Source organism: Garra rufa, chromosome 17 (assembly GCF_049309525.1).
Source record: "Garra rufa chromosome 17, GarRuf1.0, whole genome shotgun sequence".
NCBI classification, from domain to species: domain Eukaryota; kingdom Metazoa; phylum Chordata; class Actinopteri; order Cypriniformes; family Cyprinidae; genus Garra; species Garra rufa.
In genome coordinates, this window is record NC_133377.1 from 45,257,969 (window position 1) to 45,370,019 (window position 112,051).

The 112,051-nt window shown below is 32.1% G+C and overlaps 5 protein-coding genes and 2 non-coding genes across 7 annotated transcripts in view; 3 read left to right on the plus strand and 4 right to left on the minus strand.

Annotated features, from left to right (window-relative positions):
* The window catches only part of LOC141289446 (uncharacterized), a 103,038-nt gene extending 102,574 nt beyond the window's left edge, over positions 1-464 (minus strand). The window contains exon 1 of the mRNA XM_073821540.1: positions 400-464. Within this exon, the coding sequence (XP_073677641.1) occupies positions 400-464 (65 nt within the window). The remainder of the gene's footprint in view (positions 1-399) is intronic.
* Positions 465-4,919: 4,455 nt separating this feature from the next.
* Positions 4,920-54,313, plus strand: LOC141290339 (FH1/FH2 domain-containing protein 3-like; the record flags this gene model as incomplete). The annotated part of the gene is made up of 28 exons (XM_073822515.1): positions 4,920-5,009; positions 7,754-7,859; positions 9,957-10,051; positions 10,128-10,239; positions 11,816-11,910; positions 14,342-14,485; positions 15,812-16,035; positions 18,388-18,420; positions 22,141-22,257; positions 24,813-24,839; positions 27,442-27,696; positions 27,948-28,001; positions 29,485-29,619; positions 29,705-29,755; positions 32,746-32,936; positions 35,422-35,739; positions 36,376-37,229; positions 37,349-37,507; positions 40,739-40,921; positions 42,581-42,700; positions 42,780-42,941; positions 43,129-43,319; positions 43,418-43,622; positions 45,755-45,778; positions 47,025-47,175; positions 47,218-47,259; positions 50,439-50,597; positions 54,221-54,313. Coding segments are annotated over 28 exons (4,377 nt in total), but the record flags the coding sequence as incomplete, so codon positions are not given.
* A 7,856-nt stretch (positions 54,314-62,169) lies between these two features.
* On the plus strand, positions 62,170-72,947 carry LOC141290348 (glutathione S-transferase A-like). The gene is made up of 6 exons (XM_073822523.1): positions 62,170-62,434; positions 62,575-62,640; positions 65,974-66,079; positions 67,886-68,004; positions 68,374-68,462; positions 72,314-72,947. The coding sequence occupies exons 1-6, from the start codon at positions 62,267-62,269 to the stop codon at positions 72,444-72,446; spliced, it is 681 nt and encodes a 226-aa protein (XP_073678624.1). The 5' UTR covers positions 62,170-62,266; the 3' UTR covers positions 72,447-72,947.
* A 3,357-nt stretch (positions 72,948-76,304) lies between these two features.
* On the plus strand, positions 76,305-85,178 carry LOC141290351 (glutathione S-transferase A-like). The gene is made up of 6 exons (XM_073822525.1): positions 76,305-76,594; positions 76,743-76,808; positions 82,020-82,125; positions 82,663-82,781; positions 83,168-83,256; positions 84,784-85,178. The coding sequence occupies exons 1-6, from the start codon at positions 76,427-76,429 to the stop codon at positions 84,914-84,916; spliced, it is 681 nt and encodes a 226-aa protein (XP_073678626.1). The 5' UTR covers positions 76,305-76,426; the 3' UTR covers positions 84,917-85,178.
* Positions 85,179-88,480: 3,302 nt separating this feature from the next.
* Positions 88,481-88,643, minus strand: LOC141290372 (U1 spliceosomal RNA). The gene has a single exon (XR_012340115.1). It is a non-coding gene; the product is annotated as a U1 spliceosomal RNA (small nuclear RNA).
* A 5,244-nt stretch (positions 88,644-93,887) lies between these two features.
* Positions 93,888-94,078, minus strand: LOC141290374 (U2 spliceosomal RNA). Its single transcript, XR_012340117.1, has one exon. It is a non-coding gene; the product is annotated as a U2 spliceosomal RNA (small nuclear RNA).
* A 6,871-nt stretch (positions 94,079-100,949) lies between these two features.
* On the minus strand, positions 100,950-110,965 carry LOC141290353 (A-kinase anchor protein 9-like). Its single transcript, XM_073822527.1, has 4 exons — positions 110,874-110,965; positions 110,470-110,599; positions 102,149-102,282; positions 100,950-101,571 (listed from the first exon to the last, which is right to left on the minus strand). Exons 1-4 carry the CDS (start codon positions 110,962-110,964, stop codon positions 101,528-101,530), a joined length of 399 nt encoding a protein of 132 aa, XP_073678628.1. The 5' UTR covers position 110,965; the 3' UTR covers positions 100,950-101,527.
* Between the last annotated feature and the right edge of the window lie 1,086 nt (positions 110,966-112,051).

The following is a 112,051-nucleotide window of genomic DNA, read 5'->3' on the forward strand; positions in this document are numbered from 1 at the left end:
AATTAATTATAGGGCTCTATGAAATCCATTTTATTTCCAAATTCAGCTATTTCCATTTTAATTTTTTTTGTACTGTAATTTTATTTTATTTTTTAATCAAAAAAGCCTGTCTAATTAATTTAGTTACAGTTTTACAGTTTTATTTTTACCAAACTCATTTACATTGCTTTTTTGGATACCATTTTATTGGTTCTATAAAATTGTAGTAATCAAAAGCGTCTCCAATTAAATGATTTTATTAAACATAAAATGTTCTTGAGTAAAACTGTAGATTTTTTGTGGGAAATAAGTTGTATTTACCAGGCACTAAGCAAAAGAGCAGCGTATCAGCATTGCTGTGATGAACATGAGACTGCATGACGCGGGCCGTTAGTCGTGACACTTCTGACTCCGTCTGACGGACAGCAGCTGCTGGAGAGGTCAGAGGTCAGCGAGTCCATAGACCTCAGGTTACTGCAGACCATCTCCGTCTGTAATCAGAGATACTGTACTTTCTTATTGTGCAGCACCTTGAGAGACGTTTGCAATGGAGAGTTCTTTATAAATTATGATAATATTAATTTATAACAATAACAACAGATATGCTAATTTATATTTTATTATTTTTATGGTTAGGTTTAATTTTAATAAAGTTAATAGAAAAAAAAGTATTCATTTATTATTTAGTAATATTAATAATTTCTTCTTTTTACTTCTTTTTTATTTATAAATTACCAAATGCTTTAAGATTTGCTACGCAAAGTGCTTTATAAATGCAAATAATTATATTATAGAATAATAATAACAATAATAGTTTGTTTTAATTTATAAAGCTCTTTAAGATGTGCAGTGATTAGTGCTTCATGAATTAAAATGATAATGATTGTTATTATTATGTATATTTTTATTATTATTAAAGTTTTTGTTACAAAGAAACACATTTTTTAGTTTTTATTTTATTGTTCTTACTATTTGATAATATCAATTTTTTGTTTTTATTTATTTATTTATTCAGTTTATTCGCGATTTGTGTTAAGTGCTTTATGAATTTAATATTTTATTATTATTTTAGTTTGTAAAACACTTTATAATTTGAAATAATATTTTATTAATTTAATTAGTCAATTGTTGTTATGTATTTTTTTATTATTATTATTATTGGTTGTAAAGAAATAAACATTATTTAAAGTTTTAATTTTATTGGTTTTACTATTCTCTAATATTAACTTGATGTTTTTATTTATTTATTTATTCAGTTTATAAAGCACTTAAAGATTTTCGTTAAGTGCTTTATGAATTGAAATATTTTTATTGTTTTTAATGAACTAAACTAATAAATTAGTAAAATTTATAATCTAATAAATTTTAGTTTATAAAATACTTTAAGATTAGTGTTAAGCACTTTATAATTTGAAATGATATTTTATTCATTTAATTAGTTAATGATTATTATATGTATGTTTTGTTGTAAATAAATAAACTTTATTGAAAGTTTTTATTTGATTGTTTTTACTATTCCATAATATTAATTTGTTATTTTTATTTATTTATTTAAGCTCTTTATAATTTGAAATGTTATTATTTTATTATTATTATTAATAAAGTCAAATTTAACAAAGTTTTCATTTTACTATTTCAGTTTATAAAGCACTTTAAGATTTCCTGTAAGCACTTTATAATTTGAAATAATATTTTATTATTTTTATTACTAAATTAAAATTTAACAAAGTTTTAATTTTACTGTTTCAGTTTATAAAGCACTTCAAGATTTGCTGTAAGCACTTTATACATTTAAATCATTTCTATTTTGTCTTATTTCTTACTATTTATAAAGTGCTTCAGATTTGCGACGATAAGCACTTTATATATTGAAATAATGATTTATTATTTTATTTTTATTAATGCGTTTTATTTTATCATTTCAGAAATAAATGCTTTAAGATATGCACTCTAAGAATTAACAAAAAATTATTATGCTTTTTATTAATGAAGTAAAAACAATACCCTTTTTACAATTTAAAGATATTTATAAAAGTTCATGGATTATTATTATTATTATTATTATTATTATTATTATTATGGTTGTGCTTCAGGTTGTGCTCGTGTTCCTCCTTCAGGTGAAAATCTGGGATTTTCTTTTCACTTGTTTTAACATCAAAACCTGTTAATGTAAAAAATCGAATCAAAGACTATCTTTTGTTTCTCTCATAATTGTGACATGAGTGTTTTCAAGGCTGTGTTTGAATGAAGGTATCTGTGTTAGTGTCCAGATTACGCTGCTGAGATTAACCAATCGGGTCACACTTAATCTGATTAAGATCTGGCCGGAGAACCTGCTGGATTACACCACTACAAACACACACACATGTATATATACACACACACACACACACACACACACACACACACACACACACACACACACACATGAAGCATAAAGACTCAGGGTTTGACAGTACAGCTGTCCTGCAGACAATAGCGCAGGTCAGTCAGAGACAGCAGGGCTTCAATTATAGACAGGGATATGATCTGCATGAAAACTGAGATTTGAATGACTCGCAGCAGGAAGTGGATCTGTTAGAGACAGGAAACACAATGTCAATCTACAGCTGACTGCACTCAGGTCAGTGAGGGGTCAAATGTTTTTATGGCTCGGTGACGTGAACGACAGCTGTTTGTGTTCAGAGCGTCCACCACAGACATACTGTACAATGTCTCACTCTGAAAACTCTTTTTTTTCTTTTCTTTTTTTAAATCTTTTTTTATATACTATTAATATATAAATACACTAATACTGTACTATGACTAATTATACAAATAAAAATGAATATTTAAAAAATGTACTGTACTATTAAAATTTTGAATAAGCTTTGTTTTCAGTTTTTTTGTGTGCTTTACACATTTTTATATATTATATATTTATTTTTAAATATCTATATAATTTCTATTTTTTTTTTATTTTAGTGTTAGTTATTTTATAACACACTTATAACTTATACCTCTATCCTGCACTTGCTGCTTATTGCACTCCTGGTTAAACCTAAACTGCATTTCGTTGCCTTGTACTTGTACATGTGTAATGAAAATAAAGTTGAATCTAATCTAATCTTTAGTACATCAAGTTAAACTACATGAAAAATAGTTTTTATCATTTATATACAACTAATATATAAATACACTAAAACTGTAACATTCTAAATGCAAAATGTAACATTCTAAAATGGCCAAATATATACGATTCTAAAATTGTGAAATGTTATACTGAAAATGGCCAAATGTAACATTCTGAAATTACAAAATGTAATACTGAAATGGCCAATTGTAACATTCTATACAAATAAAAACATAATATGTATTATTATTAATTTATTCTATACTATTAATATTTTGAATTAGATTTGTTTTCAGTTGTCATTTTTAAGTTTTAGTCATTTGTTTATTGTGTTCTTTAAATATCTATATAATATCTATATTTTTTATTTCAGTGTTATTTATTTTAATTTAGTACATCAAGTGAAACTACATTTTGTTTTTATATACTACTAATATATAAATACGCTAATACTGTAACATTCTAAAATGCCAAACTGTAACATTTTAAATTGGCCAAATGTAACATTGTAAATGCAAAATGTAACATTCTAAAATGCAAAATGTAACATTCTAAAATGCCAAACTGTAACATTTTAAATTGGCCAAATGTAACATTCTAATTGCAAAATGTAACATTCTAAAATGCCAGATTGTAATGTTCTAAAATGGTAAAATTTTACGTTCTAAAATAGACAAATATAAGATTCTAAAATTGTGAAATGTAATGCTGAAAAATGGCCAATTGTTACTTTCTAACTAATTATACAAATAAAAATGAATATGTAATATACTATTAATATCTTGAATATTTCTTCTATTTTTATGTATTATTTATGTGTTAAATATACTGTATCTATATCATTTCTATTTTTTATTTCAGTTTTAGTACACCGAGTTTATCTTTTATATCCTACTAATGTATAAATACACTAATACTGTACTAATTATACAAATAAATAAATGATTATGTAAAATATATACTATGCTATTAATATTTTGAATAAGCATTATGCTTTCAGTTTTCATTTTTATTTATGTTATAGTCATTTTTGGTTGTATGCTTTTGTCCTTCTTATTTGCTATTTGGCCTTACGTTTTAGTTCTTCAGCTTCAACTTATTTCATATCAGTTAGCTGCCAAGGTCAAGTTTTTTTTTAATCTAATATTTATATTTTATTATATTTCAGAATTAATCAAATTAATACAAATCATTTTTTTGTTTGTTTTAGTTGAGAAACTGCAGTATGTCTCTCTGCCTCCTCTTCATATCAGAGAGATGATATTGTGTTTGTGTTGAATTGTATTTGACCCAGACTGGTGTGTGTTATTGATGAGAACAGTGATTGATCTGTGATGTTACTGGAGCGTGATGTTCTCGCCCGCGGGAAGGTGAACCTGGTCTAGATCAGAATAAACCAGTTTGTGAACTCAAACTCCCATCAGTTTGCTTTTTCTTCTCTCTCCTCCTCTATTTCTCCTGTTGGATGCTGTAGTGTTTTATTCTCTTTTAATGCTCTGAATAGATGCTCTGAAGAGATTCACGGTCTGTAAATGTTTCGTTTTCACAGTTTGAGTGACTTTAATTATCATCTCTCAGTCACTCATGCTCATTCTCTCTTATGTGTGTGTCTCGATGTCTCTCGCCCAGTGTTGTGAATAAAGATCATTCGTGTTTCTGAATGATGATGGTGACTGATGTTGATTAAGAGGGGTTTGTTCTCCTGGCGTCTCCATCAGAACATTCCAGCAGTTCCTGTGTGTTTCCATGACAAACACAGCCTTAAACACAGCGCTAAATAACCCCCTCTCCCTCTCTCTCTTTCTTTCTATGTCTACTGTATGTCTCTCTCTCTCTCTCTCTCTCTCTAGAGAAGCTGTATAACTCCAATGGCCGTGACCTGAGGAGGGCGCTGTTTTCCCTCAAGCAGATATTCCAGGTATAAAACCACACTTTTATAAGTGTTTTTTTTTTATATCACTGAGATACTATTTTTTTATTTTTTTATTATTATTTGTTGAGGTTTTGTTTTCATTTAACTTAGTTTATTAATTTGTACGAGGTTTAGTGCCACATTAAAAAAAATCTAAGATTACGAGATTAAAGCTGTAATATTTAGAGAATAACGTGAAAATACTACAAGAATAAAGTCAAAATATTACGAGTATAAAGTGTAAATGTTTTTTAGAATAAAGTCAAAATACTACAAGAATAAGGTCGAGAATAAAGTCGAAATATTTAGACTTTCAACTTAATTTTGATTTTATTCTTATATTTCAACTTTATTCTCAAAATATTTCAACTTTATTCTCGTAATAGTTTTAATTTATTCTCATAATATTTAAATTTTTAGGGCTGGGTATTGTGACCAATTCGGCGATTCGATTCGATTCTAATTTTTATGGTTTCGATTCAATTCGATTCCGATTTCGATTCGATTCGATTCGATATCGATTAGCTATCACTATTTCATTTAAAATGTTAGTTTTGCAGACATGGGATCCATATTTTGATATAAATGCTGGTAACTGAAACTCTCCTACTTACACATACATTAATAATAGGGTGCACACAGTTGTTTATTTTAAACAACTTTTATTTTAAATGAACACTGTAACAGGAAGTCATAAATATGTGCATCCATTGTACACCATGTAAACAAACTGCAAAATGCACATTACTGTAAGAAAATAAAAAGACTGTAAATGTGCAACAGTGAAATCTATTAAGAACTTCAAACATGTTTAAGAAATAAAACATTTTTCTAAATTCAAAACAGGCCCATTATAAGCCCTTGTCTGCGTATACAAAGCATTCTAACTGTCTATAAAACTAACAGTTCTTATCTACAGCCTTATCATTTTTGATCACCAGATTTTTCTGCAAAAAAAAGCAGCTGATCAACATGTTCTGATAGCTCCTTTGCGCTGTGATTAGATCACCAGCAGTTGAGAAAACTCTCTCAGCAGGAACACTAGTGACACCTTCAGGACGAGAGGTGAATATTCATATCCTCTTACGTGAAGCACGTGCATTAAGAATCGATTCGGGGATTTCCCGAATCGATATCGTTGCGTTAAACTGAAGATCGATTAAAATCGGAGAATCGATATTTTTTACCCAGCCCTATAAATTTTATACTCAAGATATTTTGACTTTTTCTCCAAATATTTGGACTTTTTTCTTGTAATATTTCAACTTCTTTCTCGTAGTTTTTCGACTTTATTATTGTAATATTTCGACTTTATTCTCAATATATTTACACTTTATTCTCAATATATTTACACTTTATTCTCAATATATTTTGAATTTATTCTCAAAATATTTTGATGTTATTCTCAAAATATTTCAAATCTATTCTCAAAATATTATTATATAATATAATAATAATGTAATATTTTGACTTTATTCCCATAATATTTTGAATTTATTCTCACAATATTTTGAATTTATTCTACTAATATTTTGAATTTATTCTCAAAATATTTTGGCTTTATTCTCATAGTATTTCGACTTTATTCTCAAAATATTTTGAATTTATTCTCAAAATATTTTGGCTTTATTCTCGTAGTATTTTGACTTTATTCTCAAAATATTTTGACTTTATTCTCGTAATATTTTGAATTTATTCTCAAAATATTTAGAATTTATTCTCAAAATATTTAGACTTTATTCTCGTAATTTCGACTTTATTCTCAAAGTATTTAGAATTTATTCTAAAACTATTTTGACTTTATTCTCATAATATTTTACTTTATTCTCAAAATATTTTGACTTTATTCTCAAAATATTTAGACTTAATTCTTGTAATATTTTGACTTTATTCTTGTAATATTTTGACTTTATTCTCATAATATTTCGACTTTATTCTCAAAATAATTAAATTTTATTCCCTTAATATTTTAAAGTAATTCTCGTGATATTTTGAATTTATTCTCGAAATATTTAGACTTTATTCTCATAATACTTTAAATTTATTCTCAAAATAATTAGAATTTACTCTCGTAATATTTTGACATTATTCTCGAAATATTTTGACTTTATTCTCAAAATATTACTTTATTCAACTTCATTCTCGTAGTATTTCGACTTTATTCTTGAAATGTAATGTTTTTTTTAAGTAATTTTAAATTTAGTACATCAGATTAAATTAAATGAAACTAATGGAAAGTAATTGGCAACTAATGGAAATAAAAAGTCTTTTCAAGCATCAGAACTTTTTCATTGTTGTTTTCATTGCTTCACTGTCTAAACAAGAACAAACCATTAACTTTATTTGTTTTTATGTGAAACGCATTATAATGACTACTAGTAATACATATCTTAAATCCTTAAAACTATTTCAGTTTCTGTTTTATTTTTTTCTTGCGTTTTTTTTTTGTGTCATTTTTATTTATTTATTTTTTAAAATTTGTATGTTCTTTAATTTTCATTCCAGTTTTTCTTGTATTTTTGTCAAATATTTTTATATTTATATTTAATTTAAATTTTTTATTTTTTTTTGTAAACTATTAACTATAAGCTTTTCTATTTCAATCCAAACCGTACACATACGTATTTTTTCTAAACCAGTGACAGTGATGTGTTTGAGTCAGGATTAGCTGATAACATTTAAAAAATAATCATAATGTTAACCAAAAATATCAATAACATGTGTGCGTTGTGTATTTTGTGTGTGTGCAGGACGATAAGGATCTGGTTCATGAGTTCGTCATGGCTGAAGGTCTGACGTGTTTGATCAAGGTTGGCGCTGAAGCGGATCAGAACTACCAGAACTACATTCTCAGAGGTTCGTTTGCTTCATTTGGATCCTCAGACCTCTGAAAAATGTCCAGAAACCATTGAAATATTTCATGAATTATAGATGATGAGTTTCTCCATATGAAGGAGAACAGCGCCACCTTTTGGTTTCCATTGTCATTACTATAGAAAACCATGCTGTTTTTAATACTCCTCATTGTAATGGACTGTCTTAAATATTGTTTGATAAATGTTTCTTTATAATACCCTGTAATGGTGCTTCTGTAACAGTTTTAATCATCAGCGCAGAGAAAAGATGACAGCAGCTTATTCTTCATTAGAATAGAACTCTAGAATAGAACTTACATTAAATTAAATGATAAACTATAGAAATAATTGTTTAGTGTAATATAATACAATAAAAATTATTTCAATACAAATAAATTTTTTTATCTTTTTTGTAGTGCAGTGTTGGGGATTTTGGAGAAAACTGTTAATTGTATTTTTAAATAACGTTAAAATGCAGTAATTGCTTTTTAATTATTTTAATTGATATTATTGTGTCATAAAAATATTTAAATAATAAAAAATATTTCATTCATTTTAATTTGTATTAATAAATTATAATTACATTATTTGTATTGAATTAAATTATAATGAATACTATAATTAATATGATTAATGATTATTAAAAATAACAAATTTATAATTAATTTACTATAATTACATTATTTTATTTAAATTAAATTATTTTATATGATATAATACTATATACATAATGTTAATGCAAATAAAAAATAAATCATTTATCTTTTTTTGTAGTGCAGTAATGGGGATTTTTGGGGAAAATCTTTAATTGTCTTTGAAATTATGTCACAATGCAGCAGTTCCTTCTTATTTCTTTTAATTTATATTATGATGTTATGTAAAAAAATTTATTTTAATTTAAATCATAAATAATAATACAAATATTAATAATAATTATTATGTATTTTATTTTAATTTAATGTATATTAATCAATCATAATTGCATTATTTAAAATTATAATAATTATTATAATAGTTATTATTATTATTATAGTATATTAATTGTAATAAATTTAATTAATAATATATATCTATATAATAGAAGACATCAGTGCTGAGAAAAGTAACGTGTGTCAGATGACAGTGACTTATTTATCATTAAAATAAAACTCTAGAATAGAACTTACATTAAATTAAATTATAAATAATTTTATTTATTTTATTAGTTTAGTTTAATATAATACAATATAAAAACTTTCGATATAAATAAAAAAACAGTGCAGTAATGGGGATTTTGGGCATTATTATTTATGTATTTAATTTATTGAAATTAAATTAAATTACATTAATAATATTGTATTTAATTTATAAAAAATTTTTATAAATTAAAATAAATTGAATACATTATTATTAATGTATTTAATTAATTTAATTAAAATAAATAAAATTAAATGCATTAATAATAATGTATTTAATTTATTTGAATTTATATTAATAAATTATAATTACATTATTTTAATTGAATTAAGTTATAATTAATACTATAATATTATTAATAATTTAAAAAAATAACAAATTTATAATTAATGTACTATAATTATGTTTAATGAAAATGTTTAATTGTCACAAAACATAATTTTATATTTAATAACAAAATAATTATTTTAATCTTAGATAATAATAAAAATATGAATAATTAGTAATGTCACAATGCAGTAGTTCCTTTTTATTTCTTTTCATTTATATTATGATGTTATGTAAAAAAAATCATAAATAATAAAATATTAATAATAATTAATATGTATTTTATTAGTTTTAATTTATATTAATATATTATAATTATATTATTTGAAATTGTAGTTATAATAATAACCATAATAAATATAATTATATATTTATTATAATATATATATATATAATAGAAGACATCAGCGCTGAGAAAAGTAACTTGTGTTAGATGACAGCAGCTTATTCTTCATTAGAACAGAACTCTAAATATTATAATTAGCTCAGTTTTATCTGACCAATCAGAGACAGCTTCCAGGCTGCTAACTCCGCCCATTTTCAGAATCATCAGTTTTATGCTAATGAGCGTTCAGTGAGTTGTGTCTGTGTGCAGCTCTGGGTCAGATCATGCTGTATGTGGACGGGATGAACGGGGTCATAGGTCACAGCGAGACCATCCAGTGGCTCTACCTGCTCATCGGATCAAAGGTGACACGCTAGTTTGGTTATATGGAGATCAGTCTGTATGCTGAGTGAGATCTGATCTGGCTGTGTGTGTGTTTAGTTTCGTCTGGTGGTCAAGACGTCTCTGAAGCTGCTGCTGGTGTTTGTTGAGTATTCAGAGTCCAACGCAGCGCTGCTCATCCAGGCCATCCACAATGTGGACACTAAGAGGGGTATAAATACACACAAACACTAGCATAATACTTATACTTTTCTGTATTGTGCACCATGCACTACCAGTCAAAAGTTTTTGAACAGTACGATTTTTAATGATTTTAAAGAAGACTTTTCTGCTCACCAAATCTGCATTTATTTGATTCAAAGTACAGAAAACGCAGCAATATTGTGAAATATTTTTACTATTTAAAATAACAGTTTTCTATTTGAGTAGATTTTAAAATGTAATTTATTTCTGTGATCAAAGCTAAATTTTCAGCATCATATTTTTCAAAAATTATTCTAAAATACTGATTTGCTGTTCAATAAATATTTATTATTATTTTTATCAATATTTGAAACAGTTGAGTACATTTTTTCAGGATTATTTGATGAATAGAAGAAATGTAAGCCATTACTACCATGATTTTGTGCAATAAAAAAACACACGATAAATCATTAAAGCTAAAAAAAGAATTATTGATCTGTATTTATGGTGATAAATTAATAATTGTATATGATTAATAGTTAATTATTAAAGTCACCTTTATTCTATGGTTTTCTTAAAGAATAAATAAACAGTTAATAAATTTGTTAATTAATCGTAAATCAAAATTTATGATATAAATAATATAAATAAATATAATTAAAATATAACAATTAAATAATCAATTATTAACATATCTTTTTTGTTTTGTTTTTAAAATAATGCAATAATTACTTATGCATTTCTTGTTTTGGTGTGAATTGTAGTTCTCAACAGTTTTCTGATCCCTTTAAAGAGTGATTGGTGAATTCATTAAATAATAAATAATTGATGATACATTATATTATTCAATTCAATTAGATTTAATAATATAAGTAAAATTATATTATGTAAAATTAAATAATACAATATAAATACTTAAATAATAGTTAAAAAAAATAATTATGTGTTTAATTATTGATGATTAATTCATTATTATTATTATAAATTAAAATAGATTATATAAATAATACAATAATTACAATTTAGATACAAACGTTTAAAAATAAATAATGAATGCATGTTTTTGTAGTACAGTAATGTGGATTTGGGGGAAAAAATATGTTTATTTGTCTCTGAAATAACGTCACAATGCAATAATTCTTCATCTCATTTCTTCTAATTGATATTATGAGGATAAATTAATTCTTTAAATATTTGTTAATAATAATTACCATACATATGCTAAAATGAAATCATTTTAATTAAAGTAGATTATAACTAATATGTCTTAGCAATAGCCAAAAACACTGTATGGGTTTAAACTATTGATTTTTCCTTTATGCCAAAAGTCATTAGAATATTAAGAATATTAATTTCCTACCGTAAATATATCAAAAGTTAATTTCGGAGTAGTAATATGCATTGCTAAGAACTTCATTTGAATAACTTTAAAGGCGATTTTCTCAACATTTAGATTTTTTGCATCCTCAGATTTTCAAATAGTTGTATCTTAAGCAAATATTGTCCTATTCTAATAAACCATACATCAATAGAAAGCTTATTTATTCATGAGTTTTGAATGACTTTGCTTAATTATGAAATGTCGGTGTTTGTGTGATGCTCAGACTGTAAACTGTGGTCAAACGCTATGGAGATTTTATCAGAGAAGGACGGTGTGGACACAGAGCTGCTGGTGTATGTGATGACCCTTATTAACAAGGTGAGACACACATTCACTCACTCACACTAGGGCTGTGCAATTAATCGAAATTCAGTTTCGAAATTCCGATCACGCCCCCCTCTCTCTCCCACTTCGCTTTCTGTCTAAATACTGTCCTATCAAATAAAAGGCAAAAATGTCAAAAAAAAAGAAAAGAGCCAGCTTCCATTTTTATCGACATTTCTGCACCACACATAGGCTACGGTTGCAGCTGTTGTTATAGCAACAAAAAGACACTTTTTTGTTACTAAAAAAGCGCGTCTGCTAACTTTTTCTTGTCAAAACAGACACCAAGTGTGAACACGGCCTAAGGCACACCGAACCCGTCTTTTAGTTCTAAAAACGCGAGGCGCACAGCACTGCCTTTTTTTGGTGACTTTTAATAAAAGAGCAGTGTGCTGCCGTTGTTTTATGTTGCTAGGCAACGACCAAAACAGCTGTCCTGTCAGTCAAATCAAAGGATTGTAGCGCCAGCGCTCTAAAATCTTAGTTTTTTGCTGTTAATTAAAATATCTTGACTTTATTCTCGTAATATTTTGACTTTATTCTCGTAATATTTAGAATTTATTCTCAAAATATTTAGACTTTATTCTCATAATATTTTGACTTTATTCTCGTAATATTTAGAATTTATTCTCAAAATATTTAGACTTTATTCTCATAATATTTTTACTTTATTCTCGTAGTATTTAGAATTTATTCTCAAAATATTTAGACTTTATTCTCATAATATTATTACTTTATTCTCGTAATATTTAGAATTTATTCTCAAAATATTTAGACTTTATTCTCATAATATTTTTACTTTATTCTCGTAGTATTTAGAATTTATTCTCAAAATATTTAGACTTTATTCTCATAATATTTTTACTTTATTCTCGTAGTATTTTGAATTTATTCTCAAAATATTTAGAATTTATTCTTGTAATATTTTGACTTTATTCTCTTAATATTTTGACTTTATTCTCTTAATATTTTGACTTTATTCTCATAATATTTTTACTTTATTCTCAAAATATTTTGACTTTATTCTCATAATATTTTGACTTTACTCTCAAAATATTTAGACTTTTTTTCTTGTAATATTTAGACTTTATTCTCATAATATTTTGACTTTATTCTCGTAATATTTTGACTTTATTCTCGTAATATTTTGACTTTATTCTCGTAATATTTTGAATTTATTCTCGAAATATTTAGACTTTATTCTCGTAATATTTTGACTTTATTCTCGTAATATTTTGACTTTATTCTCGTAATATTTTGACTTTATTCTCGTAATATTTAGAATTTATTCTCAAAATATTTTGACTTTATTCTCGTAATATTTTGACTTTATTCTCAAAAGAATTCGATTTTATTCCCTTAATATTTTAAAGTTATTCTCGTAATACTTTGAATTTATTCTCAAAATATTTTGACTTTATTCTCATAATATTTTGACTTGACTTTATTCTTGTAATATTTTGACTTTATTCTCGTAATATTTCGACTTTATTCTCAAAATAATTACATTTGATTCCCTTAATATTTTAAAGTTATTCTCGTAATATTTTGAATATTTTGTCAGTCAAATCAAAGGATTATAGTGCTAGCGCTCTAAAATCTTTGGTTTTTGCTGTTAATTAAACTGTCATGTTAGCAGAAACCCTAAAAAATACAGCTCCGGGTTACCCACGATAGACACCAAAAGTTTCTCCTCCATTTCTTGCAGTCTCCGGACTTTTTAAGCAACGGTAATCTTTCATCACCACAACAGAAGGCCCGCCTCTCCATTCATTCGATTGGACAATGGAAAAAACGCGAATGACGTCGGGCATTTTTCCGCTCAGAGTTGCTTTTTTTTTCAACTTCAGGCGCTCAGAGCGCTCCTGCAAAAACGCAAGGCGCAGCAGGCGGCGAAAACAAGAGGCACCCGGGGCGCATAAGCAGCGCGCAGAACGCTCACCGCCAACAGAAAACCATTCAAAAAGCGGCAACAAATAATATTCTTTCTGCCGTCTCTGTGCTTAATATTAATAAAATGTAAAAATACAAAGAGAAAAATCAGTCACTGCTCTGGAATGAAGGCCTTTTGTAGTTTTAATAAGAAACAAAGCATGTTTAACTATTACAGTGAAGACGCTGTTTTATTTTACATTCAAATAATTACATTCAGTTTCTGTAGTATTTTTAGACTACTTTAGACTTGCATAAAAGTATTCAGTATTATTTTTTTTTTTTTTTCATTTGTATCTGTTTTTCTGTTGTATTGCTATCTTTAAATTAATCACTAATATAAAGTTTTGGACCCAGTAATAACTGTGTTAAATGATCGTGATTTCAGTATTGACCAAAATAATTGTGATTGTGATTTTAGCCATAATAATCGAGCAGCCCTAACTCGCACATATTCACACACACACTCACTCTTTCTCCATCTGTGTGTCAGACGCTGGCGGCGCTGCCCGATCAGGACTCGTTTTATGACATGGTGGACGTTCTGGAGGAGCAGGGCATGGAGAGCGTGTCCCAGCGTTATCTGGGCCGTAAAGGAACCGATCTGGACTTGCTGGAGCAGCTCAACATCTATGAGGTCTGACAGATTCACCACAGATACTCAGGGCTTCTACGCTTGCTTTTCTTTTTAAGAGCACTTTAGGAGCACAGTTAACATTTCAGGAGCACCTTCTAATCCACAAGCAAAAAAATCTGATCAAAAATTAGCCTTCCAATTACGACACTGCAGGTGAATAGAGTAAAAAAAATAACTAATAGTTATCTGCTTACTTACCCAGCTGATTGATTACATTCATAATTGCAAACATTTTTTGTATTACAAGTTTTCTAAAATGTTAGGTTTAAATATGCAAATGAACCATTATTTAATGAAATATGTGCTAATTTGCATACATTTCTAGCACAAAAAACCTAAACACTGGATGAAGTCAGTTTCAAAATTCTTGCTTAATTTTTTTAACTTATTAGAGTCAAATGTTTTTACAGAGGGAATTTCGGGTATCTCATTTTGTCATGACATAATTCAGAAAATACTTGGAAAACTATAGATTTTTTACAGTTTTTTGGGGGAATACAATGTTGTATAAAATCAAGGTAATTATGTATGAACAAATCCTTCTGTAAAAACCTTCAGGATATAGACCGGAATAAAAATGTAATGTTTTTATTGTTAAAATTGCAATAAATTAAATTATAATTTATTTATAATTTAATACTCAAATGAATGTAGTTTTAAATAATAAAAACTAAATCAATACATCTTTAATGTATCATGAATTAATTTTTTTGTAATTTAGTTGTTAAAGTAATTCAGATTTATTCGTTTTTTTATGCCTATTTTATTTTAATTAATTTATTTATTTTTGTTTTATTTTGAACTGATATTATGTAAAGAAATAATCATTTAAATAATAAATAATGAAAAACAGTAATTGTCATTAATAATAATTATTATTCTGTTTTTAATTTATTATTATAATTTATCATTCATAAAAATTATTATAATTAATACTGTAATTGATATAAATAATATAATGAAAAAGGTTGTAAATCATTAAAAAGCATAATTTCTTGTAGAAATTGCAATAAATTAATAAACTGTTATATTATTATAATTAATATTCTAATTCATATAAATAATATAATGTGTAACGTAAAGTTTTAAATCATTAAAAAACATAATTTTGAGAGCTCTTTTTATTGTTAAAATCAATATCATGTTTACAAATCATTAAAAGCTGTCAATCATCTCACAAAGTTCCATTATAATCAACTGTGCTCTCTCCACTGCACAATCAGTCTCTTACTTACCTTTTGTTTATGAAAGGATTGGTGAGATATGTCTGTGATGGAGGATGTGAGATCAGATCTCGAGGTTGTAATCGTGATTTTTCTCCTGCAGGCGACTCTTCGTCACGAGGACGGCGATGAGGATGCTTTGCCTCCATCCTCCGGTCGGCGGGACAGACGGCGCTCCAGTGTGGGCGGAACAGAGAGGCGGGGCTTGGAGAGACGCCGCAGCCGCAGGCATTCATTGGGCAGATCAGGCCACGCCTCCCCGCTTAGCCCCGCCTCCCCTCACCGCACAAACTTCCAGCCGTTTAACGGACAGGAACTCAACGATAGGTGAGACGCAAAGACGACTCACTGGATGATACTGCTCCAAATAGGCAACTTTTACTATCAATTTATTATCCATTAAAAATAATTCAGTATTATTAAAATAGACTTGTTTATGGAAATAGTGGAATTCAGTGATAAAAAATAGTATTTATAGTGCAGAATGTCATGGAATTTGGAATAATAAATCAAAAGTAAATTAGAAAATGAATGAATACGTTTTTTATGAACATATTTAATTAGTTCAAAATGCTTTAAAATTAAAACAGACAATAATAAGTGAATTCATAGACCAAATTTTGGTCAAATTTTATTGTTAAAGTTTAAGTTCGTTAATATTTTTTATTTTGTCAATTTATAACTTTTATGTATTAGACTTTTAGATATTTTTTATTTGATTACAATTTAATGAATAATTTTTTTCTTTTTTGTGGGAAATTTTTTTTCATAGTTTTAGTTTTACATTTTCTGTTTTCATTTAAAAAATACTTAATTTCATTGTGGTTTACTAGTTTTTAATGGCTATTTTTTTTTTTTTATATATTTTTTAATATTTTTGCTTTAGATTAAATCTTTGCATTTTTCACATTAATATTGGAAAAAGTTTAGGTAATTTTTGTAATTTTACTTTTAGACAATTTTGTTGTTCTTTTTTCAATGTTTTTTTATTTATTTCATTTTAAGTTTTTTTTTTTAGTTTTACATTTTCTGTTTTCATTTTAAAAGTGCTCAATTTGTTGTGTTTTACTAGTTTGTAATGTTTATTTATTTTTTATTTCAATTTAATTTTTTTATGTTTTGAGATTAATTTTAGTAAAAGTTTTTGTTATTTTTTGTCATTTTATTTTTAGTTTATTTTTTAAGTCTGTTTAGTTTTATTTTTGTAATTGTATTTATTGTGTTATTATTATTTTTTTTATCTACCAGTTTTTATTGTCTATTTATTTTTGTTTAATTATTTTTGTTTTAGATTTATTTTTTCCATTTTCAGTTTAATTTTAGTAAAAGTTTTAGTAATTTTTTTAATAATTGTTTGCTTCTAGTTAATTTTGTTGAGTTATTTTTTAATGTCTGTTTAGTTTTTATTTTTTATTTCAGTTTTAGGTTAATTCTTTTTTATTATCTTTATTTTTTAAGTCTGTTTAGTTTTATTTTTGTAATTTAATTTAATTTAATTTTAATTTAATTATTTTTGTTTTAGATTTATTTTTTCCATTTTCAGATTAATTTTAGTAAAGGTTTTTTGGGGGGGTTTTTTTGTAGTTTTTTGCTTCTAGTCAATTTTGTTGCGTTATTTTTTAATGTCTGTTTAGTTTTTAGTTTTTATTTCAGTTTTAGGTTAATTCTTTTTTATTATTTTATTTTAATTCTAAATTTATTTTAATTCTTTTATTCCAATTCTAATTAAAATTTTAATTCGACATTTTCTGTTTTCTTTTTGTGTTTTACTAGTTTTTAATGTCTGTTGGAATTTAAATGGAATCTGGAAAAAAATATATAAAAAACATAATTTTGAGGGGGGGGGGTATTTTTGATAAAATTGCAATAAAACTAAATTAAATCTAAATAAATCATTTTAATTAAATTATTAATTATATAAATAATAAAAATATGATTTAATATAATATAATACAAGACAATATAATATTTTATTACAAATTAAAATATATTTGCAATTTAGGGCAACATTTTTAATTGTCTTTGAAATAATGTTACAATGTAATAATTCCTCATCTTATTTATTTAAACTGATATTATGTAAAGAATAAATTAATTAAAGAATAAATAATACTTTTTATTTACTTTAATTTATATTAATAAATTATAATAATTAATCATTTATAAAATACTCAGACATTGGCAGCGCTGCGCGATCAGTACTTGTTCTATGACATTAATGGAAAACATAATTTTGGGAAAAAAGTTACTGCTAAAATTGCAATAAAATCAAATAAAAAAAATGGAAAAAAAAGTTACATTTTATATATATAATTAATATATACATATTTATTAAATAAATTATGCCTAAATTATTTTTTTTAATGTATATAATTAATTTAAATAAATAAATCAATTATGATTAAGTTTTAAATCAAAAAGGGCTCTTTTATTGTTTAAATTGCAATAAATATTTATTGTTTCACGTCATTGTTTAGACAAGACAAAATTATTTCCTATGGATGTGTGGCCCATGGAAGTTGATTATGAGTTTCTTTTCCAGGTGTTGTCTTAGAAGGGAGTAGCCTATGTAGACAGTAGTGCGGTTGACTAGGGTTTAGAACACAACCGTGAAACACACACAGACTGAATGAAGTGAAGTGATGGATTTCTCCTTGTTTTGTGGTGTTTTTGCTCCAGAGCTGGTTTGATGCATGAATGTCTCCCAGTGATGTAAGTCCTCATGTTTTCGGACGATAAACAGCGCATCGGATGCCTCTAATAACCGCTGTTCAGTAATTCAATAAGCATATTATCAATATTATGTATTATTTAAATTGATTTATTAACATATATCTACTGATCTGCTACTTAAAGGGCATATTGCAGGTTAGAGACTCCAGTGAATTGATATATATAAAAATAATGTAGGAACCAGATACTTCAAAATACGCTATTAAAGGGATGGTTCGGAGTAGAATTGACTTCATTGCTATGCACTCCGAAGCCCATCTAAATACCCCATCTGAAGTTATTTTTACCTTAGTCGAACATTTATGGAGATATTAGAGTTTTTCGAATTGCTTGTTACAGGAGTGAATGGTACATGTGATGTATCTCGTAAATTGCACCACTAAACGTGCAAGTAATCTTACCAAACTTGTACAGTAGTGTAAATAGGTTATGTACTCACAAAACGCTGCAACAGAACATTTGTAAGTCCACCATGAGTGTATTAGGTGAGGAAATTTCTATTTTATAACAAGTTATGAAAATAACGTTAGAATAATGACACTTACATAAAACTTGACAACATCTCATTTGACCGTAGATACTGAATGAGGAAAAAGCATTTTTCTCAGGTACTGATAGAAGAGTCAACCGCTTTCACGCACGTCTTTCAAAATAATAGTCTAGCGTCAGAAAAAACAGAATTAAGTTTGTTGTTTCTTTGACTGCACACTCCGCGACCCACTCAAAACGTTTTAGCGACCCACCAGTTGAGAAACACTGCTTTAATTAATGTTTTTTGATGACTTAAGGTTAACTAAAGAGCACGAGACGTCTTCCTGCTGGCCAGTAACGTTAACGTTATTTGGCATAGTAGCCTATTTCATTCTGTGACAAACAGATTTGTATTATGCTATTGTTTTTGCCATTGTTTGTGCTATTTCTTTCAGATGTTAACGATGATCACTGCGTTTGTCTTACCGATTGTGCTATCTTCCTGTCAGCAATTATGTTACAGATTGTCTATAAGATTTTTTTTTTTTTTATAAATGTAGAATGTTGCCAGATATTGCTACGAAAAACAAGCAATTACAAAAAGAAAGATATCCAAGAAAAAAAGAGGCAACTTTCTACGACCTTTACATCCTGCATTCATCGCAACATTAGCTTTCTCCGATCTTAAAAACAAGAATAAAAAAAAAAATCGGAAACAACAGTGAGGAATCGATTCTGGAATCGAATCCAACCCGATTCCAGAACCAGGAATCGATTCCAAAAATTTCAGAATCGAACAGCCCTACATATGACGCGGTGTGAAAAAAAAGCTGTTTTTGAGAGCGGTCAAGGAAATCGTCACTTTGTCTTCTAAATTTGTGACCTTACGTCTTGTAAAATATTTTAAAATCCTGCATTAACGGTTCGTAAAGTATTTTCATACACGTATATATGTTTATCTCGAAAAAAAATGTAACCTGCAATATGCACTTTAAGCTTTTTATTCTTCTTCTTAGACTACATTTCTGAATGCTACTCCTCCTAGAGTTTTCAAGCTAGTAGCACTAAACTCAGGCCAGATCTTCAGACTGATCTCACTGAGTGAGCTGTATCTTTTCAGACTGATCCGACTTATAGTTTTCATCAAATTGAAGAATAAATATCATCAAAATCCCATAGACTTACATTGAGGGAATGTTCAACTGATCAACACTATTCAAACGTCAACTGTCAAAATTCAAACTCCAACTGTCAAAATTCAAATTTAGTAACATGTTAATCATGCTAGCAACATGCTAGGAACTTGCTAGTCAGGCTAGAAACATGTTACAAACATACTAGCAACTTGCCAATCATGCCAGAAACATGTTGGAAACGTGCTAGCAACTTGCTAGTCTGCCTAGAAACATGCTAACAAACTTGCTAATCATGCTAGAAACAAGCTAGCAACGTGCTAATCATGTTAGAAACATGCTGGAAACGATAGCAACATGATAATCATGTTGGAAACATGCTAGCAACTTACTAATCATGATAAAAACATGTTAGAAACGTGCTAGCAACTTGCTTATCATGCTAGAAACAAGCTAGCAACTTGCTAATTATGCTGGAAACATGTGAACAACTTGCTAATCATGCTAGAAACTTGCTAGTCAGGCTAGAAACATGCTAGCAACTTGCTAGTCCACCTAGAAACATGTTAACAAACTTGTTAATCATGCTAGAAACTTGCTAGTCAGGCTAGAAATATGCTAGCAACTTGCTAGTCAGGCTAGAAACATTTTAGAAACCTGCTAGCAACTTGCTAATCATGATAGAAACATGTTAGAAACATGCTAGCAACTTGCTTATCATGCTAGAAACATGCTGGCAACTTGTTAATCATGCTAGAAACATGTTAGAAACGTGCTAGCAACTTGCTAGTCAGTCTAGAAACATGTTGGAAACATGCTAGCAATGTGTCAATCATGCTAGAAACATGCTAGTAACTTACTAATCATGATAGAAACATGTTAGAAACGTGCTAGCAACTTGCCAATAATGTTAGAAACATGCTAACAACTCGTTACATGCTAATGACATGCTAATAATGCAAATAACATGTTAATGCTATAAATATACTAACAATTTGCTTATGCTAGAAACTTGCTAAAGACATGCTGTTAACTTGCTAATCATGCTAGAAACATACTAAACATGCTTGAAAAATGTTAACTACTCATGCTAACTACATTCTAATAATGCTAGCACCATGCTAATCATCTAATCTATCTATTTAAAGTTGAAAACTTTAAGCTTTTGCAACTGCTTTAAACTTTTAAGCTGGGCTTTCTCAAGCCAACCTGAAGATTGTCTTGACAAACTTTTTTTGTCTAGTTAAAAGTTATTATTTGATGTATTATTCCATATATTCCTATATTTAAATATTAAATAACTGTTATTAGAGGCATCTGTGGCTTTCACTCATGTTCTGCTGTGGTTTGATCAAAACTCATTTACTGAATACCTCATTCAGGTGAACTCAGATACTAATATAGTTGTTATTAACATGTTTTTATTTTGTAGTATTCATTTTAAAGTAATTTTGTTGTTTTTCCAGTTTGTTTTTAATGTCTATTTTTATTTGTTAAACAAGCAAAATAATCTGCCAATGGGGTAAGCAAAAAAAAAAAAAAACTTCAAACAGAAAACAAGATTATATTTCTTACCCCATTGGGAGATTATTTTAAGCAAAAACACATTTAATTTTGACTTGTTTTTTTTTTTTACTGTAAACAAGAAAATAATTTTTACTTGTCTAGAAAATCCTTCTTGAATCAAGAATTCTTATTTTTTATTTTTGGCAGAAAAACAAGACAAAAAAATCTAAGTAAGAAAAGCATTTTTTGCAGTGCATGACGTCTACAAGATGAATTAAAATGCTGATAAAGGCAAAAAAAAGATTAGACATAAACACGACAGTATAACTAAAATGTTGTAAAAGTGCTAAAAATAAATAAAACACGTTTATTTTGTGGCATCTAAAAATAATAATTTGGTGCCTAATTTTGTTTCTCACAGGAGTCAATGGCTCGTGAATTGATTTTTTTAGTTTTTTGTCTGAAGTCCTGATCCTGGTGTTTTTCTGTCTGTTCACTGCTATTCTCTCTGTCTGTCAGTCTAATAGTTTCCTTCCTTCTTTGTTTTGCATGTCTGCTGTTTGTGGTTGCTCTGTCTGTCCTGCTGCAGAGAGGAGGATGAGGAGGAAACTCCCATCACCGAGTTTGCTTCAGATGATATTGATGATGATGATGATGATGATGATGATGAGGGGGAAATTAGTCCTTCTAATCTCAGTATCATCAGGTATTTTAGTGCAGAAGCTCATCCAGCACAGTTCCCTTTCAGTCGGTCTCTTCGACGTCTCGTCGAGACCGACGAATTGGGATATCGCCTGGATAGACCAATCTACTTCGTGTGTAAACTAAACGAGCCAATGCACATTGGCATGCATGATTGCAGCCAGCTGCGGCTGATCACAGCGTTAGCATATAATAAGCAGCAGGTGCCATGTATAGACAAGCTTTTCGCTTCGGAGCCGACCAGTCAAACTGACGAGTCAAGAAGCAGTTTTTTCTTCCATGTCGAGTGGAAGCACACAGCTGGTTTTCACCACCCACATTCTGTGTTGCTGCGGCCATCTCCCCTGTGCACTGTGTCAGCGGTGCGGGATACCGACCCGGAGATGATGGCTATGCTTGCCCAGGCCACCGAGAGGGTAGGGCTTGAATGGAATCCTCCATCACGTCCCGAGTCCATCAGGCACTGAAGGACCTGTACGAGGGTGGTCACGACCCAGAAGTTCTCAGAGAACTTTGTATCGCCACAGACCTCGCGCTACGTGCGACAAAGGTGACCGCGCGGTTTCTGGGTCGTGCCATGTCCACTATGGTGTTCCAGGAACGCAATCTCTGGCTGTGTCTGGCAGACATGAGGGACTGTGATAAGACCAGGTTCCTCGACGCTCCCGTGTCCCAGACCGGCCTCTTCGGCGATGCGGTGGAAAACTTCGCCCAGCAGTTCTCCGCCGCCAAGAAGCAGACTGAGGCCATCAGTCACATCCTGCCCTGGCGCGCAACTGCTGCCTCCACCCGGCCGGCGGCGGCACCTCAGTCTGCTCGTCACCGAGGGCGGCCCCCTGCATCCGCCTCCGCTCCACAGCAGCCACCGCAGCATCCTTCACAACGACGTGGAGCCAGTCGCAGGGCAGCTGCCCAGCCCGTCCAGGCCCCCACAAACACCAGTGGCAAGCGCAAGAGCAAGAGGCCCTGAGACAGGCAACCCAGAGATGGAGGATGCTGCTCTTCCGGATATGGTGACCGCACCACTCCCTCCCCTGGAGGAGGGCCGGGCGGAGAATCTTTTGTTTGTTTTTTTCCCCGCCACCGACCGCATGGGCGGTGGTACCCAAATACTCGACCAAAAGAGCAATCTCTATCTCTGGGACGGCGGGGAGCGCGCGGGAGAGTGCTGCGAAACCGACTACTCACGCACCATCGGCTCATACGCAGGTAAGCATCTCACATGCACAACACACAGACGCTCTGACCCCGCTTCGGACCGGCAACGAGACGACCGGGCAGGGTCCCGGTGCCCCCTATCGCTGCTCCCCCGCAGGTACGTCGGTGGTCCCCCTGGTGCCACTTGTACACTACCTGGGAGCCTGGATAGAGCTTCCCAGCCCATCTTGCTGGCTCCTCCGGGCCATCAGACTTGGCTATGCGGTTCAGTTCGCCTGGCGCCCTCCCAAGTTCAGAGGTGTCCACTTCACCTCAGTGAGGGCTGCAGATGCCCCCATCTTGCGTGCAGAAATCGCAACCTTACTGGCGAAGAAAGCGATACAGCCGGTCCCTCCAGCCGATATGAGGACGGGCTTCTACAGCCCGTACTTCATGGTACCCAAGAAAAGCGGCGGGTTATGGCCGATCTTGGATCTGCACGTCTTGAACCGGGCCCTTCACAGACTACCGTTCAAGATGCTCACACAGAAACACATCTTCAGATGTGTCCTTCCCCAAGATTGGTTCGCAGCGATCGACCTGAAGGACACGTACTTTCATGTTTCAATCCTTCTGCACCACAGACCCTTTCTGCGGTTCACGTTTGAAGGCAGAGCATATCAGTACACGGTCCTGCCCTTCGGGCTGTCCCTCTCTCCCCGTGTCTTTACGAAGGTCGTGGAGGCGGCCCTTGTACCTCTGAGAGAACAGGGCATTCGCATTCTCAACTACCTCGACATCTGGCTTATTCTAGCACAGACTCGGGACCAGTTATGCCAACACAGGGATCTGGTGCTCACACACCTCAGCCGGTTGGGCTTTCGGATCAACTGGGAAAAGAGCAAACACACTCCAACGCAGAGGATCTCTTTTCTCAGTATGGATCTGGACTCGGTCAGTCAGACAGCACGCCTCATGCAGGAACGTGCTCAGTCAGTGTTGAACTGCCTGAATGCTTTCAAGAGCAGGACGGCGGTCCCCCTGAAACAGTTTCAGAGGCTCCCGGGGCATATGGCAGCAGCAGCAGCAGTTACAACGCTAGGGCTGCTCCATATGAAACCGCTTCAACACTGGCTTCATGGCCGAGTCACGAGGAGAGCGTGGCTACGCGGCTCTTACGGGGTTCAAGTAACACCGGCCTGCCGCCAAACCTTCATCCCGTGGTAAGACCTAAGGGCAGGAGTACCCATGGAACAGGTCTCCAGGCATGCTGTGGAACACACGGATGCCTCCACCACCGGTTGGGGAGCCACGTACGATGGACAGGCAGTTTCTGTTTTTTTTTGGACGGGCCCCCAGCTAACCTGGCACATCAACTGCCTCGAGTTGCTTGCAGTACTTCTTGCCCTCCACCGACTTAAGGGGTGCTTACGAGGCAAGCATGTGCTGGTCCATACGGACAATATTGCGACCGTTGCGTACATCAACCGACAAGGTGGTCTACGCTCCCATCGCATGTCGCAAGCGCTGCCCTCGGAGGAGGCAGACCCAGCCCTAGCTTTGGTCTGTCCCGTCCGAACACTAAGATGCTATGTTGACCGGACACAAAGCTTCAGGACCTCAGACCAGCTCTTTGTGTGTCATGGAGGCAGGCAGAAGGGGAATGCTGTCTCCAAGCAGAGGATGGCCCACTGGATAGTGGATGCCGATACCCTGGCCTATCAGGTTCAAGGTGTGCCCTGCCCCCTCAGGCTGAGGGCACACTCAACTAGAAGTGTTGTATCCTCCTGGGTGTTGGCTCATGGCACCTTGCTAAATGACATTTGTAGAGCTGCGGGCTGGGCGACCCCTAACACGTTCTCTAGGTTCTATAGCCTTCGTGTAGAGCCAGTCTCCTCCTGTGTTCTCACCTCAAACAGGTAGAAACACAGAGATGCCTCTGGCTCGGGTCGGCTTGCTTTACTGCTGCAGAGCATCCCTAGAGTAACTCTGTCGAGTTCCTCCGCTGAGCTTGACAGCCTGAAGTAGCGGAGCATCCGGCGTCAGGCCCTCACTCGATGAATCCTTCAGAACCGGTAGAGGGCCAGGCTCCACATAGAGACTTAACTGCATCTCTTATATATTCCACAGTGCGCCCTAGAGGCTGTGTGTTTCCCCGGTAGACCATCTACCATCTCACAAGGGTTCAATCACCTCCAATCTTCCATATATCCTGAATTGAGTTATATGTGTATTGCTCCGAACCTCCTACAGAAACGACGTGAGCCCCGCACATTCACAGTGCTCCAGCCTCACTGAAGTAGGTGGTGCTATGTTATACGGTGACTGCTTTTCCTTGTTGCGAGCCCTGGCCGAAGCCAGAAAAGGGGCCCAGGAGGTTCGCTCAGGACACTGGAAGGGGCAGCAGCCGCGGCATTTTGTTAGGGATCCCAATTCGTTGGTCTCAACGAGACGTCGAAGAGACTGACTGAGAGGGAATGTCTCGGTTACGTATTGTAACCCTCGTTCCCTAAAGGAGGGAAACGAGACGTCTTGTCCCGTCGCCTCGGCTCCTGTACCACCGCTGTACGGCCGGGCCTTGCTCGGCTCCTCAGCGAAAACCTGTCTATGCATGGCACCTGCTGCTCATTATATGCTCACGCTGTGATCAGCCGCAGCTGGCTGCAATCATGCATGCCAATGTGCATTGGCTCGTTTAGTTTACACACGAAGTAGATTGGTCTATCCAGGCGATATCCCAATTCGTCGGTCTCGACGAGACATCTCCGTTCCCTCCTTCAGGGAACAAGGGTTACAATACGTAACCGAGACGATCTGGACATTTCAATGAGTTAGATTCACACTGCACTGCTTTACGCACCAGTTTGACCTGTAAAGCGTTTCACTGAAAATGAAATTATTTTATGGGTCAATGACGTGATGCCTACATTTTCTCTCCGATTGCATTAAATGCAATTAAAAAGCATGTTAAAAACCACAACCGTCCCGTGTACCCTAGCAACCACCCTGGGTACCCTAACAACCGCATAGCAACACCCTAGCAACCGTCCCGTGTACCCTAGTAACCACCCTGTGTACCCTAGCAACCGCATAGCAATACCCTAGCAACCATCCTGGATACCTTAGCAATAGCATAGCAACACCCTAGCAAACATCCCAGGTACCATAGCAACCGCATAGCAACCACCCCCGGGTACCCTAATATAGCAACACCTTAGCAACCACCCAGGGTAGCCTAGCAACCACAACTCTATCTATCTATCTATTTAAGCTTTAAAATATAAGGTCTTTGTGTCATTTGGAGCAACCACTCATCATGTGGTGCGACCCATTATAGCAATAACTTTATTAAATTAAAAATAGAATTGATAATTTCTGTGGTTGAAAATGGATCACTGCTACAGTACGCTTAAGTGAATGGTTCAGACTTAACTACTTAACAGACTTAACTACATTAAAACTGATAAAAATGTTTTAAAATAAAACATTTTTATCAGTTTTAATGTAGTTAAGTCTGCTAAGTACATTTAAGAAGGCAACTGAAATTGTAGAAGAAAAATATGAGATCATTATTTACAAAAACTCAAAAGAAATGCAAATATTTAGTTTCTGAACACTTCAATTACAGAGAACATCTAAAGAATGTTTAGCATGTTAAGGAAATGTATTCATTTTAATATAAATCATGTTCGAACCGCATGACAATTTTTTAAGGCTACGGCCAATTCATCTAGATGAAAAAACACCAAAATATGAATTTATGTGTACACAACAATCTTAATGTTTAAACTATTACAATAGATATAATTATTTTTTTGTATTTTAAAACTGCCGTGTTAAAAATCCTAATACGTCAGTGACCCATATTAATGTTATTTACCTGATTAGTTAACAGGACAACACAAGGAAATCATTAAAAGCATGTTTGTGCAAGGGTTGGATTTAACACTTTCCCTGGGAGTTTAAACTACTCTACCAACAAAAAAACAAACACAGTTCCCTGTGTATTTTACCCATGAATGCTGTTCTTCAGCACATCTGAGCACAACAGCAAACACACACCTGAGAAGGGGGAGGAGCTAAGGAAGGCCACGGAGGCCCCGCCCCCTCCTGACTCCGCCCAGCCGTCACTCCTGGCCAGTCTGCTGGCGCACCGCAGGTCATCTGTCAGCGTGCCGCCATCCAATGAGATCAGCCCTTCACTGCGAGGCTCCGCCCGCCTGCCGTACCTCCCACACTCGCCCTTCTTCCTGTTCTCCTACGATCTGGAGGAGCAGGAGGAGAACCCAGCTCAGAACAGCAGCAGGTAGACGCTTCAACAGCGTGTCCCATGATGCTCCTGCTCACGCGTGTCTCTGACCTCACCGGATCAGCTGATTCACCTCCTCACTGATTCACCAAACTCTGATGATTCCCGTGTGAATGTCATGTTATGGTTGTGAATGCGGGTGAACAGCGTCAGTCGTGAAACTCCTGGCATCTGAAGATGGTCACAGTGATTTTTGAGCTCAAATCTTCATTAACACTCTCTTTTTGTCTGTATGTTGTTTTTCTCAGGTCGTTCTCTGCAGTAAGTTCTCCATCCACACCAGCCAAACAACACAATGACAGGTGAGTTATTCTGTCAAACCACATAAAGCAGCTTCACATTCATAAACAGAAAAAAATAATAACAGTGTTAATGCTGTAAAATTAGTCAGTTATGAAACTAATTCAATTTCAGCTGAAAAGCAGCTCTACAGAAAACAATTATTCAGATCAGTTCCGATTCAGTGTTGTTTCAGTTTAGTAACTGTCAGTATTAAATTATATTATATTATTATTATTATTATTATTATTATTATTATTATTATTATTATTATTATTATTATTATTTTATGTTACCAGCGTTATTTACTTGCATATTATTATTTTAATATTATATATATTTTATATTTATGATATATATATATATATATATATATATATATATATATATATATATATATATATATATGATTTTCATATTATTATATATTTTATATGTAATTTATTATTTAAATTATATTTTTAGTGTATTATCAGTATTATATATTTTCCTTCAGATGAATCATTTTAGTACATCATCTTAAACTAAAGACTAAAAAGTAAATATTAATTAAGAAAAAATCTGATTTACTTTTCTTAAACTAAAAATGAGGAATATTATCTTGGCAAATAGCTGAAATATGTTCATTGGTTTATTACAGTTAACATTTATTCACACTGTATTATATTATATTATCAATATCTTTTTTTTAGTTTTTTACATACTATTATTATTATTATTATTATTATTATTATTATTATTGTCATTATTATTATTTTTATATTTATATTGCCAGTGTTATTTACTTATATTATCATTAATAAATTATCTTTTTTATATTACATTACTTTGTGTATTATCAAAATATATGGTGTTATATATATATGTATGTATGTATGTGTGTGTGTGTGTGTGTGTGTATATATGTGCAAATAATAAATAATACTGATAACAGAAAAATAATATATATGTAAATATATAACATAAAATACATTAAATAATAACATAAAATCACATTATACATATATATATATTTTTATTAATTAGAAATATTTATGCAAAAGTAATATAACATTGTATATTATGATATACATTTATTATAGAATATTTTAAATAATAACACATATTAATATAATAATAATAATATTATTATTATTACTACTAATTATTATTAATTATATTATTATTTTTGTTATAAAGGTTTATTTTGCATCCTTCAGTTCAATGTTGATTCACTTTAGTTCAATAACGTCAATGTTGCAAAATTAGTGAGGGAACTTCATGGCATTCATGAGTTGATAAAAAGTAAATAAATTACAAAATGTGAAAAAAAAAAATATTTCCGATAAATTCGAAATAAAAACAATCAAAATAAAACTCTAAAATAATATGAAATCGTTTTTGTATATTGGATATCATGTGAGCATGAACATTCGATATGCATACGATTTAATATTAACGTAAAATACGCAATGCACAATATAAATGCAATGTACAGTATGAATAATAGCGTATGTTGTGTGTCAGGCCTGCTCTGGGCGGCCTCCTGTCGTCCTCGTACCGGCAGCATCAGGAGTCTCTGGCCGCGGAGAGAGAAAGACGGCGCGTGGAGCGAGAGGAACGACTGCAGCGCATCGAGAGAGAGGAGCGCAACCGACACAGGTTCAGCATCCACAATAATACCCTCAATAACACACACAGTTATGACACAGACCACCTGATCTCATACTCCTTCCTTTGTCTGCAGTCGGGACTATGTGTCCAACATGGAGGAGGCCAGACACGCTCGAGAGGAGAGGTGAGTTTGTTCACTAACTAGTTATAAATAATAATATATATACTGGGATCGGTAAGATTTTTAATGCTTTTTAAAGGAGACTTTTACTGCTCATCAAGGCTGCATGTATTTGATTAAAAATACAAAAAAAAACTTTAAAATTGTTAAATGTTATTGCAATTTAAAATAGTGGTTTTCTATTTTAATATTCTTTCAAATATTATATATTACTGTGATGCAAAGCTGAATTTTCATCATCATTACTGCAGTCTTTAGTGTCACATGATCCTTCAGAAATCATTCTAAGATGCTGATTTATTATCAGTGTTGGAAACAGTTGTGCTGATTAATTTTTTTTTTTTTGGAACCTATGATACTTCTTTTTCTTTTTCATACTTTTTTAATAAAAAAAAAAAAAATTCTATGTCACATAAATGCTGTTCTTTTGAACTTTCTATTCATCTGTGAATCCTGAAAATTAAAATTGATCACCGTTTTCACTTAAATATTTGATTTTCAATGTTAATAATAATCAGAAATATTTCTTGTTACACAGAATGTTACATTTGGCCAATTCAGTATTACATTTCACAATTTTAGAATGTTATATTTGGCCGTTTTTGAAAATGTTACAAGTTTTCATTTTAGAATGTTACAGTTTGGCATTTCATTATTACATTTGGCCATTTTAGAATGTTACATTTTGCATTTTAGACTTTTACATTTGGTCGTTTCAGAATGTTACAGTTTGGCATTTTAGATTTCTGTCCTGTTTCCACTAAAATATTTTATTTTTAACATTGATAATAATCAGAAATGTTTCTTGTTACACAGAATGGTTATTTCAGTATTGAAATATAATATATTTATTACAATTTAAAATAGTGTTTTTTTTATTTTAATATACTTTAAAATATAATTTATTCTTGTGATGCAAAGCAGAATTTTCATCAGCTGTTACTGCAGTCTTCAGTGTCACATGATCCTTCAGAAATCACTCTAAGATGCTGATTTATCTCTTTTTTTTTTTTTTTTACCTGTGATTCTTTTTTCAGGATTATTTGATGAATAAAATGCGAAAAAGAGCAGCATTTATTTAAAATTAAAAAAATTATTTGTAACAATAAACACCTCGTTCAAAGTTTGGGCTCAGTGATTTTTTTTTCTTGTCTTTGAAAGAAATTAATGCTTTTATTCAACAAGGATGTGTTCAATAGATAAAAAGTGATAGTTAAGACTTATATTGTTAGAAAATATTTCTATTTTAAATAAATGCTGTTCTTTTTAACTTTTTATTCATCAAAGAATCCTGAAAAAAGTATCACAGGTTCCAAAAAAATATTGATAATTAAAGTAATAAATCAGCATATTAGAATGATTTCTGAAGGATCATGTGACACTGATGACTGGGGTAATGATGCTGAAAATTCGGCTTTGGATCACAAAAATAAATTATATTATATTTTACGTTTATTAAAATAAAAAAACTGTTATTTTGAATTGCAATAATATTTTATAAAATTACTTTTTTCTGTATTTTTATCATCATTATTCCAGTCTTAATCCTTTAGAAGTCATTCTAAGTTTTTTTTTTATTCAATTAAAAAAAAAAAAAAATGATTTCTATGTCACATAAATGCTGTTCTTTTGAACTTTCTATTCATCTGTGAATCCTGAAAATTAAAATGTATCACCGTTTTCACTAAAATATTTGATTTTCAATGTTGATAATAATCAGAAATGTTTCTTGTTACACAGAATTTTACATTTTGGCATTTCAGAATGTTACATTTGGCCAATTCAGTATTACGTTTCACAATTTTAGAATGTTATATTTTGCCGTTTCAGAATGTTACAAGTTTTCATTTTAGAATGTTACAGTTTGGCATTTCATTATTACATTTTGCATTTTAGAATTTTAAATTTGGTCATTTCAGAATGTTACAGTTTTGTGGCATTTTGGCATTTCTATGTCACATAAATGCTGTTCAGAATGGCTATTTCAGTATTGAAATATAATATATTTATTACAATTTAAATGAGTGGTTTTCTATTTTAATATACCTTAAAATATAATTCATAATTCCTGTGATGCAAAGCTGATTTTCCAGCATCATTACTTCAGTCTTCAGTGTCACATGATCCTTCAGAAATCATTCTAATATACTGATTTATTATCAATGTTGAAAACAGTTGTGCTGCTTAATATTTTTTGGGGAATCTGTGATACTTTCAGGATTCTTTGATGAATAAAACATTAAAATAAACAGCATTTATTTAAAATAGAAAACTTTTGTAACAATAAACACCTTGTTTAAAGTTTGGGCTCAGTAATTTTTTTTTCCTCTCTTTGAAAGAAATTAATGCTTTTATTCAGCGAGGATGTGTTAAATTGTTAAAAAGTGATAGCTAAGACTTATATTGTTAGAAAATAATTCTATTTTGAAGAAATGCTGTTCTTTTTTACTTTTTTGTTTAAAAAAAAATATTAAGCAGCACAACTGTTTCCAACATTGATAATAAAAGTAATAAATCAGTATATTAGAATGATTTCTGAAGGATCATGTGACACTGAAGACTGCAGTAATGATGCTGAAAATTCAGCTTTGCATCACAGGAATAAATTAGATTTCAAAGTATCTTAAAACAAAAAACTGTTTTAACTGTCTTTTTTGTGCATTTTAAATAAAATAAATGGAGCTTCAATGAGCATAAGAGACTTTTATTTTTTTAAAACATAAAAAATCGTACTGATCCCAAACTTTTGAGCAGCGGTGTATCTGTGTGTCTGATGTCACATCTTGAACAGGTTTAGTCTGATTTCCCCCCTCAACCTTTTTTTAACCCTCTTTTCCTCAAATCTAAACACATTTTTCCTCCTCCTCTGGCTTACAAACATTCCTGTCCCATTTGACTAAAAACACGCGGTGTGAGAATGTGCCTTCAGAGCGAAGAGAGGAGAAAGCAGAGAGGACGAGACTCACGGTGTGTGTTTGATGAATGTGTGTCAGGTTTCGGACGGCGGAGCGATTGGGGGCGGAAGAGTTCGAGCGAGAGCGATTGCTTTCAGCGCCTCGAGGTCTCAATCTCACTCTGAGCCCGACGGACACCTGTCAATCATCCCGCAGCGCCACGCCCTCCTCTGTGACATCACAGGACGAGGAGGACACGCCCGTCACGTCGTACCCGCCCTCTGAACCAGGTAATGTTTTCAACATGTGACACACAGGATGCTTGATTCATATATGGGTTACAATGATAATATTTAATGTTACATTTTGTTATTTACTTCAAACTGGTAAAAGACAATATATGTGACCCTGAACCACAAAATCAGTCATAAGAGTCAGTTTATATGAATAAACAAGCTTTCCATTGATGTATGGTTTGTTAGGATAGGACAATATTTGGCTGAGATACAACTATTTGAAAATCTGGAATCTGAGGGTGAAAAATAATCAGAATACTGAAAAAAGTTGTCCAAATGAAGTTCTTAGCAATACATATTACTAATCAGAAATTAAGTTTTGATATATTTATGGTAGAAAATTTACAAAATATCTTCATGGAACATGATCTTAATTATCGTAATGATTTTGGCGTAAAAGAAAAATGATTAATTTTGACCCAACAAATGTGTTTTTATGAGTAAAACATTAAAGTTAATTAAAAGCATTATATTTCAAATATGCAATTAAATAAATATATATTGTTAAATATTAATATTATAAAAATATGACAAATCCCACGTATGAAAATAAAAATAAACTGTATATAAATGCATATATTAAGGTAAATAAACATTAAGCAAACAAATAGTAATTTGTTCTACCTGCAGTGTTAGATAATAAAAAATATAAATGATAAAACCAGGACAACACAGAATAACTGTACATATGCATGTGTCTTAAAGGCATCTTAAGGTGTGATCAGTGCAGGAGACGCGTGTCTCGTGAGGGATTGTGTTTGGAAAAAGCAAAGCAAAAACAACTGTTCTGAAGTCAGTGTGTCTGTAACTGGTTTAAAAGGACTCAGTCATGAGCGCTGATACTATAACCTCTCGATCACCTCACACACACACACACGCGCACACACACACACACACACACACACACACACACACACACACACACACACACACACACACACACACTCTCGCTCTGAATCAGGCTGTGTTATTTCTCAGAGGAGGTGTGTGTGAAGTTGGAGCGTTGACACAAACAGGTGTGTTTCCTGTTCATATCGGTGCGGGGCCTGCAGACGGGGCCACAAAGGCCCTTATAGAGCCCGTCATCTGAGGGACTTTATTAGAGCAGGACGATGCTGAAGTCACATTCAACCTGATTACAAGCACACTATACATACTGCACACACTATATACTGGGCTCTTCTGCTTAACAAGGCTGCATTTATTTCATTAAAGAGTAAGTCAAATTGTGCAATATTGTTGCAATTTCAAACAGCTCATTTTCATTGAAAATATCTGTTCAGATGTAGATTGCTGTGATCAAAGCTGAATTTTCAGGATCATTACTCCAGTCTTGATCCTTTAGAAATCATTCTAAGTAAGATTTTTTTTTTCAAATTAAATAAAAAAAAAAAATATATATATATATATGTAGATATATATATATATATATATATATATATATATATATATATAAGATTTATATATAAGATATTTGTCACATAAATGCTGTTTTTTTTATCTTTCTATTTATCTGTGAATCCTGAAAAATATCCCAATATCACTAAAATATTAGATTTTTAACATTGATAATAAACAGAAATCTTTCTTGTTACATTTGTTACTTGTTACACACAATATTACATTTGGCCAATTTAGAATGTTACAGTTTGGCATTTCAGAATGTCACTTTTTGCATTTTAGAATGTTACAATCAGCCATTTCAGTATTACATTTAGCAATTTTAGAATGTTACAATCGGTCATTTCAGAATGTTACAATTTGGCCATTTTAGAATGTTACATTTTGTCATTTCAGTATTACATTTAGCAGTTTTAGAATGTTACAGTTTGGCATTTCAGTATTACATTTTATCATTTTAGAATGTTACAGTTTGGCATTTCAGACTGTTACATTTTGCGTTTTAGAATGTTACATTTTGTCATTTAAGTATTACATTTAGCTATTTTAGAATGTTACATTTGACCATTTCAACATTACAGTTTAAAATTTTAAAATGTTCATTTGGCCATTTCAGTATTACATTTTGCAATTTTACAAAATGTTACAGTTCAGCATTTTAGATTTCTATGTCACATAAATGCTGTTCTTTTGCACTTTCTATTCATCTGTGAATTCTGAGAATTAGAATTTATCACCGTTTCTACTAAAATATTTGATTTTCAGCATTATTAGAATCTGAAATGTTTCTTAAATAGCAAATCAGCATATTAGAATGATTTCTGAAGGATCATGTGACACTGAAGACTGGAGTAATGATGCTGAAAATTCAGCTTTGATCACAGCAATAAATTACATTTTAACAAATATTCACATAGAAAACAATGTTTTAAATCTCAATAATAATTCACAGTTTGTGATTAAATAAATGCAACAATAAACAATTAAAAATATTAATGATTCCAAACTTTTGAACAGTAATTGTTATTATTGTTATTCTGAATTTGCTGATTTTAATTCTCTACCACCTTCTCCACAGACACTAATGATCTAGAACCCGATGTGGAGCCAACTCTAGAACCAGAGGAGAAGGACGCAGAACCAGAAGAAGAGGAAGTGGAGGAGATAAATGCTGAACAGGATGTGGGAGTAGCTGAGGAACAGGTCGCAGAGGAAGAGGAGGGGTCCGAACGGGAAGCCCCGGATGGAGAAGCGGAGGACAGCGGGATCCTGAGTGATAAAGAACGACAGAATGAAGAAGTGAACGAGAAGGATAACTGCTCCGCCTCCAGTATATCCTCAGCCAGTAGCACACTAGAAAGGGAAGATCGACTCACTGCAGGCGGTGCAGAGACAGGTGAGAATAATGATTTTTATATAAAAAAAAAAAATAGGGAGAATATTTTTATACTGAAAATGGGTAAACTAGTTACATTTTGTGATTTTAGAATGTTACATTTTCAAATGTTACAGTTCAGCATTTTAGACTGTTACATTTGGCCATTTTCAGTATTACATTTCACAATATTAGAATCTTACATTTGTCCATTTTAGAATGTTACAGTTTGGCATTTCAGAATGTTACATTTGGCCATTTTAGAATGTTACATTTTACATTACAGAATGTTGCATTTTGCATTTTAGAATGTTACAGTTTGGCATTTCAGAATGTTACATTTGGCCATTTTAGAATGTTACATTTTACATTTCAGAATGTTACAGCTTGGCATTTTAGACTGTTACATTTGGCCATTTTCAGTATTACATTTCACAATATTAGAATCTTACATTTGTCCATTTTAGAATGTTACAGTTTGGCATTTCAGAATGTTACATTTGGCCATTTTAGAATGTTACATTTTGCATTTCAGAATGTTACAGTTTGGCATTTTAGAATGTTACATTTGGCATTATAGAATGTAACATTAGTATTAGTAGTATTACATTTCACAATTTTAGGTGTAAAGACCTTCTGTCTGTGTGTTTGCTGCAGGTCAGTGGGCTCAGAGCGTCAGAGACGTCAATGTGAATGACCAACGAAACAAGATCCTCAACAGCAAACTCTTCATGCTGGACATGCTCTACTCACAGAACAAAAAACCCTCGGAGGACGAGGACGAAGACGAGCTGGCAGAGGACAAAGAGCAAGACGCAAATGAAAAGACTGAGGATTTGTTGCAGGACACAACGTCACAGAATGAAAACGCTGCTAAGATTGAAGGAGAAAAATCAGCGGAGAACCAGAGCAACGTACGGGCGTTCGCCGAGCGCTTCGGAGACATAGTGAAGGGTCTCACATCTCCACCAATAGAAACACATGAACCTCCTCCTCCTCCACCGCCGCCTCCGAAGAAGGAGTCAGACTGCATCTGGGACCAGCTGATGGCGAGTCCGCGGGAACTGCGCATCGGCGACATCGACTTCACCGATCTGGGAGACGAGGACGACCAGGACGTCCTGGACTCTGGGAGTTTATATAACTCCGGCGACCTGCCAGCTCCACCCCCTCCACCGCCCTGCCCCTTTAACCTCCCGCCCCCGCCCCCTATGTTTGGCTGCCCTCCGCCCCCTCCCATGTTCAGCATCCGTGTGCCTCCGCCCCCTCCCTGCTTCTCCAGCCAGGCTCCGCCCCCTCCTCAGCAGCAGGCGGAGCAAGAGCCACTCTTCCAGAAGAAGAAGAAGACCATCCGCTTGTTCTGGAGTGAAGTCCGTCCCGCCGACTGGATCTACCGCAACCACAAACGGAGCCAAGAGTCGCTCTGGTCCAGACTTGATTCTGTCAAACTTGACACGGCTAAACTTGAACACCTGTTTGAGAGCAAATCCAAGGAGATGCCTGTGACTAAGGTGAGAAAAAGTCCTGCACCATTACAGTACAATCAACACAAGTTTTGTTTTGGTGTCTTTGCTGACTGCTCAAAAATAACGAATGAATCGCTCAAAAAGTGTATTCATGTGTCTAACAGAAAACGGCAGCGGATGGGAAGCGGCAGGAGATCATCATTCTGGACTCCAAACGCAGCAACTCCATCAACATCGGTTTGACGGTTCTTCCCCCACCGCGCACCATCAAAACTGCCATACTGAACTTTGATGAGTATGCGCTCAACAAAGAGGGCATTGAGGTGCAGAAACATTTGCTACTTTAGAATATTATGATTTTGTCATCTTAGAATATTAGTTTGCCACTTTAAGGCCAATTGATCAAACAAAACCCAACAGGCCTTTCAGAATGTTACATTTGGCCGTTTTAGTATTACATTTTGCTATTTTAGAATGGTAGATTTTGCCATTTTAGAATGTTACATTTTTCCATTTCAAAATGTTACATTTTGCAGTAACATTCAGAAAATTTTAGAATTTTACATTTGGCCATTTCAGTATTTAGAATTTTAGAATGGATTTAGAATTTTATAAAATATAACTGACATATTTACACTACAATTACAGTTACAATTTTGCTGTTTTAGAATGTTATATTTTGCCATTTTAGAATGTTACATTTGGCTATTTCAGTGTTACATGTTGCCGTTTCAGAATGTTACATTTGCTACTTTAGAATATTAAAATTTTGCCATTTTAGAATATTTGTTTGCCATTTTAAGGCCAATTCACACCACAGACAAACAACAACAAACAAGTTGGTCACTGGATTTTGAATTTTATGAAAAATAACTGTCATATTCACACTGCTTCAACAGACACTGACAAACACTGCTAAAACATGTTCACTCAGGAGAACAAACCCCAACCAATGCCAACAGATGCCGACAGGGGTAACACATTGATCAGACAAAACTAGGGCTGCAACAACTAATCGATAAAATCGATTATTATCGATAATGAAATTTGTCGACAACGATTCTCATTATCGATGAATCGGGTCTGCCCACAGTGCACGTACAACTTCAGAGGATCACGTCAAATAACAGCACTGAATGACGCATTTCTATAGACAAAATGCATCTAAAAATAGTGGAGGAAACAGACTGAGATTCTGCAGGAGAGTTACGTGATCCAATCTGCCCAAAACATGAGAATTCCTTATTTAAAACTAATAGAGTGATGGCTTGCCCTGTGAGGCGCTTTGAGATCCGTTTGCGTCCTCAGCATGAAAACTTTCAGTTTGCGGTCATATCCTTATCTGTAAATGTCACAAATTCACTCGAGATTTTCCATTTAAAAATCCATTCTGGCAGTCTGTAAGTTTAAATCTTTACTGAATGAGCGTCAGACAGCCGGAACACAGAACACAGAAAGGGAGACAATTGATACTCAACTCAGCGCAAAAACATTCATTGTGCTGAAACATCTGTCCTTGAATGTTAAATTTAGATTTAAATACAATATGTAGTGCGCGTATTTATGGAGGGTATGAACAGTAGGGCTGTGACGGTGGCAGATTTTAACCACCGCCGGTGGTGCGGTGTTTTATATATAAATAAATGAGGCTCAAACATTATTCACAAACGTGCGTGTTTTGCAATTTCTGTCGGTGAACAAGCAGTCTACAAAACACTAAAATAAATCAACGAAATAATACATTTAAATAAGAAAGTAGCCTAAATAAGTGTTAAATAGGCTATTAAACAAACATTCTCAAATCATCACGATTTAAATTAAAATCCTTAGATATAAAAAAAATAATAATAAAAAAAATTAAGCATATCACAATATTAGTTTAATCGTTTAACCTAGATAAATGTGTAGGCTACTAATAGGCGCATATCCAATAGTTTGTGCAGAGAGTGAAAGCTTTGCAGGACATGGAGGTGCGAGTGCTATGTGAAACTTCATTTTTGCTCATAAATGTAAGAGTAATAAATTTACTTTAAATTATTACTTCACTACTATAAAACGAAATAATTCAAATCGAAAACAAAACTCTTTTATTAGCTATAGGCCTAATCCATAAAGATGCACTCAGAAAATACTAGTTTATTAATAAATAATATAAATATCTCCTTACTTTTCCCCTCCACATTCATGGTAGGCCTAATTACTTTAGCTGGGGCTTTGGGCCAGCTTCAGCTTACTGCGTGCATTTGAACGCGGAACTCTTGCGCTCGCTGCTGTTGGTGGGACACTTAACACCGCCACGGCAGAATAAATAGCAGAAACACTGTATTTTATGCTTGTTAGTGTGTTTTTCTTCAGATATTTGTCCTTTTCTCTTTATTACAACAGGTGAACAGGTGTTGTAAATGGTTAAGCACTGTGTTTTCATAGCATTCAGAATGTGGAATAGTGTGATTTTAAAAATAAATAAATAATTGGAATTTTTAAGCCAACGAATCGATTAATCGAAAAATTATTCGGCGAACTAATCGATTATCAAACTAATCGTTAGTTGCAGCCCTAGACAAAACTCAACAAATGTGTTTGTCTGTGCGGTGTGAAGTGGCGTTTAGAATGTTACAGTTTGGCTTTTCTGAATGTTACATGTGGCCATTTCAGAATGTTACAATTTGTCATTTTAGAATGTTAGTCTGAAATTTTAGAATGTTACATTTGGCCATTTCAGTGTTACATTTTGCCATTTTAGAATGTTACATTTGCTACTTTAGAATATTAAAATTTTGGCATCTTAGAATATTAGTTTGCAATCTTAGGGCCAATTCACACCACAGACAAACAACAACAAACAAGTTGGCCGCTGGATTTAGAATTTTATGAAAAATAATTTACATATTTACACTTCCATCACAGTTACAATTGGACATTTTAGAATGTTACATTTTGCCATTTCAGTGTTACATTTAGCAATTTTAAAATGTTAAAATTTGTCATCTTAGAATGTTACGTTTTTGCCATCTTAGAATATTACAGTTTGCCATTTTAAAATGTTACATTTGCACAGACAAACACCAACAAGTTCTCTGGATTTAGAATTTCATGAAAAACAACTGACATGTTTACTCTACAATTACAGTTACAATTGGACATTTTAAAATGTTAAAATTTGTCATTTTAGAATTGTCCATTTTGCCATTTCAGAATGTTACATTTGGTCTTTTAAGAATGTTAGTTTGGAATTTTAGAAGGTTACATTTGGCCAATTTAGTATTACATTTTGCAATTTTAGAATTTAAATTTTTGCCATTTCAGAATGTTACATTTTGTGATTTTGGAGTGTTACAGTTTGCGATTTTAGAATGTTAAATTCAGAAATGTTACAATGAACAATGTTACAATTGGTAATTTTAGAATGTTAGTTTAGAATATTACAAGGTTACATTTAGAAATTTTAGAATGTTACATACAATGTAACATTTCTGAGTGAAAGTGAATGTTTTATGGATAATAAATAAATGTGGGAAACACTGAACTCATTCTCATCTCTTTCTCTACTGTAGAAAATCCTGACGATGATCCCCACTGAGGAAGAGACTCAGAAGATCCAGGAGGCTCAGCTGGCAAATCCTGACATTCCGCTGGGCAGCGCGGAGCAGTTCCTGCTAAACCTGTCCTCCATCAGCGAGCTCTCAGCACGCCTGCATCTCTGGGCCTTCAAACTTGACTACGAAGCCTCAGAGAAGGTGAGTGAGTGCTTGAGTTGACAGAATTCTGATCAAATGGCACAGTTTACTAACAAAAGTGCTACTTAAATGCACCAGGTTAAACATAGGGTTTTTATAGTTAACTAAAACTAAAACAATAAAAAAAATTATTTGAAATAAAATAAACTTTAACTGAAATAAATTAAATTTTAATTGTAAATTTTATTTTTATTTTAGCCAGTCAATTAGTTTACCTTGATGTACTAAAATATCTAAAACTCAAACTGAAGTAAAAAAAAATAGAAAAATATGCAACAAAATGACTAAAACTTTAATTGCAATTTAAATTAAAACAAAATGTAAAAAAAAAAATAATAATAATAATATAAACTATAATAGTATAAGAAATAACACTGATAAATTTTTTTCCAACTGAAAATGTTAGTGTTACACATACTCTCTTTACCTGCAGAGGTGAAATGGTCAGTGAAGGTCAGAGACCTTTAAGCACACAACATTCCCATCTTTCTCTCTCTGTGAAGTTTCCAGCATTCCTCAGGTTGTGGTGTTTTATCTTTGCTCTGACGCAGGAGGTGTTTTCAGTTGTCTTGATGGAGAGGAACACCATGTGCTACAAACAAAAGACTCAATAACCAGAAACACATTTGTTTTCTCCTCCATCTAAGATCCTGAAGACACAGGGAATGTGGGCTTCCACAGATCTGTACCTGGGTATAAAATGTCCTGTAATCCAGCTGCTCAAGAAGCCACTTCATCTTTCATGTGCTGTCAAAATAACCAGACATTTTATAGGTTCATTAGTAGTTAACAAAAACTAAAAAACTGAAATATATTTTTTTATTTAAAATAAAAGTTAATTAAAGTTATCTGAAATAAAAGTGAAATAAAATTCAAATAAAAATAAAAAATAATAAAATAAATAAATTTTTAAAAACTATTAATGTTAACATTTTATTTTTATCCTTTAGCCAAGGCAACATTTCTCATTTTCATTCAGTTTATCTTCATGTGCTAAAATATATAACATAAAAAATTGATAAACTATATGCAAGTTTGCTTAATGCAAATGTAACATTCTAAAATGACAAATCGTTACATTCTGAGACCGCCAAATGTAAAATTCTAAAATGTCAAACTGTAACATTTTAAAATGACAACTCGTAACATTCTGAAACGGCCAAATTTAACTGTCAAAAATGTCAAACTGTAACATTCTAAAATGCAAAATGTAACATTCTAAAATGAAAACTCGTAGCATTTTGAAGCGGCCAAATGTAACATTCTAAATGGCCAAACTGTAACATTTTAAAATGACAACTCATAACGTTCTGAAACAGCCAAATGAAACATTCTAAATTGCAAAAATGTAACATTAAAATGACAGCTTGTTACATTCTAAAACAGCCAAATGTAACATTCTATAATTACAACTCGTAACATTCTGAAGCAGCCAAATGTAACTTCTAAATGGCCAAACTGTAACATTTTAAGATGATTCATAACATCATGAAATGACCAAATGTAACATTCTAAAATGCAAAATGTAACATTCTAAAGTGACAACTGTAACATTCTGATACGGCCGAATGAAACGTTCTAAAATGCAAAATGTAACAAATAGTAGCTGTATTCATAGTAAATGACAGCATTAATCATGCAGTGTTTCTGGTTCGACAGGAAGTGGCAGAGCCACTACAGGACCTGAAGGAGGGCATGGATCAGCTGGAGAAGAACAAAACACTGCGTTTCATCTTATCGACTCTGCTGGCGATCGGAAACTTCCTGAACGGCTCCAGCGTGAGATTTCATCACCACACTTTGAATTGATTTCGTCTGTCACTATATAATATCTGATCACATGATGATGTTTGCGCAGGCCAAAGGCTTCGATCTGACGTATCTGGAGAAGGTTCCTGAAGTGAAGGACACGGTTCATAAGCAATCTCTCCTGCATCATGTCTGTAGTATCGTGGTGGAGAATTTTCCCGAGAGCACAGACCTGTACTCTGAGATCGGAGCCGTAACGCGTTCCGCTAAGGTAACGCACGTGTGTTCTTACTGACCCGTGTGAATGTTCTCATGAATGTTTGCATGAACGTGAGAAAGTTCCTCAGGCAGGGCCATCAAGTGCAGGGTTATTATCATTAACTGAAACTACAACCAAAACCATTTTAAAAAGATACATATAACACTGGTGCGTCTGTGATTGTTTCTTGGGTCCACAGGTGGATTTTGACCAGCTGCAGGAGACTCTGACTCAGATGGAGTGGCGCTGCAAAGCATCATGGGACCACCTGAAAGTCATTGCAAAGCATGAGATGAAGCCGGTGCTGAAGCAAAAGATGTCGGACTTCCTGAAGGACTGCGCAGAGAGAATCATCATCCTCAAAACAGTGCATCGCAGGATCATGAACAGGTGATCAGTGAGCTCTGATGTCTAATATAACACCAGTAATGGTCTGAAGACTGACTGGATAAGAGTGAGTTTTATTAATGGTGATGTTTCTGTGCCAGGTTTCATTCGTTTCTGCTGTTTCTGGGTCACCCGTCGTACAGCGTTCGTGAAATCAGCGTGACTCGCTTCAGTAAGCTCATCAGCGAGTTCGCTCTGGAGTACCGAACCACACGTGACCGCGTCCTCCAGCAGAAACAGAAACGTGCCGATCACAGAGAGAGAAACAAGACGCGAGGAAAGATGATCACAGACATCAACACACAGGTGAGATCCACGCGGCATTACATCACATACATGCGAACAAACCAAGTGTTTTATTTTGATTGTTTTTTTAATAACATTTTTATTATTTTAATTGATAATCAGTATTTTATTTTGATTGTTTTTATATTTAGATGATTTATTTTAATTTTACAATTTTGTAATTTTAAGTTTTGAGTATTTTTTTCATTATTTATTTTCATTATTTATTTATTTTTAGTGTTCTATTTTTATTTTTTAATGTATTTTTATTTGCCTTTTTTATTATTTCAATTTTTTGTATTTTATTTAGATTGTTTCATTTTAAAGTGGTTTATTTTTTTTTACATTGTTATTATTTTAATTGTTTTAGTAACCATTTTATTTACCGTATTTTCTGCACCATAAGGCGCACCGGATTATAAGGCGCAGTCTCAATTACGGGGTCTATTTCTGTACTTAACCCATACACACCTTATAGTGCAGAAAATGCGGTATATTGTTTTTTTTTGTGAATTATTTTTATTTTAAATTTCTATGATTTTAATTGATTTTTGTTGTTTTATTTTATTTGTCTTTGTCTTAAACTGATTAATTTTTGTTTGACATTTTACAAAAAAAAATATTTTTATTTAATTTTTCTTAATCAGTTTTATTTTAAAATTAGTTATTTGTAAGATTTTAGTTTTTGTTATCAATTTGTTTTTTTATCAATTCAAAGTGTTTTATTTAAATTTTGTGATTATCCAGTGGTATGGGTGGAGTTAGAGTTCTGATTATTCAGTAATATGGGCGGAACTACAGTGGTATGGGCGGAGCTAGAGTTCTGATTATTGTGATGTGGGTGGAGTTAGAGTTCTGATTATTCAGTGATATGGGCGGAACAACAGTGGTATGGGCGGAGCTAGAGTTCTGATTATTGTGATGTGGGTGGAGTTAGAGTTCTGATTATTCAGTGATATGGGCGGAACTACAGTGGTATGGGCGGAGCTAGAGTTCTGATTATTGTGATGTGGGTGGAGCTAGAGTTCTGATTATTCAGTGATATGGGCGGAGCTAGAGTTCTGATTATCCAGAGATGTAAGCACGGTTAGAATAATGAACATTCATAAATCTGCTCGTATAACAATTGGTAACACACTTATTGAGCCTGTAGGCCAGGGCTATTCAATTGGCGGCCCGCGGGCCCAGTCTGGCCCGCCAATCATCTTCGTCCACCCCGAGGGAGAAGTACGCACAAGTGGCTTGAATTGTTTTGGCACTAATTAGTTTGTCCACTAGGCGGCAACGCTGGCCAGGGCCAGCCAAAAAAGAAAAGCAAGAGAGCCAAGAACAACAACAATCTACCGGAGACCGCAACATCAATAGCCGGCAGATTTAACAAGCACTTGTTGGGCTCCAGACTGCGACCAAATGGACACATTTTTCTGCAGGTGCGACTAAATTTTGTGAGCGGTCGCACTGGCGCGAACACCACGTTGTTCAACTCATAAGAGCTGCTATTTCTGTTTCATAAGAGAAACATAAAACGGCAAACGAAACGAAAGAGAAACCAAAGCGCGCCACGTTTGATCTGCACAGCGCGGACCGTTTATCAGCTAGGACCGCAATGCAAACACGCTTGTCCGAGCTCAGAACAGCCGGGAACCAAAGTTGATTTCGCAACACCGTAACTGCACAGTGCTGCGAGATCCAGTGAGAAGTGTTTGAATTCGCACAGAATGAATTAAGGTTGCTGGAAGATCTATTGAGAATCAAGCACTTTTCAATGACTTTCAAGCATTTTGCACAACCATTTCCAGCACGTTAAAGCTCTTATGATCCAATGTTATTTGGATGGCCAAAATATACTTTGTGGTAAAGGCGGCAACGCTGCTATTCAACGCAACGTATCAATACTTCTTAAATAATAGGCTACTTGGTAAAAAAAAAAAAATGGCATTAAACCATGCGATTAATCATGATTAATTACAGAAAAATGCGTGATTTTTTTTAATTGATTGACAGACAGCACTAATGTTAACCTTTTATAGATGTTGGTGTTGTAATATTAGTTACAACAATCCCCCCGATAATCCGGCCCTCAAATGAATCTAATTGAATAGCCCTGCTGTAGGCTATGTGTTGATGGTTGGTTTCTCTGTTTCTCACCACAGACGGATGATGAAGAGGACAGTGAGGTATGACGGTGTGCGTTTGTCTGACGGATATTAACTATTCATGTTTTAATCGATTGGAGTATCAGTGTATAACCCTGCTCAGATCTGCACGTGTTTCTCAAGTGTGGCGTTTCTAACCTGGAAGTGCTCAGCTGTGTTTCTGTCATGATTTGGTCTGGTTTGTGTGTATGTGTGTGTTTCAGTCCTCACAAAATGTTTCAGTAACATAACAAAACACATTCACATTTATGGTTCTCTGGTGTTGTTTAATGGTCACATGGTGTGCTGATTTTTTTTTTTTTTAGCATTTTACCTTTTTTATTTTTGAATTATTTCTTAATTTAAAAAATAAATTACGATTTGTTTAAATGTTAGTATTTTATTTAATTTTTTCCAAATAATTTATTTAAATTTTTTTTTATGATTTTATAATTTTTTTTACTAAGCATTTTATTTTATTCTTACTTAAACATTGTTTACTTAAATTTTGTTTTATGTAAATTTCTGTGTTACGTGTAGTTTTTATTTATTTAAATGTTTCAATTTTTTATGGTTTTGGTCATCTTTTCGTTTTAAATGTATATGATTTATGAACTATTTTCATCACCTTTACTTTTAAAAGTAATGCATTTCAATATTGAGTTACTCCCTAAAAAAGTAACTAATTACATTGCGTTACGTTACTTTTACGCTACTTTTAAATCTGGGCAGGGCTTGCTTGTTTGTTTTTAATATAAAAAGTTCTATTTTTGTCAAAATGTAAAAGCCTTTTCACACCAAAAGCCTCAGACTTAGAGAAAAGTAAATCTCCGTCTGTACAGTAGACCGCAGAAGAACAAAAACATCAATCTTCAGCAATAAAAAAAGGAAAACAAATGTTAGATTATCTTGAGTAATTTTTGTTTATTAGTATGGTTGAATTGGATCATCGAAGGTCGGCAGCAAAGACATCAGTTAATAAAATGGGATTAAATCTATAAAGGATATTTGTATTATTTAACATATTTAGTTGCAGGTTTGCATTTCAGTGTTTTTATTCATTTTGAAGAACACTGTATTTTTTTTAGTGAGTGAGATGAATTAATGCATGTTCACATTTAATCTAGAACTAAAGTCACATGATTTCTCTCAACATGGGGACAGGAGAGCTTTTAATCAATAAATGAGGGGGGAAAGTAACTTTAGTAAAAGTAAGATTCTCATTTCTTTAAAGTCCAGGCAGCTGTAAATATGTTCCTGTATAATCAGTGTGTGTTTGTGTGTGCAGGCGGGTCGTGTGTGTGTGAGCAGCAGCGGTGGCGCTGGCAGTAGCAGTGTTAGTAGTGCTGTTCCTCCAGTTGGCCAGCAGACGGAGCCACAGGGTTTGTGTCACGCTGAGGACTCAGCTGAACATGAGCAGATGAAGGCCGTGCTGAAGAGCAGCCTGCAGAGGGCCGACAGCGACAGTGCCAGCGCTGGAGTGACGGTCCTGAGGACGCGCCTTCGCACACGCGCCAGCAGAGGTCACACACACATGCAATCAGTGTTCATATGTAGAAACTAGGGGTGTGACGAGACAATTTTGTTTCTCAATTCTCTCCAGGGTGCGGTTATCCCTATTGCTTGTACACTTTTTTTCTACCACATCTTTTCCTTCCCTTCGCCTCTCTATTAATGTGCTTAGACACAGAGCCAGCCTCTTTTGCAATGACCTTTTGTGTCTTGTCCTCCTTGTGCAAGGAGTCAATGGTCATCTTTTGGACAACTGTCACATCAGCAGTCTTCCCCATGATTGTGTAGCCTACAGAACTAGACTGAGAGACCATTTAAAGGCGTTTGCTGGTGTTTTGAGTTAATTAACTGATTGGAGTGTGGCACCAGGTGTCTTCAGTACTGAACCTTTTCACAATATTCTAATTTTCTGAGATACTTGGGGTTTTCATTGGTTGTCAGTTATAATCATCAAAATTAAAAGAAATAAACACTTGAAATATAGGGGAGAGCGGGGCACAACCTAACACTTTTTGAATTTCGCGTTTATGTAAATCCACTTGGGGTTCAGAGTACAATTTTTTTCCACTTTATTTTCACACTTGTCTAGTACAAATATATCGCTTTGTTTCATATTTACAGTGTATACGTTTTTCGTTATTTACCTCAAAAGAAAGGAAGCGAAACGTGACAACATGCCCCGTAGGTGGGGTACATTGTAACATCTGAGGGGCACATTGTAACACGACCAAATGACAGCTTAAAATGATCTGATCGAATAAAAAAAAATATACACAACAAACTAAAATATTTTGTCAGTAAAATACATGTGTTAACTTTTTCAAATGAAGTAATGATTTTTTTTTTAAAATAAAAATGGTCTAATTTTGGAGTTTGACAATGAACACATCGCAACGATGCTTTGAACGGCCCTGATCGCAACACACAGCTGTACAGTAGTGCAAAACAATGTGGACAGATAGATGAAACACATTTAGACATTCAGAAAAACACTCTCCTCCTTCCACACACAGCTCTCATAAAACACCACACACATAAACCAGCCAAAATGCTTTACATTACTTGAAATAATAACTTCTGAACATTAAACATTGATTGTCAGCCTTTATTCACCTGTTTCTTGTGGTTTCTTATCAAAATCCTTAGAAGTAAATAGTGTAAATTGCATCGCTTATGTCATAGAATAGCATAGTTTAATAACAGCGGGGCATATTGTCACACAGTGTTACAACGTTCCCCATCTGCGCCACTGGAGTTTAAAGCAGGTTAGTGTCTTCTGCTGGTTTGTCAAGCATTAATAAACTATCTAAACTGATAAATAACAAATTGGAGATTAAAATAATGGCAGTTTTGTCTAACTTTAAATGAATACTAAAAACAGAAATGAAAAGTTTACTTCAGAAATGTACTTTTACTATGGTAAAATAAATATTCGGCGATATCATCAAAATGCTTTTGAATTTTGGCGATCTTTTTTCTCTGCATAGTGTTGCTATGGCAACTAGTAAACACCGTAAATTTGGTTATGCTAGCGTGTGTGGAAATATTTGAACCAGGTGTGTTACAATTAACCCCGCGTTAGTTTGTGCCCCGCTCACCCCTATCAGTCTGTGTGGAATGAATGTAAACATTATACAAGTTTCACGTCTTGAATGGAATTAGTGAAATAAATCAACTTTTGGAAGATATTCTAATTATATGACCAGCACTTGTATATGCAGTAATAAACATGTAAACTAATGCTGCATGCTTCTGGATAAATTGAAAAAACATTTTCTTTTATAAATTGGAGATCATGATTCTGAAGAAAAAAAAGATTAGAAATCTAAACAAACATAATTGACTAGTGGTTCTGACAGAAAGTTCATTGCTTAAGTCCAAATTTGAACAAAATAAAAAAATGAAGGAGCCAGTGTCTCAATTAGTAAAGACTTGTTTACTATTGGAATCTCTTGAATGTATAATTCAATGACAAATACTTTTTTTAAACGTGCAGTTGTCGCCACCTCCTGGCAGAAGAGGATAAGCGTTACAATACATATGTGACCCTGGACCACAAAACCAGTCATAAGGTTAAATTTGACAAAACTGAGATTTATACATCATATGGAAGCTCAATAAATAAGCTTTCTATTGATGTATGGTTTGTTAGGATAGGACAATATTTGACTGAGATACATCTATTTGAAATCAGAAATCTGAGGATGCAAAAAAATCAAAAAGACTGAGAAAATCACCTTTAAAGTTGTCCAAATTAGGTTCTTAACAATGCATATTGCAAATCAAAAATTACATTTTGATATGTTTACAGTAGGAATTTTACAAAAAATCTTCATGGAACATGAACTTTACTTAATTTCCTAATGATTTTTGGCATAAAAGAAAAATCAAAAATTTTGACCCATGCAATTTATTTTTGGCTATTGCTACAAATATACCCCAGCGACTTAAGACTGGTTTTGTGGTCCAGGGTCACATATGAATAAATAAGCTTTCCATTAATGTATGGTTTGTTAGAATAGGACAATATTTGGCCAAGATACAAGTATTTAAAAATCTGGAATCCGAGGGTGCAAAAAAACCCCAAAATACTGAGAAAATCGCCTTTAAAGTTATCTACATGAAGTTCTTAGCAATGCACATTACTAATCAAAAATTACGTTTTGATATATTTACGGTTGGAAATTCATGGAACATGATCTTTACTTAACATCCTAATGATTTTTGCCATAAAAAAAAAAAATAATTTTAACCCATACAGTGTATTTTTGTCTATTGCTACAACTAAACCAGTGCTACTCAAGACTGGCTTTGTGGCCCAGGGTCACATATACATACATTTTGATCGCTACTGTAGACAATGAGTGTTTATACCCAAACTATAAGCTTTTATCCCAGTACTCATGTTATGTAAATGTCTGTAACAAAGAAATAATGATGATTATGTGGTTAAAAAGACTGTTTGTGTTGCTCTTTCTGAAACAGCAGCAGTAACGTGATATTTTACGATTTGACGATTAGTCATGCAGCTCTAATGTAAACACTTCAAAATGTTTTGCCCTGATATCGTCACGTTCTCGCGAGACCGGTCAGATCTTGCGGGACACGTCGAATATTGCGAGATCTCGTGCCACCCCTAGTAGAAACACACTCAGGTGAATCAGTCTAACATCCTCATGTCTCTCTGTAGGGCGCAGCGCATGGGCCGCAGCCAACGAAGAACCCCAGTGTGCGACGGACGACGGTGCCGACGAAATCATGGAGAGAATCGTACGATCGGCCACTCAGAGTCCCAGAGAACGAACGCAACCCCGCGAACGACGACGCTCACGTGCAAACCGCAAATCACGTATGATTGTGTCTTGATCCTCTTTGTCTCTTTTTCAGAAATGAAACGGTTTACGTAAGGGATAATCAACGGTTTGCCGTGCGTTAAAGGATTTTAAATGCACGACGTGGAGGCTAATAACCGCCCGATGCGAAGTGCATTTTAAATCCTTTAACGCACGGCAAACCGTTGATTATCCCGCTTATTCCATGGTTATAGACAAATTAAAACTAGGATTGATATTTGCAGCGCAAAATTTGACTGAATGGATAAAAAAGACGGTTATTTTCGTCAGTTATGACACGCAGCTCTAGCATTCTGGCCGCTTCAAATCAAACTCAGAGATTAAATAGTCCGGTAAAATCACATTTATTTGAATGAAATATAGCATTTGTTTCAGTAGATTATCGATCGACCAAGAGAGAGTGTGAAGGCAAGAGAGATGACAGTCTCTCTCTACAAACAATTCATTCAAAAACAGCAGTTTTACCACCCCGTTGCTGAGGAATATAATGTAGCGATCTAGTATCTATGCTATTTTAATAAGGATCGCAGGCAAACGCTGACAAGAAGTTTATGTATGTGCGCAGCACAATGCGATCTCCGACCTCTCTCTCTCTCTCTCTCTCTCTCTCTCTGTGCTTTTGCGTGCATCAATTAAAGCAGCGCATTAATATAGAACGGTGATTAAACTGACTTGGAACTACCTGTGCATTAAACGGTTTTACTGCACACCTGCCAGCCAATCAGAATCCAGTATCCAGACATTCCATGGAATAATGAACATTAAACTAGGGCTTATGATTTTGGCAAAGAACATAATCACGATTATTTCAGTCAATATTGTAATCACGATTATTTAACACCATTATGACAGGGTCCAAAACTTTATATTAGTGATTAATTTAAATATAGCAAAACGGCAGAAAAAAGTCTAAAGTAGTCTAACAATGCGACAGAAACTGAATGTAATTATTTGAATGTACCATAAAACAGCGTCTTCACTGTAATAGTTAAACATGCTTTGTTTCTTATTATAAAACGGTTAGTTCCATTCCTCAACTCTGATTGGTCAGCAGCTGTGTGGTATTCATGATACAGCACTGCTATGACCGCTTCACTCAACGGTTTTGTGTATCATTGAACCCCCTTAGCAACCACCCTTAGCAACGTAAACACAGCTGCAGCAGTTAGGGACTACTTTTTACAGCGGAAGGCAGTTAATGATTTTACTTTATGAAAATGTACAACTCAATATATATATAAATTAATATATATTTTTGATTTTAATATTTTTATTGTGTGGTAACCGTTATAAACGTCCTTCATTCCAGAGCAGTGAGTGATTTTCCTCTTTGTATTTTTACGTTTTGTTAATATTAAGCACAGAGACGGCAGAAGGAGTATTATTTGTTTGCCGTTTTAAGAGCCACACGGATCCAATATACTGTTCATCTCCATTACTGTATTTTCATGATATGATTTAATAATATGTCTTAGTAAGATGAGATTGAATTCATCTAAATATATAATTGCAATGCAATCCAATGATGATTGAGAGATGAACAAAGAAATGTCTGGATAATAGTAAAACCAAGCTGCTTTAGGCCAGTAAGTGTTTGTCTGGAAATATTACTAATGATATAAAAAGTATACAAAGTATTTTTATAAAACCATAAAACTGTAAACATAAAAAATTAAAATAAAACCACAAACATGTTAAATAAAAACTAAGAAAATGCATCATTTGTGTAAACATAAAATAAAAAAATAAAAAAAATAGTGGTAAAAAATAAAATAAATAAATAAATAAAAAATCATAACTTTTATTTTTAAATAATGTATTTATTTTAATTATTTACTTTTATGGTATTATAAATGTTTACTAGGTACTTTGTTTTGATTGTTTAAATTTTAATATTATTCATTTTAATTTACATTTTTGTGATTTATTTAAATTATTAAATTAAATTTTTTTTTTTCAGATTATTTAGTGTCCATCCTAAAATAATGCTAACAATGTAAAAGTTGATGAAAATAAATATTAAACAAACAAATAAATAAAACACATAACACCATAAAAATAAAATAATGTTAAAATTAATCAACAATTAGTAAAAGTAATACAAATAAATAATTAATTAAAATAAATGAATTATTGAATTATTTGGAAAATAAATCAAAATAAAACATTTTTAATTGATGAAAATAAACATGTTGAACTGAAAAAAAAACTTAACACCATAATATTACGATAATATTAAACTTAATTAACATTTAATACAATTAATACAAATCTTAAAATAAATAATTAATTAAAATAAATGAATCGTTTAAAAAAAAAAATAATAAAACGTCAAACTGTTTAGTTTTAAATCAATAATTTGACAAAAGAAACCTGATTTTAATTTAACAGTTTGTTTCTAATATAAAAAGTCATAAAATTAAAACAATCTAAAATAAAAAAAACACTTTAATTTTAAGTGTTTTATTCTGATTATTCTATTATTTTAATCATTTCATTTTTATGACATTATAAATGCTTACTAGGTACTTTGTTTTGATTATTTCTTTTTATTTCAACATTAATAATATAATTTTTATTTTTATTTTAGTGTATTTTAGTATATTTATTAAGTGTTCATCTTGAGATGCTACTAACAATATAAAAACTAATGAAAATAAACATGTTAAATAAAAAAAATAAAAACACATAACACCATAAAAATAAAATAATGTTTAAATATCACTTAATAAAATTAATACAAATCTTAAAATAAATAATTAAAATAAATGAATTGTTTGAAAAAAAATCTAAATCAATAATTTGACAAGAAATAAAACATGATTTCGATTTAACAGTTTGATTCTAACAATATAAATGTCATAAAATTAAAACAATCTAAAAAAAACACTTAATAACATAAAATTATATTTGAAGTGTTTTATTCTGATTATTCTATTATTTTAATACTTTATTTTTATGACATTATAAATGTTTACTAGGTACTTTGTTTTGATTTCAACATTATTAATTTTAATTTTGAAAATGGATTTAAATTTCAGTGTTTTATTTAATTGTTTTTTGTTTTCAAATTATTTAGTGTTCATCTTGAGATGTTACAATATAAAAGTTGATGAAAATAAACATGTTAAATAAAAATAAAAATAAAAACACCATGAAAATAAAATAATGTTAAAGTTAATTAACACTTAATAAAATTAATACAAATCTTGAAATAAATAAATAATTAAAATATATTGTTTGAAAAAAAAAATCCAAAGAAAATGTCAAAATGTTAAGTTTTAAATCAATGATTTTACAAAAAATAAAACATGATTTTAATTTAACAGATTCACATTTATGCATTTAGCAGTTCACAATAGAGGAGCAAAGCAATTTGCCAAAGAGCCAACATTCATTGTTCTTTATAAGTTATTCTTACATTTACTTGATAACATCTGTAAAAATTTGACAGAACGGTTACACTAGAAAACTATAATAACAATCAGATGACAGAAAGCATAGAGTAGATTATGATTTTTGATCTTGTTCATCATTTAGAGACTTTCATCTATCAAATATAATACAGTTGTTATTGTGTTTGAGTGAAACAGAGACTAATGCTAAGATTGTGTGTCAGTGAGGAGGACTCTGAAGGGCGGTCTGACCGCAGAAGAAGCTGAAGCGCTGGGATTGGACATGTCAGAGATGCCGGTGTAACGGGACGTCCCGCCCGGACCACACTGACACGCTTGCCTTCAGCAGAACTCATCTCAGGACAACAGAATCGCTAAGATACCACAGTAAAAAACACGTTTTCATAATGTAATGCCTGCAGAATGTTTTCACTCCTCATATACAGCAAAGCTCCGCCTCCTTTGTGTGTGTGTTTAATCCTAAGCCACGCCCTCTCATTACATACCCGCCACACCAGCCAATCACAGGCTGCCAGTGTGATGATGTACAATCCCTTTACAAAAGCGTGTTTAGTTAAACAAAAGATGTTTTTAACACGACTGAATGCTAACTCAGGGCTTGACCGTCGCTTCCTTTGACAATTATTTCTATTTGAAACTTTAAAACACAGAGGAAGGGTGAAATGTGGCTTTAGATGTCCAGTCACTTGATTCACTTTATGTTTGCATCCGTCAGATCAGCGAAACTAACTGTGGTCTGAAACCTCGGATTATTTATTGCTAAATGCACAATATGAAGGTACAACTTTATATAAGACGTTAAATGTTTATTTTTTAAACCCTACAAATCTAGATGTGGTTTTCAGACAGTAAAACACCTTTGAGACACACAGACTCACTGACTTTTTCATCAAACTGTAGTTTTATATTTTATGCTATATTACTGTTTAACCCTCGTAACGCATTCAGATCTGTTACCATTTCTAAACAATGTGTAGTTTTTAGTAAAGGAACGAAACTTTGCAGGTACCTAAAGACCCTCAAAACAAACATAATAAAAAAAATTCCCGTTTTTTTCCAGGTATTTTTTCAGAGATATTGCGTTTCACGTTCGGGTCATTTTTGACCCGAGTTTGTATGGAGTACTATTAGTGTCAAAAGTACTTTCTGTAAAATGTCTATGGAGTTACATTAGTGTCAAAACTTTTGTAACATATATTTAGCCTTCATTTGATAACCAGAAAAATGTAAATACACAATACAGAATTTCTGAGAGAAAAACTCACAAGGCTGTTGTAAGAATAAATAAAAGTTGTTTTTATGCATTTAAATAATTAGACATAATTAGTAACTGTAAATATTCACAAAATATTTATATACAAACAAAAACTTTATTATTTTTAATTTTTTTTTTTCCTTTCTCCTTTTTTTCATTTTTATGTTTTATTTTACGGATTTATTTTGTTATTTTTATTTTCAATTGATATATTTAATTTATCGTTTATTTTGTATCTGTATTTCCAGGTTTTGTTTTTCAGAGATATTTTAGAGAATTAATGAAAGGTGTGTCATCAAATTAAATCAAATCGTGATGCGGACTAGTATCTGTAAGTATTAAGCCCCAAAACTTTATTATTTTAAATGATTTTTTCTTCTTCTTTTTTATTTATTTTATTCTTTTTTATGGTTTATTTTACACATTTATTTTATATTTTGTTGATTTTATTTCATATTAATTTTATTTTAATTTATTGTTCAGTATTTTCATTTATTTTGTATTTCCAGGTATGTTTTTCAGAGATATAGCATTTCACGTTTGGGTCATTTTTGACCCGGGTTTGTATGGAGTACCATTAGTGTCAAAATTACTTTCTGGAAAATATCTATGGAGTTACATTAGTATCAAAACTTTTCTAAAATATATTTAGCCTTTTCTCCATTTCTCACACACTTTTGAACTGAATTTTCTTGATGAACATGAATAGGGTCCTATGATTTCTGCGATGCAGAATCCAGTCACAAAATTTGAAAAAGTTTGGAAGAATTGATCAAAATGGACTAGTAACTAAATATTAAGTCGCAAAAACTTTATAATGTTTAATTATTTTTTCTTCTTCATTTTTAATGATTTTCTTCTTTTTTTTTTTTTTTTTTTTTTACACCTTTATTTTGAATTTTGTTATTTTTATTTTTAATTAATTTTATTTTGTATCTGTATTTCCAGGAATTTTTTCAGACATATAACGTTTCACGTTCATGTCATTTTTGACCCGGGATTGTATGGAGTATCATTGGTGTCAAAAGTACTTTCTGTGAAATATATATGGAGTAACATTAGTATCAAAACTTTTGACAAAACTTTTGTGGAATTTACTGTTTAATGCGGAATGCACAGAATTTGTCAAAGTTTGTAAGAATTAATCAAAAGTATTTCATCAAATTAAATCAAATGAAGAATTTACTATTAAAATTAATTACTATTAATTTACCATTAAAATGTACTGTTAAAATGAACTATTTTAATTGTAAATCCCCATTACTTGCCAAAAAAAATGTTTAATTTTCGTCATTTTTATGCCTTCATTTGATAACCAGAAAAATCTAAATACAAAATACAGAATTTCTGAGGAAAGAAATATCACAAGCTGTGGTAAGAATAAATAAAAGTTGTTTTTATGCATTCAAATAATTAAATGTGCTAAAACCAGAATTTGGTAACAATAAAACAAAAAAATTCAATATAATTTTATAGGGCCCTAAACATGTAAGTTTTGTTAAATCTTTAATAAATTGATGTTAAATTGTGTATGTTTAATTTTTTTAATTAATTAAACATGCTTTTTTTGATTAATACAATTTTACTTAACAATTAAAAAGACGTCCAGAAAATTAAAATTGAAAAAAAAAAAATTCATTAGGGCCCTAAATGAATATGTGTGTCTATTAATGAACCACTGCAGTAAAAACTGACCATATTTAATCTGAAAGTGAACGTTTATGGAAGTAAGATAATTTTATTTTGAGTGATAACTTTTGAGTAATACTTACGTTACATTTAAACTGTTTTTGAACAATAATGAATTATTAATTCAAATTCCATTCATTCCAATGGAGTTAATACTGATTCTCAGATGATATGTTCTTAGAAATTTCATACAAAGATATTTTCAAATGAAATTTCTCGGCATTATTGATAAAAATATCTACATATTTTGCATCATAGTTTTGTGGTCTTGCTCATGTGTGATTTGAAATTTCAAAGAATTTCAAAAATTTTTTTATTAATAATTAAGGGCTGAATGCAGTTTTTCCCCCACATTCATTCATTGATGAGATGTTTTATAAAATAATAATTCTTTGGATTCAAACAGGCCCAGAATATGTAAATAGTATCAGATTTTGAATGCATTATGAGGGTTAAATGACAAATACTGATGTAAGATGTTTTAAATCTTTTTAAGAGAAATCTTTTCTGCTCATCAAGGCTTCATTTATTTGATTAAAAATACAGAAAAAATATGATGTATTATTGCAATTTAAAATATTGGTTTTCTATTTTAATATACTTTCAAATGTAATTTATTTCTGTGATCAAAGCTGAATTTTCAGCATCATTACTGCAGTCTTCAGTGTCACAGATCCTTCAGAAATCATTCTAATATGCCTTTTCAGGATTCTCGAAAGAATAAAAGTTAAAAATAACATCAAAAGTTTGGGGTCAGTAAATTGTTATTTTTTGCTTTAAAAAAAATCAACCTTATATTGTTAAAAAAAAATTTTTTTTAAATAAATTCTGTTCTTTTTAATTTTTTATTCATCAGAGAATCCTGGAAAAAGTATCACAGATTCCAAAAAATATTAAGCAGCACAACTGTTTCCAAAATTGAAAATAAAAGTAATAAATCAGTATATTAAAATGATTTCTGAAGGATCATGTGACACTTAAGACTGGAGTAATGATGCTGAAAAATCAGCTTTGCGTCACATGAATAAATTAGATTTTAAAATATATTAAAATAGAAAACTGTTATTTTGAATTGCAATAATATTTCTGTATTTTTTATCAAATAGAATGAACTTTAAAAACATTAAAAATCTTGATCTGATCACAAACTTTTGAACAGCAGTGTGTATAATGCTGGTTTTGAGTGTTTAATAGCAGATTTCAATGTGCCTTTTGACACAGAAGAAGCTAGAAAAACAAACCAATGGACTGTAATTCACTTTTTCATGTTTCTGAGATGTTTTACAGAAACCCAGAGACTGCCAGGATACAATATACGTAATAATTTACTTTCTGTTTGTGAGTTTTGTGTGGGTTCATTCTGTCATGAGAACTATCATGTTGCACCTTAACATCTATTATTATTATTATTATATAGAAAAACAAGACTAAAGATTTGTATGAACTACATCAGACACATTCTGTCTCCAAAACTTATTCTAAATGTACAAAGTATTTTTGACGATGACCGAGACTGTAAATGTTAATGCGCTCTTGTGTCCTTTTGTAATTTCTGTAGATTTGGTGTCTTGATAGTTTTTTTTTTTCCTGTACATGTTAATTTAAGAAAGACAACCGAAGCCATAAACGCCCCGCACAGCGTTTCTCTCGCCAGCTGCAGTCAAGTCTAGTTTAGTTTACAGTGTTTGAAAAGAGACTTGTGTATGGTTTTATTTGCCTTTTCTTTCAGAGACACAGAACCTGCATGATCGTCTGTTTTTACATCTGCTGAAACATCTGTCGTTGAGCACATCTCAACTCATTTTGCAGAACCGAAAGCCTTGTATTGTTACATTTTTCACTTTGATCTGCATGTGTCACACCCTGCAATAAAACCCTTTCTCAAATAAATCAGCTGGCTGTGTGTGATTGGATCTGTGTGTTTTTGATATAAGTAAAGTAATAAATGAACTCTAGATGAATTCATATAAACATGAACATGTTTGTTCTTTTCTCATTTTTTCTCATTTTTTTGTTTTTATTTATCTTTTAAAATCATTTAAAATGTATTTATTATTGTTGTTGTCGTTTTTAATTATTTTTTCCTTTTATTCTTTTTTACGTTTTTGTTTTATTTTACACATTTATTTTGTATATTGTTACTTTTGATTTAATTTTAATTTATTGTTCTTATTTATAATTATATTTTTCTTTTGTTTTTTTATTTGTTTGTTTTATTTTATGCATTTATTTTGTATTTTGTTATTTTTAATTATTTTTATTGTTCTTGTTATTTTGATTTATTTAGTAAGTTATTTATATAGTAAGTTAAGATTTATTTATTTGAGTTATTTAGTTGTCTGTATTAATTTTATTTTTTTTAATTGATTCTATTAATTAATTTATTTATTTATTAATTTTGACACATTTTTCTCATTTTATATTATTTTTAATGGTTGTTTATTTTTATTTGCATGTATTACTTATATTTAATTTATATAATATATATATATATATATAATATATATATTTAATTTAATATTTAATTTTTTACTTTTTTATTTATTGTTTTGTATATTTATTTTATTTTTTAATTATTTATTTTCAGTATTTTTATTTTGTCATTTAATCTTATTTTTTATCTTATTCTTTTTTGTTTATTTTTATTTCTCACATTTTTGTGTATTTTATTTATCATTTTGTGCGTTTCGATTTTTTTATTTTTTATTTTTTTTATTTTTATTCTTTTTAAAATGTTTGTTTTATTTTACGCATTTATTTTGTATTTTGTTATTTTTAATTATTTTTATTTTTATTTATTGTTCTTGTTATTTTCATTTATTTTGTAGTTGTCTGTATTATGTTTATTTTAGTTTTTTATTGATTGTTTAATTTTTTTATTTATTTTTGACAGTTTTCTTCTCATTTTAATTATTTTTATTGGTTGTGTTTATTTTTATTTACTTTTATTTGTTTCTTTTCAATTATTTTATTTATTTTCCTTTTTTATTTATTGTTCTGTGTATTTATTTTATTTTAAATGATTAATTTTTTATTTTGTCATTTTATTGTTTTCATTTGTTTATCTTACTTTTTTATCTCTATTTTTTATCTAATTCTTTTTTATTTATTTTTATTTCTCATATTTGTCATTTTTTGTGTATTTTATTTATCATTTGTGCATTTATATTTTTATTTTTATTTGTTTGATTTTTATTACTGTTATTTTTAATTATTTTTTTATTTTTGTTTTATTTTATGCATTTATTTTATATTTTGTTATTTTTATTTTTAATTAATTTTATTTTAATTTATTGTTCTTGTTATTTTCATTTATTTTGTATTTGTTTACATGTTTTTTATTTTTATTATTTTTTTTTTATTTTTTTTACTAATTATATAAATTTCTATTGACTGTTTTCTTTTGATTTTTATTCTTTTTATTGGTTGTTTATTTACATGTATTACTTATATTTAATTTTATTCATTTCTATTTAAGTATTTTAATTATTTTCCTTTTTATTTATTGTTTAGTGTATTTATTTTATTTTAAATTGTTATTTATTTTCATTTTTTATTTTGTCAATTTATTATTTGAATTGAATTTTTATCTTATTTTTATCTCTATTTTTATCTTATTCTTTTTTGTTTATTTTATTTCTCATTTTATTTTTATTTGTTCATTTTATTATTGTTATTTTTGTATTTTGTTTAATTTTTAGTTGTTTCCCTATTTGTTTTTTCCCCTTTTTTATTATTTTTATTAGTGTTGATTTTTATTTATAATTATTTATTAATTGTAATTCATTTGTTTCTGTTTAATTATTATTATTTATTTCCATTTTGTATGTATTGTTGTTTTGTATTTATTTTATTTTAAATTATTATTTATTTTCATTCTTTTTTTGTTTATTTGTCATTTTTTATATTTTTCTTAATTTATTCTTTTTAGTTTATTTTTATTTCCTATTACAATTAACTTTTATTGTATCGTATTTTTGTGTGTATTTGATCTTTTTTAAACATTTATATTTTTATTTTAATTGATTTATTATTATTATTATTATTATTGTTGTTGTTGTTTTGCTATTTTATTTATTTTATTCTTTCATTTTTTACTATTTTTCTATTTTAACTTATTTTTGTATTTTGTAATTTTTTTAGTCAATTTTATTTTATTGTTCTTGTTATTTATTTATTTATTTTTATTTGTCTGTTTGTTTTGTTTACATATTTATACTTTTGTGTATTTTTATTTCTCATTCAATTTTAATTTTATTGTATTTAATTTTATTTGTTTGGTGTATGTGATTCATCTGCGTATGCATTTATATTTTTATTTGTTTGTTTATCAATATTATTTTTAATTATCTTTTTCTTTTTTCATTTATTTTATTCTTTTATTTTATATATTTTTTCAATTTTTATCTTTTATTTTACGCATTTTGTATCTTGCTATTTTTATTGTTCTTGTTTTTGTCTATTTGGTTTCTATTTGTTTCTATTTGTTTTGTTATTTATTATATTCATTTTTATTGACTTTTTTAATGTAATCTTTTTATTGTATTGTGTATTTGTATTTAGAATGAATTATATTTCATTTTATTTGTTTATTTCCCTTTTTAATTAATTTTTCTGTTCATGTCATTTTATTATTTTTAGTTCATTTTATTGTATAGTTCTTGTTATTTTTATTTTGTATTTTTCATATATTCGTTTTTTATTGCTTTTTTACATTTTTATTCTTTTCATTGTGTTTATTTTTATTTATAATTATTTATTATATTTCATTATTTATTTCATTTATTATTTATTTTCCTTTTTTATTGTTCTGTGTATTTCTTTATTTTATTTTAAATTATTTATTTTCATTCATTTTTTAGTTCTTTATTTTTTTCTATTGTGTTTATTTGTATTTAGAATTAATTATTTCATTTTATTTGTTTCTACTTAATTATTTTTATTTGTTTTCCTTTAAATGTATTGTTCTGTGTTTATTTTATTATTTTTAGTTCATTTTATTTTATTTTATTTATAATTGTTGTTTTTTTAGCATTGAATTATTGTTTATTATTATTATTTGTTTTACTTATTTATACTTGTTAATATTATTATTATTATTATTATTATTATATTTCTTCATTGAGTTCAACACTAAAACGGAAGCCGCAGTTCCATTTGTCCACGGCAAAACCCCGCCCTCTTACGTGAACGCGCTTGTAGGCGTTTGCCAGATTCAGCGTGACGCAGTTCAATCTGCGGTCTGTTCTGCTCAGTGCTCTCCGTAACTGTTTTATTTCGCAAATTAAACGCGATATTATCGGTCATGGCGCAGAATATAATGCTGTACTGGGCCTCCGGTTCTCCGCCGTGTTGGAGAGTCATGATCGCGCTGGAGGAGAAGCTGCTGCAGGGATATAAACACAAACATTTGTCGTTTGATAAGAACGAACACAAGTGTGAAGAAGTGAAAGCTCTCAATCCCAGAGTTCAGGTGCGTTCAAGTGCACTACAGACTTCTGTTTATGGTTTATGAGTTCTTATGATTGCATTGAGCTGGTGCTACTGTATGTATGCAGCTAATTGCCAAACTTTTGTATTAATATTGCACATTTTTTTACTTTTTATTTGCAGGTTCCAACTTTTAAGCACGGAGATATCGTCCTGAACGAGTCGTTCGGGGCTTGTCTGTATCTGGAGGTAACGTTAAAACACACGAGGGGCGTGTCGTTACGTGATTCAGATATTTATAAACCAGAGTTGCTTCACATTATAAATCGGTGTCCCGTTAAACGCACACAATCCAGACTTGTTATAGTTATTATAAATCAGAAAATACGATGATCAGCAAAAACACGCAATCAACTCGCTAGATTAAATAAATAAAAAGGTCATTCCCAGCTTAAAAAAAATCCTCAGAACATTACTTTTTAGTTTCTAGAATGTTCCCGGAGTGTTATTTTCTGGTTTGTTTTTGATTAGCCAGAAAAGTTTTTTAAACGCAATTATAAAACGGTTAGTTCCATTCCTCAATTCTGATTGGTCAGCAGCTATGTTTTATTCACGATACAGCACTGCTACGACCGCTTCACTTAAGGTTCTGTGTATCATTGAACCCCCTTAGCAACCACCCTTAGCAACGTAAACAAAGCTTTAGCAGTTAGGGACTACTTTTTACAGCGGAAGGCAGTTAATGATTTTACTTTATGAAAACGTACAACCTAATATATATATATATATATATATATATATATATATATTTTTTTTTTTTTTTTTTTATTTATATATATATATATATATATTTTTTTTTGATATTAATATTTTTATTGTGTGGTAACCATTTTATAAAAGCATTGAATAACTCCGCTTCGCGTCGTGCCTAACAACGCCCTTCAGCCGTGATTTATTCACGATACAGCACAGCCTCTCGTACCTTATTGCTTAAATGGAACGTTAGTTTTAAGACTTAATATCAGTAGGATATCCGTACATTCATATGGCAAGCCGTTTTAGCCTAAAATATACCTCGTTCAGACCGTCAGCCCAAATCCGATTGAAATCCGATCATATTTAGGCAGTCTGAACAGCAACGAACTACATGAAATCCGATGTGGTCAAATCCGTTTTGAGCTACATTCGTATGTGGTTTGGAATCCTATTCAAATCGGTTTTCTGCTTTTTCACGTTTTCATGCCACGAAAAACGTAAACAAGTCAGACGTTTTTGTGGAAAACTTAACAAATGTCTTTTGCAGTTTGCAACAACACAAGCTTGTTTCTGCAATCAAGTGGGAAAAGACAATATACAGCTAGTATACGCACCTATTTGAGTCTTGAAACCAGTGGAGACGGCAGCACAGAGTAAAGTCGCACATTCCAGCTTCCTGTATTTCTACCGCTGCTTTAGAAGACGAAATATAATCCAGTGTGACGGCAACATTGTCATATCGCAAGACAGCATCTATATTACAAACTGTATCGCTGTTATTGTTGTTTTTAGCGTTGGCATAACAACGCAACGGCATTGCCATAGAAACCAACGCACATTCTGTTTAACGCAAGAGCGCTTATGGACACACAAATCGGATCTGAACTGTTGACTGTGTGGACAGTCAGTTATTCAAATCGAATTTGGGCTGACAGTCTGAACGAGGCTTTACTGTCCATAAGTCGTATCACAACTGTTCAAATCCGATTTATATGTCCATAAGCATTCTTTCGTTTCACGTAATGTGCGTTGGTTTCTATGGCAATGCCGTTGCGTTGTTATGCCAACGCTAAAAATAACAATAACAGCGATACAGTTTGTAATATAGATGCTGTCTTGCGATATGACAACATTGCCGTCACACTGGATTATATTTCGTCTTCTAAAGCAGCGGTAGAAACGCAGGAAGCTGGAATTTGCGACTTTATTCTGTGCTGCCGTCTCCGCTGGTTTCAAAACTTAAAGAGGTGCGTTTGTTCAGATGACGTGGCTTTCTATGAGTGGTATGTTCCTGAAGGAGAAAGACTTGAATCGGCTCTGAAGAGGATTAAAATCAATCTCTCCAATCAGAATTGTTACTAGTAAAAACTGAATTAGATAGCTCTTTAATTGGAATTATTACTTGTAAAAATTGATTTAGAGAGCTTTCTTATTGTAATTGTTACTAGTAAAAAATCTGTTGTAGAGCTCTTTAATTAAAAACGAATAGAAGTCAATGGAGACATATGACTAGTAAAAAATACTTTGTAGAGCTCTTTAGTTGGAATTGTTACTAGTAAGAATTGAATTAGAGAGCTCTCTTATTGAAATTGTAACTAGTAAAAATGCAATTACGATGAGTAGCACATAGTATATTTTAGGCTAAAACGGCTTGCCATACAATAACTTCTTACCACTGAAGTGTGTGTTTTTTGTATGCTGGACATTCTTCTTTTGATCCGTAAACGAAAACTTCCTGATTAACATCCTGTTCTCTTTTGTTAGGCGTGTCAAATCCCCCTGAAATCATATTTACTTTTGTAACTTGTTTTAAGTAATCATTCAATAAACATTCGTGCAGATACTGTACAATGAAACTCCAGGACTTTCAGACTTTTTAAGCACTATTACTAGTCGACGTCAAGCTTAAAGCGTCATGGCAGAGCATTAAAGTCGACTAGACGATTAATCGGTGCAACCCCTACTAAGTAGGTCACATATAATTTTTGTATTCATGTATTTGTGAACACTGAATTAGAATTAAAGTATCAATTTGTAATATCAGTGTACTTACATGGTCACTCCTCAGGAACTGTCTACTTAATATAAAGTGTAAAAGGGTCCAGCCTGGTCTCATTGTTTATACGTTGGTATTTATACATATTTTTAGATGCACAAAATGTACATTTTTGTAAGTTTTTATTGATGCGAAAACGTACAATTTAGACGTATTTCAACGTTTAAAACGTACAAATAGCTACGTATTTTTTGCTAAAAACGTAAAATATTTACGTATCCTTCATTTCATTAAATATTCGTATCAATGCCTTTTTATCATTTTATTAATAAGCGATTTACATTTTTAGCCCCCTTAACCTACTCCCAAACCTAAAGCTACCCATTTTATAACAAATATAAAAGGATATAAATCGTAACTGACAAAAATATATGCAGGGAAATTACCCCTTGCAGTTATAATTTCATATTAAGTAAACCATTTGAATGGGAAGGTGTGTCCAAACTTTTGGTCTGTACTGTATATATATCCGAGTCCTGATCAGGAGGTAACGTCCGATTCCGATCGAGTCTGAAACCACGTGATCGGATCGGGACATCCCTAATATAAACTCTAAATTGCAACCTTAAATTACCTTTGTCATTTTGTTTTTCATTCCATGTCAGTTACAAGCTTGCAAAAATAACAGCCAAACAGACTATAATGGGAGGGAAAAGTATTATCGGTCAAACTAGGATAACTTTGTACTGTTTTCAGTAAAGCTAAGAGCGTCAAATTAAATGAAAATTATACCCAGACTGATGAATGACGGGTGTGTTTTTGGTTTCTAGAACACGTTTAAGTCTCAAGGCACCCGTCTGATCCCAGATGACCCGGCTGAACAAGCGCTCGTCTACCAGCGAATGTTTGAGACGGAAAACCTGCAGCAGAAAATGTGTAAGTGCCCTCAACAGTCAACATACTTTAACCCTGAAACCCTGGTGCTTCATGTGTCTTTCTGCTGTCAAATCTTGACTGATTTTTTCAAGTAAACATAGGAATAACTTCTAGATGAACACTTTAGATTGAACTGAAGCAGCTTGGCTTTACTTGATTCTCCATCAATCATGTTTTAGTCTCAAATCTGATCATCAGGGTCTTTTGAGGAACGTTTGTTTCCAGAAGCTTTACTTTCACAGTTCCTCAGTGGAGGAATGATCTTCCCAACATAATATGATAATGCATTTTAAAAAGAAACTTGTTTCTTTTATTGTCACAACAGAACAGAGGAACATCAAAATATATTAAAGTTCTGATAAATAAAATGTATAAAAATACAAACTTAAGATATGAAATGTAAAGTCCTTTGAACAAAAACACAAAAGCAACAACCAAATCGAAGTTACCAGTTTTAAAAGACTTGGTAAGCTTCATAAATATGCCACCACTTGTCCAAAATTTGACAAATTATATGCCAATAACTTTTAAACCGTGAGGCACAGAATCAAAATTCTTTTTTTCTCAGAATCCTTGGCTCATGCCGAGTCGAATGAACACCAGATTTTGAAAAAAAGTAAGGTTTAGTTTTTTAATTGTTCGAAAAACCTACTTTTTGTAGCTTGTCCTCGACGGTTTGTCTGATTTTCACCAAAATTGGCTCAGATCAGCTTCAGACCATGCTTGCAAAAAGTTATGGAATTCAAGTTGATTAGTCGAACCGTTCTTGAGTAACACGCAAACGAATTCTACGAAAAGCATGCAAAATTGCATGTCAGGCTATATCTCCACAGTGGTTCGACGTGTTGAGACCAAACTTGGTGTGTGTGATAACAAGCATGACTTGAGGCTACCTGCAGTGTTTCAGCCCAGTGCCACCTAGTGGTCAGGAGATATGAAAAATAGCTCTTTTAGCTTATAACTAATGAATGGTTTGGCCAGAAATCGCAAAAAAAAAAGGGTCGTGATGAGATGAACTATACCAAATTTTCCGATGTCAGCCATTTTGGCCGTTGGCCATTTAGAATTTTGTCAAAAAAAAAAAAATGCTATATTTTATGAATGCATTGACGACGATCGTTACGAAACTCAGTATGTGCCTGAAATGAACAAAACAGAGGAACATCAAAATATATTAAAGTTCTGATAAATAAAATGTATAAAAATACAAACTTAAGATATGAAACGTAAAGTCCTTTGAACAAAAACAACAACAACCAAATCAAAGTTACCAGTTTTAAAAGACTTGGTAAGCTTCATAAATATAACTCTGAATAGGACTGGAGACAAATTCTGTTAAGTTCTGATTAATAACAACAACAACAGCAAAATACAAATTGCTTTCATAAATCTTCCACTGATAGAGTTCGTTACTATTACTCTGATCATCTTTGCCTTAACATTAAAGGGAGGGTTTGTTTCATGCAGCCAACAGATGAAGTAGATGCCTATCTTCCCGCAGGGGTATAAGTTATTTTTATGTGGGCTTTTGCAGGACGATAGTTTGGAAAATGACTAATATTGGCCTGCTGATAAATCGGTCTGGCTCTAATCATTTCAGTCTCATCTTACTACAACATATTATTGAAGATAATAGAGTGACTGCTGATATTTACATCCACATTAGTATCTGATGCACTGTCATAAAGATCTCATTGCAGCAAATGACTTTAAGTCTCTAAATAAAACTGAGCGGTTTTTCCTTCATACGCTCACTTATCAGATTATATGAGCCTGATAATCAAATATAAACTGTGTTTTGTTCAGATGACGTGGCTTTCTATGGGTATTATGTTCCAGAAGAAGAAAGACTTGAGTCGGCTCTGAAGAGGAATAAAGAGAATTTAATCACCGAGCTCAAACTGTGGGAGGGATACCTGGAGAAGGTTGGGTTTTATTGATATTTATTGATCATAAAATCGGATTGCTTGAGTTATTCTTTTCATCTAAATGACTTAACTCAAATAACTGCCTCCTAAAGTCTTATCAGTAAAATTAATGCAGTAAATTTAATAGAGTAAAGGATGGTGAACTCAACCTTTGGTTTGGTCTTGGTCCAAAAGTCTCCTCAGAAGTGCAGATCCCCCTCACAATCCTTTGCAAACTCACAACTGATAAAGTCATTTATGTTTCTTTCTGAAAGGAATCACATCACGAAAGCTGAACTGATTATGAATGCACATGTTGATTGAGTGATTAAGTGTGTTTGTATGGATAATAATGAATCTTCACTAACGCTGAGTGATGTTCATCAGATGGGGAAAGGCTCGTACCTCGCCGGAAAGAACTTCACCATGGCCGATGTGGTTTGTTTCCCCGTCATCGCATATTTCCCAAGACTTCAGTGAGTATTTTGCTCTGGATAGAATAAATTTTTCAATTATATCATATTTTAATTGTAATGCATTCGGGTCAGTTTTGACAGAAAAGCAGAGCTGGGTAGTAACTGATTACATGTAATCTGGATTACATAATCAGATTCCAAAAATTAAGTTCTTGTAATTAGAGTAAATTACATTCTAAAACACTCGTAATCTCATATACTTCACTTTAAGTACCCCTGAGATTTGAAAATAAATATCTCAATAATTAAGTGTCACATTTGCATGTTCACGGTTTCTTTGATGTTGATTATTGGTCACGTGGCATGCATGTAAATAAAAATATTTCATCCTTTTTAGTAAATGTTTTATTAGGGGCCAAGCACAGAGGGTGCATAGGCATCTATTGTATCCATTGGCGTTCTTCTTCCGTTTCCGTTTCCTCCGCTCTTAAGTCCATGGCAACCCATAGAACCGCTTGCGGGAAAGTTGTGTAATTTGGCACACTTATAGAAGACAGTCTCAACATTAACCATAGCAAATTTGGAGTCTCTAACTCAAACTCTCTAGCGCCACCACTTGTCCAAAATTTGACAAATTATATGCTGATAACTTTTAAACCGTAAGGCACAGAATCTTTTTTCTCAGAAGCCTTGGCTTCTTGAATGAACACCAGATGTTGAAAAAAAGTAAGGTTTAGTTTTTTCCATTTTTAATTGTTCGAAAAACCTACTTTTTGGAACTTGTCCTCGACGGTTTGTCTGATTTTCACCAAAATTGGCTCAGATCAGCTTCAGACCATGCTGGCAAATAGTTATGGAATTAAAGTTGATTAGACGAACCGTTCTTGAGTAACACGCAAACGAATTCTACGAAAAGCACGCAAAATTGGATGTGAGGCTATATCTCCACAGTGGTTAGACGTGTTGAGACCAAACTTGGTGTGTGTGATAACAAGCATGACTTGAGGCTACCTGCAGTGTTTCAGCCCAGTGCCACCTAGTGGTCAGGAGATATTAAAAATGGCTCTTTTAGCTTATAACTAATGAATGGTTTGGCCAGAAATCGCAAAAAAAAAGGGTCATGATGAGATGAACTATACCAAATTTTCCGATGTCAGCCATTTAGAATTTTGTCAAAAAAATGCTATATTTTATGAATGCATTGACGTATCGTTACAAAACTCAGTATTTGCCTGAAATGAAAAATATGAAAGTGATTTCAATATATTCCTTGCATCATGCCGAAAACATTAATACCAATTATGCCAAATCGGCTTCCTGGACTTCCTGTCCGACATTTTGATTAATGTTGAAAACCTACTTTTTCTTTGGAAAACTCGTAGACTCTTAGTCTGATTTTCACCAAATCATCTTCAGACCATGCTGATAAGAAGTTATTTAGTAATTACCTAAAATGTGTATTGTAACAGATTACATAACTGACTACAATTTTTGTCATGTAATCTGTAATCAGTAATGGATTACAATTTGTAATATATAAGTAATATACCCAGCTCTGCAGAAGAGATGCATTAAAAATTCTTAACAATGCAGAGTTTTTAGTAAGTGAACAAAACTTTGCAGATGCTTTGAGACCCTCAAAATACACACCTTTTTTTTCCTTCAGATTTTTTACAATTATTATTTTAGAGACATAGTGTATTTTGTGTTTGGGTAATTTTTTTGTGTAGAAATACCCTTGAATTGGACTTTGTTTTAAAATGATTTATTTTAATTTTAATTTTTATGATTTCATTCATTGTTAGCCTTTCATTAAACTCACAAACCCCTGCAGTTCCTTTACAAAATGTTTAATGCACTTCATGTTTTAAATTACAATGAATGGAACATATTTTCTTATTCTTAGCATTTTTTACGTCATTATGGTACAAGATAATCCTATTTAAATCAACGTGATAAACAAGTTAAGTCAAAAGTAATCTAAAAGTAATCCAAAAGTAATCTGATTATATTACCTAAAATATGTATTGTAACAGATTACGTTACTGACTACAATTTTGTCCTGTAATCTGGAATCAGTAATGGATTACAATTTGTAAGTAATTACCCAGATTTGCAGAAGAGATGCATAAAAAAAAATCGAAATAGTGCAAAGTTTTTAGTAATTGAATTAAACTTTGCAGATGCGTTGAGACCCTCAAAATACATGCATTTCTTTCTTCAGATTTTTTACAATTATTATTTTTAGAGATATAGCATATTTAGTGTTCGGGTCATTTTTTATTTTTATTTTGTAGAAATATCCTTGAAATAGACTTTTTATAGAAATAGACTGATTTATTTATATTTACATTTTTATGATTTAATTATTAGCCTTTCATTAAACTCACAACCCCCCTGCAGTTCCTTTATGAACCCTAGTTTGGGAAATTAGTTTGTAATATAATATTTAATGCACTTCATGTTGTAAATTGCAATGAATGGAACACTTTCGCACCCTTTGCATTTCTACATCATTATGGTACAAGATAATCCTATTTAAATCAACGTGATAAACAAGTTAAGTCAAAAGTAATCTAAAAGTAATCCAAAAGTAATCTGATTATATTACCTAAAATATGTATTGTAACAGATTACGTTCCTGACTACAATTTTGTCCTGTAATCTGGAATCAGTAATGGATTACAATTTGTAAGTAATTACCCAGATTTGCAGAAGAGATGCATAAAAAAAATCGAAACAATGCAAGGTTTTTAGTAATTGAATTAAACTTTGCAGATGCGTTGAGACCCTCAAAATACATGCATTTCTTTCTTCAGATTTTTTACAATTATTATTTTTAGAGATACAGCATATTTAGTGTTCGGGTCATTTTTTATATATTTTTTTTTTTTGTAGAAATATCCTTGAAATAGACTTTTTATAGAAATAGACTGATTTATTTATATTTACATTTTTATGATTTAATAGCCTTTCATTAAACTCACAACCCCCCTGCAGTTCCTTTATGAACCCTAGTTTGGGAAATTAGTTTGTAATATAATATTTAATGCACTTTATGTTGTAAATTGCAATGAATGGAACACTTTCGCACCCTTTGCATTTCTACATCACTGTGGTACAAGATAATCCTATTTAAATCAACGTGATAAACAAGTTAAGTCAAAAGTAATCTAAAAGTAATCCAAAAGTAATCTGATTATATTACCTAAAATATGTATTGTAACAGATTACGTTACAGACTACAATTTTGTCCTGTAATCTGGAATCAGTAATGGATTACAATTTGTAAGTAATCTACTCCACTCTGCAGAAGAAATTCTTTAAAAAAAAAGTCTAAACAGTGCAAAGTTTTTAGTAATTGAATTAAACTTTGCAGATGCGTTGAGACCCTCAAAATACATGCATTTTTTTTTCTTCAGATTTTTTACAATTATTATTTTTTTTAGAGATATAGCATATTTAGTGTTCCGGTATTTTTTTTATTTTTTTTATTTTTTTTTTGTAGAAATATCCTTGAAATAGACTTTTTATAGAAATAGACTGATTTACTTATTTACTTTCAGATTTACTTTCAGATTTTTTACAATTATTATTTTTAGAGATATAGCATATTTAGTGTTCCGGTATTTTATTTATTTATTTTTTTTTATTTTTTTTTATTTTTTTGTAGAAATATCCTTGAAATAGACTTTTTATAGAAATATACTGATTTACTTATTTACTTTCAGATTTTTTACAATTATTATTTTAGAGATCTAGCACATTTCTTGTTCGGGTCACTTTTGACCCGGTGTGTATGGAGCACCATTACATGTCGAAAATGCTAATCTGCATTATGAGGGTTAATGATTGCTGTCTATCAGGTGAAGGTTCAGATAATGCTGATGTAATGTTTGATCTGGTTTCAGCTGTCCTAAAGAGCGTTGTCCCAGACTGATGGAGTACTATGAGATGCTGAAGGACCGTCCCAGTATCAAAGCCAGCTGGCCTCTGGAGTGGCTGGAGAAGCCTGAGGGTCAAGACACACTCAAGAACCTGTGAAGAACATCCCAAACACCAATCACTGTGTTCAGTTTCACGTTCAAGTTCAACTTACTGTGTTAAACCAGTGTTTCTCAACCAGGGGAATGTGTACCCCAATTGCAGAATCATTACAAAAAAGCTGCAAATGTTACCTTAAAATGAAATTTCCTCTTGATCTAACCTTCGCATTAACTTTCCAGTGATGTTTGCTTTTCAGAATTAGTAACAAACAGTATTGGAACGGTTTGGAAATGTAATAGCTTACAGATTACAAGTAGTGTAACTATTTAGTATAACTGATTACATTTGATTACTTTTCTGCATTTCTAACAATTGTTTTCATCTGTTAATAACTTTCAAACATATAAAGCAGGCAGATATAGATATAGTTTAATAGCTAATGCTAATGACAGGAAATATTGCCATCTAACAATGCCTTGGGAAAAAACAGTCAATCTTAAAAAAATAAAATAAAGCATACTTAAACCTAGATAAGCAAATAAAACAGTTATCAAATAAGCATTTGTGTCTTATTCTGTGTGTTTAACTCTTGAAACATTGGTGTCATATTTTAGAGCCGGAAAAGAAATCAACTACATCTGTTTGTGTGTGTGGAAATATTCAGATTAGCGGAATCAAATTATATTCTGATGGACTGAACTTGTTTAAACTTATATTATTATTTAATGTCAAAGTATTTATTTATTGAGGAAACAACTTAATGCAGTCACACGGTCATATTTTTGCAAAAATTAACCTTTTAATTGAGCCACGGTGACTGGGTGATTGTGCTTTGTCTTTAATATCTCTCTCAAAATGACCACTTTTGATTAAAAAAAAAAGTAGTTTGCATTACTAAATATATTGGTCATTTAATATTTCTAGCGTAAAACAGTTGACTAATATTAAATGATTTGCATTCTGCAAATTTCCATCTTACCTTGCTTGCTTTCAAAACCTACTTTAATTTGATTGGCCATTCAGTTTAAATGTTATTTTATTTACTTTTAAAATTGTTCATTTTATTCATGTTCTTTTTTATTATATTGCATTTTATTTACATACTATTATTATTTCATTTATATTTTTGTTTTGTATATTTATATTTGATTTTTAATGATTATTTTCATTCATTTGTTTATTTTTAATTTATTAATTATTATTTTTAATTTATTTGTTTTATCTTATTTGTATATTTCTTTTTAATTAATTTTATAATTTCAATTAATTTTAAAAAATTTGTTTTTTATTGTTTTGTATTTTTTTTTCATTCATTATTTTATATTTTATTTATTGTTTTTCTATTTATTTGTTTTATCTTATTTTTTATATTTTAAATAAATTTTATAACTTCATTTAATTATGTTAAAAATTATTTCTTTTTTGTGTTATTTTGTATTTTTTTCATTTGTTTAATTTTAATCTATTAATTATTATTTTAAATTTTTTTGTTTTATCTTTTTTATATTTATTTTTAATTTTATAACTTAATTTATTATGTTAAAAATAATTTCTTTTTTTGTACAGGTCCTTCTCAAAAAATTAGCATATTGTGATAAAGTTCATTATTTTCTGTAATGTACTGATAAGCATTAGACTTTCATATATTTTAGATTCATTACACACAACTGAAGTAGTTCAAGCCTTTTATTGTTTTAATATTGATGATTTTGGCATACAGCTCATGAAAACCCAAAATTCCTATCTCAAAAAATTAGCATATTTCATCCGACCAATAAAAGAAAGGTGTTTTTAAAACAAAAAAAGTCAACCTTCAAAAAATTATGTTCAGTTATGCACTCAATACTTGGTCGGGAATCCTTTTGCAGAAATAACTGCTTCAATGCGGCGTGGCATGGAGGCAATCAGCCTGTGGCACTGCTGAGGTGTTATGGAGGCCCAGGATGCTTCGATAGCGGCCTTAAGCTCATCCAGAGTGTTGGGTCTTGCGTCTCTCAACTTTCTCTTCACAATATCCCACAGATTCTCTATGGGGTTCAGGTCAGGAGAGTTGAGCACAGTAATACCATGGTCAGTAAACCATTTACCAGTGGTTTTGGCACTGTGAGCAGGTGCCAGGTCGTGCTGAAAAATGAAATCTTCATCTCCATAAAGCTTTTCAGCAGATGGAAGCATGAAGTGCTCCAAAATCTCCTGATAGTTAGCTGCATTGACCCTGCCCTTGATAAAACACAGTGGACCAACACCAGCAGCTGACATGGCACCCCAGACCATCACTGACTGTGGGTACTTGACACTGGACTTCAGGCGTTTTGGCATTTCCCTCTCCACAGTCTTCCTCCAGACTCTGGCACCTTGATTTCCGAATGACATGCAAAATTTGCTTTCATCCGAAAAAAGTACTTTGGACCACTGTGTTTTATCAAGGGCAGGGTCAATGCAGCTAGCTATCAGGAGATTTTGGAGCACTTCATGCTTCCATCTGCTGAAAAGCTTTATAACTTATTTTTATATTTCTTTTTAATAAATTTTATTATTTTAGTTATTTTATTAATTATTTTTAAAATTGTTTCCTTTTGTATTGTTTTTTTTTTTGTTGTTGTTGTATTTTTTCATTCATTTTTTTATGTATTAATTATTATTTTAAATGTATTAGTTTTATCTCATTTTTATATTTTTAATTCATTTTATAATTTAATTTATTTTATTAATTATTTTTATATTATTTCGTATTTATTTTGTGTTTTTTTTCATTCATTTGTTTTATTTTTAATTTATTAATTATTATTTAACTTTTTTTAGTTTTATCTAATTTTTATCTTTCTCTGTAATTCATTTTATAATTTTTTTTATTTTATTAATTATTTTTAATATTATTTGTTTTTTTATTGTTATTTTGTATTTTTTTTCATTAATTTGTTTATTTTTGATTTATTAATTATTATTTTTAATTTATTAGTTTTATCATATGTTTATATTTATTTTTAATTATTTTAATTTTATTTATTTTATTAATTTGTTTAATATTATTTCGTTTTTTATTGTTATTTTGTATTTTTTTTCATTCATTTGTTTATTTTTAACTTATTAATTATTATTTTTAATTTATTAGTTTTATCTTATGTTTATATTTCTTTTTTAATTATTTTATAATTTCATTTATTTTATTATTTTTTAATATTTCGTTTTTTATTGTTATTTTGTATTTGTTCATTCATTTGTTTATTTTTAACTTATTAATTATTATTTTTAATTTATTAGTTTTATCTTATGTTTATATTTGTTTTTTAATTATTTTATAATTTCATTTATTTTATTATTATTTTTTAATATTTCGTTTTTTATTGTTATTTTGTATTTTTTCATTAATTTGTTTATTTTTGATTTATTAATTATTATTTTTAATTTATTAGTTTTATCTTATGTTAATATTTCTTTTTTAATTATTTTAATTTTATTTATTTTATTAAATTGTTTAATATTATTTAGTTTTTTGTTATTTTGTTAATTATTATTTTACATTTATTAGTTTTATCTTAGTTCTTTTTAATTAATTTTATAATTTAATAATTTTTTTAAAAATTAGTTTTTTGTTATTTTGTATTTTTTTCATTCATTTATTTATTTCTAATTTATTAATTATTATTTGTATTTATTTGTTTTATCGTATTTTATATTTCTTTTTAATTAATTTTATAATTTATTTTATTTTTAATATTATTTCGTTTTCTATTGTTAATTTGTATGTATTTTTTATTTGTAAATATTTATTTTACTTTTTTTTATTTTATTATTATTATTATTTCCTCTAATGGATTTCAGTTCACTGAGTTCATACCGGTTCATACCAGAGCACAAAATTCACGATCCACAGTTCCATTTCCGGCCAACAGACGGCGAAACCCCGCCCCCCTCCGTGAACGCGCTTTTAGGCGTTTGTGTCAGATTCAGCGTGACGAAGTGAAATCTGCGGTTTGTGCTGCACAGTGCTCTCGGTAATAAGTCGTATTTCCTAATTAAACGCGATATTATCGGTCATGGCGCAGAATATAATGCTGTACTGGGGCTCCGGTTCTCCGCCGTGTTGGAGAGTCATGATCGCGCTCGAGGAGAAGCTGCTGCAGGGATACAAACACAAACTTCTGTCGTTTGAGAAGAACGAACACAAGGGTGAAGAAGTGAAAGCTCTCAATCCCAGAGCTCAGGTGCGTTCAAGTGCACTACAGACTTGTTTATGAGTTTTTATGATTGCATTGAGCTTGTTTGCTACTATATGTATGCAGCTTTAATTCAGCGACGGAACGGTTGCCAAAGTTTTGTTTTAATATCGCACTTTTTTCGTTTTATTTGCAGGTTCCAACTTTAAAACACGGAGACATCGTCGTGAACGAGTCGTTTGCCGCTTGTCTGTATCTGGAGGTAACGTTAACGTTAAAACACACGAGGGGCGTGTCGATACCTGACTCAAATATTTATAACAACAATTAAGTTTGCTTTACATTTTTAATCAGTGTGCAACTGAGCGCACAAAATCATGTTATAATTATTATAAAATGTGACCCAGGACCACAAAACTAGTCATAAGGGTCCATTTTAAGAAATTGAGATGTAAACATCACCTAAAAGCTGAATAAATACATTTTCCATTGGTGTATGGTTTGTTAGAATAGGACAATATTTGGCTGAAATACATCTATTTGACAATCTGCAATCTGAGGGTGCAAAAAAATCGAAATACTGAGAAAATCGCCTTTAAAGTTGTCCAAATGAAGTTCTTATTAATGCATATTACTAATCAAAAATTAAGTTTTGATATATTTACAGTAGGAAATTCACAAAATATCTTCATGAAACATGATCTTTCCTAAATATCCTAATGAGTTTTGGCATAAAAGAAACCCTTACAATGTATTTTCGGCTATTGCTACTAATATACCTGTGCTACTTAAGACTGGTTATGATTGAGGTTCTGTTACATCTGAATAGTATGGAAGCTGTCTTTGCTGCAAAATAAATTAAATAAAAAGCTAATTGTGACTTTTTATCTCACAATTTCAGACTTTTTCCTTGCTATTCAGAGTTTATAGCTCACGATTCTGAATTGCAAGAAAAGTCAGAATTGTGGGATAAAGTGTCTCAATTATTATTATTTGTTTAATTCTGTGGTGGAAAGTAAAAAAAATGAGAAAAACAAATGAATCGCTGCTTTTTTGTCATCTTTATGTAAAACAAAGTCCTGAAAAGGGCATTGTATCAGAAAAAAATGAGATTTCAATGCCCTTTATGTTCTTTAGCAAAACTGGTTCCACAAGTTTTTCCCCGTCTCCTTTATCTTTTGTTCTGAGAAAAAAAACAGAATTGCAAGACATAAACTCGTAGTTTATGAAAAGTCAGAATTGCGAGATGTGAACTCAGGATTGCTAGAAACAATGTCTGAATTGAAAAAAAAGTTGCAGTAACCTTTTTAAATTATTTTTTTTAAATATATTTTGTGGTGGCAATAGGCTTTATGTTGTATTTTATTTTTTATAAAATAAATGTTTACATTTTTTTTTTATTTAGTTGCTTTTTCCCCCCTTCTCCTTTATCCTTTGTTCTGAGAAAAAAAAAAACAGAATTGCGAGACGTGAACTCAGAATTGCTAAAAACAATGTCTGAATTGAGAAAAAATGTTGCAGTAACCTTTTTTTTTCTTTCTTTTTTTATATATTTTGTGGTGGCAATAGGCTTTAATTTTTTTAGGATAGAACAATCTAAAATCTGCAATCTGAGGGTGCAAAAAAAAAAAAAATTTAAATATTGAGAAAATCACATTCAAAGTTGTCCAAATGAAGTTTGTAGCAATGCATATTAAGAAAAATCAATAATTTTGACCCAAACGATGTATTTTTGACTATCGCTACAAATATACCCGTGCTACTTAAGACTAGTTTTAATTTGACGTTCTGTTACATCTGAATATCATGGAAGCCGTTTCCACCACAGAATAATAATTAAATAAATAAAAAGGTATTTGACTTTTTATCGCACAATTTCAGACTTTTTCCTTGTTATTCAGAGTTTAAAGCTCATGATTCTGAATTGCAAGAAAAGTTAGAATTGTGAAATAAAGTGTACTGGAATATTCTGTGTTGGAAACTAACAAAAAATGAGAGAAACAAATGAATGCTGCTTTTTTGTCTTCTTTATGTATAACAAGTCCTGAAAAGGGCATAGTAACAGAAAAAAATGAGTTTTCAATGCCCTTTATGTTCTTTTGCAAAATGAGCATAAAGTCGAAATGCTACAAGAATGAAACCTGACTCTGATAGAGTATACAGGGTTCGTACGGTCATGAAAAACCTGGAAAAGTCATGGAATTTTGAAATGGCAATTTCCAGGCCTGGAAAAGTTTTGGAAAATTAAATTAACCCACAAAAGTTTGGAAAAGTCATGGAAATTTGTTTGACCAACTCTGTATATTAAAATATTGCTGATAATTTGGTTTAAATTCCAGTTAACGAGCGCACAATCGGTCACGTGATCGGTCGCGTGGGGTAAAGGCGACTCGTAGTTTTGTATCAAATGCAAGGCCATAAAAAGTTATAAATATTTAAAATAGTAAAAGAAAAGTCTTGATTATAATTTTAAGAGGTCTTACAGTTGGGGATGGAAAGACGATTGCGATAGGGTTGGATAAATCTTCAAAAAGGCAATGATGTCATTGAATAAATATGTGCACCGCACGTTTCAAACTCAAAACGCGGCACGGATGTCTTTATATGAATGTATCTGAAGGGAACAGACTGTCCTCAGAAACGTGTTGCATGTTCATTTCTTGTCTGACAAAACAGCGTTAATGCTGATTTGTATATACAGCCGTTACTAGGGAAACTAATATTTCAGCGCTCCTAAAGCGCCCCCTTGTGACAGAATTCATTTTTATTTCCAATAATTTTTTTTCCAGCTTTTTATGGTCAAATTATTGCAATTATCAATCCATGTTTTTATGCAGCAGACACATAGAGGTGTAAATGTGAAAAAAGTTAATGTGCCTTTTAAAAATCTAAACAATTAAGTAATATTAATATTAATATATATATGTGTGTGTGTGTGTGTGTGTGTGTGACCCTGGACCACAAAACCAGTCATAAAGTTAAATTTTACAAAACTGAGATGTATACATCATATGAAAGCTCAATAAATAAGCTTTCTATTGATGTATGGTTTGTTAGGATAGGACAATATTTGGCTGAGATAGGGCTGGGCGATATGTGCAAAAATTCATATCTCGGTATTTTTAGGAGGAATGACGGTATACGATATATATCCGGTATTTTTCCATAAATGGTTACTTAAGAGTCAAAGCCTTTATTAAAACTTTATTAAACAGTTTTTGAGCAAAATATAATTAAAACACGGGGGTTTCCCTCCCTGTTTACAAATAAACAGCTGCACAAAATCTTTGATAAATAAAATACAGTGCAGGTTGTTTCTCCTGCTTAACACTATAAGCTGCACAACATATTTCAAATTATGAAAAAAAAAATAGAAATGAAAAAAAAAAAAAAATAGACCAGGGGTCTTCAACTAAAACGGCTCGAGGTCCAGTAATGAACCCTGCTCACCAGCCGAGGTCCGGACAATTATAAATTAAAAAACAATTTGTTTTTTGCGAGACCAGGTTATCTGCAGCATATTTTATCTTAAATTCTAGACATTTGAATACCTTTTTAAAGACCTGAACAAAAATAAATAAATAAATAAATAAAATGACTGTAAAAAGCTTGATTTACAATTCAGATGCAGGTTTCACAAAACAAAAAAGATTTCTTAAATGATAAACTTCACATTCCAGCCTTCAAGAGTCAAAAGTATCAATTCTTAAATAAATTTAAACAAACATTGTCAATCAAGTATTATATTAACAAATGCATATATTTTACTGCCTTAATTGTTTAAATTTGTATAACACATGATCTTGTCGATCCATCAGTTCACATGTACAACTCTACGTGTTTGCTGCTTAAAACCATGGATTGTTTTTTTTTTTTACATTAATCTTTTTGACAACAGCCGACATACGAGCTGATTAAAAATGTCAGATCATTGCCTTCCAGCAGGAGGCGCTGTCAGAATGGCACAAAAAACAGCTCCGAACGTGAAATGTGCAGCGCTCATATTTATATAATGTCAAATTTATATTATGCCTTATAAAGTTTCATCGCAATTCTTGCCTTTTAGTCCCCAATTTAAGACGACCTGAAATCATAATTAAGACTTTCTTAACCCTTACAATACTGCAGTCATCAATGAAAATGAGAGCTTTATTTTAAACACCGACTTTCAAAAACAACCCCCCTTTCCTACACAAAATACGTTTCTTTTAATGTTTTCCCCACTGTGTTCGGCGCACAAGAGAAATATTAGGGAAGTAAATGATTGTGTAATATCAGCATATGAAGTATATTCGTCTATCATTGTCTCTGAGAAAATGTGCACGTCGGATGCTGAAAGAGCTGTTTTTACTTTCGCTTTATAGGCTGTTGCTCAGTTTTCACGTTGCTTGTGTGATATCCATTGGCTCACCTTCATGGTTTAAAACATAAATATGTATAAACATACAGTATAAAAAGATATATTTACAATATTTTGCGACTTAACCCCAAAATAATGCATTTCCATCAACGTTTTTCACTCACAGTTGACGACCCCGGGGCTAGACCATAAATCGGCTGTTAGTACGAAATGAGTCACTTTTGCAAGCCGCTCGGAAAGCTTCCCTCTGACTGACCTCACTGTACATTTGCGGCAGAGCTTCTGATGCAAAGTACTTGCGATTGTAGCTCGTATCTTGGGTCAATGCTTTTTAGCGGCGTTTTAAAACCCTCGTTTTCACGCAGAACGCGCACGCGCCATATCGATATGAACGATATTGGATAATCCCGTATCGCGTTGGGGAATCATATCGATATATCCCCAGAACTCGATATACCGCCCAGCCCTAGGCTGAGATACATATTATTATTATTATTATAAATAAATATACATATAGGCCTATTTGAAAATCTGGAATCTGAGGATGCAAAAAAATCTAAATGCTAAGAAAATCACCTTTAAAGTTGTGCAAATTAAGCTCTTAACAATGCATATTACTAATCAAAAATTACATTTTGATATATTTACAGTAGGAATTTTACAAAAAATCTTCACGGAACATGAACTTTAGTTAATTTCCTAATGATTTTTGGCATAAAAGAAAAATCAATAATTTTGACCCATGCAATGTATTTTTGGCTATTGCTACGACTTAAGACTGGTTTTGTGGTCCAGGGTCATATATATATATATATATATATAAATATCCAAAAAAAATTTGGATGCTCCTAATTTTTTGAAGTTGGGAGCACCAGTGCTACCAAGTAAAAAAGTTAATTTCGAGCCCTGATACATATACATTTCATGAAACATTAAGTCATGAATATTTACTTAAAGTCATGGAAAAGTCATGGAAAAGTCATGGAATTTTACTGGTAAAAATGTGTATGAACCCTGAGTATAGTAATATTATTTTTTTGGAATAGATCCAGACACTACAGATGAGTCTCACATCCCAGAATAATGAATGACGGGTGTGTTTTTGGTTTCTAGAACACGTTTAAGTCTCAAGGCACCCGTCTGATCCCAGATGACCCGGCTGAACAAGCGCTCGTCTACCAGCGAATGTTTGAGACGGAAAACCTGCAGAAGAAAATGTGTAAGTGCCCTCAACAGTCAACATACTTTAACCCTGAAACCCTGGTGCTTCACGTGTCTTTCTGCTGTCAAATCTGGACTGATTTTTTCAAGTAAACATAAGAATAACTTCTAGATGAACACTTTAGATTGAACTGAAGCAGCTTGGCTTTACTTGATTCTCCATCAATCATGTTTTAGTCTCAAATCTGATCATCAGGGTCTTTTGAGGAACGTTTGTTTCCAGCAGCTTTACTTTTACAGTTCCTCAGTGGAGGAATGATCTTCCCAAACCGCCAAAACATCTCACTTTATTTGAGGAACGTTTATTTGTTCATTTCTCAATCATCATTGGATTGCATTGCATTATATGTTTGGATCATTTCAATCTCGTGTGACCGCTGATATTTACATCATTGTATATCAGTATCTGCTGTACTGTCATAAAGATCTCATTGCAGCAAATGAAGTCTCAAAGTAATCTGTTTTTCCTCTATATTCTCACTATATCAGACTCTATGAGCCATAAAAGCCTGATGATCAAATATGTTATGTTCAGATGATGTGGCTTTCTACGAGATGTTCGTTCCTGAAGGAGAGAGAATGGAGTCGGCTCTGAAGAGGAATAAAGAGAATTTAATCACCGAGCTCAAACTGTGGGAGGGATACCTGGAGAAGGTTGGGGTTTATTGATATTTATTGATCATATAAATCATGCATTTATTGCTTCAGATTACCTGTCCCAAAGTAAATGATTCATCAGAGTTATTCTTTTCATCTAAACGCAATTAACTGCAACCTAAAATCGCATCTTATTAGTAAAAGGGTTATGAGTTAAGTTATGAAGGGTGTACTTGACCATTGGTTAGGACTTGGTCCAAAAGAAGTGCAGATATCCCACAATGGAGACTCATTATTAATAAAGTCATGTATTCATGTTTCTTTCTGAACAGAATCAATCCACAAAAACAGAAGTGATTATGAATGCACATGTTGATTGAGTGATTAAGTGTGTTTGTATGGATAATAATGAATCTTCACTAACGCTGAGTGATGTTCATCAGATGGGGAAAGGCTCGTACCTCGCCGGAAAGAACTTCACCATGGCTGATGTGGTTTGTTTCCCCGTCGTCGCATATTTCCCACGATTTCAGTGAGTGGTTTTCTCTGGATTTATTTTTTAGTGACAGCATGTTTTAACCCTCAGAAGAGATGCAGTAAATAAATTCAAGTGCAAATAAACAGTGCATAGTTTTAAGTAAGCAAACAAAACTTTGCAGATGCTTTGAGACCCTCAAAATGCACACTTTTTTTCCCTCTCAGAAGTATCTCTCTCGTAGTATTTTTACTTTATTCTCGTAGTATTTTTTTCTTCTCATATTTAAAGTCGAAATATGATAAGTAAAAATACTACGAAAATAAAGTCAAAATATTACGAGAATAAAGTAAAAATACTATGAGAATAAAGTAAAAATACTACGAAAAAATACTATGAGAATAAAGTCGAAATATTACAGAAAAAAGTCTAAATATGAGAAGAAAAATACTGTGAGAATAAAGTCGAAATATCACGGAAAAAAGTCTAAATATGAGAAGAAAAAATACTACAAGAATAAAGAAAAAATACTACGAGAATAAAGAAAAAATACTACGAGAATAAAGTCTAAATATTACGAAAAATACTACAAGAATAAAGAAAAAATATTACGAAAAATACTACAAGAATAAAGTTGAAATGTGAGAAGGAAAAAATACTATGAGAATAAAGAAAAAATACTATGAGAATAAAGTCGAAATATGAGAAGAAAAAATACTACGAGAATAAAGTCTAAATATTACAAAAAATACTACGAGAATAAAGAAAAAATACTACGAGAATAAAGTCTAAATATTACGAAAAATACTACAAGAATAAAGTTGAAATATGAGAAGGAAAAAATACTATGAGAATAAAGAAAAAATACTATGAGAAGAAAGTCGAAATATTACGGAAAAGTCTAAATATGCGAAGAAAAAATACTATGAGAATAAAGAAAAAATACTACGAGAATAAAGTCTAAATATTACAAAAAATACTACGAGAATAAAGAAAAAATACTACGAGAATAAAGAAAAAATACTACAAGAATAAAGAAAAAATACTACGAGAATAAAGAAAAAATACTACGAGAATAAAGAAAAAATACTACGAGAATAAAGTCTAAATATTACGAAAAATACTACAAGAATAAAGTTGAAATATGAGAAGGAAAAAATACTATGAGAATAAAGAAAAAATACTATGAGAAGAAAGTCGAAATATTACGGAAAAGTCTAAATATGCGAAGAAAAAATACTATGAGAATAAAGAAAAAATACTACGAGAATAAAGTCGAAATATAACGAAAAAAATACTATGAGAATAAAGTCTAAATATGAGAAGAAAAAATACTCTGAGGGAAAAAAATTAAAATACTACGAGAATAAAGTCGAAATATAACGAAAAAACTATGAGAATAAAGTCGAAATATTACAAAAAAATACTACAAGAATAAAGTAAAAATACTTCGAGAATAAAGTCTAAATATGTCATGAGTGCTTTATAAAGTAATAACTCTTCGAATGTGAAACATTGAGGGTTAATGTTTGCTGTCTATCAGGTGAAGGTTCAGGGCTGGTTTAATGTTTGATCTGGTTTCAGCTGTCCTAAAGAGCGTTGTCCCAGACTGATGGAGTACTATGAGATGCTGAAGGACCGTCCCAGTATCAAAGCCAGCTGGCCTCCTCACTGGCTGGAGAAGCCTGAGGGTCAAGACACACTCAAGAACCTGTGAAGAACATCAGCATGTCCTAAACACCAATTATTGTGTTCAGTTTTATGTTCCAAGTTCAACTTACTGTATTAAACCACATCTCCTGACTGTGTTCAGTCTCATTTACAGCCCAGCAGCTTTGATTTGCTTAGTCTTTTTACCTTTAACACAGCTGGCCACTTTATTTCTGAAGTCATTTCTGAAGATAAAGCTCATTGTGTCTGTAATGATTAACGTTTACAGCTTCTATTGTTGTTAATAAAATTGTCCTGTTCAAAATATAGATTTATTTAAGATTTTTGGGGGAAAGTCAAATTGCATAACAGTACATGTATATAAAATCATCGCTTTTCAAATAAACATTTCACAAAAATGTAAAAAAAAAAATATATATATATATATATATATATATTAGTTTGGTTAAATGAGGTAATTGTTAGGTTGAGAAAGCCTAACCTGAAAGTTTAAAGCAGCTGTAAAAACTTAACAGAGACAACATTTCTACAATAATTAACATGTTATTAGCATGATTAGCAAGTTACTAGCATAAGTCTAACATTAGCATGTTATTAGGAGGTTACTAGCATGAGTCTAACATTAGCATGTTATTAACAAGTTACTAGCATGAGTCTAACATTAGCATGTTATTAGGGGGTTACTAGCATGAGTCTAACATTAGCATGTTATTAGGGGGTTACTAGCATGAGTCTAACATTAGCATGTTATTAGGGGGTTACTAGCATGAGTCTAACATTAGCATGTTATTAGGGGGTTACTAGCATGAGTCTAACATTAGCATATTATTAGGAGGTTACTAGCATGAGTCTAACATTAGCATGTTATTAGGTTACTAGCATGAGTCTAACATTAGCATGTTATTAGGAGGTTACTAGCATGAGTCTAACATTAGCATGTTATTAACAAGTTACTAGCATGAGTCTAACATTAGCATGTTATTAGGGGGTTACTAGCATGAGTCTAACATTAGCATGTTATTAGGGGGTTACTAGCATGAGTCTAACATTAGCATGTTATTAGGGGGTTACTAGCATGAGTCTAACATTAGCATGTTATTAGGGGGTTACTAGCATGAGTCTAACATTAGCATATTATTAGGAGGTTACTAGCATGAGTCTAACATTAGCATGTTATTAGGTTACTAGCATGAGTCTAACATTAGCATGTTATTAGGAGGTTACTAGCATGAGTCTAACATTAGCATGTTATTAGCATGATTAACAAGTTACTAGCCTGAGTGTAACATTAGCATGTTATTAGGGGGTTACTAGCATGAGTCTAACATTAGCATGTTATTAGGGGGTTACTAGCATGAGTCTAACATTAGCATGTTATTAGGGGGTTACTAGCATGAGTCTAACATTAGCATGTTATTAGGGGGTTACTAGCATGAGTCTAACATTAGCATGTTATTAGGGGGTTACTAGCATGAGTCTAACATTAGCATATTATTAGGAGGTTACTAGCATGAGTCTAACAGCATGTTATTAGCATGATTAACAAGTTACTAGCCTGAGTGTAACATTAGCATGTTATTAGCAAGTTACTAGCATGAGTCTAACATTAGCATGTTATTAGCATGATTAACAAGTTACTAGCCTGAGTGTAACATTAGCATGTTATTAGCAAGTTACTAGCATAAGTCTAACATTAGCATGTTACTAACATGATTAACAAGTTACTAGTATGAGTCTAACATTAGCATGTTATTAGCATGATTAACAAGTTACTAGCCTGAGTGTAACATTAGCATGTTATTAACAAGTTACTAGCATGAGTCTAACATTAGCATGTTATTAGCATGATTAACAAGTTACTAGCATAAGTCTAACATTAGCATGTTATTAGCAAGTTACTAGCATGAGTCTAACATTAGCATGTTATTAGCAAGTTACTAGCATAAGTCTAACATTAGCATGTTATTAGCAAGTTACTGGCCTGAGTCTAACATTAGCATGTTATTAGCATGATTAACAAGTTACTAGCATAAGTCTAACATTAGCATGTTATTAGCAAGTTACTAGCCTGAGTCTAACATTAGCATGTTATTAGCATGATTAACAAGTTACTAGCCTGAGTGTAACATTAGCATGTTATTAGCAAGTTACTAGCATGAGTCTAACATTAGCATGTTATTAGCAAGTTACTAGCATAAGTCTAACATTAGCATGTTATTAGCAGGTTACTAGCATGAGTCTAACATTAGCATGTTATTAGCAAGTTACTAGCCTGAGTAACATTAGCATGTTATTAACATGATTAACAAGTTACTAGCATAAGTCTAACATTAGCATGTTATTAGCAAGTTACTAGCCTGAGTCTAACATTAGCATGTTATTAGCATGATTAACAAGTTACTAGCCTGAGTGTAACATTAGCATGTTATTAGCAAGTTACTAGCATGAGTAACATTAGCATGTTATTAGCATGATTAACAAGTTACTAGCATAAGTCTAACATTAGCATGTTATTAGCAAGTTACTAGCCTGAGTCTAACATTAGCATGTTATTAGCATGATTAACAAGTTACTAGCCTGAGTGTAACATTAGCATGTTATTAGCAAGTTACTAACATGAGTCTAACATTAGCATGTTATTAGCAAGTTACTAGCATAAGTCTAACATTAGCATGTTATTAGCATGTTATTAGCAAGTTACTAGCCTGAGTCTAACATTAGCATGTTATTAGCATGATTAACAAGTTACTAGCATAAGTCTAACATTAGCATGTTATTAGCATGATTAACAAGTTACTAGCCTGAGTCTAACATTAGCATATTAGCAAGTTACTAGCATGAGTCTAACATTAGCATGTTATTAGCAAGTTACTAGCATGAGTCTAACATTAGCATGTTATTAGCAAGTTACTAGCATAAGTCTAACATTAGCATGTTATTAGCAAGTTACTAGCATGAGTCTAACATTAGCATGTTATTAGCAAGTTACTAGCATGAGTCTAACATTAGCATGTTATTAGCATGATTAACAAGTTACTAGTATGAGTCTAACATTAGCATGTTATTAGCAAGTTACTAGCATGAGTCTAACATTAGCATGTTATTAGCAAGTTACTAGCATGAGTCTAACATTAGCATGTTATTAGCATGATTTGCAAGTTACTAGCATGATTCTAATGTTATGAATGTGTTATTAGTAACCTGCTAATCGTGTTAGTAACATTAATAATGCTAGAACCATGTTAATGACTTGTTAATCATGCTAAAAACATGCTAACGTTAGAATCAGAAATTAGTTTGAATAGTTTTGGCTCATTTGAACATTGAATGTAAGTCTTTGAGGTTTAACCCAGTTTTCATTATTTTCAGAAAAAAAACCGTAAAACCGATCAGTAAGAAAAGATCCAGCAACTGGAGTCAAATCAGTCTGAAGATCTAGATTGAAGTTAGAACTTCATTGTTTAAGTACAATATTACAGTTATTATCGGAATAATAATAATACCGACATAATTCAGCTTAACAAGCAAAACGCGCTCACTTCGTAAACTTTAATACTACATTCATTAATATCAGTTTGTTTCATTGTATATCTATTATTAACTTGAATGTTCGGGGAAAGCGCGAACGCAGTCCCCACCAGCAGAAATTATGCAGTAGAGATTCTCACATTTGGAGAATTCTTAAAAGTCAGAAAAGCCGGAGTGCAATGGCTAGTCCTCACTTTAGGCGATCCACCTGCTTGATCATGGAATCACCCCTGCCAGGTAAGTATGAGTTTAACATAGTGCTGATCACAGACTGATTCCGCTCGACGTCTGTCACATCGACGGTGACTATCAAACATCAACTTGTTTTTCACGAATAACATACGCTCAGCTTACAACGACTTGCATGTAAACTAAAGCGTGAGCCAAACAAAGCGAAGAAACGATTTAAGCGTCATTAAATACAAATAACATTCGCGCTTCACACCAACGGAAACACGTCATGTGTGACGTCAGCGGCGCGCCTTCAAGTTTGAGTTTCACAGCCTTTCTAGCAGTGACTTTGAATGCTGCGTTACAATTCTATGCCTTAAAAGAATTTCCTCTTTCTGTGATGCAAATGTTTATATTTTTTAACGTTTGTAGTGGAAAAGTAAGCAAGCAAGACATCGGTCTGACGTTTCCGCCATGTTTGTAGTTTTTGACACTTTTTTATTTGTATTTGTAGTTCTAACCGAATCCGCTTCCAAATCACGTGTTGCGGGGAATATTAGCTTTTAAAATGTGCGTGGACTGTTGTTACTGTTAAATGAATCAGGGAAGTGAAAGGACAATGAGTATTTTGAAAGAAAAACTAGCTTATGGACAGAATTTGATGGATGTCAGTCTATCAGTGTTGTTAAGAATTATTAACCTGAGGTATACATGCAGACTAAATAATTAAATATGCATACTTATGAAGAGATTTTACACTAGAGGAGTTATTTTTACTGTTTTTTTAAGGTTTGCATGAAGTAGGACTGGTATTAAAAGGCCAGTTTCAGTATATTTCGACTTATTGATGCATGCTTTGTACAGGCAAACAGATGAACCCCTAATATAAATGCAATGTGCAAAGTTTCACATGGATTTCTTATAGAAAATTATTACAAAGAATTTAGCACTTAGCATTTAGCACATTGCGTTCATATTCTGATCTTATCTTGTTACCCATATATAGCACACATAATCAATAAGGTGTAAACTTAATTTGACCTTTTAAAGGTGCCATAGAATGCATTAAGAAGAATATTTTAAATTGTTCTCTGATATCTACATAGAAGGTATATGGCATAGGAAAGGGTAAAAAAAATCTCCAGAAATGGTTTTACAGGTCCATTTACAACCCTAGGATTTGTCCTTAGAATGAAATGCTCTGTTATTTGGAAGCTTCATGAATATTAATGAGCACTGCTCTGATTGGCTGTTTCACAGACCTGCTCGTCTCAATTGGTCACACATGGATACAAATATATATATATATATATATATATATATATATATATATATATATATATATATATATATATATATATATGAGCTCTCGCTGCTTGGTTTGTTGAATTTGTCGGATATTTTAGTGTGATTACTGTCATGCATGTGCTCTGTGTAACGTTATAATGCAGAGGGAGTGCTTCTTACCACACAAGTTGAGCTGCTCCTCAGTGATTCTCCAGATCTGTAAATCATTCGCCATCATCAGCGCAGTCATCTCTCTGTTTATGTGGTAAGTGAAATCCTATGTATTGTAATGTAACAGGCTAGCGCTAGCATTAAGCTAACCGTTGTCCCTTGAGTGACTTTCCTTGTTTAAAGGTTGTATCAGCGATTTCAAGCCTGAAACATAAAGTGTCAAATTCAGCTGAGCTTTCTTCACGATCCGCTCGCTGCCCATAGCTGCCTGCCCCATAAATCGACTGTAAAAAACCGTGTCTCTCTGGTCAGCCTAGGGTCCGAGATATGCCAAAAAAACAATCGGTGCTACCTACCTTTCCACAGAAAAACAAACAGTATTCCAACCAATCAGCGTCAGGGGTTTGGTGTTGTGGACTTTCCTACTGGTGCAGGGATGTGAGGGAGGCGGAGCTCATTATATAGATCAGTGGTCGCAACTCTCTTTTTATATGGCTCTGATTGGTAGTAGGTAAATTAATGACGTCGACGCAACATCCCTCCCACAACTCATCTCATTGGTTAGTGAAATGAATTGACGTCGCTGCCACGATAAACAGGAAATGCAGTTGGAAACTATACTTATGATTTATACGTTTTATATAAACGCTGAATCCTTTGCTTATTTATTCAGCTTTCAGATGTGTACAAATCTCAATTAAAACGTAAGCTTATGACTGGTTTGTGGTCCAAGGTTACATACATTTACAAGCATGTTATGCAATGTTAACCAGTGGTGTTTATTTACAGCTTTTTTTTTTTATTATTGTCTTAATTGTTAATAAGATACATAAATGTGGAAAATTCTCAGCAAGAGTGTCCACTATCCTTGTGTTATTAAAGTAATAAATAGAAAAGGGTTGTTAAACATCAGAGTTGTTTATAAATACAAACATTTATGACACATGAATGAATTTCACTGTTATTTATTTCAGATAATAATGTTCACAGTTATTTCTGATTCTCCCTCCCGATCTAATAGTGACACGCGAAACAGCAGTCTGGGTCCTCTGTGCTCAAATACATTAATTTCTCTAAGAAATTGAAATAACACCCTATAACCATCTGTTGACCCTTCCCGAAGTATATCTACTAAATTGAAACATATTTTAATTTCTTCTAATTTCGCTATTAATTTACCATATCGGATTACTTCCTTGTTTAGTCAAGCCAGCAAGTCATTTCCGGTCAACTGTAGTGTGCCGTAATATGAGCGTACTTTGTTCGTTTTCTCTACATAATCCACTCACAATCGAAGAAAAGTGTTGTTTGTCTAAGAGGACCAAACGTCCATGTATACCATTTCAAGAATGACAAATGCCAGTTTAAAAAATAGAGTAATTCGGCTAAATATGCGCGAGTCATTGCTATGATTGACAGTAATAACCGGCAAAACATCTGACAAGCTGATGGCAAAAAAAAGAGCTTAAATGATTCAGACTAAATTTAGAGTAAAAAAACTACAGCGGGAACAAGTATGGTTAATATATAGATCAATAGATTTTAGAGTTCAAGATAAAACTTAAAAGATGTTATTAAGTTTTATAAAATATTTAATATTCCTATCAATTCATATTGAGTGCATTATTTAACCATATTTATACCATAATTATTTATTGTATTTGTAGTGAACTACGTATTAGTATTTAAATAATTCACCCTTATAGGCTGTTTGTGTGTGAGTTTAATGATTTTCTGCACTTCCTATACTATATACTTAAGGACGGTAAAAGTACTACAATTTATTATACTAGTAATTTTATAATAAATCGAAAAGCAAGACGTCTTGAAAAATATAGGGAGTTTAAAAGGCAGCTGCATAATAAATAATCCTCTGCTGCCACCTTTTGGTTATATGGGTAATTCCATATTACACTCCAAGGTCAGTTGTCTTCTTTCAGTTTCATATTTCCTGCACTCTAATATGACGTGTTCCACTCTTTCTTAATGCCGACAATATTCACATTTCCCTGTGCATAATTTCACCTATATTGCGTAAATTATATAGGCTAGTAGCTTGTTCTTTATCTATTTGAAACAAAACCTCATCAAATTGTATGTTAGCTCATTTTTATTAACAAGTGTCATGAGTTTTTTTTTGTACTTTGTTATAGACTATTTACTTGATCATCAACAATAATCATAAACAGGAGCAGTTGTAGCTATTATTATCATCTTTCTGATGAACTTTTATTTAGAAATGGGAATGTTCATTTCGGTTATTTTATTTCTCCTGACGAACCGACGGTCGTTAAGACATTTTTAACCGTTAACTTACAAGATTGTTATATTACAATTAAAGGAAATTTTAATTAATACGCGGCTGTGACCCATTAAAAAAAACTTGTTTTCCATGGATTAATTTTATACACGCAAATAAAAATTAAAAAGCAGCATAAACAACAGAGTGTGAGGATTCATATGGTCACTCACCTGCAGCGCTTCTGCGAACGGAGGAAAATATTATACAGCTAAATATAAAATAAATAAAATAAAGTTATTTTCTAAATAAATTATGAATTAACCAAACGAAAGAAAAAGTTAAACAATTAGCAGCCTATATCAACCTATGCAGAATTTAGTTTCATTTTTCTGATGCGCTCTTGAGGCATCCTGTTTGTTTCCTTTTTACAAAAGCACACTGTTTGTTTTTATTGTGAATGTGCATTAATAAAATAAATATTTAGAATAGTTTGGAACAATGTCTTACTCTTATATGACCGCAAACGAAGGAGTAGGCTATTGTAAGTTGTTTCCACTTTTATAAGGGGACGTACGCAGCTTCATCGTCACAATAAAATACAGTCAGCCAAACATATTGAAAAACATGCTATTTTCCCCCTTTTATTTCAGAACAAATCCTTTAAATTTAATGGAACAATACTCATAACACAAGAAGAACAAAAATATAAAAAGCTACTAACAAGCCAAAACAAGTTAATTTAAAATGTTGTACTTATCATTCCAATATCCACGTAAAACAAGATCTTCAGAACAAAATGGATAAACTTTAACTTGCAACATACCAAAGCCCATTTTCTCTACAAAAAAAGTGTTTCCAAACAGATTTTTGCGACATTTGAAATATGGATTTAGAATTTATGCGCTAAAGTTATACGGAAAAAGATTATGTTGACACGTGAGAAATTTTATCGGTAAGACATTTCTATCAACTATATCGGTACAAATTCCAAAATTCCGAAGCGCTAAATTGTTGTGTGTTTTTTTTCCCTCCACAAACAAAATCTTCGGATGGAAACCTGGCTACTAGTAATACTCCATTAGTATTCACTGGAAGGCAGGGCCTCAAAATTATCCTGTTTAGGGCCCCCAAATGACACGAAGCAGCGAACGATAGCTACGATAATAACAGATAGACGCTTTAAGAATGGATTCCTATGGAAACCGTATCAGAAAAGCACTCAATCTGACGTTTAAATTCGTAATGGCGAGAGAAGCCCCTGTCTGCAGCCTGCAGATCGAGGCGGGGCTGAATCTGGGGCGGGGCTGCACGTGTCGCCCCGCCCACACGCCTTCTCATTGGTTGTAGGTAAATGAATAATGTCGAGACAACGTTACTCCCACAACTCATCTCATTGGGGGCAAAGTAATGACGTTGAATACATTATGAAGTTAAGGGCAATGAAATAGATAAAATCAAATAACATAGAAAGGTACTAAAAATAATCAAATTGATTTTACAGTTAATGTTAGAGGAACAAAAATTATCATTAAAAATAAATTAAAGATTCAAAAGCAACAACAATTGATCTGGATTACTCCACCTATAATTCTGTTTTTCACATGATTATTTCCCCGGAAGGGGATGCACCGTTCCTGGAGGTACTGCAATACCAGGTCGATGCGTGGAGTGGACGGAGCAAGCCCCTATTCCATCTCCCTATTCCAAAAATCAATTTAATATATGGTACCCGGGTAGGGTACGTATCAGATATTAAACTGATAAGAACAGATACTACACTTGATCTTAGCCAAAAGGCCGAGAAGCGATAACTACAAATGTTCAGCACTGATGGAGTCCTTCAGCGCGCTACACTTCTCAATGACGGGCACGCGCTCTGAGAACATCACGAGAAACACTTCTAACTACAAACTCCGCCCACTCACAGACTGCTTCGTTCCCATCGTCCAATCAAACGCGAATACAGAGTTAGTGAACAGTAAAACTGGTTTAAGAATGTTAATAATCCCTGTTAACTAGAAAAAAAAATCTTTATTTAACACATTAGTCTTTCTGCTAGAGTTCAAACTACAAAGAGGATAAATAACAATGAAGAAACGAAGCTTTTCACACGCTTCCAATGGCCTGAAGCGCCTCCTGTGTTTAAATAAAGTACTGCGTTACTGACAGGGTCGTTTCACTTTGATTTTACCTGACACTGCAAAACACTGAAGCGGAAAACGACAGAAGCTTTAAATTAGTAGAATAAACTCTTAAACAGAAACCGGTTTATTAATGGGGAACACCGTGATATAAACCGATCACGTGGTGTAAACATTACGGTAGTTTCAAACACACGTTAACTAAATATTACAAAACATTCAAAAGTGTAGATTGTCAAGAAGGGCTTGACTTTCTCTAACGAACTCACTTTTTTAATAAAGTTTCTTAAAGCTGTGAAAAATGTAAAAGCTATGTCCATTGTAAAATAAAACGATTTTGTATTTGGCGTCTTGTGAATGTCTTTTTGTTTTTGTTCTTTAACCATCTTTGGAGCTTCTGTTTTGATGCCTGTTTTACTGTTGGTTGACATGTTCTATAATAATAATAATTAAAACAACAACGAAATATTAAAAGGCAAATGACTACCTGATATAAACACAATATTACAGAAAACCGCCACACAGCATAATGACCGTTAAAAACCGTTTTAAATTTAAATGTCAAAAATGTTTTTAATTTATAAATAGAGTTTTTAAACCATATTCCACACGACATTGATATAAAAATACACCAATTTTAACCAATAACATAAAAATGGATGGAATTCGTTTGAAATCACATCCATTTAATTTCAGTGTTGGGGGTAACGCAAGTTACATAATATGACTTTTTCCAAGGAACTAGTGAAGTAACGCATTACTTTTTAATTGACAAGAAAATATTTGAGTTACTTTTTAAAATAATTTCCCCTCCATTTCTTGATTAAAAGCTCTACTGTCCTCATGTTGAGAGAAATTGTAAGATGTTACTTTAGTTCTAGAAGTACTTTAGTTCTCACTCACTAAAAAACAGATAATAAATTAAATATGTTAATACAAATATCCTTTATGTATTTAATCCCATTTTATTAACCGATGTCTTTGCTGCTGACCTTCGATGATCCAATTCATCCATACTAATAAGCAAAAATGACTCAAGATAATCTAACATTTGTTTTCTTTTTTTTTATTGCTGAAGAGTTGATGTTTTTCTTCTGCGGTCTACTGTACAGACGTCAATTTACTTTTCTCTAAGTCTGAGGCTTTTGGTGTGAAAATGCTTTTAAATTTGACAAAAATAGAACTTTTAATATTAAAAACAAACAGGCAAGCCCTGCCCAGATTTAAAAAGTAACGCAAAAGTAACAAAGCATTACTTTCCATAAAAAGTAACTAACGCAATTACTTCTTTAGGGAGTAACTCAATATTGTAATGCATTACTTTTAAAAGTAACTTTCCCCAACACTGTTTTAGTTTACCGAAAATTAAAAACAGTAAGCCAGCTCATATTTAAATGATGAACACTTTAAATCAAGTTTAAATGTTTAGGCTTGACTGCACTTCAGAGGGACTATGCAAATGTGACCCTGGACCACAAAACCAGTCACGAGGGTCAAATAAAAATAAATAAATAAACCGATGTATGGTTTGATTGGACAATATTTGTCTGAGATACAACTATTTGAAAATCTAGAACCAGAGGGTGCAAAAAAAATTTAAATATTGAGAAAATCACCTTCAAAGTTGTCCAAATTAAGCTCTTAGCAATTCATATTACTAATCAAGAATTAAGTTTTTATACATTTACAGTAGGAAATTTACTAAGTATCTTCATGGAACATGATCTTAATATCCTAATAATTTTTGGCATAAAAGAAAAATTGCAAATTTTGACTTCTACAATGTATTTTTGGCTATTACTACAAATATACCCATGCTACTTAACTTTTTGTGAATTGATTAAAAACACAAAAGGTGAAATAAACATTTAAAATGTGCAGATACTCACGATTTTCGGCTGAAGAAATTCGGCGGACGGCGTAGTCGAAGCTTTTCTCCCTTTGTTTAATGTTTTTTATTAAATTTTTAAAAAAAAATTACAAACACAGTCAGGTACAACAGAATAACCAAAACTACATAATTAATAATACGATAAAAAACGATTAGTACTTAAACTGCAAAAACATGGACTGGACAAGAGTTTGAGTTTGTACCCGAGTTACGAAGATTTGTAAATATTTTAATGTTTTTTATTTGATTTTTATTAGTATTTATTACCGTTTATTCTGTTGTACCACTTGCTATTTGTAATTCTTAAAAAAAAAAAAGATGCACAGATATGTTCATTAAAATTAACATATGTATAAACGTACATCATATATTAATAATAATAAATATTAATATTATTATTAAACATGTTAACTTCCAAAGGTTTAACAGTCAAATTTAAATGACAGATGATCATCATGAAATACAGTGCCCTCCACTAATATTGGCAGCCTTAGTAAATATGAATATATTATAAATCTGCATTGTTTATCCTTTAGATCTTTCATTCAAAAAATTCACAAAATCCTAACCTTTCATTGAAGCAAAACGATGGAAACTGAGAGGGAAACCTCATTATGAAATTTGTTTTTCTCTAGTTCACGACACGTCGGCCACTATTATTGGCACCCCTAAAAATTTGTCCAAGTAAAATATCTCTAAAGTATATTCCCATTAATATTACACTTTTTTATAAAACGGTTAGTTCCATTCCTCAATTTGACCTTATGCACGGAGCGTTCTTTAGAACTTCCGCATAAAGATAAGCCAGCTCGTAAACTTCCGTTGAAGCTCATTTTCTATGTGCTATATATTAGGTGGACACTCTTGAGACTGATCTAGTGCCTCGTTCTTATCAGAAACTGAGAAAAATTATAATTGCAACATTATAAACAATGTTAGCGGCATGAACATTCAGTTTCATATTATTTAACAACATATAATTTAAATGCGGAGCCTGGTAATCTCATACTTACCGTATCTGCATAGTTGTACATTTAAATGCTGACAGCTAAACACTATCATAACGTGTTTAGGCTAATGTTAGCTAGCTATCATATTTCTCTTTCAAGGACATCTTAATCGTATTCTTGATAATCACTAACTTGCCTTCGTAGTCATGAACACATTTTTAAAATCTTGCATTATTTCAAAGCCTTTATTATTTTCTAACTCTACAGCTGTGAAATAAAATGTACTTCAAGGACTCACTTTTCATTCTTAAAAAGGGCATCGGAAAAAATGACTTCACGGAAAACAACGTCTATTTTTGGCTAAAATAATATGGAATTACCCCATATAACCAATAGATGGCAGCATAGGATTATTTATTATGCAGCTGTCTCTCCCTATATTTTTCAAGACGTCTTGCTTTCGATTTATTATTAAATACTAGTATAATAAATTGTAGTACTTTTACCTTTTACTTTTATAGTATAGCAAGTGCAGAAAGTCATTAAGCTCACACACAAACAGCCTATAAGGGTGAATTATGTAAATAATAATATATAGTTCACTACAAATACGTTAAATATTTATGGTATAATAATTAAAAAATGCACTAACGTTAATTATGAATTGATAGGAATTTGAAATATTTTATTAAATTGAATAACATCTTTTAAGTTTTATCTTGAACTGTAAAATCTATCAAATAGCCTATATTTAACCAACACAAACTTGTTACTGCTGTAGTTTTGTTATCTGAATTTAGTCTGAATCATTTAAGCTCTTTTTTGACATCAGCTTGTCAGCTGTTTGGTCCGGTTATTACTGTCAATCATAGCAATGACTCGCGCATATTTAACCGCGATTTACTCGCGATTTTTTTTAAACTGGCATTTGTCATTCTTGAAACGGTATACATGGACGTTTGGTCCTCTAAGACAAACAACACTTTTCTTCGATTGTGAATCGATTATGTAGAGAAAACGAACAAAGTACGCTCATATTACGGCAGAGTACAGTTGACCGGAAATGACTTAGCTGGCTTGACTAAACAAGGAAGTAATCCGTGCATATGGTCAAATCTGATTGGTCAGCAGCTGTGTGGTATTCATGATACAGCACTGCTATGACCGCTTCACTCAACGGTTTTGTGTATCATTGAACCCCCTTAGCAACCACCCTTAGCAACGTAAACACAGCTGCAGCAGTTAGGGACTACTTTTTACAGCGGAAGGCAGTTAATGATTTTACTTTATGAAAACATGCAACTTAATATATATAAATTAATATATATTTTTGATTTTAATATTTTTATTGTGTGGTAACCGTTTTATAAAAGCAATAAGGTACTTGAGACCGTGCTGTATCGTGAATAAATCACGGCTGAAGGGGATGCAGGCCTAACAACGCCCTTCAGCCGTGATTTATTCATGATACAGCACGGCCTCAAGTACCTTATTGCTTAATTAACACACCAGGATGTCTAGGAGTATAAAAGTCCAGTCATGACTTTCTGTTCCACAGGATTATAAATATGAGGAACACAAAAGCCAAATTCCCTTAATCATCCATCACAAGAAGTAAAACCAAAGAATGTAGTTCTGATGTGCAGAACAAGTTTGTTGAGCTTCACAAAATAGAAAGTGGCTGTAAGAAAAGAGCTAAAGCATTGGAAATCCCCATTAATAAGAAGTTCAAATTAACTAAAGATGTTACAAATCTGCCTAGAAGAGGATGTGTGTCTATATGTGACCCTGGACCACAAAACCAGTCATAAGGTAAAATTTTACAAAACTGAGATATATACAACATATGAAAGCTCAGTAAATAAGCTTTCTATTGATGTATGGTTTGTTAGGATAGGACAATATTTGGTGGAGATACATCTATTTGAAAATCTGGAATCTGAGGGTGCAAAAAAATCTAAAGACTGAGAAAATCACCTTTAAAGTTGTCCAAATTAAGTTCTTAACAATGCATATTACTAATCAAAAATTACATTTTGATATATTTATAGTAGGAATTTTACAAAAAATCTTAATGGAACATGATCTTTGCTTAATTTCCTAATGATTTTTGGCATAAAAGAAAAATCTATAATTTTGACCCATGCAATGTATTTTTGGCTATTGCTACAAATATACCCCAGCGACTTAAGACTGGTTTTGTGCTCCAGGGTCACATATCATCCTAATGCATGTTAAGAAGGATAGATTGAGTGGCCAAAGACTCTCCAAGGATCACAGTTGGAGAATTGCAGAGAATTGTTGAGTCTTGGGGTCAGAAAGCCTAAAATAAAATGATCAAACAGCCCCTACATCACCCAAAAACAAACTCCAGCAATTGTCAGATGCTATTGGAGCTTCAAACAGGACTGGTTTCTATGGTCAGATGAAACTAAAAATTAGCTTTTTGGCCGCTAACCCTCCATGGTTTTGGTGCAGACAGGGGTAAAAAGGTACCCCATGCTCATGGTTAAAAATACTGCTGGGTCTTTAATGTTGTGATTGTGATTCTATCAAATACCAGCAGATAAAAAATCTAAATCTGACTGCCTCTGTTGAGAATCGTATAATGGGCCATGGTTGCATCTTCCAGCGGGACAATGATCCAAAACAAACATCAAAATCAACACAAAATTGTGTCCGTCCCAGTTCCCTGAACCCTGTGTAGAAACTGAAGAGAAGAAGCACCAGCATAAAGCTGGGAAGAGAGAGATTCAGTTTGAAGGAATGGCCTCTGATCTCTGGTCAGGTGTTCTCCAAACTCATTAGACATTGTTGGAGAAAACACAGAGCTGTTATCTTGGGAAAAGGATATTGCAATAATCGGGTGCCAATAATTGTGGCCAACGTGAACTAGAGAAAAACATTTATTTCATAATGATTTGACAGGTTCATTTCAATGACAGGTTAGAACTTTGTGAATTTTTTGTAAGAAAGATCAAAAGGATAAATTATGCATATTTATTTCCACATCCACCTTTGCTCATATTTACCAAGGGTGCCAATATTAGTGGAGGACACTGTACATAGTTCCTGTAGAAATAAAACCGTTTTCTGTCCATCGTTCTTTTTTTAAATAACGATTGATACACATTTTTGAATTGTTGATGAACCCAGTAAATTAAGCAACTTCTAACAAAAAAAGTATTGAAAATATAAACAGTTTACAGAATACTAAACCATTTTTAGTCCGTAGTCTAGCATAAACGATTATATGTGACCCTGGAGCACAAAACCAGTCTTAAGTCGCTGGGGTATATTTGTAGCAATAGCCAAAAATACATTGTATGGGTCAAAATTATTGATTTTTCTTTTATGTCAAAAATCATTAGGAAATTGAGTAAAGATCATGTTCCATGAAGATTTTTTGTAAAATTCCTACCGTAAACCTATCAGAATGTAATTTTTGATTAGTAATATGCATTGTTAAGAGCTTAATTTGGACAACTTTAAAGGTGTTTTTCTCAGTATTTTAATTTTTTGCACCCTCAGATTGCAGATTTTCATCAATAGAAAGCTTATTCATTGAGCTTTCATATGATGTATATATCTCAGCTTTGTAAAATTTAACCTTATGACTGGTTTTGTGGTCCAGGGTCACATATCTCATACTCATACAAAAGGAGGAAGGATACACAGATAGAGACCCGAGGCGAAAGCAGTTTTCAAATATTATATTAATCTTTATTTCAGTTTTGACAAAATACCCATAAAATCCGAAGCTCCTACCTTTACAAAAATATGTCTTCTACAAATGTCCTCTGTGGTCTTTTCATGGGAGCGAGCGAATAAAACACAGTGTAGAGTATCTGCTAACACAGAGCCGCACCACGGGACCAGGCTCGTCGGGCCTCGGGTTAGCGTTCGCAACGGGTGACGCGTCGCTCGCCGCAGCGCTCGTGTTATCCAGAGTCCGATAGCAGCCGTCCCGGTCCAAACCCTCTCCACGCGTCTTAAATTAATCAACTTAAATTAGCATTCCGCAAATATACAGTAACAATGTGATTGTTTTCCATTAACAACAAAGAAAGGCAGAACTAATGTACAGACGTCGAAGCCGTTTCAACGAAAGCTTGATTATAAGATGTTCCACACAAACACAAAACAAAACAGTCAAACGTGGTTTTGGTCCCACAGAATTGTACACGTTCATAGTCAGAATACAAAAGCACAGCAGCTCAGCACAAGAGAAGGCAACTGAGTTTCTTCAAGCCAGATTCGCCGGACGTCAACACCTTCATCTTCTGACTCCAAAGTGCATTTGAGCGTACGAAGAGGAGCCTGCGGGGGAAAAGCTTCACTCAGCATCAAACTCACAGTGTGCAGGGCAGTCCATTTCTTATTAGACTGGCCCTTTGTTATATGTGACCCTGGAGCACAAAACCAGTCTTAAGTCGCTGGGATATGTTTGTAGCAATAGCCAAAAATACATTGCATGGGTCAAAATTATTGATTTTTCTTTTATGTCAAAAATCATTAGGAAATGAAGTAAAGATCATGTTCCATGAAGATTTTTTGTAAAATTCCTACTGTAAATATATCAAAATGTAATTTTTGATTAGTAATATGCATTGTTAAGAACTTAATTTGGACAACTTTAAAGGTGATTTTCTCAGTATTTTGATTTTTTTGCATCCTCAGATTCCAGATTTTCAAATAGATGTATCTCAGCCAAATATTGTCCTATCCTAACAAACCATACGTCAATAGAAAGCTTATTTATTGAGCTTTCATATGATGTATATATCTCAGTTTTGTCAAATTTAACCTTATGACTGGTTTTGTGGTCCAGGGTCACATTTCTAAATGATATCACAGATATTAAGACTAAGAAACCCAATGAAGCTGGTGTGTTTACCTGACTGCACGCTCCCCAGTCGTCTCTGCAGGGCCTCCAGACGCGAGATGTAGTCGGTGAGAGCGCGGTCGGGGTCGTAGTTCTGCAGGTGTGAACACGGTAGACCTCCGGCATCACTGGCCATCGCGTGAAACCTACAGCAAACAGCAGCCACAAACATCAGCACCACTCAAATGACCAAACACTAGGGATGTAACGGTATCAAAACTTCACGGTACGGTATTTATTGAACCATTTACAGGAAAAACAAAACTAATGAAGAGACTCGAAAAAAGTGTTTATTATACAGTTTACATGAACACTGAACATCTCAATGGCATACGAATAGGCTGCTTTCAGTCACATGGTTCTGATGAGGCGCCAAATGCAGCTGGAGGGCAGTAAGTTATTTTTCTCCATAGGAATCACTAGCAGAAACTCGAAATACCTATGTTTTGAGTTGTTTATGGAAATCGGTCAAACCTAGAAATTTCATTTCTTATCGTGTATGAATAGGCTATATGAGGAGCTCTTTTCCAAAACGCTATAAATCCATTTTAATAGTTTTCAGAAAAAATGACATTTTTTTCCTAGACCCATATATTTTGTTAATATTCAATTTATCCTGTTAAAATGGTCTGTTGGCTCATTCTGAACATGTTAAACAATGATTGTTAAATGAAACAACAATATTGTCGATCATACATTCAAAGTTTATATTTATTTTTTTCAAAACGCTACAATTCCATTCTTTTTTTCCAAAACATTGCTCGTTTATGTCTTAAAAACAAGAGAACATGCAACATATGGCATAAGGGACTCATACTATAAATTAATATAAATCTTTATTTTTAATGTCAGTCTTTTCGTTTGTTTAGACTTTCAGAGGCTGCCTTTCCACTTGCGTTATGTCCAGGAGAATTATGGCCCTATCCTTGTAAACCTTGTTTGGTCTTTCTTAAAACCGTCTAAATGTATTATCAGATCGTCTGGTGACAGCATTAGTTTGTGTGTTTTAGTCTGAAAACTCCAGGGTTGCGTTTCATTGTAAATGGACCAAAACTTTTGGAGACTTTTGAAAACGATGGCGTGGCTGTCCACATTCTCTCTGCGTATCCTTGACGACCATGTAAACAATCACATCATGCTCGCTGCTTTAGCCATAGATATGTATAAGTAGATTCCCCCTTCGACCACTTCAAGCACGTCCTTTATCAAAACAATAGGGAATCTACCTATACACGCCACTCGCTAATGTAGACGAGGATTCTTTTCATTTTAAAACGCCGTTTTAAAACCAAAACGCACTAGTAAACAGTGACGAACCTTCTTTTTTGTTGTTTTTCTTGTGATTTTCTTTGTCTAGTCTGCGTTTTCTAACAACAGGTACAGGTCTCACTGCCTCATCCAGGCCATCAAAATTGTTAATCGAGTTTAAAGCTCTCATTTCGAAGACTGAACACAAACATCTCTCGCTTCAGGGCGCCGCCATGTTAGATTGCGTCGAACGCTCGCCGAATTCTGATTGGTCGAGAGGATATATCGCATTAAGATTAAAAACAGGTTCGGCGCTTATAGCGTTTTGGAAAGAAACTGCATCTTGCAGTACATTTTAAACACGGAAATACAGCGATTTGGCATGAAATATTCATGGAGTCGTGAATAGGTTCAGTACACTGCAAAATGGCATAATTAACTCTTTTTTTTTTAAATTTGGCGTTTATCGCGTTTTGGAAAAGAGCTCTTCATATACTGTTCATATGGAGGAAAACTCAAGAAATTGACTGAAAAACGCAGATAAAAGTGGCTTGTAAACCTGCGTCTGCGGTCAGGAGGAGAGTCGGATAATGCTTGTGTGTGCAGATGGTTAATAAAAGCTGTAATAATATTAAAATACAAACAAATATATAAATAGTTACAAGGTGAGACAGTGAGAATTCGCTAAATACCACACAAAGACACGGTGTAAATAAGACTTTATATTTGCGGTTGATTACAACGGAACCTTTTGAAATGGTCATAAATTAAAGTGAGTATGGAAGAAATATTTGCTGGGTTTACGTGCTGCTAACAGGAACAACAGCCAAAAACCCTGCAGTTTCAGGAGTGACATATATCCTGCATCTAGGGCTGGGCCGATAAACGATATTATATCGAATCGCGATAAAATTTATGTTAATAACGATGATAGGCTCTAGACATTTTTTGCTCGATATGGATTAATCTAAGAGCCAATCACACAGCAGAAATATGCGACAACAGCCAATCAGCGTACAGCGTGCGTGTGCACGTCAAAGTACAAAGTTCATTTCCTACCGCACTTTGCGAAGCAAACTTAACACCAGGACGACAAAAAAAAGAGAGTGGAAGCAGCGACGAAAGTGAAACTAACTTCGAGTTATTATCCAAAGATGTTGAAATTGTCGACAAAAAAGGTAGCACGAATTCCGTTATATAAGTGGTTTGGCTACCTGAAAAGTGACTCTTAGCTCAGCTGAGAGTTTGGCGCGATTGTTAAAACTGAAACCGAAAGCAAAAAACGCACGCGCATTCAAAAGCAATTTTAATCCCCCCAATGCACGCAAATTAGGCTACATGACATATCTAGGCTGTTATTAGTATGTAGACTATAATAGGTTGTGTATGTCTATAGCTCTGTATCATGCTTGAAATATTCCGTCTCTATTTGCACTTTGAATATTTAGAGAGTAGCCTACTTTGATTATGGCTGAATTATCTGCACTTAATACGATTAAGAAAGAACTGTGTCGTAATTTTTTGTTATTTATACTGTAGAGTGTTTCAAAATGCAGTGGTTGCCTCTAATTTAAATAGCTCAACCTATAATAGAGAAAATAAACAATTGTGTTAATAATAATAATAAATAAATAAATAATTGTGTTACAAATTATGTTTTTACAATAATTTTATGTTTACATTTTGTACATTTACTCTCATTTACCATACTCTGTCACAACTTTTATTTTTTTAATTTATTTTAGTAAGTTGTTTTAATTTTTAAGGCCAAATCTGTAATCTGTTTTTGTTAATAAACTATACTTTAAATGTAATTTAATGAACCCTTTCATTTTTGTGGCTTTAGTCATTGTTGGGATACTATTTTAAAGCTGGCAACATCAACAGCTTATATCGAAATATATATCGTTATCGTTCAATATGGGGAAAAAAATATCGAGATTACATTTTTGCCATATCGCCCAGCCCTACCTGCATCCTTCATATAAATGTGGGAATCACTTTCGAAATTGTTTGCAATCAGGCTTACTTCGCTTATATTTACAGCCTCGATGTTAGGCAACTATTTCAATTTGTTTAAAGAAAAATCGTCTTCATGACATAACGGTCACATCCAACACATGTTGTGATTTTCTGCACCTTTCTCTTGTGTTGTGATAGCGTCCAGACCAATACAGACTTTCTTCCGTCTCGTCAGTTCCGCTTTTTTAGTCAGGCACGTAAAGCGAAACTTTTATTTAAATTCTCAACTGATTATAGTGCAGAAAGCGAGCAAATTTCGCTTTCATATAGTCACTAAAAAGTTGTCCCTCACTTCAATTTATTGCAATATCCATTAAGCTCTCGAAACTACAAATATACATCGTGTACACGTGTCGTTTAGCATTAACTCACATGTCTCACACTGTATCTATTTATACATTTCTTCATTAATATCTTAACATATTATTGTGTCTTTTCTTAACCATTTGCACACATAAGAGTTATCTCCTCCTGGCCGCAGACGGAGGTTTCCAAGCCACTTTTTTCTGCGATTTTCAGTCAATTTCTTGCCGTTCCCCGTTACCAACCGCAGATTTTCATGCAATGATACAAACTCTGTGTGGTTTCTCGGTTTGACCGAAGATGAGCGCCTATAAACAACGCAATACAGAGGTATTTTAAGTTTCTGCTATTGATTCCTATGGAGTAAAATTCCTTCCTGCCCTCCATCTGCATTTCGCACCACAGCAGTGACGTCATGTGAAAACAACCTATTAGCCATCTATCTGTAAACTTCGAAACAGGAATTTCATTTTTTCAATTTTAATAACAAAAAATTATTAAACCATGTAAAAAAAATTCAATTTAGTATTCTTGAAAACTCAGAAAAAATACAAATAAGCCATCAACAAATAAGCAATGAATAAGCCATCTGAATGAATCGAGTGAGTCAATGATTCAGTGTCTCATTCATAAAGACAGTCACTTGAATAATTTCTGAATGAACTGTTTGAATGAATCAAGTGAGTCAATGATTCAGTGACTCATTCATAAAGACGGTCACTTGATTCGTTTCTGAATAAATGAACTGTTTGAATGAATTGAGTAAGCTAATGATTCAGTTTCTCAGTCATAAAGATGACACTTGCGTTCATTACTGAATGAATAAGCCATCTGAATGAATCAAGTGAGTCAATGATTCAGTGTCTCAGTCATAAAGATGGTCACTTGCTGCATTTTTGTAAAATAAACTATCTGAATGAATCAAATGAGTCACTGATTCAGTTTCTCAGTCATAAAGACGGTCACTTGCGTTCATTACTGAATGAATAAGCCATATGAATGAATCAAGTGAGTCAATGATTCAGTGACTCATTCATAAAGACAGTCACTTGAATAATTTCTGAATAAACTGTTTGAATAAATCAAGTGAGTCACTGATTCAGTTTCTCAGTCATAAAGACGGTCACTTGCGTTCATTACTGAATGAATAAGCCATATGAATGAATCAAGTCAGTCAATGATTCAGTGACTCATTCATAAAGACAGTCACTTGATTCGTTTCTGAATAAATGAACTGTTTGAATGAATCGAGTAAGCCAATGATACAGTTTCTCAGTCATAAAGACGGTCACTTGCGTTCATTACTGAATGAATAAGCCATCTGAATGAATCAAGTGAGTCAATGATTCAGTGACTCATTCATAAAGATGGTCTCTTGCTGCATTTCTGTAAAATAAGCAATCTGAATGAATCAAATGAGTCACTGATTCAGTTTCTCAGTCATAAAGACAGTCACTTGCATTCATTACTGAATGAATAAGCCATCTGAATGAATCGAGTGAGTCAATGATTCAGTGTCTCATTCATAAAGACAGTCACTTGAATAATTTCTGAATGAACTGTTTGAATGAATCAAGTGAGTCAATGATTCAGTGACTCATTCATAAAGACGGTCACTTGATTCGTTTCTGAATAAATGAACTGTTTGAATGAATTGAGTAAGCTAATGATTCAGTTTCTCAGTCATAAAGATGACACTTGCGTTCATTACTGAATGAATAAGCCATCTGAATGAATCAAGTGAGTCAATGATTCAGTGTCTCAGTCATAAAGATGGTCACTTGCTGCATTTTTGTAAAATAAACTATGAATGAATCAAATGAGTCACTGATTCAGTTTCTCAGTCATAAAGACGGTCACTTGCGTTCATTACTGAATGAATAAGCCATCTGAATGAATCAAATGAGACAATGATTCAGTGTCTCAGTCATAAAGACAGTCACTTGTGTTCATTATTGAATGAATAAGCCATATGAATGAATCAAGTGAGTCAATGATTCAGTGACTCATTCATAAAGACAATCACTTGAATAATTTCTGAATAAACTGTTTGAATAAATCAAGTGAGTCACTGATTCAGTTTCTCAGTCATAAAGATGACACTTGCATTGGTTACTGAATGAATAAGCCATATGAATGAATCAAGTCAGTCAATGATTCAGTGACTCATTCATAAAGACAGTCACTTGATTCGTTTCTGAATAAATGAACTGTTTGAATGAATCGAGTAAGCCAATGATACAGTTTCTCAGTCATAAAGACGGTCACTTGCGTTCATTACTGAATGAATAAGCCATCTGAATGAATCAAGTGAGTCAATGATTCAGTGACTCATTCATAAAGATGGTCTCTTGCTGCATTTCTGTAAAATAAGCAATCTGAATGAATCAAATGAGTCACTGATTCAGTGTCTCAGTCATAAAGATGGTCACTTGCTGCATTTCTGAATAAATAAGCTATTTTTAATGAATCAAGTGAGCCAATGTCTCAGTCGTAACAACAGTCACTTGCTTTCATTACTGAATAAATCAAGTGAGTCAATGATTCAGTGAGTCAATGTCCCCAGATTTATTTCTGAATGAACCAGCTGTTTGAACAAATCAAGTGAGTCAATGATTCAGTGACTCATTTGTAAAGATGATTACTTGCTTAATTTCTGAATGAATAAACCATTTGAATGAGTCGTAGAGATGGTCACTTGTTTAGTTTCTGAATGAATCAGCTGTTTGAATGAATCAAGTGAGTCAATGATTCAGTGACTCATTCATAAAAACAGGCACTTGCTTTATTTCCTAGATGTTTGAACAAATCCGGTTAGTCAATGATTCAGTCACTCATTCATAAAGATGGTCATTTGTTTTGTGTCTGAATAAATCAGCTGTTTGATAGAGTGAGACAATGATTCAGTGTCTCGGTCATAAAGAGTCACTTTTTTCATTTCTGCATTTCTGAATAAATAAGCTATCTGAATGAATCAAATGAGTCAATGATTCAGTGACTCATTCATAAAGATGACACTTGCATTCGTTAATGAATGAATAAGCCATATGAATGAATCAAGTGAGTCAATGATTCAGTGACTCATTCATAAAGATGGTCATTTGCTGCATTTCTACATATATAAGCTATCTGAACAAATCAAATGAGTCACTGATTCAGTGTTTCAGTCATAAAGTCGGTCACTTGCATTCATTACCGAATGAATAAGCCATTTGAATGAATCGAGTGAGTCAATGATTCAGTGACGCAGTCATAAAGACAGTCACTTATGCGTTTCTGAATGAATTTACTGTTGAATGAATCAAGTACATTGATGATTCAGTGACTCATTTATAAAGATGGTCAATTGAATCATTTCTTAATGAACGAACTGTTTGAATGAATCAAGTGAGCCATTTAAATGAATCAAGTCAATGATTCAGTGAGTCAATCATGTCACCAGATTTATTTCTGAATGAATCAGCTGTTTGAACAAATCCAGTTAGCCAATGATTTAGTAACTAATTCATTGAGTCACTTGTTTGTTTTCTGAATTAATCAGCTGTTTGAATGAATCGAGTGATTCAATGATTCAGTGACTTATTCATAAAGGCAGTCACTTGATTCGTTTCCGAATGAACTGTTTGAATGAATCGAGTGAGTCAATGATTCAGTGACTCATTGATAAAGGCAGTCACTTGATTCGTTTCCGAATGAACTGTTTGAATGAATCGAGTGATTCAATGATTCAGGGACTCATTCATAAAGGCAGTCACTTGATTCGTTTCCGAATGAACTGTTTGAATGAATCGAGTGATTCAATGATTCAGAGACTTATTCATAAAGGCAGTCACTTGATTCGTTTCCGAATGAACTGTTTGAATGAATCAAGTGATTCAATGATTCAGGGACTCATTCATAAAGGCAGTCACTTGATTCGTTTCCGAATGAACTGTTTGAATGAATCAAGTGAGTCAATGATTCAGTGACTCATTCATAAAGGCAGTCACTTGATTCGTTTCCGAATGAACTGTTTGAATGAATCGAGTGAGTCAATGATTCAGTGACTCATTCATAAAGGCAGTCACTTGACTCGTTTCCGAATGAACTGTTTGAATGAATCAAGTGAGTCAATGATTCAGTGACTCATTCATAAAGGCAGTCACTTGATTCGTTTCCGAATGAACTGTTTGAATGAATCGAGTGAGTCAATGATTCAGTGACTCATTCATAAAGGCAGTCACTTGATTCGTTTCCGAATGAACTGTTTGAATGAATCGAGTGAGTCAATGATTCAGTGACTCATTCATAAAGGCAGTCACTTGATTCGTTTCCGAATGAACTGTTTGAATGAATCGAGTGAGTCAATGATTCAGTGACTCATTCATAAAGGCAGTCACTTGGTTTGTTTTTTGAATGAATCAGACATTTGAACAAATCAGTTGAATGAGTGATTCAAGGACTTATCAAACAGTGACTGTAGTTTTATACTGAGAGAATCATTTGATATTTAATTTCATTTAAAAAAACATTTCCTCATTCTTTCAATTCTGAATTAAAATATGTTTTCTAAAGCTACTTTTCTTTTAAATGTGCGTTCAATGCTTTTCAAACACATCAAACAGAAATGACTCTAAATTATCTCTTGATGGCTAATATTTTTTATGCCAATGTTTATATATTATAAATACGTGTGCTTTTCAAATCAGAATGAGAAAGAGTGTTTGAGCTTTACAGCAAGGAAGATTGTTTTGTGCTGATTGAGGTTTGTGTGTTTGTACCTGTGCTGCAGCGATGCGGCGGAGCGAGGAGAGTCTCGTCCCGTACGGCCGCGGCTGGTCGCTCGTCTCTCTCTGAACACCTCCACACCGCCGGGCTGAAGATACGACGACTCGTTCCTCACATCAGACCCTTCAATCAGTGTTTAACACAAGAAATGAATGCTTCTATTCATCAGGGATGCATTCAATTGATCAGAAGTGATAGTAAAAATTAACAAAAGCTTTCTGTTTCAAACAAATGCTGTTCTTTTGAACTTTCTAATCATCTGTGAGTCCTGAAAAATACAAAGCATTTTGTTTCCACAAAAAATATGAAGCAGTATTATAATATTAAGACATGTTTCTTGTTCACAAACCTCAATCAATTGTTTGGACAGTATTTGTCTGTAATGTGAGATTGTCACCTGTGATCGGAGCGAGGCCGTTTCTGCTGACCATCGGAGACGTTGCATTTCCTCCAGCTGCTCTCTGCCATCGCTTCACCAGAAACCTCATCCTGCAGGACAGTGTTTATCCAGCATTACTATTCAAACAGTGTCCACTAGATTTTATGATCAGTTTTTAAACTAGAAACCATTTTTAAACTAGACATTTAAAGATCAAACCTAAACCATCTCACTAATAGCTTACTAAACACCAAATCATAAAAATGTGAAATTAAAATAAATGATTTAAAATAAAAAATTTAAATAAAATATAATAATATAATATATCATTTTAATAATTTAAAAATAAAACTGAAAAAACTAAACTTTAAAAATTACTTAAATCCCAGAAATGTAAAATTAAAATATATTTTTTTAATAAATCAAAACACTAAAATTAAATTACACAATAATAAAAAATTCTAATAAACAATTTTAATTCTAAAACAATGAAAACATTAAAAATTAAACAATTAAATCACAAAAATGTAAAATTATTAAAAAAAATAAACAAGCAAAAAAAAATTAATCAGGCAAATGAAAATAAACAATTTATAAGTAATAACAATCAAAATAAAACACAAAAAAAATGATCATACAAATTAAAATAAATAATTTTAAAATTAAAAATAAAACAAAACTCTAAAAATTACTTAAATCCCAGAAATGTAAAATTAAAATATTTTTTTTAAATGAATCAAAACAAAACAATAAAATTAAATTACACAATAATAAAAAAATCTAATAAACAATTTTAATTCTAAAACAATGAAAACATTAAAAATAAAAAAATTAAAATCACAAAAATGTAAAATTATTAAAAAAATAAACAAGCAAAAATAAATTAATCAGGCAAATGAAATTAAACAATTTATAAGTAATAACAATCAAAATAAAACACTAAAAAATGTATCATACAATTTAAAATAAATAATTTTAAAATTAAAATAAAACAAAACTCTAAAAATTACTTAAATCCCAGAAATTTAAAATTAAAATATTTTTTTTAAATGAATCAAAACAAAACACTAGAATTAAATTACACAATAATAAAAAATTATAATAAACAATTTTAATTCTAAAACAATGAAAACATGAAAAATTAAACAATTAAATCACAAAAATGTAAAATTATTAAAAAAAATAAACAAGCAAAA

What these genes read in the sequence shown, in the direction of transcription:
- LOC141290353 (XM_073822527.1), bottom strand. Translation starts at nt 110,964, where the DNA reads ATGAGGTTTCTGGTGAAGCGATGGCAGAGAGCAGCTGGAGGAAATGCA. An exon ending in CGGCCTCGCTCCGATCACAG is followed by an intron (nt 110,600 to 110,873) that starts GTGACAATCTCA and finishes CACTGATTGAAG; the next exon opens with GGTCTGATGTGAGGAACGAG. An exon ending in ACTGGGGAGCGTGCAGTCAG is followed by an intron (nt 101,572 to 102,148) that starts GTAAACACACCA and finishes TTTCCCCCGCAG; the next exon opens with GCTCCTCTTCGTACGCTCAA.
- LOC141290351 (XM_073822525.1), top strand. Translation starts at nt 76,427, where the DNA reads ATGGCGCAGAATATAATGCTGTACTGGGGCTCCGGTTCTCCGCCGTGT. An exon ending in CCGCTTGTCTGTATCTGGAG is followed by an intron (nt 76,809 to 82,019) that starts GTAACGTTAACG and finishes TTTGGTTTCTAG; the next exon opens with AACACGTTTAAGTCTCAAGG. An exon ending in GGGAGGGATACCTGGAGAAG is followed by an intron (nt 82,782 to 83,167) that starts GTTGGGGTTTAT and finishes GATGTTCATCAG; the next exon opens with ATGGGGAAAGGCTCGTACCT.
- LOC141290348 (XM_073822523.1), top strand. Translation starts at nt 62,267, where the DNA reads ATGGCGCAGAATATAATGCTGTACTGGGCCTCCGGTTCTCCGCCGTGT. An exon ending in GGGCTTGTCTGTATCTGGAG is followed by an intron (nt 62,641 to 65,973) that starts GTAACGTTAAAA and finishes TTTGGTTTCTAG; the next exon opens with AACACGTTTAAGTCTCAAGG. An exon ending in AAACCTGCAGCAGAAAATGT is followed by an intron (nt 66,080 to 67,885) that starts GTAAGTGCCCTC and finishes TGTTTTGTTCAG; the next exon opens with ATGACGTGGCTTTCTATGGG.